The 144,179-nt window shown below is 39.8% G+C and overlaps 2 long non-coding RNA genes across 4 annotated transcripts; both read left to right on the top strand.

Annotated features, from left to right (window-relative positions):
- Positions 1 to 4,070: 4,070 nt before the first annotated feature.
- On the top strand, positions 4,071 to 40,234 carry LOC105467807 (uncharacterized). The gene is made up of 3 exons (XR_979147.2): positions 4,071 to 4,125; positions 15,042 to 15,119; positions 40,101 to 40,234. It is a non-coding gene; the product is annotated as an uncharacterized lncRNA (long non-coding RNA).
- A 9,531-nt stretch (positions 40,235 to 49,765) lies between these two features.
- Positions 49,766 to 114,170, top strand: LOC105467806 (uncharacterized). Of its 3 annotated transcripts, none has more exons than XR_011616282.1 (6): positions 49,766 to 49,943; positions 68,592 to 68,703; positions 72,212 to 72,349; positions 83,656 to 84,201; positions 86,363 to 86,676; positions 110,277 to 110,581. It is a non-coding gene; the product is annotated as an uncharacterized lncRNA (long non-coding RNA). The 3 variants fall into 3 exon arrangements; XR_979140.2 differs by lacking the exon at positions 110,277 to 110,581 and adding an exon at positions 114,034 to 114,170 and having other exon boundaries at positions 49,767 to 49,943; XR_979142.2 differs by lacking the exons at positions 83,656 to 84,201; positions 86,363 to 86,676 and having other exon boundaries at positions 49,779 to 49,943; positions 110,277 to 110,578.
- Positions 114,171 to 144,179: the final 30,009 nt, after the last annotated feature.

Below are 144,179 nucleotides of genomic sequence, written 5' to 3' on the forward strand. Positions count from 1 at the left end.
CCTCACTCTTCAAGAAATAATTATGCGGTTGTTTTACAATCACATGTCATAGCCGTTGGAAAGGGTGATTACTAGCCCATCTCTTTTATTTGCTATCCCTGGAGAAGATACTTCTAATCTTTTCTGGATGGAAATTTCCATTATTCCAAACACTTGAATATTTTCCTTGATGCTTGAGACTAGATAATTATTTTTAACCTCTCACAATTGTTTTAAATGTTATCTACAAAAATCTTCTCTTTTTTGGTATGAGAGCTAAACACAGGTATAAAACCTGGAGCCTCTAAGCATTCCATTTGCCAAGGGTTTCAGCGTCTCTCCACTGTGTGTTCTGGTAAGTGAACTCTGCCAAACATTAATAAACTACAGCGTGCAGAGTCACTGCCTCCGGTCTGCTTGTGTTTTTCTTCCTCCCTCAGCCCTGATCATGTTGTCCCTTTCTGAGATTCCACAGCTCCCACAGATGCTAGAAAACCACGTCTGAGCAGCTGGAGAGTTCCTGGGGCAGGGTTTTGATCAAAGCTGGTGGCTTTTCAGTTCATTGTGTTCTCTTCGGCGAAGGTGTCACTGTTCTTTTTCTTTCACGTCTTTTAAAGGAAGTACTTCTTTGCACAGCTATTCAATTCAACAAACACTTTCTAGTGTCAATTGTGGGTAACTTTCTGTGCTAAGTGCAAGAGAAAAATAAAGATGAATAAGACATAGTCTGTGTCCTTGAAGGGATCACAAGTTAGTGAGGGAGACAGACTTGGACACAACTAATGGTGATGAAAATCAGGCTGTGATAAATACTTTAATACTTTATTCAAAGACAGAACACTATGGGAGAAGGGAACAGAGTAGGCATTGGGTACGATTCCAGAGAGGCTATTTGAGTTTGGCGGTGAAGGAGAAATACTAGGGGGAAAGAAGAATGTTTTCCAATGAAAGTAAGAAACTTACGCAAAAATATGAGGATAGGGAGTGCATGGTGTGTCCGGAGAACAATGAATGAATGGTTTGAGGTGGCTGGGATGCAGTATCTATGTAACAGCAGCAGGGATGAGGTGGAGGTTTACATCAAAGTCACAATTTTGAGGGCCTTAAATAGCACTGTAACCCACTTCAACATATAAAACGGATATTGAAGCCCTATATGTAATAGGCATAGTGCTCTAGGCTGAGCTGGGAGGATGCCACACACAGTACCTGCTCCTAAGAGACAGGAATAAAGGAGGTGCATATACAAAGTGCTAATCACTGCACAGTGTGTGATAAATTCCCTAATGCAGGTATATAAAGGGGTATTGCAGCAAATAGCCAATATCTAATGAGGAGTAGAGAAAAAGCATTGATGAATAAACGGGAGACAGGGAGAAAAATTATTTCAGCACTGGGACTACCAAATAAGACTTAAATTATGAGAGATTCTAAAATTTTTGGAAATTTTAGTATGGCCAAAATGTAGACTAAATGGGGATCAAGTGATGGAAGTTAAGGCTGATAAGCTTGTGGCTTAGTCTGAAAGAATGAAGAAAATAAGAAATGCCTAACTTACTAGAAACTAAATGGTAAATTTAAAAAATGCAATTGAGTATTTAATAATACTAATTTAAAGTACCCATTATAGGCTGAGAGCAGTGGCTCATGCCTATAATCCCAGTATTTTGGGAGGCCAAGGTGGGTGGATCATCTGAGGTCACAAGTTTAAGACCAGCCTGGCCAACGTAGCTAAACCTCGTCTCTGCTAAAAAATACAAAAATTAGCCAGGCGTGTTGTGGGGACCTGTAATCTCAGCTACTCGGGAGGCTGAGGCAGGGAATGTTACTTGAACCCAGGAGGCAGAGGTTGCAGTGAGCCAAGATCGCACCACTACATTCCAGCTTGGGCAACAGAGTGAGACTGCATCTCAAAAATAAAATAATAAATAAATAAAATACCCATTATAAATGGTCCATCATTTGTAGTGTACAATCCTCGCTGTACATATACTACTCCTTATCATTTTAAGTTTAAGTTTCTACTTGTATTGAGCGACTTACGGCTGGAAGATATATTTAGAAAAATGGAATTTTATCTTTAATACAGAAAACATTTTGATCTAGATCAGTACTGTTGAACAAAACTTACTTGGATGATATAAATATTCTATACTGTGCTACCCAATATGGCAGCCTCCAAGTGCCTGTGGGTATTGAGAACTTGAAACATAGCTAATACAACTGAAGAATGGAATGTTTTCTTGGACTTAATGTTACTTAATTTAATGTAAAAATTAAATAACTAGATGTGTCTAGTGTTTAACATATTGGATAGTACAGATCAAAATGAAGAAAGTATATTAAAGCCTGAAATACAAAATTTGATAGAAATAGATTACTTAGAGCACCATTGCAAGAATAAACAAGTAAGACAGCTTATTGGAAGGAACTGTTGTCAGGTAGGAATGCCATTCCCTCTTTCTTTCTGGAAGTTCTGAAATCAAGGAGATGAAAAGAGAGAAAAAGACAGCCTGTGAGTTATCCCTCCCTAGAATTAGCTTCTAGTTAGAATTGTTCAAAGAGACAGATTGAACAGAGAAAGGTTGTGAAAATAGTAGAAATGAAGCAACGAATTTTCAGACAAAATTTAACCCCCAGCCTTAATATTGTTATCAGTAAAGGGTGCCTAGGTTCTTGGCATCCTGAACAAAGAATTGGTCAAAAAGCGCAAAGCAAGGAAAGAATGAAGCAACAAAAGCAGAGATTTATTGAAAATGAAAGTACACTCCACAAGGTGGAAGTGGGTCTGAGCATAGGGGCTCAAGAGCCCAGTTACAGAATTTTCTGGGGTTTAAATATCCTCTAGAGGTTTCCACTGGTTGCTTGGTGTACGCCGTATGTCAATGAAGAGGATGAGGTAAAGTTACAAAGTCATTTACTCAGCCTACACCCTAGGTAAATGGAGAGGATATTTCCTGTCATAGCTGAAGTGTTTCTATTTGATTTAGTTGTAGGAAGTCCTTAGGTTTCCTGCTCCAGACCCTATTTTCCCATCTCAATACAGGTGTCTTGATCTTTAGCAGAATGATCTTAATGGAAGGATTACACAGCTCAGGGTATTTAAGGAATAAAAATTTGTGCCTGAGATAAATGTATCTTGTTTTTACTTACTGGTATCCATTTCCCACTTTTCTGACAGCACCACTCTTTTACTTTAGGGAACTTCCATTTCTACATCCTGTGTGGTCCTAATAGAGCTTTAAATCTCAAACCCTGAGTTTGATGGCCCAGGATTGGTCAATAAAAATGCTTTACCAGCCTGAACTCAATAACTGGTTCAGGGATAAACCAAACGAGCCAATTAGAAACTTCCCTGAGAGCCTTCCTAGCTGGTAGATTTTTCTCTGAAACAGAAAGCTAAAAATATCATAGATTTGGAGTTTCCACTGATTATCTTGCTGTTTGTCTTCTTGGTTATCATGCAAGGAGCCATGTAGAGATCAAAATGGGAACAAAGAACGTCCCGAAGGTATAGTTCAAATCCCTATGTCTAGCTGTGCCCAAATCTCCCAATCCACTCCCCTAGGAATTTAAGAATTCCTAGTATAGGAGTTAATCAATTTACTCCTTTACTTGACTTGAGTTGGGTTTCTGCCATTTGCAACTAAAAGCCTGTATGGATACACTGTCACACAGAAGTACAGGTCTCAAGATTTGATAGCTGTTTTTCCATTAATTAAATCTAAATATCTGCCTCTGACAGGTGAAATTATGGTTTTTGGTGAGTAATGAAGAATTTTGAAGCAGAGTAATTTTTTTTCTTATTATTTTAGCAATTAGAGAGTAAAAGAAAAATGAAAGAGAACTTGGACTTTTCCAATATTTCAGTGAATGTCATATAAATGATCTTGAAATAATGCGGTCTGGGAGTATGCCATCTACTTTAAAATTTCAAATTCAAACACAGAGTCTCTGGTAATTATAACCACACTAACACCATCAAATCTTGCCACTGATGTGTGGGAGGATTAAATTCTGAAATAGAAGTTAGAATCAGAATTTGCCATTCTGATAAGACAATCAGCTGTCTTGTCAGCCTTTTCTCCCATCTCTCATCCACCCATATTGAGGACAAGCTGAGGATTACTCAAAATTCTAAAACAGGTGGTCTCGAGTGACTGACATTTGTCTTAGGAATAGGCACAATGTCCATATTAGCTTAGAGATCTTTGAATGTGGTCTGTAGATTGTCAAATATGCCCTGAGGTCCTAAATGTAAACAAGAAACCCCAAGTGAAAATTAACTTTATCCAAATAAATAAACTTTCTTTTTTCTTTTTTTTGAGACAGAGTCTCACTCTGTTGCCCAGGCTGGAGTGACTTAGTACGATCTCTGCCTCCCAGGTTTAAGCGGTTCTCCTGCCTCAGCCTACCAAGTGACTGAGATTACAGGTGTGGCCAACATGCCCAGCTAATTATTGTATTTTTGATAGAGACAGGGTTTCACCATGTTGGTCAGGCTGGTCTCAAACTCCTGACTTCAGGTAATACACCTGCCTCGGCCTCCCAAAGTCCTGGGATTATAGGCATGAGCCACCATGCCAGGCCCAAATAAATAAACTTTATCTATAGACCAATAAAATGTTTATTAAAATAAAAAAAATTCATAGCATTTGTATAATGTGAGTATATTTGCATGATGAGGATGGGAGGAAGTATAGAGCAGTGAGGACAGAGTCAGAGAACACAGAGATTAAAATGATTACGAAGAGGGCTGGGGGTTTACCCAAGGATGACTATTAGGTCTAAGTCGTGGGGTGCAATGCTGATCAGTAGAGCTGTGGAATGGAATGGTTGGAGAGACAGAGAGAGAAGGAGAAAGAGGAGAGAAATGCCAGGTTGTGTGTTGTGGATGAGGGATGCTATTTAACAAGAGAAGTCAGATTATAAAGGATCAAAAATGACAGTAAAGGAATAGAAAAGGAAGCTTATGAAAGTGGCTCTATAAAAATAGAGAAGACTGTACTTCCTCCTGGACAGTGGGTTGAAGAGAGAAATGTTTTATATATACGATCCAGAATTAGTAATCGATACCATGGTGATATGGGATGTGGGTTCTAGAGTTAAATAAGTGGGTTATTTATCTATGCCACAGAGCAGAGGGTCTCAGCTGGGGCTATTGTGTCCTCTAAGGAACATCTGTCAGTGTCTGGAGATGTTTTTGATCACAACTGGCAGAGGGGGTTGCTACTGCCATCTAGTTGGTAGAAGACTGGTAAGATGCTAAACATTCTACAAGGCAACGATTCAGCCCAAAAATAAGAGTGCTGAGATTAAGATTCAGCTCAAAGATGCCACAACAGCAACATTTCTTAAGCTCTTTAAAACTAGGTTCCCTTAACTGCAGAGTCATAATAACAATACCTGCTTCTTAGGCATTTGAGGATTTAATGAGCTAATAGGAGCAGAGTGCATGGTGCTAGTAAATCCTCAGACACACCGTCATCGTTGTTGTTTTTATCATTGTGTGATGGACCAAGATATTGACTGAGCCAGGATTCAAGGACAGGGCTTAATGCTAATGAGAAAGAAGATGGCTTTAACGGTTATGTGTCAAGGTCTTTGATTTCCTACTTCTCCCGTGTCAAGGTCTTTGATTTCCTACTTCTACTTTGTGGGGAGCAGTCGGGGCTGAAGAGAGAGGAGATGACCTTTAGAAATAGGTTTATTTTTTCCTTCAAGTCTGGAAAACCCCTGGGTGTACTGTTTTCAGATATAGAAATGCTTCCTGCAGTGGGATCTTTTGTTTGCTTGTTTGATTGTTTTGTTTACTCTTGGTAAGAATAATCAAGACTTGATCTCAGACCTGGAAAAGTGTATAAATGTATTTGTAAAGAGTACCTTGTTCTCTTTACAGATAAGATAAGAAAGATAATTTGGCAAATAAAAGTCTTCTCTGGCATACAAAAGATTTTAATCTATGTAAAAAGTTTGAAACAATTAGCATAAATATTATCCAAGAGTTCATGTCAATTTTTAAATGTTTGTTATTTTCATTATGCCATCAACTTCATTGCTAACTTAAAACATGTTTTTGCCCATTTCATTATTTAAAAACATTCTAATTTCAAGCTGAAACTATAATCAAGTAAGGAGAAGGACTGCTTATCTTTACCTAGGTTAGAACGAAAGCACTCCTGACAGAAATGATTCCCAGGCAATGGAGCTGATTCTATTTCCGTTGCTGTTGAGAATGATCTGTTTTGTGACAGGACAGATGGATAGATAGATACTCCTTTGGGGTACTTCCAACTGAAGGAGAAAAGCAGATTAACTAATGAATACATATATATGTGCATGTGTGTGTGTGTCTATGTGTGTATGTATACGTAAACATATAATGGATATATATCTGTTTTTATACACATATATATGCAAATAGAGAAGATGGTACTTACTCTGAACAGTGGGTTGAAGAGAGAAATGTTTTATATATATGAAGATTCAGAATTATATATATTCATTAGTTTTATATATAGAAACACATTTAGTATATTATATTTATATTTATATAAATATAAAACATGATATATTTATATATTATATATAAATAATGGATTGATATATTGACTGTTATATATAACTAATGGATATGCTATGTATGTATGGAATTCATATGTATGGAATTTCATACAATTCCATATGTGTGGAATACATATATTAAATATATATCCATTAGTTTTATGTATATATAGTCATATATATAACTTATATAAGTCACATATATTACTAATGGATGTATATTGAATATAAATATTCAAATATAAATATTCAATATCTATAGAATAGATATTATGTAGTCATATATAATAACTAATGGATACATATTTGAATATATATATAATGGATATATATATATTTGAATAATTGCATGTGTTATGCCTGCACATTTTTCTATTTTCCAAGGTGGAATAAAAAGAGATTGAATAGATCTTACGAAATTGATTTGTTGCCAGCTTGTAGCAAGGACTGTGTGTGGAGGGGGTGTATGTGTGTGTGTGTGTGTGTGCATACGTGTGTGTGTGTGTGAAATAAAAATTGCCTGAAAAAGAGTTGGGGAGAGGTGCACATTTGAAAGATTCCTACTCTAGTCAGAGTCACTTAGCCCCTTAATCCCTTACATTGGCAGCTGAATCCCAAGGATGTGTTCTGGTGCACAGAAGAGCAATAAACAAACACAGCTCAGGGCTCCTGGCATCGTGGAAAAAATCATCGCCTATTTCTTGTAAATAGATTGCAATAAAACAATAGTGACGGAACATTTGGTGGAAGAGAGAATCAACCAAGAGGAACTCTGACTTGGTGGCCTTTAAGCTACAAAAACAAACACAGGAGCATTGAAATGGACTCGAATGAATCCTTTAAAGACGACTAGCTTTTGAAGGTTTATTAATCAACCTCTTGGCCAGACTACCAGACTATTTTAACTAGAATGAAGGTGAAATCAAGTAATAAAAAAAATAGTTGATTGACCAAGCAGGAGATGTGTGTTCCAACATCAACAATTAATTTTTTTTTCCCCCTTGCCTTATTTTCGTGTCTCTGCAGTGGTCAGATCCTGGGTCTGCCTTTCACAGACCGGTTAAAAGGAAAATGAAAAAGCAATGTTCTTTGTCGTGGACATGTGTGGCAGCCTTTTCAGAATTTCTTTGCTTTTTCCCTTCCTGACCATACCTGATTTGCATTTGGGGACCCAGGTGATGCTGATGTACCCCTTCTTTGGAAGGGTGCGGGCTGGAGCTCATGGCTTAGGTTAAATCCATTAAGTCATTACGGTCCCTCCGGCCACCATGATTGGTTTATCCATTGCATGGGATCTAATCTGGTCTGCTTTGTTATTCCAGCCAATATATTCTCCTCATAATTAAGTCCGTTCAAATGAGTTTTCTATTTTTTTGTCTTTTAAAAAAACTATTATTTTAAATTCAGGGGTACTAGTGCAGGTTTGTTACATAGGTAAAGTTGTGTCATGGGGATTTGTTGTACAGATTATTTCATCACCCAGGTGTTGAGCCTGGTACCAATTAGTTGCTTTTCCTGATCCTCTCCCTTCTCCCACCCTCCACCCTCTGAAAGGCCCCCGTGTGTGTTGTTTCCCTCTATGTGTCCATGTGTTCTCATCATTTAGCTCCCACTTATAAGTAAGGACATGCGGTATTTGGTTTTCTATTCCTGTGTTAGTTTGCTAAGTATAAGGGCCTCAAACTCTATCCATGTCCCTGCAAAGGACCACGATCTCATTCTTTTTTACGGTTACATAGTATTCCATAGTATATATGTACCACATTTTCTTTATCCAGTCTACCATTGATGAGCATTTAGGTTGATTTTTTTTGTTGTTATTATGAATAATCCTACAATGAACATACACATGCATGTGTCTTTATAATAGAATGATTTCTTTTCGCTTTGGGTATATACCCAGTAATGGAATTGCTGGGTCGAATGGCATTTCTGCCTTTCGGTCTTTGAGGAATCGCCAGACTGTCTTCCACAATGACTGAACTACTTTAGACTCCCACCAACAGTGTATTAGCATTCTTTTATCAATAACCCAAAACATCTTGACTGACATGGTGGTCCCATATCCCAGTGTCTCAGTTGCTCAAATTGATACTCCATGCATTAATTTTCTACTGCTGCTGTGACAAATTACCACCAACTTTGTGGCTTAAAACAGCATGAATACATTATCTTACAGTCTGAAGGTGAGAAGTGTGACATAGTTCTCACCGAACTAAAAATCAAGGTGCTGGCAGGGCGGCACTTCTTGCTGAAGGCTTGCTGAAGGGTAGAATCTATATCCTTGGCATTTCATCTTCTGGAGGCTGCCCACATTTGTGGTCTTTTCCTCTGTCTCCAGAGTCAGCAATGCAGTATCTCTCTGACTCTGATTTGCTCCTCACATCTCTTTCTCTGACTCATTTCTTCTGTCTGTCTCCTTCTTTGTTTGTTTTCTTTTTTTGTTGTTGTTGTTTGTTTGTTTGGTTTGGGGTTTTTTTTGTTTTGTTTTGTTTTGTTTTTGAGACGAAGTTTCACTCTTGTCGCCCAGGCTAAAGTGCAGTGGCATGATCTTGGCTCACCACAACCTCCGCCTCCCAGTTTCAAGCAATTCTCCTGCCTTAGCCTCCTGAGTAGCTGGGATTACAGGCATGTCACCACGCCCGGCTAATTGGTCAGGCTGGTCTCGAATTCCCGACCTCAAGTGATCGGCTCACCTTGGCCTCCCAAACTGCTAGGGTTACAGACATGAGCCACCACACCCAGCCCTCCTTCTTTCATTTTTAAGAATCTTGTAATTAAATTGGGCCCGACTAGATAATCCAGAATAATCTCCCCCTCTCAAGGCCAGCTGATTAGCAACCTTAATGCTATCAGCAACCTTAATGCTATCTACAACCTTAATCCAATTTCTCTTTATAAAGCAACACATACATAGTTGCAAGTAATGGACATGGGCAATTTCGAAACACTGTTCTGTTTACCATGTTTAATTATTCGGGAATTTTTTAATGAAACTTTTCCATGTTTACTAACGTGGAGATTTGGAGTCAAATGGAGTTGATGTTAGATGGTAATTATGAAGTCTGTTATTTTGACATTGCCACTGTCACATGTCTATATTGAAGTGCCTATGTAAACATTATTTTAAAAATAAGGGTTTTTTGTATAGATTCAGAGAGTAAAAATGCAATTTTTATACAGACATATTGCATAGTGGTGAACTCTGGGCTTTTAGAGTAACTATCATCCAAATAGTGTACATTGAACTGATTCAGTAATTTCTCATTCCTCACTTCTCTTCAACCCTCTCACTTTTGTGAGTCTTTGATGTCTATTATTCCACACTCTCTATCTGTGTGTACACATTATTTAGATCCTACTTATAAACAAGAACATGTGGTATTTGACTTTCTGTTTCTGAGTTGTGGAAAACAGCTTCCAGTTCCATCCATGTAGCAACATAAGATGATGCAAAATATGTGATTTCATTCTTTTGTATGGCTGAGTAGCATTCTATTTTTTATATTTATATGTATACTGTATATGTATCTATATAGACTATATATGGTATATATCTATATAAACTGTGTATATTAATACTCTATATATTAATACTGTATATATATATACAGTATTGAGATGTTGTATATTTTCTTATCCAATCATCCATTGGTGGACAGTTAGATTGATTTCATATCTTTGCTATTGTGAATAGTGCTGTAATCAACATACAAGTGTAGGTATCTTTTTGATATAATGAGGTATATAATGAGGTACTTTCCTTTGGATAGATATACAGCTGCGGGATTGCTGTATTAAATGGTAGTTCCATTTTTAGTTCTTTGAGAAATCTCCATACCATTTTTCGTAGAAGTTGTGCTAGTTTACATTCCCACCAACAGTGTATGAGTATACTCTTTTTTCTGCATCGTGGTCAACATCTGTTATTTTTTGACTTTTTAATAGTAGCCACTCTGACTGGTATCTCACTGTGGTCTTAATTTGCATTTTTCTGATGATTAGTGATGTTTGAAGTTTTAAATATGTTTAAATATGTTTCTTACCCATTTGTGTGTCTTCTCTTGAAAAATGTCTGTTCATGGTTTTCGTTGCTTTTGTTCAATTGTTTAAGTTCCTCGTAGATTCTGGATATTGGTCCTTTGTCAAATGCAGAGTTTGCAAATATCTTCTCCCATTCTGCAGTTTGTCCATTCACTCTTTTGATTTTCACTTACGGCAATCTAATTCTCCCAGCAGAATTTATTGAATAAGGAGGTCTTTCCCCAATATATGTTTTTGTCTACTTTGTCAAACATCAGCTGACGGTATGTATGTGACTTTATTTCTGAGTTCTCTATTCTTTCCAGTTTATCTGTATGTCTATTTTTATACCAGTACCATGCTGTTTTGGTTACTATAGCCTTGTAGTATAATTTAAAGTCAGATAAGGTGATGCTTGTGGATTTTGCTTAGGTTAATTTTGGCTATTTGGGCTCTTTTTTGGTTCCATGTGAACTTTAGGTTTGTTTTTCTAATTTGTGAAAAATTATATTGGTATTTGATAGGAATTTCATTACGCTTGTATTAGGTTGTTGCAAAAGTAATTGAGGTTTTTGCCCTTGAAGGTAATGACAAAAACCACAATTACTTTTGCATGAACCAAATAGATTCCTTTGGACAATATAGTCATTTAAATGATACTGACTCTTCTGATCCATGAGCATGGGATGTTTTTCCATGTGTTTGTGTCATCTACAACTTATTTTATTTGTGTTTTGTAGTTTTTCTTGTAGAGACCTTTCACCTCCTTGGTTAAATGTATTCCCAGGTAATTCTTTTTTTTTTTTTTTTTTGTAGGTATAGTAAATGGGATGACTTCTTGATTTGATTATCAGCTTGATCGTTATTGTTGTATAGAAGTGCTGCTGCTGCTGAGTTTTGTACATTAATTTTGTATTCTGAAACTACTGAAGTCATTGATCAAATCTAGGAGTCTTTTGGAGGAGCCTTTAGGGTTTTCTTAGGGAGAAGGTAAGAAAACCAGTAACAGGGTGAGGATAAGTAATGGGATGGACCATAAAATGATCCGCCATGAGTAGGGTCAGGGCCAGGCTCTATGGAACCTGATGGTTATAGAATTTCAAGGCCCTCTGTAAGAAAAAGATTGCAAAAGCACAAGCAAAAACATGTTACAAAAGTAAGTATTTATTTAGAATTAGAATATAAATCACAACAAATTGCCCAGATTTCTACAATCTTATCAAAAAGCACAAATATTACAAAATTCAAAGAAATAATGTAATATTCTCTATTTATTATCGCCTTGATACACTTCCAGGATACATTTTTCTTACTCCTTTTAGCTGCAAATTTTATTGCTTTTTCATATGACAACAACTTGGTAATACTTTTCATAGAAAAGAAAGATTATGGTTTTGTTGATTGGGATGTATTTCTATTATTATTGATGGTTGTGTTTTATAAAACATGTGTCTATACAGTGAGAACTGTCTGTAGTATACCTGAAGGATTTCACCCTAAATATTCAAAAGATCTAATGAATTTTATTTATCTAATATGTTTCCTATGTACATCTATAAACTATGTGATATTTAAAATTGTATTGGCTGCATTTTTCCAGTATACTCCTTTTGGTAATAAATTTTATTTTGAGTAGTTATCAGTGAGAGCCAAGTCAGTTACACATATTTTATATATCTTATGATTGGAAGAATTTTCTACAGACTTGTTTCTACCATCTTTCATTTCAAGTCTTATTCCTCCCTCACTGCTCACATATTTCCCGGGCTTGGGGCTACAGAACCCAGGCACATCACAAAATAACCTTTTCCCAGCATTTTCATATCACGACTCCTGATGGGTAAACATAGTGGGTGGAACACATATTTCTTGAAGGCATTCCTACACTGGGATGTAACAGTAGTTTAATTCTCCATAAAAGTGACTGAAAACTACATTAATATGTCACACTCAATCCAACTAAATGTAGCTCCCACTCAAATCTCTTTGATGGATCACCAAAATACCTGTTCCATTTGGACAACCATATCACAAGAGGAAGTGTAATTAAGAAGGTTGATGGGATATCATTAATAGTCTTAACTGATAGCAGGTAAAATACTTTGGCTTTGACATTTTTAGAAAATCTATGACCATATATATACATTGCTAGGCTTCCTCCCAGGGTCTTGAAGAAAACCAGTGTAAGTAAACATCCTTGAAGCATGAGATGAGCTTGAGAAATGGTAGAATGTTCATAAATGTGATAAAAGAGAGGGAAGGAGGTGAGGTTTTTAGTGCATAAATTATGGGATAAACTGAAAGTTTTGGGGACTGCTATTTATTTTATTGGCTGAGTCGAAGTATTCCTGCCTCTAAACCCGTATGACACAGATTTGAAATGGATATTTTACTCTCTCAACCTCCACTCATTTGGTATTTTACCATTTTCAAAACTTTTTACATTCATGATCTCATTAGAATGCTATTTTCTTAAGTTTTCCTATAGCATCTAGCTTATTTTAAGGTACTCATGCAATGTCAATGATCTGTGTTTTTGTATGTGTACATGTGTGCCCTCTTCTGACCAAAGAGAATTTATTATTGAGCCACACATGTCTTTTAGGATGAGTATTCTCCAAAGATCCTGGTTGAACTTCTCTATCTGTCTACTAGACATGAGCAGATATGGACCCTAAGAGAGGTTAAAATAGAACCACCCCACCAGCTTCAAAATATATACTCTTTTAATACCCACAACACTGGCCTTCATTTAATAATAAATATTCTTTGAATATCTACTACGTTGTAAGCACTCTGCAGAGTAGTTGAAGAAAACAATGAGCAAAACTGGGAAACACTTTGACAAGAAGCAAAAAGATTGTGGGTATTCTGTCTAAAAGTCTCTTCATCATCTCAGTTCCTGTCCATCGTCGAGCTGTTTCTCAGCTCTGCAAATTGTAGGAAACAGATAGCAATGCAAACGATTCTTGTGCATAGACATGCAAATTCTGTCCCATGGAATGCAATTGATTCTTGCCCTGTGGACATCGACCAGTTTTGCTTCTACTTGTGAATTATTTTCAAGATTCCTGATGTCTATATGTGTATCTGCTTTTTGGATTCTTCTTTGAATTATTTGTGACATCTTATGGGTTTCTGCATTAACTAAAGGGCTAACTGGAATCTTTTGACAAACATTCATGTTATATTTGTAAAACAGTCATGATTTTACTGTTTTTAAACATTGCAACCTCAAAACTCAAAATTTTACTAGTTTTAAACATTGCAGCCTCAAAACTCAGCAACACAAAATGGGCTTCCTGGAGGTTACAGCTTGAAGACACACCTTAACCACATTATCTCATGCCACTACACATGGGCAGGCTCTTTGGGAGTCCTGAGAGTCTGTACTGGGGGAACTGATATTGTCTATTTGATCACTGCAGACTCCCCTGTGAAAGTGACATGTGAGTTGACCAAGTACGGGGTTTATAAGGTGTGCATAGCATGTGTAGAAGGAGAGAGGAATTTAGGAGCAAGCCAGCTTGTCACAGAAGCTGCTCGAGGTCATTTCTTCCAGGAGGAGATTTGTGGTCCTGGGAAGGGTGGCCTTTGGACAATACTTCAGAGAAGCTGGGAGATTTGGCAACTGCCGTTGTCTGTGTTTTGTGATAAGACAGTCAGTGAGTGATCTTCAGATTGGCTGAGGCCAGGGGTGTGGGGAGATGAGAGCCAAGAACCTGGGGGCTGGCTGTCGCTCACCTCCCTTTCCTGGGATGAGTGTTCCAAGCACTTGTTTTGATGATCAAACAGTCTCTTTTTTGAAACATATTCACTCTAGGCCTTGACGACAACACTGCATTTCAAAAAGTGGTGGCATCATTAAGAAAGAAGGATCCTGGCTTTTCTCTGTGACCAGCATAGGCCATGAAAGCTTTTTCCACCAAATTTCGTTGTTATTTAATAAGGATCATGTTACAGTGTTCTGACCACTTTTATTCTGGAAGCTGGCTGCAGGTGATTTTTTTGTGAGCATACCCCTCTACCTGGGATGCTCTTTCTCAGAGAGTCTCTCTTCCCTGTACTTCATTTACTTTTCTACCACAGGGTCATTTCCTCTGAATGGCCTTTCCAGATTGCCCAATCTAAAACACATCTTTCCCTCAATCTCTACTGTTATATCCTGCTGCAGCATAGCGTGAAAAAAAATTATGGGAGATCTTTTGGACTGAGCTCCTGCACTAGGCCCCAGTAGACGGTACCAAATCAAGTGGAATCACGCATGCTAAATGCTACATTGTCAAACTAAAACTTAAAGGAAGCAGATAGATCCCCAAACAGGCCAGTTTTTCCTGAAAACAGGAGGTTCCAGTCTCCTTGAGTCTGCATAATAGGAAAGTCCACTCTGCTTTCACTCTTACAGAAAAGGTAACTTAAAGTAACAATGTTAAACAATGTGACCCGCCAGATAGCTGATAAAACATTATTTCTAGGTTGTGTCTGTGCAAGTGACTCCGGAAGACATCAGCATTTGCATCGGTAGACTGAAAAATGAAGATATTCTCACCAAGGTGAGTGGGCACCATCCAATCTGCTGAGGGGTAGAATAGAGCAAAAAGGTAGAGGAAGGGCAAATTTACTCTCTCCGCTTGAGCTGGGACATCCATCTTCTCCTGTCCTCAGACGCTGGCACGTCTCGCTCTTGGAATTTTAGACTTAGGCCAGGACTAACACCATTGGCCTTACTTTCCATTCTCAGGCCTTCAGACTGAGATTAAATCACACCACCAGCTTTCCTGGTTCGCTAGCTTGCAGATGGCAGATCATGAAACCTCTTTGCCTTCATAACCACAAGTGCTAATTCCTATAATAAACCTCCTTTATATCTTTCTCTGTATGTCCTGTTGATTATGCTTCTCTAGATAACCCTGTCTAATACAGACAGTCATCTGCATTTAGAACTAGATAACCCTGTCTAATATAGACAGTCATCTGCATTTAGAACTAGCAACCCCTGCAACAACATGGGTGGAACCGGAGGTCATGATATTAAGTGAAATACGCCAGGCACAGAAAGACCAATGTCACATGTTCTCACTTATTTGTGGAATCTGAAAATCAAAATGATTGAACTCATGGACATAGAGGGTAGAAAGATGTTTACTAGGGCCTGGGAAGGGTGGGGTATGGGGTACAGGGGAGAGGTATGAAAGGTTAATGAGTATAAAAAAAAGTAGTTAGAAAGAATGAATAAGACCTAATATTTGATAGCACAACAGGGTGACTATAGTCAATAATAACTTAATTCTACACTTCAAAATAATGAAAAGAATGTAATTGGATTATTTGTGACACAAAAGAGAAATGCTTGAGGGGATGGAGACTCCCACTCTCCAAGATGTGATTATGATGCATTGCATGCCTGTATCAAAACATTTCATGTACCCCATAAATATATACACCTGCTATGTACCCTCATAGATTAAAAATAAAAACAAAATAATAAAAAAGCAGAGTAGAACTAGTAACCCAGACAATTGTAAGGAACCAAGAAGTTTGAGAATCTATGGCAAAGAAAATCACTTTGGTATGGAACTTTTGGGCTTAATTCTCAAGAGTGTAGAGGTAGAGAAAATCAAGACTTATTTCAATGTCACCTCTGCTTATTTTATCCCCCCTTTAAACTGAGAGCTTCTAAAGATCATGTTTATCTTGTTCAGAGCTCTATTCCTACTTACTAGCATAGTGATCAGTATATGATAGTGCTCAGTAGACATTTGCTGAATAGACACAAAGAAAACAATATGAAAGAATGCAAGTTGAATTGGCATAAGAGTTATTTTAGCAAACAAGATTATTTCAACAAATAAGATTTATTTTGCATTTACTATGTGCCAGACACTGTTCAGGAATGAGGATACTGTTGTGAGCAAGACAGGCAAGTACCTACTCTTATTAAATCTATGTTTTATTGGAAAAATATAAGCAATAAAAGAAGTTTATTTCTCAAAGTAATAGGCACAATAAAGAAAATAAAATAGAGAATTGGTGTAAAAGTCAGATGGGTCACTTCTCTAACTTCTACTTTCATATTTTGGTGTTTAGCTATCCAACCACCAGGTGCATAAACTCTGATTAGGAACCAATGGTGGTAATTCCTTTCTCCTTGGCAGTGGTTGGTTTAGAGGTGGGCAGGTAATTCAGCTCTGGCCAATGAAAGGTGCGGCAAAGTGTGTCGCTAAAGCCGGGCCTATCTGCAAAAAGTTCCTTTGCTCTTTGCATACTATACACATATGTGCAATGGCCTTTTCTTCTCATGGACTTGATTGTGTTTGCATATGATACCCAGAGTCTCACATCATTTTGTGGCCATGAACTGGGACAGCAGAACAATGTCACATAACTAGGTTCCTGATGACATCACTGAAAAGCTGAATTTACCAACTGTGGATCCATCTACCTACATTACATGACATGCTGCATCTTCTTTATTTTCGAAACTGGTTTGAGTTGAGTTGTCTCTGCTTGAATCAAAAGCACCCTAAATAATGCAATGAAATAGAGGATGTTGGGCTGGCAGCGAATGGAGGTGTCCAAAGATGAACTCTCTGATGTGGTGATATTTGAGTTGGATACTTAAAAATGGGAAAGCCACGGCTGGGTGCGGTGGCTCGCCCCTGTAATCCCAGCACTTTGGGAGACCGAGGCGGGCAGATCACCTGAGGTCGGGAGTTTGAGACCAGCCTGACCAACGTGGAGAAACCCCGTCTCTACTAAAGATACAAAACATTAGTCAAGCGAGGTGGCACATGTCTGTAATCCCAGTTACTCGGGAGGCTGAGGCAGGAGAATCATTTAAACCCAGGAGGCGGATGCTGCGATGAGCCAAGATCACGCCATTGCACTCCAGCCTGGGCAGCAAGAGTGAAACTTCATCTCAAAAAAAAAAAAAAAGTAAAGACTCAATCCTCTGAATCCCTGAGAGCAATGAACTCAGGCAAACAGGACACCAAGTGCAAACATCCTATAATGGTAATAAACATGATGTGTTCAAGGACTTGAAAGGCGGCCAGCTTAGGTGAGGAATGGACCAGGTTGTGTGGATCCAACAGCAGCACCATTTAAGACCCCAGAGATAAAGGCAGAGACCAGATAAAGCAGATGTCGTAGGCTTATTAGCGTCTCCCTTCCAAAGATGGCCACATCCTAATTCCAAGAACCTATGAACCTCGTGAATATGTGACCTTAACTGGTAAAAAGGGTTTTGCTAATCTGATGACCTTTAGAAACTGGAGGTGGTGAGATGATCTTGGATTATCCCATGAACCCAATAAAGTCATAAGGGTCTCTGTAAAGGTCCTTGTAAGAGACGGGAGGGTCAAATAGGAAGAGAGAAGGCAAAGTGATGAGAGAGCAGAGGGAGAAAAGACTATGTGATGCTAAGCCAGGAGCCAAGGAATGAAGATGTTGAAAAAAGGCAAAGAAACAAGTGATCCTGTACAGCAGCAGTCCCCAACCTTTTTGGCACCGGGGACCAGTTTCATGGAAGACAATTTTTCCATGAACCCAGAGCGTGGGCCGGGGGGGTGGTTTTCGATGATTCAAGTGCATTACATTTATTGTGCACTTCATTTCTATTATTACATTGTAATATATAATGAAATAATTATACAACTCACCATCATGTAGAATCAGTGTGACCCTGAGCTTGTTTTCCTGCAACTAGATGGTCCCAATAATAGATCATCAGGCACTGGATTCTCATGAGGAGCATACAACCTAGTTTCCTCGCATGCACAGCTCACAGTAGGGTTTGCACTCCTATGAGAATTGAATGCTGCTGATGATCTGATAGGAGACAGAGCTCAGGCAGTCATGTGAACGATGGGGAGCAGCTATACACACAGATGAAGCTTCACTGCCTCACCCACTGCTCTCCTCCTGCTGTGCAGCTCAGTTCCTAACTGGCCACAGCTGGGGCTTGGAGACCCCTCCTGTAAAGGTCCTTGTAAGACGTGAGAGAGTCAGATAGGGAGAAAGAAGGCAATGTGATAAAGCAGAGGGAAAAAAGACTATGTGATGTGGGGCTGGGAACCAAGGAATGAGCCTGTCTGGAAAAGGCTAAGAAACAAGTTGTCCTCTAGAGCCTCCAGAAGGAGTGAGTCCTGCCAATGCAATAACCTTAGGTCAGTAAAACTGATTTTAGACTTCCGATCTTCAGAACAGCAGGGTAGTACCTTTGTGTTGTTTTAAGTTGCTAAGTTTGTGGATGGTAACAGCAGCCACAGGAAACAAATACAATAGAGCATTGCACACCATGGTAAGAAGTTTAATCGAATGAAGGGTTTTATGTAAGGGAGTATTATCACAGGTACGGAGATATAACTGCAACAGAGGAAGAGTAGAACCAGATATGACTGCACTTGTCAAGAAGAGAGGGGATTGTGGATGTGAAGGCAAAAGGGAAGGTGTGACTAACCATTGGATGGTTACCAAACAATCCAATACCCAATATCTACCCATTGGATTGTTACCAAACCTTTCAATATCCAATATCTGATATCCACCAAATAGGATGACTAACCATTTCCATTTACTGAGGATAAAGGGAGGAGTTTCTATTTTAAAATGGAGATAGCCCTTGCAAACCACCCTGGCTTATCTGGGACTAAGGAGCCTCCTGAGAAGTGGGACTTTCATTGCTATTAGGTTGGTGCAAAGGTATTAAAAGTCATGGCAAAAACCTCAATTACCTTTGCACCAACCTAATAAAATCGAGAGAGTCTCAGGCAACCCTGGACAAGCTGATCATCCTAGTGAGAAGTGACTTTAAGGTACAGTTTACTCATAAACAATGTGGAGGTTAGGGGTAACCCCCTCACTCCGTGTAGGTTGAAAATCTATCTATGACTTTTGACTTCACAAAAACTGAACTACTAATAGCCTGCCATTGACTTGAAGCCTTAATAATAAATTGGTTAAAACACGTTTTGTATGTTGTATGTATTATATACTGTCTTCTTACAGTAAAGTAACATAGAGAAAAGAAAATATTATTAAGAAAATCACAAAAAATGTATTTACTTTTCATGAAGTGAACATGGATCATCAGAAAGGTTTCATCCCTCTTGTCTTCATGTTGAATATTCTGAGGAGGAAGAGAAGGAGCAGGAAATAGAGGGATTGTTCTTGTGTTCTCAGGGGTGGTAGAGGTGGATGAAAATCCCAGTATAAGTGGACCTGCACAGTTCAAAGGGTCTAGTACGTATCTATAGGAGACAGAACCAACAGAACTTGCTGATTTGTTTGTGGTAAGAGGTGGGAGATCTAATTGATACCTAGATTTTGGCCAGAAATGGAATGCATGGTAATTCCATTTTAAAAACTCAGGGAGACTGAATGAAGAGCATATTAGCAGGAAACTAAACGAGTCGATTGGACCCCAACTTTGGAAGTTCCTGTAGGAGAGGAGAAGGATACTAATGAAAATAATTTGGTGCCACAAAAAACAAAGTATTCTACCTTAGCATTTTGTTAAGCACAAGCCTTGAAGTTATTCAGTCCAGAGGCTACTTTTTCTTCATCTGAAATGATTGTGACAACAGCTTCGTACTTACAAATTGAGTTTGTCTTCTAAGGTGTTTGCTAGAGCTTTACAAGAGGCTTAATCAGTTTCACATGAATTAATGATGGCTATCAAATGGGGGGGAGGAGAACGAATTCCAAATAAATACTTATTGCATAATTGAAGTTGCAAGAATCCACTATGAATAAAATATATTTGTATTTACAATGCATAAATCTGATGGTGACACTGTGGGGCAACACACGGCTTTTTGATAAGAACCTTGAACAGTGTTAAATTAGTAATAGGCTGAATACATTTCTTAATTATGTCACGAGCGTTGTGCTCGGAAATACCATTTGCAATAAATTGAGTCCCATTTGTATGCATGCAGTACAAGGAGAAAGTGCTGTATTTTGAAAATCCTAATGTACTCATGGGAACACAGGTTAATGTCATCTACTGCTTCAAATTAGTCCTTTGTTTCAGAGCTTGCGATTGCATTAAGACTTATCATGTACTCTTTTCATCAAGTTAATAATTACTATAGATTTACATATCCCGCCACAAGCAGAAACATGGGTCCTTCAGGGCTGCACAGAATGGAAAGCAGTTATATGAGAGAAGTGTGTATATATATGTATATACATACATACATACATACATATATATGTGGATATATACACACACACATATACGTTCCTTTTTAAAATAGAACCTTTTTCTTATTGAAATGATTGTAAAATAGGTAAAGACAAACTTACAACCAGAAAAACCATGTAGCGAGTTGAATAGTGACACAGACACACAAAATATCCAAGTTCTTATTCCTGGACCTTTGAATTTGACCGTTTTTTTGGAGATGGGATCTTTGAAAATATGATTAAGTTAATGATCTCAAGGAGTGGGCCTTACTTTCAATGACATATATTCTTATAAAGAAAGGTTTGAGGCCAGGCATGGGGGCTCACACCTATAATCCCAGCACTTTGGGAGGCCAAGGTGGGAGGATCACTTGAGCCCAGGAATTTGAGACTAGCCTAGGCCATGTAGTGAGAACCCCATCTTAAAAAAAAAAAAAGAAAGAAAGAAAGAAAGAACCGAGTGTGATGCCTCGTGCCTGTAGTCCCAGCTACTTGGGAGGCTGAGGTGGGAGAATCACTTGAGCCTAGAAAGTCAAGTCAAGGCTGCAGTGAGCTATGATTGCATCACTGCACTCTAGCCTGTGAGACAGAGCCAGATCTTGTCTCAAGAAAAATCCACAAAAAACAAAAGACCCCAAAGTAAATAAAAAGAGAAGAAAAAGAAAGTTTGACAATTTGAGACACAGAGTATAGACTAATGCTCAGGCTCATAGATCCTGTAGAAACACTATCTTACAGGATACAGATTTTGGACAGACACAAAGGGAAGAAGGTGATGTCAAGACTGAGGCAGAGACTGCAAATGTATTGACAACCCGAAGGACACCACGCATTGCCAGCAGCCACCAGAAACTAGGAACGATACACATTCTCCCCCAGAACCTCCAAAAAGGATCAACCCTAATTTCTTTCTTCTGGCCTCCAGATTTGTGAGATAAGTTTCGCTTGTTTTAAGTCACACAGTTTGTGGTTATTTGTTATGGGAGTCTTAGGAAGCCGATACAATCAATATTTCTGTTAAACAGACAGAAAATCATCATTGCCCTCTGCATGTGAGAGAGATGTGATATATGAGATAGGTGCTATCAAGAGCCCTACTTAATGGAGAAGAAAACTAAGGGACAGAGAAAGTAAGCAATTTGTCAGAGTGAAATAGGTAATAAATGATTACACTGATATTTGAACCCAGGCCTATAGCTTCTAGGGCTGTGTTTTTCAATATGGTAGCCACTAGTCACACATAGCTATTTACATTATTTAAATTAGCCAAGATTAAATACAATGAAAAGTTCAATTCCTCAGTCCCAATAGCAACATTTCCAGGTCCCACAGTCCACATGCGACCGACTCCTGGTTACTGTCTTGGTCGGTGAGGATTTTAGAATATTTCCACCATTGCTGAAAGTCCTATTGAACAATGCTTCCATTTAGTCCATGAAAACTAACCCCTATAATACCTTGGCAATATTTATGAAGTGTTTCGCTCAGCGACTGTCATAAGTTAATCCGTATATATCATCATTGTATCTTTCTAGATTATAGGATCTGTGTATGTCATAGTTATTACATCTTTCTAGATTTGTGTTGTGTGTGTATGTGTCTGAGTGTCTATACTCTCCTATCCATGTGTGTTTATGGGAGGTGGGATAATTATATTCACAAATGTATGTTTTATGTGGTTAAGAACATACTGTGCATACATGTAATTCCATTTTCTGTTTTCCCCACCATAAACAATACATTGTAAGACCTTCTGGTGGACATTTCAATTCTTTGAAACAGTCTCCCCAACTTGTCCCTGGAACTGTACCCCTTTTCAGACACTGTGAAATTTCTTTCTTAGAAGTAACAGTAGCTGGCTATCAGAAAGGCTAGAATCCCAAATTAGGGGAACATGACATGGTAGTCAGTCTGACAAAGAAATAGAGTTTTCAAACATATTGTGAACATGTGTGATGGATGATAAATCATCATGATTCTCTGTGTAATAATTGACTTGCTCTGTAATAATTGATTCCCTGAGTAATAACTGACTTTGTATAATAACTGATTCTGTGTAATAAATGGTTCTCCATAATAATTAAATTTCAGTGTAATAATTAACTCTGCACAATTGGTGACTATCAGTATAATCGTGGACTCTGTGATAATTGACTGTGCGATAACGGATTCCCTATGTGATAATTGACTCCCTGTGTGATAGTTGATCCTGTGCAATATTTGACTCTGTATAATAATTAACTCTGAGCAATAATTGACTCTGTGTGTAATATTGGACTCTGCCCATCAGCACAAACATGCAAATGCTTGGACTAGTGGAGATTAGAGTAATAAGGCCCTGCTGGTTGCAAGTGGGAGGAAACCAATTCAAATCAACTTAGGATAGTAACAGGAGGAGGAAATAATTAGCTCACCCACCTGGGCCGCCCAGAGGTGAATTGGCCTTAAGTCCACATGAATCCAAGTGTTCACATGAGGTCTTTGGGATCGTGCACCTCTTTCCCTCTTTGGGCTCTTGGCTTTATTCCCAGATGGGTCCATCCTCTCCATGGTGGGAGATGACCTTAACAACTCGGGCTTCCGTGACACTTAGAGTACCTACCTGATCCCAGGAAATTTAATAGAGCAATGCTTTGCTTCCAGCATCCATGTCAGTTCCCCAAAGGAACTCTGGCTGGCCTGGTTTATGTGCCCACAACTGAGATGGTAGAGGCAGACACCTTGATTGACGGCTACATCATTATCACAGGGGGTGGGTGTACTTCACAAAATGAATGGATGTGGAGTAGAACAAACAAGTAACAGATGTCTCCTCTTGTTCACAACCTGTGAGCTACCGTCTCCTGAGGGGTGAGCATGAGCTGCAGGAATTTGTCCCAGCAAGTTCTTTAATCCTTGGGTGAACCAGGCACTGTCTTTAGAACAGGGACATGATTAATATCTGTTATAAGCATAAAGAAAACAATGCAAAGTCATTTAAAATATCAAACTTACAGCAATATTTTGTCTTTATGAATTTTCTCTATCAATGGCTACTAAATATGTAACTACTACCTGTAGCATACCATAATATATATTTCTTCTAAAAAGCTCCACATGAAATACCTACAAAGCATTGAAATACATGTTTTACTACCAGTTGGGGCCTTTGACTCTATGAGATTTTTGTCAATGAAAGTTTTACAATATATATGAAAATTTTGAATTATTACCCAAAATTAAGTTGCCCTGACTGAGACTAGGAAAATGAACCTCAAAGAAAATCTCAACCGTCTTTATGCCCCTTCATTCTCCTTTTGCCTGGTTAATCACTACGTATCTTTTAGGTCATAATATAAACATGACTTCTTTGAGAAAGTCTCCTTCTGAACTCTCTAACGAGGCCTGTTTCCCTTTTGTTGTATCTCTTATAATTCTATGTACCACCATCAACCCCTGCCCTCAATATGTGCACTAACATATATTATAGTTGTCTATGTGACCATTTGAACACTCTTTTTTTACTAGATTCCAAATTCCAGGAGAGCAGGGTTCAACCCGGTTGTATCCCTGGGACCCTAGTTCAGTGTTTGGGACATAATAGATGCTCACCAAATATTTGCTGAATAGATGTATGAGTCCGTAAGTGCATAAACACCAAAGGGTAATCACAGAATCAAATCCAATTTTCTTCTTACAATACATAAAATTTGGAAGACAAAGTGCCCAATTTCTTACGATCACTGGGACACAGATGCTTAAAGATTTTACTATGTAACTATATCTTTCCAGTTCATAGGAAATTTTTGTTGGTCTTATAAATGCATTCAGAAGAAATCATGGTAAACCATCAGAGATGAAGGGAGAAGACTTTACGAGAGAGTGGGAAAGGTAGTTCAAATAGGCTTGACTGGCCAAGTGTGGTGACTCATGCCTATAATCCCAGCACTTTGGGAGACCGAGGCAGGCAGATCACAGGGTCAGGAGTTCGAGACCAGCCTGGCCAATATGGTGAAACCCCTTGTCTACTAAAAATACAAAACTTAGCTGGGCGTGGTGGTGTGCGTCTGTAGTCCCAGCTACTCAGGAGGCTGAGGCAGAAGAATCACTTGAACCCCAGAGGAAGAGGTTGCAGTGAGCCGAGATCACGCTACTTTACTCCAGTCTGGGCAACAGAGTGAGACTCCATCTCAAAAAACAAAATAAAATTTAAAAAAGGCTTGATTGACAGAGAACTTCAACACTATTGTCTAATTTAGAAGAATAAAAATTTAAGTTTTGCCACATGCAGAAACAGAAATCTTAAGTCAGAGCAATATAAAATCCTCCCAAGAAATAACTCTTGCTGGCCCTTTTAGTGGAGATCAGGCCAAATAGGTTGTGAAACCACAGATGGAAATACTGCTGCCGAAACCCAATGCCAATGGTAGTGAGTATTCCCATATTTGCCTGCCAGCATGTCTTCTGCTGAAGAAGCAATGACTCTTTGGAAGAACCCATTTCATAAACTTGGCACTGGCTCAGATTTCCCACCTACCAGGATATGTATCCCAAGTCAGAGGGATTCATCTCGTGGGTCACTGTCATTGGTCCTGAGATGAACATGTGATCTCAGCTGAGCCACTCAGAGTCTTCTCTGGGACTTTTCTGCCAAAGATAAGAAGGAAGTTACTCTCGTTGTGATGGGTGGGGTGAGCTCTAATATATGGGTTTGGGAAGGCTGTGAGCATGACACCTGCTGCATGGGTGGACCCACCTGAGGAATGAAAAGACAAGGATGCATGATTGCATCCTCTGGGACCTTGGCTCAAGTAGATGAGCCTGGTGGAACTTGTTAGTTATTTGAGTCAATCAATGAGTTTTTTGTTTTGCTTGAGTTAGGGTTCTGTGACTTGTGACTATTAAAACAGCTGTAGTTTAATTTATGTCAATGTGAATGTAAACATTTCTTGGATTGGATGAGTGGTGTTCTACAATTGCTGAGGCTAAGACAACCATTTTGTAGGCCTATCCATGACTGGTCTCAAATGGGCTATTACATAGTTGTTGCCATGTTTTAGGTTTCTGTGAGATTCTCCTACAGTTGTTGAGTGGTCCATTAAATGGTATATAACCAGACAGTGTGTTCAAAAGGCATTCTGAGAGTGTAGTGTTTTTCTTTTTTTAAATCTTAGAGAAAAAGTGGGACATTTTTCATGTCTCTGGAAGCTCCATTATGATGCATTTGGACATTTTTGATAAAATTATGAGGCATAAAAACTTAGAAGCATTGAAGATTAATTTTCCTCCATAAATATATAGATCATTGTCAAATTCTATATGACTAGTTTTGCCCAGAGCAAAAAATATTTTCCATGTAATTTCATAGCAATATAGAAGTAGATAATGGGACAATGGCATTGAAAAAGGCTTTTATGGATTGTAAGTGTCAGGTTAACATTCACAACCTGATGAATCAAGCAGAAGCTGCTGTTAAAATGTAGGGCTTTGTTGTTTTAAAGTTAAAAATAAAGTTGGGAACTGGTACAATAGTAAAATTAAAGTAAAAGAAAATAAATAATCCATATCTCTTCTGTTCTGTTTAAATATTAAAGTGTCAGCTGCAATTTTGAAATGACACAAAGAAGCTTGCTGAGCTGAAAAAATGCTTCATTTGTTGGATTTCTATGCTGTCTGAACTACAATTTTGTCTAAGGATGACTTTCTGGTTAGAGGTGCCTGAGTTGTATGGTCTCTTACAGGTTAAGAGGCAAGAACACCACACAGCTGATGATTTTTGTTTCTTCTAATTCCTCTCTGACCTCGTGGCCTCTTCCAGGAGTGTACTGTTAGGTGCCCAGGAGAGTGAAGTCACTCATTCTAGTTGGAATTGCAATTCCATCCTAAAGCCTCCAACTGCACTGTTTATCATGGCCAACTGGTCATTCCTTCTTCATGGGATTCTCAGAGGCCAAAAAGTCAGTATCTTAAGTACTTCTTTTCACATGAGGCCATCAAGTTTCCTTGCTCAGACCATTCAATCCCTTGAAACTTAAAGTCTTGTGCATAAGAATGGCTACTGATTTCTGAATATTGGTGTCTTTGTTGGAATCCACTCAGGAGCTTTGATAACTGGAAATGCTGCATCAGACATCCTGGCATGGCATGATCTGGCTGTGTTCTCTCCATGTTGAATTGGCAGCCTTGTTGAGAAAACCATGAGGAAAAGTAAAGGAATATTGGAGCTTTGCTTTTTTTGAAGGTGTCCCAGGGTAGGATTCCAAGAGCCACAGGGCTCTGGTGGAGCAGTAGAATGGGGAGTTCACATGGTCAAGCCAAGGTACCTAGGAAGCATCAAGAAACCAAGCTGCCCTAGATCCGAAGGCAGATATACAGGGGGTAAATCTCAGGGCCAAGAATTTGGAAAAGGGTTGAGATAGTATTGAAGCAAGCAGATGCCAGAAATAAAAGAGGAGGATTCTAGAACACCAACAAAGATTGCCTTTGTGGTATCTATTTATAGTGGAACTTTTATTATTTTTTTTTAACATCAGAACTCCCTTCCTCCGTGTAGGGAATTTTCCATTGCAGAAGTTTTTGGAGAGGCAGAGCTCACTTCTCACAATAGAACATAAAGTTTTAGCATACTAATTTTTCCAAAAATCCCTGAAGCTAGGACAGGGTTTCTCAATCTCAGCACTGTTGACATTTTAAACAAGATAATCTTATGTTGTGGGAAGCTGTCCTGTGCATTGTAGGATGTTTAGCAGCATCCCTGTCTTCTATGGGTGAGATCCCAGGAGAACCCCAACAGCTAAAACCGTCTCCAGACATTGTCAAATGTCCCCTGGAGACAAACAGTCCAGTTGAGAACCACTGGTCTAGAGGGCGGCTCATGATCTAGATTCAGCCGATCAAATGCATTCTTCTCCAGAACTGGGAGCTTGAGAGTCCATGAAGAAGCCTCCAGGAAGTTTATCACCTTCATCAGCAATGAGGGCTGCACCACCAGCAGCACCAGTAGTAGTCAGTTCTGAAATTATAGCAAACTGCAGGTGTCTTTGATAGGAGATTCACCAGTGTCCAGGGCCAGTCAAACTAGCAAGCATTTAATGTCAGTGATGTCACCAAACTAGTTCAGGACCATGATATTGGCTGAGGCACATTCTGCCTATATCCTGGAGGAAGGGAGGAAGAGAGGAAGGGAGGAAGGGAGGAAGGGAGGAAGGAAGGAAGGAAGGAAGGAAGGAAGGAAGGAAGGAAGGAAGGAAGGAGAAGGGAAGGAAGGAAAAAGAAAGAAAAGAAAAGAAAAGAAAGAAAGAAAGAAAGAAAGAAAGAAAGAAAGAAAGAAAGAAAGAAAGAAAGAAAGAAAGAAAGAAAGAAAGAAAGGAGAACCTAGCTGTCCAGTTTTTCTAGTGAACAACCAAAATAATCTTTCAGTAAATTGCTTATCTGCTTAAATGAGCTATGATCCATTTTGGTTGCTTAAACTAAGAGCCATAACAAATAGACCATCCCTTATATTTAACTGGAAAAATAGCCAGATCCTGGGACAGCAAGGGAACTCAATTTAGAGGTCATGAAAGAAGATACACCTAGCTGTATTCAGGTCTGAAGTCCAGTGGATGTCGAATGAAACAAATACGCCCCCAGGAATTTTCTCCCCTGCTCCACTCAACTTTTGCCTAACCTACCTCTGAAACTTCAGGAGATATACAAGAAAATGGTGCATAGATGCTCTCTGCAGAAAGCTTATGTATTTAAGAGTGCATTAGGAGGCCAACTCCCTGAGTTTACACATAGGCATGTAATAGCAGGTAAGTTTGGATACCTAACTGCCTTGTAATTCAGTCTCCTCATCTACTCTACAAAATGCAAGTGAAATTTCCAGTGTTAAAGACAATGGAAAAAAAAAAAAAAAAAACATGAAGGATGACTGGGTGCCATGGCTCATGTCTGTAATCCCAGCATTTTTGGAGGCCGAGGTGGGCAGATCATTTGAGGTCAGGAGATCAAGACCAGCCTGGCCAACATGGTGAAAACCCATCTCTACTAAAAATACAAAGACTATTAGCTGGGCATGATGGTACGCTCCTGTAGTCCCAGCTACTTAGGAGGCTGAGGCAGGAGAATCAATTGAACCTGGGAGGCAGAGGCTGCAATGAGCCGAGATCGCACCAATGCAGTCCAGCCTGGGTGACAGAGTGAGACTTTGTCTCAAAAAAACAAAACAAAAAACACCCAAAAAAAACCATGAAGGGGTTCTCAATTGATTTTGCCTGCTCTGTATACATTTATCCTTTTTGGTTTGTTTGTTTGTTGTTGTTGTTACATCACATCAATTTCCTTTTTCCTTAGGTGAATTGTCTATGTGTGGGAAATTGACTGAAGCCTACCAATCAGCATTTTCTATATCCTAAACCACAGTGATCAGTTTCAGGTGAAATCATGACTCAAACTTGTCTAATCAGTCAGTTTTTGAATGCTGGCTGAAGCAAGCAGCAAGAAAGGTTGACTGTTCCCAGGACAGTTTCTGGGGGCTGTAAATATAAGCGTGATGCTTCTGGCAACCTTCCTGCTATTGTGAGGAAGGATTAGCTTGAGAATGGGGGGGTAAAGAGAAAAGTGCAGCAGAGAGAAGAGAGTAGAATACAGTTTGATATCTGCATTTGAAGCCCTGGATCCAGCTGTACCTTAAGCCAGTACTAGCCTCGAAGTTCCCAATGCATTCCCCAATGCATTCCCCTTCTTGCTTAGGGCAGTTGGAGCTGAGCTTCTGTCTCTTGCAACACAGAGTAGCTGAATTACATTGCCACCTAGCGCACAGGGAGCCCTCACTACAAAGGTACCAACAGTAAAACCACAATAAATGTTTGAAGAACTAATCGTGATGATTGTTCTTTGATTTCCGTTCCCGGCATCTGGCACAGGAGACATCAATAATCACGTATTGTATTGGAGTTTAATTGCATGAATGCAAGGAGCCAGGTCTCAGGACATGAAATGATGAATTTCCATTTGTCAAGGCTACCGAGTTGAGACAGTTAAAGTCTTTGGGGAAAATGAGCCTCTTGCACTTGCACAGAGGACATTTGTGCTTCTCAAACACTCTATAGCTCTCCAATTCTGTGGGGATTAAGGTTTGTATGTCCAGGAAGGTATTTAGAATGCTTTTTTTCCAGGATGCTTTTAGGGTAATGAAATTGTGACAAGCAATACCAACCTGCCCCGAGGCTCAGTCACAAGTCCCTCAGCCTCAAACTCTGCAGCCAGGAGCTCTAACATGATCTCTGGCATAGAATGTCCATATTTAAAAGTCACTGCCAAAGGACTTTCAGATCAATATTATCCCCCGGTAGCATTTTCTCACATATTACATTAAAAAGACTAATTCCTTAGAGAGTTGTAAAGATGTTTTAGTGCAGAGCATATATTATGAATGTTTCATCGTTATTCCTCAGGATTTATTTAACATTTTACTCGACAGTCCCTTTGGATTTTTGATTGATTACTAGGCAAATTAGATAAGAAAACTCTTCCTGTAAAAGATTCCCATGCAGCATCCATAGCCGTGGTGGTGATAACGACGATAGCTTAGTGCTTCTTGTGTCAACAACCACGCTAAGCAGTTCACATACACTGCTGTCATTTAGTTTTTACCCCATTTGAAGAAGATATTATCTCCACTGTACAGATGAAGAACTGAGCTTTAGGGAGTTCATGAGTCAAAGCCAGGGTTTGTTGAACTTCAAAGCCAGTGTTTTTAATACATGCTCTTTTCACAGTCACTTAGTCCCCACAACGTTATCATGAGGTGGGTGGTCTTTTTATCAACCCATTGTACCAAGGGGGTAAGAAATATTCCTTTTAATCCATTGTCTTTAATACTGGAAATCTCACCTGCATTTTGTAGAGTAGATGAAGAGACTGAAACATAAAGGAGTTATGTATTCAAATGTACCTGCTATTACATGCCTGTATGTAAACCCAGAAAGTTGGCCTCCTAATGCACTCTTAAATAAATAAGAGTGCATTAGGACTCTACCAGTAGAGACTAGTTTGATCCCCAATAGCTGAGATCCTCAGCTAGTGCAGGAGACAGTTGTACTTCATTGTTACCTGATACACCCTGATTCTCAGTGTGGATACGTTTAGATTACTGTTGCCATGAAAAACAAGTTTCAGGTTCAACTATGACAGGAAAGCATTGTTTACTCTCTTTTCTGTCTTTGGGATTCACAAACATATGCCCCAGTGAAAGGTTCTGAGACAATCTATGGAGAAGAATCCGGTTTTAAGTTTATTTTACAAATGTGTTTGGAAGGATCAGGTTCTGGAACTTTTGGGTTTGTTGGTTGTGTTTGTTGGTTTCCTCCTTATAGCAACAACTTGCTTACTTGAGTATATTAAAAGAACAATCAGGCCTTCAGTGTGATCTCTTAACACTCCTCAGGCAACACTACGGTGAGAGGGTGGGCTCAGTATAGACATAAGGAACCCCATGTGTGATGGCAGGTTCTAAGTTTCTTTACTAAGTAAATGACAATCATTAGATTGACTGACTCATTTTTCTTCTCTCCCTGGAAATATTATCCTAAGGGATAGGTGGCATATATTCTTACTGGTGATTCTACTAGAATCTAGAGAGGACTGACAAGTAGTTCATCTTCATCTGGTTTTCGAACAATTTTATAAAGTCTGTAGCTCTACTTTTCAGTATCTCAGTGAGTTTGCAAGTCATTAGGATTCTTGATGCACAGGGTCCAGTAGATGTAGAATGAAACAAATATGTCCCCAGGAATTTTCTCCCCTGCTCCACCCAACTTTTGCCTAACCTACCTCTGAAACTTCAGGAAATATTCAAGAAAATGGTGCATAGATGCTCTCTGCAGAAAGCTTATGTATTTAAGAGTGCATTAGGAGACCAACTTTCTGGGTTTACATACAGGCATGTAATAGCAGGTACATTTGGATACATAACTCCTTTGTGTTTCAGTCTCCTCATCGACTCTACAAGATGCAGGTGAGATTTCCAGTATTAAAGACAATGGATTAAAAAAAACCATGAAGGGATTCTGAATTGATTTTGCAGGCTCCACATACGTTTCTCTTTTATTTGTTTCATTTTTGTAGTTGTTGTTGTTATATCACACTAATTTTCTTTTTCCAGTCAGCCTGGACCAGTGGTTCTCAATGGGAGTGATTTTTTTTTAAGCTGCCCTAACCATTGTCCCCTTCCAGGGATTTGTCCTGTTAATAGTTGATATAGAAAAGTCCAATTTTAAGAAAAAATATAATTATTGTATCCATAATAGAAGGAAGATAAAGAAAAATCGAAATTTCTCAATGGAAGGAGAAAAGACACCAGGAAAATGTAACTACAAGGTGGAGAAGAATTAGTAGTTCTTTCTTTTTTTTATTATTATTAAACTTTAAGTTCTGGGATACATGTGCAGAACGTGCAGGTTTGTGACATAGGTATACATGTGCCATGGTGGTTTGCTGCACCCATCAACCCATCATCTACACTAGGTATTTCTCCTAATGCTATCCCTCTCCTAGCCCCTCACCCCCCACCCCAGCCCAGGTGTGTGATGTTCCCCTCCCTGTGTCCATGTGCTCTCACTGTTCGACTCAATGGGAGTAATTTTTAAGCTCTTCCCACTCCCACGGAGCATTGGGCCATGTCTGGAGATAGTGGTGGTTGTCACAACTGAAGGGGGGCAGTACTGGCATCTAGTGGGTAAAGCTAAATATTTTACAGTGCACAAAACAGTTCCCTGCAGCAAGCAAATGTTCAGACCAAAATGTCAGTAGTACTGAGGTTGACTCAGAACTACTGGGTTAGACCATGTGGTGATAACACATAAACCCTGCATTTTGGGGGCTTAACACATGTTTTTGCTATGTTTTTAGCATATGTTTTTGCTGTGTTTGCTATGTTTTTGTTTTTGTTTTCTCAAGTATGCAAGATCTAATGGGAATGTTTGCAGCTTGTCACTCTTCTGAGAGATGCTTCTCCAAATAGTTTCTGAAGGATACAGACTTCCAAGCTTCTTCCATCATGTGAACTGCTGACTTAGAAGCCATAATTTCCAACTAGAAGTACAGGTGAAAGAATACATGGATGACCGGGCACGGGTAATCCCAGCACTTTGGGAAGCTGAGGTGGGCAGATCACGAGGTCAGGAGATAGACCCATCCTGGCCAACATGGTGAAACCCCAGCTGTACCAAAATACAAAAAATTAGCCTGGCGTGGTGGTGCGTGCCTGTAGTCCCAGCTACTCAGGAGGCTGAGGTAGAGGAATCGCTTGAACCCAGAAGGCGGAGGTTGCAGTGAGCTGAGATCACAACACTGCACTCCAGCCTGGCGACACAGCATGACTCCGTCTCAAAAAAAAAGAATACATGGATGATCGTGCAGATCTTTCAGAGCTCAAGTCCAGAAATTAGGTACATCCTTTCCACCTACGTTCTTGTGGCCAGAACAGTAATGTAGGTATATAAAGACTCAAGGGGTTGTGGGGCAGTGCTGGAAAATGGCCTTCCTGCATTTTCAAAAGGAAAACGAAATGTTTTGATGAACACATCATATCGTCTCTGGCATGCATAGAAAGTTCATTTTGAATAAATGCTGAATAAATAAGGCACAAGAGCTAAAATGTTTATACAGCAATTAAACAGTGGCAAAACATAATTTTAATTTAAGAGACTAGCATTGTTGCTGAGAAAATAGTTCTCAGGTCCATGCATCAAGATTTAAGCAATAGAATTAATATTTACTAAGTACCCACTACTGTCACGCACTTGGAGTGTGTTAGTTCATTAAATCCCTCTGTGATATCGCTATCACACCTGTTTCATAGATTAGGTAATTGAAAATCAGAGAGTTCAAGATTCCAGCGTGAGTGCACACAGCAAATAAGTTACAGTGTCAGTATCCAAATCAAAGACAGATTCCAAAACCCCTGTCCTTTTCTTTTCATCAACATCTTTCCAACCAGCCTTTGTCATGCATTATTCCTATGACGTGATCCTTGCCAAAATAGTCTCAGGAGCTAAAGCATTTGAAAACTTCTGAATGCTGTTTTTTGTTGCTTTTTTTTTTCTATCTTGAAGCATCACAATGCCTATTAGGCTATGTAAAGCATATACAGCTTATTTTAAAGAGACCAATTAGACCAATTAGATGAAAGATTCCTATATTTTCATTATATGTATTAATATTCCGTGCAATTAAGTAAAATAAGTCTTGGGAAATATTATTTTCTTGCAGCAGTTCTATTTGTAATTTGGAATTTAATTTTATGCCCACACCAATGCATATAATAGGTACTATTATATCTAAACCACTGTTTTTAGAAAGCAGTGTGGTGTACCTATAATGGTACTAGCTGGGCAATTCGGAAATAGAGGTCTGGTTCTTATTATTTTTAATTTTATTTTTTTAATTAGCACAGTGATTTTTCCCTAGATTTTATACTTTATTTGATTAAGATATTTACTTTCCTAGATTTGGGGTTCATCATATATGATGGGGGGTGGTGCTGAATTAGTTAAGGGGTGGCAAGTAGGTCTTCTATTCCAAATAAAATATGATTGTGTTTTGTTTTGCTTCATCTGGTTTTATTTTGTTTATTTGGTGTCTCTGGGGATTAGCTTCCGTTCAGAGCCAGTATCAATTAATCCCCAAAAGAGTTTTACCTTTCATCAATTTACAGTCACACTAGTAAATGGCCTTACTTGTGTCTGGGGAAAGTTTTACTGAAGATTCACAAAACACACATGTGTTCACATTGCAGGGTCCTTTGGGGCCCCAAGGATGTGAGCAGGTTTAGTTCTAGCACCTGGATAAGAGGTTGTGAATCCTCACCCCGGTGACTTAGGTTGGGTTCCTGCCCACCAGCTTGGAGTCATTGCCTGAGTATGTCAGGAAGCCCCATGGTTGGGGCTGCCCTTGTACTTAATTCCTAAGGTCTTGTGACCAATTGTGCATTGTCACCTATCCCTAGAGGTCCTGCACTCTGATCACTACTTCATCTCTGTGGGTTATTCTGGTAATTGTACTCGCCTGGTGTTACGGGCTACCTGTTTGTGTCCCTGACAAAAAGACCAAAAATTAAAAATAAAAATTCCGAATCAAATATGTTGAGTGTGACTGCCCAGAACAGTGTGTTGACAAGGAAGCTAAGTCCAGATTCAATAGAAATGAAGAATTCTCTGAGTGGTGCATAGGGTCTGCCTTGACCACAGATGGCACAAGTGATATCCCATGTGCTGTAAATATGCTGTGTCTGAACTAAAGGAAGCCTGAGGTCATTTTCAATTCTAGTATCTGTGATTGCTGTGGAAAATTAGATAACGATATGCTCCTCCTCCTACCTACAAATACAATGTGGTGGGAGAACAGGGTGGGTCATTGGCCAAGCATAACCTACCAGGTCCATGGCATGTTCTAAAATCCAAGTACAAGGGAATGCGAACTCTCTGGATAGATCAGAGAAATACATTGCTGATAGAGGCTGTAGGACATTTTGTAAGAAGTCAGATTTCAGCTAGATTCTGAAGAAAGTATAGGAGCTTGGCAGGCGGAGATGAGGAAAAGGCAGTCCAGGCAGAAGAAATAACTGCTAGCGGCTGACAAAGGAAGGTCTGTTTGATGACGGTGAATGCCCAGACTAGTGGGAGCATTTAGAGACTTCGGGCCTGGAGCAGGGACCAGGAGAGACCGTGGAACAGACTGGAGCCAGGTAAGTGGAGATCAGTTCTCCACGCACTCTGAATGCTAAACTCTGCAGGTTGCTGGCTTCCTGGTGTTCCTGTAGCTGTGGGGACTCATGCTGCTTAAAGCAGCCTCAATAGAGTGTCCTTGGAAGAACTGTCCTTGCTGGTGGCCTGCTCACTTGCCCACTGCTGACAGAGCTGGCTTGGGGCGTCTGTCCCCTCTGCTTTTCCTCACCGCCCAGGGCTGCCTTCCTGGGACTGGGCCTAATGAAATGTTTCCCGTTTTAATTTCAGCTCTGCTGGGAGGAGCTCTTTTATCTCAGCTGCTTCTCTGCCATCAAAGCCCACTCAACTTTGAGTAACTGCCCGCCCCCTCGCTGGTCCTGTCCTCCCCAGAATCCTGCCTGGAGGTTTTAATTCAGAGTCTCAGAAGACAAGCAAGGGGGTTGCTTTTGATTGATCAGTCAAACACAATCCCCTTCACAATTGTCTTTGGAGACTCAGGCTCCAGACATGAAAGATAAAAACAAGAGATGCCAGCTTGGTTTAAGATGGAAGTTTGTGCTAGATCTTTCTGTTCTTCCTTCAACTCAGAAAATAAAATAAAATAAAAGATTTCTCTCTCTGTTCATTCCGTGCCTTGTTTCCTTTTCTACCCATCTTGCTCCATTTCCCAAGGGAATTTTTACTTATTTCAGAAGTAATAAAAGCCATCCAATCTTTACTGAGGTTCCTCTGATCACTTTATGTCTATTCTAGGCATTCTACTTTTATGACTTTTTAAATCTTAACCACTATCTGATGAAGTGGGTACCATTATTAACCCCATTTTACAGATACAGAAACTGAGTCAGGAAGTGCTTAAGTAATACATCCCTGGTAATGCAGCTATTAAGTGATGAAGCTGAGATTTAATATCAGGCAATCTGGCTCTCCAGAGTCCCTGCTTTTTTCCAACATGCCATGCTGTGTCCCTGACATTTCACTTTTGAGGTGATACACTATATGTTGACTTACAGCAAGGAAATCTACTAATCTACTGAAACTTTTTTTTTTGAGACAGAGTTTCACTCTTGTTGCCCAGGCTAGAGTGCAATGGCATGATCTCAGCTCACTGCCACCTCTGCCACCCGGGTTCAAGCGATTCTCCTGCCTCAGCCTCCCAAGTAGCTGGGATTATAGGCACCCACCACCACGCCTGGCTAATTTTTTTGGTATTTTTAGTAGAGATGGGGTTTTACCATGTTGGCCAGGCTGGTCTCGAACTCCTGACCTCAGGTGATCCACCCGCCTTGGCCTTCCAAAGTGCTGGGATTACAAGCGTGAGCCATCACACCCAGAAGCATTTTTTTTTTTGTCGCCGATGCATGGACCAAGAATGATGGGTTAAATGAAATGAAAATATGTAACCTCAAGGACTGAGAGCAACTTTGTGGGAGGTCTCCTAGGTGTGCCTATTTTAATATTTTAACCTAGAAAATAGACAAAGAAAATATGAAGGATTCTTCAAACTTCTATACTGCAGCCAATAGGAGAAGGATAAAAACGGGGTAAGGAATGAATACCATAGGATCGTGTCTTAGTCCATTTTTTGTTGCTATAACAAAAAATACCTGAGACTGGAGAATGTATAAAGAAAGGAGGTTTATTTTGGCTCATGGTGCTGAAAGCTGAGAAATGAAAAATCTGATGGCCACACCTGATTGGCTCCTCATGAGAGCCTCATGTTCATCATAACATGTGGGAGAAACAGAAGCAGAAGCGATTAAGCAAAGGGCTAACCATGGGAGGCAGCTTCACTGATATAGTTTGAATATATGTTCTCACCAAATCTTATGTGAAATTTTAATCCCCAGTGTTGGAGGTGGGGTCCAGTGGGAAGTGGCAGCAGATCCCCTATAGCTTGGTGCTTTGCTCACCACAGTGAGTGAGTTCTCATGACATCTTGTTGTTTAAATGTGTTTAGTATCTCCCCACTCTCTCTCTTGCTCCTGTTCTCTCCTTTTCCTATTCTTGCCATGTCAGACACCTGCTCCCCCTTCAACTTCCCCATGATTAAAAGCTTCCTGAGGCCTCACCAGAAGCGAAGCAGGTGCCAGTGCCATACTTCCTGTATAGCCTAGAGAAGGGTGAGTCAATGAAACCCCTTTTCTTTATAAATTACTCAGTTTCAGGTATTTCTTCATAGCAATGCGAGAATTGCCTAACACACTCACTCTGTAACAACCCATTTTCATGGGAACTAATCCATTCCCTCAAGCACTAACCCAGTCTCACTAGAAAGACATGAATCCTTCTTAACAACCTTATCATCTCTTAAAGGCATCACTTTTCAACATGGCTGCATCAAGCACCAAGCCTCAACATGAGTTTGGGTGAGGACCAACCATATTCAAACCGTAGCTACAAGAAACACTGTCATAAGAGAAGGGAACTTGGCTAATTTAAACCACTTTCTATAGCTCCAGCTAAAATTTGGGGCTGATAAAATATTAACGAGTTGCATCTAATATGATTAAATTTTCTTTGCGTAAACAAGCTCTAACACTCACATCCAAAACTCCACTTATAATGTACATGGAATGCAGAAGCCAAAAGTCACTTGGAGACTATGAAAGAAAAATAAAAACTGAATACACTGAGAACACAAAATATCCCCCATGGGACATCAGACATCCCCAAAAGTGTCTAGGTTCTTAGATGGCCAGAGAGTTCTATTCCAGACACCAATACGTGGCCCACAGACTGGAAACAACTCACTGAGACTTTCTGGTGTGACCTGCACAGGTTTTGTTCTAATTTTATTATTTGAAAACACTTGAAATTTGGAATCATTTACATCCTGTTGATAACATGGCAGATTCAGAAAACCGACTTTGAAAAACCCTTAGGAACATACTTCACTAAAGGTATTGAAAAAAGTTGGAACTCAGTAGCAGCTGCATTTTATGGAGGGTCTGTGATCTTTGGTTGATAAAGGGCCTTGGCACTTCCTTTCTTTTCTTCAGCCAACATGCTTTTTACTCATGCACTTTCTTTGCTGGGGTCTTATAGATCCCACAGGAATATCTGTTGTAAGAGAAGTGATAAAATTATCTGCTTTCTGCTTGTTGGGCTACTCCTAGACTGTGGTGTTTCACTGTAGTCAAGAAGGACCAAGAAGAGGCAGAGCATATATAAGATTGAATGATGACTGTTTTCTGTTGACCTAAATGTGACCAACCAGAAGCTTCAGGAAAATTATTGTCCCAAATATAAAGACTTCTTGGACAAATCTGTTAGACCTGGACTGGGTTGTTTTAGGTGACAGAGGGCTTTCTTACGGGAAATTAATAAACTGGATCTGGTTGTGGTTGTTTTCAGAAGATTGTAAACATTCTACAAACACCATGGTAATAATCATTGCAGGTAGGAACCATCAATAGATGCAAGAATTAGGGGAGAAAAGTGCAGTGACAACAGGATATGTGTGCAGTCTCAAAGTATCTCCCCACAATATCCTTATTAATTAAAGAGGGAAAAATGTTCACTTTGCAGTGGAGAGGTCTGACAGCTATTGCCTTAGCCAAGAGACGAGGGTTAACATCACCAGTAATAAGACATATCAACATCATGATACCCAGGCAGAAAGCACTGGGGAGTGCACATCATTTTCTGTGGTATTCTTGCCTGAAATGCAAATCTTCCTTCTAATTGGAAGCATCTAATGAGGAAACATCAGATAAACCCAATCGAGGGGGGCATTTTACAAAATAACTCCACAGTACTCTTCAAAAATGTCCAAGTCGTGAAAAACAAAGAAAGACTCAGGAGTTGTCACAGATTGGGGAGGTCTAAGGAAAAATAATGAACGAAGTTTGAGAGCCTGGATGAGTTCCTGGAACAGAAAAGAGAAATCAGTTGAAAAACACTATTGAAGTTGCAGCAAGATCTGCAGATTAGTTAATAGTATCATATCCATAATAATTTCATGGTATCAATTGTGCTATGGTTATGTAAGATGTTAACATTAGAGGAAGGTGGTTGAAGCATGCGTAGAACATCTTTGTACTGTTTGGCAATTTTTCAGTGGGTCTAAAATTATTTCACTGTTAAAAAATGTTTTAAAGATGCTGTCCAGCAGATTTATCAAATGTAAAAATAAAATTGATTTTTAATGCTTTTTTTTCTCTAGTGTTGAATGTCTCCACAAGCATTTCTTATCCTTTTCTTCTGAACTTTCTTTCTCGACATTTTTTTTTAAACTTTGCTGGTGCAGTGGCTCACACCTGTAATCCCAGTACTTTGAGGGGCAAAGGTGGGAGCATCGGTTGAGCCCAGGAGATAGAGGTTACAGTGAGGTCTGATGGCACCATTGCACTCCAGCCTAAGTGATGGAGCAAGACTCTGTCTCTAAAAATAAAAATAATAAATAAAAATAAAAAAGATCTTTGGGTCCAGATTACTTTTTAACCTAAAAACTTCTGAATCTTTCTTTGACACTTTTGAAGGGTACTGATGAGTTGTTTTGTAAACCAATGTATTTTCTCTTTCTCCTCCTCCTGCTCTTTTTCTCCTCCTCTCCCTTCTTCTCTCTGTCTCACAAGCACTTTTTAAAAATCACTAAAACACTTGCCAGATTCTGCCAGAAAACACTATAAATTATCCTGTCCTTTCTAGGGGAGAAGATGCAGAGAAGAACCAGCAGCTTGGAGAATAAAGAAATGGAGGCTGAGGTGAACCCAGGAGGGCATTTTCAGCCTGATACCATCATCAGTGATACAAAACTGCCTCGTGCAGAAGGAGAAGCAAACAGGTACACCAAGCACCCAATAATCAGTTAAAAGAAAAAAGTTCCAATTATTTTCACAAATTCTTGTGGAGACAGAGCCCTATTTGTTGGTAACCAGTGAACTATGAAATCAACCAAGATAACTTTGTTCTACTGTATCTTGAGAACAGGGTTCTCTAGAGGGATAGAACTAATAGGATCTAATATATATATGGGAGTTTATTAAGGAGTGCTGACTCACACAGTCACCAGGTGAGGTCCTACAACAGGCCGACTGCAAGCTGAGGAGCAACAAAGCTAGTCCAAGTCCCAAAGCTGAAGAACTTGGAGTCTGATGTTCGAGGGCAGCAAGTATCCAGCACGGGAGAAAGATGGAGGCCAGAAGATGAGACCAGTCTACTGTTTCCATGTTCTTCTGCCCACTTTTGTTCTGCAGCTGATCAGATGGTGCCCCCCCAGATTGAGGGTGGGTCTGCCTCTCCCAGTCCTGACTCAATTTTTAATCTCCTTTGGCAACACCTTCACAGATACACCCAGGAACAGTGCTTTGTATCCCTCAATCCAATCACGTTGACACTCAGTATTAACCATCACATCTCCTAACCATCACTCTCCTTGTAACCAACCTCCTGTCACCTTAGTTGCTCCCCCACTAAAGGTTGCTCTACTTATCCCACTCAGCCTCCTGCAACCTAAGCATGATCAGCCAGTCCACAGCAAAGCCCTCCCCTTCCTGCTTGGACTCCGACAATCAGTGCTGGTCAACCTCAGGAACAGGTGGTTTCGTTTTCCTGCTAACCTACACCACCTCTTACCCTTTACCTAAATGGGGATGCCTGCTCTTTCCATTAGAGTCCAGTAACCTGTATAAGGCTACTGCTAAATAGAGATGGCACTTCTTTCCACTAGGGCTCCATCACCCCTTATAAAGCCACCCCTCAATAGGAATGTCCACTTCTCCCCACTAGAGCTGTGGCCGCCCTTTCTTGGGGACACTGCACTTACCCACTCAGGCTACAAAACCTTGCTCTGCTGTCTTCCTTATCCTGTTCCAAGCCATTTGCCCCAGCCTCCAACCAGGATGTCTATATTACTCAACCCCAACTAAAGTGTTTTTTTGTTGTTGTTGTTGTTTTTCTTTAACGTCTTGCTGAGACGCCCAGGCTGGAGTGCAATGGTGCGATCTCGGCTCACTGCAATCTCCGCTTCCCAGGCACAAGCGATTCTCCTGCCTCAGCCTCCAGGTAGCTGGGACTATAGGCATGCACCATCATGCCCAGCTAATTTTTGTATTTTTTTAGTAGAGACGGGATTTCATCATATTGGCCAGGCTGGTCTCAAACTCCTAACCTCAAGTTATCCACCTGCCTTGGCCTCCCAAAGTGCTAGGATTACAGTCATGAGGCATCGTGCTCAGACCTATCTAATGATTTTTGGACTGAGGCAAGGGAAGACAAAGAAGGAATACTGTTCTTTGCTTTTGTCTTCCTTTTTGTGTCTGAAAAACTCCTCTAAAAATATGCAGGTGTGTGTCTGCCCCCCCTGTTCAACATCAAACTAAGCTGGTCCTACCCTTTTGCCAACAAAGATGAGTTCAGTCCAGGTCAGCCTGGGCACTGCAATAGCTTTTGCTCCTCTTTTCCCTCTCCCAGACTCTTTCTATTGTCACCTTGGCTTTCACTGCACAACAGCCTAGGGGGTAATGTAGCAATGAAAAAAATAGGACTAGGGGGTGCTGACCCTTTCTACAAGGATCTTTGATGGCCTGGGTAGCTCCTTTGTGTGACTTAGAAGGATGCACTGTTTCCTCCAGGAAGACACAGCCCCATGGTAGGGTGCAGAACTTAGGAGCCATAACCGGAGTGGGAATTTACTCCCCTCACTGCACAACTGAACTCAGGAGACTGGTCCTGCTTATTAGCTGTGTAACAGCGCAGCCTTGAGTCATTGACTTAATTTTCTAAGACTCACTTTCCTCATATATAAAAATTAGAGACACTTAGAGTACCTATCTTAAAGGGAGGTGGTAGAACTAAATGAAGTAAGACTTTTCAAGTATTCATCGCCATGCCTAGCCTGTGGAAAGCACTCAATAAGTTGCTTTTACGCAGTCTCCACATCAAGACTGCATGAGGTGCACACTTCAGACTTCATCAGAGTCTTTCTTTCCCCCCGGCTGACTGGTGAGGGCCATGAAGGCAGCACTTATGTCTGACCTTTTTTGTTGTATTATCAGCACCTAGTATGGTATCTGATATACAGTCAGTATTTGATTAAAATGAATGTATGAATGAGATTTTTGAGATCAAATGAGATAATATATAAGTAAAAGCCTGCACATATGCTAATAATAGGTGTAGATTGTTTACCCTTCCTCCCTTTTGAAACTCACAAGAAGTGTCAGAGACTCTCTGAAATGGTCTGACCCCTGCTTTCAACTTTTTCCCAGGGCTTCAAGTATGTATGCCTACAATTTCTAATTTCTACCAATCATCAAATACTTAAGTAGATAGTTCATCATCTTTCACAGCACTGGACTGTTTACACATATGTGTATGAAGATCACAGTGTGGACCCCAGCCTTCAAGGAGGCCCCAGTGATGCCTGCTCACAAATTTGTGCCTTTGTGTAGTCCCCTCCCATGCTGAGTCAGGTCTGGGTACTGTGACTCCTAGAGTATAGAGTAGGGGGTGGTGTGTAATATCTAAGGCAAAGTTATAAAAAGCATTATGGTTTTTCTCTTTGCTTCTTTTCTCTCATTTGTTTTCTGTTTTTTTTTTTTCTTTTTTCATTTTCTTTTTTTTGGAAACTGAGTCTTGCTCTGTCACCCAGGCTGCAGTGCAGTGGCATGATCTTGACTCACTGCAACCTCCACCTCCCAGGTTCAAGCAATTCTCCTGCCTCAGCCTCCCAAGTAGCTGGGATTACAAGCATGCACCACCATGCCTGGCTAATTTTTGTATTTTCAGCAGAGATGGGGTTTCACCATGTTGGCCAGGCTGGTCTTGAACTCCTGACCTCAACTGATTCACCTGCCTTGGCCTCCCAAAGTGTTGGGATTACGGGCGTGAGACACCAGACCTGGCCTCTTTGTTTCTTACATAATTGGCTCTGGGTGAAGCCAGCTGCTATCTTGAAGACACTGAAGCTGTCCTCTGGAGAGGGCCACACACTGAGGACTTTCACCAACAGTCAGCACCAGCTGCCACTAATATGACCAAAGCATCTTGGGAGTGGCTCTTCCACCCCCAGTCAAGCCTTCAGATGACTGTAGCCCCAGCTGACACCTTGGCTGAAACCTCAGGAGAGATCTCAAGTGAGAATCTGCTCCAAAAATCCTCAGAATTTTTTATCTCTCACATGTACCACAGAACATGTAAGAGATAATAACATTTTGTTGGTTTTGAATCACTAAAATGTTGGAAATATTTTGTTATTCAGCAATAGATCATTGCTACAATGTGTTCTAATTTTTGAAGGCAGAGCTTCAATTTCTCATTTTCTGCCCAACTGTCAAATCATGTGTTCTTAACAGTGCTGAAAAAATTTATTTATGTATTTGTTTTAGAGACAGGGTCTTACTACGTCACGTAGGTTGGACTGCAGTGGCGCCATCATAGCTCACTGTAAACTTGACATTTTGGGTCAAATAGTCCTCCTGCCTCAGTCTCCTGAGTAACTGGGACTACAGGTGTGCACTACTATGCCCAACCAATTTTTAAAAAAAATCTTTAAAAGTGTCATTAGTTTACTTACTAGGTGCCTCTGTGTTACACACTTTTAGACACTCTCATTAATCATCAGTGCATTACTATGAAGTTATCTACTATTAAATCACTTTTCAGATGAGAAAACTGAGGCTCAGAGAGAATATATTGCTGAAGACCGTACAACCAGTAAATAGGGACAGCCAGAATTTGGATCTGGTGCTGGCTAAATCCATGGCTCATGTTCTTAACCATGGTGCCAGATTGTCTCACTGCTAAATTGTTAATGATTAATTATCAAGTTCTGGGCTAAGTCTCTAACATGTAACATACATTATCCAATCTGACCTTCACCACTGTGAAGTCATTTTAAAGATGAGAAAACCATGGCATTGGAATTCAGGGTCCAGTGTTTTTTGTGTGTTTGTTATTGTTTTGCTTTTATTGTTGTTGTTTTTTGAGACAGAATCTCCCTCTGTCACCCAGGCTGGAGTGCAGTGGCATGATCTCGGCTCACTGCAAACTCCGCCTCCCAGGTTCAAGCGATTCTAGTGCCTCAGCCTCCCAAGTAGCTGGGACTAAAGACGCCCAACACCATGCCTGGCTAATTTTTGTATTTTTCATGGAGACGGGGTTTCACCGTGTTGGCCAGGTTGGTCTTGAACTCCTGACTTCAGGTAATCCACCCACCTCGGTCTCGGAAAGTGCTGGGATTGCAGACATGAGTCACTGCACCCAGGCTTCAAGTTGCATATTCCTATGTATCGTTTGGGGGAAAAGCATCATGCAATAAAATTTGCTACATCCTTGAGATGGTAAACCACATGACCTTTCTGTATATCATTCACAGTGACTGGAAACAGGCTAGGCACATAGGAATTATTTAGGAATTACTTAAGGGAAAGAAGGGAGGAAGAGAAGGGAGATTGGGAAGGACAAAGGGAGAAAGGAAAAGTTAAAGAGAATTATAAGATTCCCCTCAAGTCCAAACCTGGAGCGAGGGGGCAATGAAGAGATCTGGTTGCTCTAGGATCTCTTCAGGGATGGAGAAGAATTATAGACCAGGGTTTGAAACAGGATCTCAGTAGGTAAACACGTGACATGGGCCTGGAAATGCATTAGAAGGAAGTGGTGACTTAGCAGTATGAAACACACTCATCCAGTTTAAAGAAGGCCGATCTTTTCCACTTAGCCCATTAGACAACAGATATGCTGGCTCAATGTTGCAGATAGTTCCTTCCTTCCTCCCTCCCTCCATCCCTCTCTTCCTTCCTTCCTTTCTCCCTTCCCTCCCTTTCTCCCCTCCCTTCCTCCCCACTTCCTTCCTTCCTTACTGAAAATCTGCATTTCTACATGAAACCTCCCTTTCTTTAAGAGTTGACAGCTACTTGTTTTTATTTTATTTTTTAAAACACTAGGTGGACCAAACAAAATACGTCTGCAAGCTTGTAGTGACCAGCAGGCTGTAAGACTGTGGTCTCGGCTATAGAGAAACAAAAGGGCAGGAGGTAGCCAGACTGAGAAGGACCAACTGCTACGAGAGAGAATAACAAAGAGAAGGAGAAATCAAGAAGATTGTTGCTTGATTTTCCTCCCATCTTGTAACTTACAACCCAAAAGCTTGCTGGTATCACCACCAGAAGGTGGACTTGGGTGGGGCTGGGAGATCTTTGGAAGCTTGTGGGTGAAGAATAGCCAGTGGCCCATTCTGGCAACTGTTGACTTTGTACCCTCTGTTCTTGGGGGAGAAAAAGTGTTGTCAAAACAGAAAGAAATTTTATCCCAGCAGCCCTTGGTAGGACATGAGATCTATTCTTTGTTAAAGAACGCCTCTGATCGCTGATAGCCTTTTTTTTTTTTTTTTCCTTCTTTTCCCTTTTGACTGTGGGACAGAAGGGATTGAGCACAAACCGACAGTGAATGATATCCCTCCCAACTTTGGGTGATTATGTTCGTTAATAATGATTATCGCTTCTATGTAATATTTGCATGATAAACTATAGACATCTGGTGGAGTGTGCATGTGCGCGTAGTGTTTGTTAGAAAACAGAAGCAAGTTAAATGCTGATGAAATGTGAAATCTAACCGTTCAGACTAAAAATAAAGTCGGCAGGCTTTAGGATTTCTGCATGCCAGCAATTCTGAACTGCTTACATACACCGTCTTAGTTACCGTGGAAACATTTGGCTGTGCATATACAGACACAGAGTACACAGTTTGTGGGCCTGGCCCCTGGGGGTCCCATTACAGAATTTTGTATGTTTAGAGATATTTTGTAATAAGGCCCCTTGTGTCACTTATTAGTGATAAAATGTACAACTGCCTTCATCAGCATCAATCTCAAATTTGTTTCTTATTGAAATGAACCAGCATGCTTTCAGGTAAGACAGAGAGTGTGTATATATAGATGTATATGATTTTATGTTCCCTAAAGTGTTGGGTTATAGTTTAACTTTCTTTTATTTTTTTCCTCTGGAAATTCTCTCTCTTTCTTTTTCTTTATCCTGCAGAATCGACTGAAATTTCTAGGTGATAGACAAACATGTATTTCTCAAGGCCAAGCTCACAGGCAGAGATACATTGAGGGGAGCATGAAGCCTGGGGTTTGCAGGGTGTTTTCTCTTAAAGTGCAGATTTTAGATAATGGCCGATTTTCAGCATCACTGACATCATGAATTCCAGGAGTCCTGGATGGGAAAGCCTTTATCCAGTTGTAAATGCTGTGTTGTTTCGGCACCATTTGAGTAACATTCACTTAAAGGGTCTAAAAGTAAAGAGATGACTCTGATTTTTTTTTTTTCATTACCTGCTCTGTGTTGCCAGGACCGAATGACTCCCGTTGATATTTACTTTCTTGGTTCTTTTCCAAAGTGTTAATCTAAATGTCTTCGGTAGCAGAGAATGGAAGGCTCTCCTCTGTTAATGGTTTTCTGCCTGTTTCAGGAAGGCCTGCAGTTTAACACTCCCTGGTGGATTCTACAGAGTTAGAGGAAGGACGTGCATTGCAGAAACTCCAGATAGCCTGGCGCTTTCTATGCAAGTCCAGCCACTAGCTACAGACGCCCTGGGCCACACTGACTGGTCTGAGTTGGAGCTGTTCTTGTAAATTGAAACTGATGCCCGGTGGAGCTGGGAGATCTTTGCTTCTGTAGTTCATCACAGCTGGGGTGGAATACTGACTCTGCCATTCTTTCATCATGACCTTGAGTAATTCTCTTAATTGTTTTGAGTCTTTTCCTCATGTCAAAAGCTGAGGGACTAATCCCTTCTCCACCAGAACTTTAAAAACATTAAAGGGTATGAAGTTATATAAAGTTTCCAAAACACAGTCAATAAAATTTTAAAAAATACTAATAGTAACAATTAACAGGTAAGTTGATGACTTCGTACTGTATTGAGCAATTAATACATATTTTATTTTTGTAGCCTCACTATAATGCTTTAAAGTGAGGAATGATAATAATAATAATAGTGATATTTTTGTTTTACAGTGAAAAGGAAACTAGAGGCTTAGAGAAGTAAATACCTGGTCTAAAGTTTACAAAATCAGTTGATGCGGTGTTCAAACCCAGGGCTGACTAAATTATGGGCATTTTCTACACAAGTAAGTGCGTGCTAAGCACTGTTGTTAATAATAAGAAAAATGGAAATAATTGGGAAATTTACCGCTGCAATTTTTGAGGTGGGAGGAAGGATGGGATTGGGGCATTAAAAACAGCTGAACTCCCGGGAGATTCCATATTGATGGAATGTTTACCAGGGAAATGATTCCATTTACAATCCAAGCAGTGAAAAAAAGGTAGATTTCCAGTTTGGAAATTTTATATTAGAATTTAGAACTAAACACATCAAATGGTTACATACATTGGTGTGGCTAGCTCTTGTCATGATGTATCAATGGTGGGATTGGGATGGGCTTTCTGGGATGCAGGAGCTGAACCTCTCTCTCTCCCTGGCATTGGGGCAAAGGTTAAGAAGAGCCATCCATGCGTGAGCTCTCTGCTCCAAAGTGAGATTGGCAATGGTGGGAGCTGACACATCTAGTGCCATAGTTGCTTATTTGTTCAAAAGAAATTCCATTTACATTATAGATGAAGGTTGTTTTACAATAATCCCATTTACATTGTAGATTTGTATTGTTGATGTCAGAAAATCAAGCCAATATAGCAAGAGTCTTGTCCTTCGTCGATAGCTTCATTGAACTGCACTGTCCTAAGTGCTAGGGATAGCAGTATGGAGACAAGATTCCTGCCCTCTGGGGTAGCACTGTGCAATAGAACTTTCTGTGATGATGAACATGTTTTATATTTGTGTTAAACATTACAGCTATTGAGCTTCTGACATGTGGCTGCTGTAACTGATGCACCAAATGTTTGATTTAATTCAATTCCTTAAATTATAAATTTAACTAGACACATATGGATAGTGGCTACCAGGCTGGGCAGTGCAGATCTAGAGGATGAGATGTGGGATAAGGTGAACCAGTGACTGTGAAGAAGGCTATAACTTTAAGACTTACAGGAGGTGCTGGAGTCTGCAGCATCCCCTACTGCAAGTGGCGTAACTTCTGGAAGGTTAAGTATTTTATCTGAGCCTAGACCATGCATCTGTAAAATGGGGACAATTATAAAATTATTTCAAGATTGTTGTCAGTATGAGCTATTCTACACAAGTCTCTTAATAGAGCTTAAAACGGGGTGGAGAAAATACTAGTAGTTATTATTATTAATAGTGTTGTTATTATTGTCATTATTTTGTAACCAAAGGATGCACAGGTTGCTACAAGGGTCATTGAGAGATTAACTCTGCTGTGATTGAGGCAGACATAGAAGGAAATATTGAAACCTAATTCATAGAAGGGATGATATTTGAGCTTCATTGTCTACTAGTGTGAATCACTCAACAAGGCGACAGAGGGTGACTCAGGCAGAGCCTGTGCTTGGCTAAAGCACTATGATTTGAAGGAGTCAGGTTTGTTTGGGGAACTGGGGAACCACAAGTAATGAGTCTATAGGGTTCTGGTGTCTCGCAACCACAGTGGATGTTTGGAAGCATCTTGTAGATTTCAGTGATCCATCATATTCCTTTATAGGAGGAAGTGAGATCAAATTTTCATATCAAAAAATAAATCCAGCTGCTGTGGGGGACTGAATTAAGGTAGAAAGAGACTGAAGGCAGAGAGATCAATTAGAAGGAGGTCTTGCGCAAGATGACTGATTTGTTTTATGCGACCACCAGAGCAGGAGCCAGAGAAAAGGCAAGTAGGCAAGGTAAATAGAAACTTTATTAACTAGCCAGTATGAAGGAAGAAAAGGCGAGGTTCACCGGCCTCCCGTGGCGGGGGCCGGGGAAGTCGCCCCGGCGTTCTCGTGCAAGGTTCCTAGGTCCGCATATGAGGAGGGGCCGAGGGGCCGGGCGCGGTGGCTCACGCCTGTAATCCCAGCACTTTGGGAGGCCGAGGCGGGCGGATCACAAGGTCAGGAGATCGAGACCACGGTGAAACCCCATCTCTAAAAAAAATATAAAACATTAGCCGGGCGCGGCGCCTGTAGTCCCAGCTACTCAGGAGGCTGAGGCAGGAGAATGGCGTGAACCCGGGAGGCGGAGCTTGCAGTGAGCCCAGATCGCGCCACTGCACTCCAGCCTGGGCGACAGAGCAAGACTCCCTCTCAAAAAAAAAAAAAGGAGGGCCCGAGGAAGTTCGCGCCCTGCGACGGCCCGGAGCGGCTTTTGTGTCCAGGGCCTGGGAGTGGGAGGGCAGTAGGCGGGACATGGGCGGGTCGGGGGCGTGCGGTAGGCTCGACCAGGTTGGTTTCTGTTTCTTCGGTCGGACGTCATGTTGCGCCTGCGCAGTTGACCTGTGCTTTTTCCCGGGCGCGGGAAAGTTGGTGATGAAGAACCCGGAAATATGCCATCTTAGTCATCTTTGTTCTTTGTTCCGCTACCCCTCCGTCCAGACAATGACAAGACATTTAATAAGGTCAGCAGCCATGGTGATGGGGAAGGCGTTTATTTGAGAGGCAGGTAAGAGGAAAAATTGACAGAGATTTTACAGAAAGAAAAGTTGAGACTTTATACTCAAAAGCTAGATTTAGGTCAATAAAAACAACAATGATGATAATATTGATTCATACATTTATCATGCTTTTCAGTTTATCTGAAGGAGTGTTTATCTCCTTCAACCTTCCCGGTAACCCAATGGGTACGTCAAAGATTAAAATTGTTAATGTGTATGATGTGCTTAGTCCTGGCTGTGTATGCTACTGAGTACTCAGTCAGTGACGGTCATAGTTGAGGTTATTGTTGGCCTTAATCAAGATTCTCGTTGTTGACAATGTTCTTTTGTTAAGAAAAGTGGATTTTATCCACTTGAAGAGGTTCAGTCCAGAGAGAAGCCTCGAGAGACCTTAGCACAAAAGAAAAGAATGAGGTACTAGAAAACCCTCAGAGACAGCCTCTCGTCTCCGGGGTGAGATACTAATAGAAACAACGGCTATCGGGTGCTTCCCAGGGCTGCCCCACCTGACAGAGACTCTGGTGTCCATTCATGAAAAATCTCTGATTATGAAACTGATCATCTGCTTTGCCCCGTGTGTGCTTTCTTTCCAGGTTGTTGACTGTATCTTTACTTGGACTTATCCTTCATGTACACAGTGTAGTGAAAGGAACTCTGGCTACAGATTAAGCAGCAGTGGACTTGCATATTATTTCAAGTACTTCTTTTTTATTGGTACAAATTTCAGGGGTACAGTGCAGTTTTGTTACATGGATGTGTTGTGTAGTGGTAAACTCTGGGTATTTATTTATTTTATTATTATTATTATTATTATTGAGACAGTCTTACTCTATTGCCCAGGCTGGAGTACAGTGGTGCAATCTCAGTTCACTGCAACCTCTGCCTTCTGGGTTCAAGTGATTCTTCTGCCTCAGCCTCCCAAGTAACTGGGACTACAGGCATGCACCACCATGCTTGGGTAATTTTTGTATTCTTAGTAGAGTTGGGGTTTTACCATGTTGCCCAGGCTGGTCTTGAACTCCTGACCTCAGGTGATCCTCCCACCTCGACTTCCCAAAGTGTTGGGATTACAGGTGTGAGCCACCGTGCCTGGCCAACTCTGGGCTTTTGGTGTAACCATCACCCAATTAGTGTACATTGTACTCATTAAGTCATTCCTCACCTCATTTCTTTTTTTAAAAAAAAAAAAATGTTTTTGGCTTACTGTTTAATTCAGAAAGTGGGTAAAAAGTAACAAAACTTTCTGGTTTCTCCTTGTTTCTCACCTGTCAAAATCAGGATAGTATCTACCTCATAGCATTTGTTTCACGCTGGTGGTATCCTCATATATTTTCTATGCAGCGGGGAGTTGAAAGATGTAGATTTATCTTTTTTCTGCCTTTTTTTTCTAGTATTTCTGTGGCTTGTGTGACCTTAAGACTTTGACCAGTAAATCTGAGAGGAATCTGGAGAATTCCAAATGGCAATAATCAAATTTAAACCAGCTTTCAGGGCAGCTTGCCTTAAAATCTTATTAGCCAGGGATGGCTAAAAAGAGGCTTGACAAACACTTCTAGCCTCAGAGCTGAAATGTGTTTCTCAGGATCAGTCCATGGGTGCTGACTCTTTGCACCCATTTCTCTAGGATGGGCAACGCTGACTCCTTTTTCCTCTGATGTTGTTCACTGTTCTGGACCAGAATAAATTCAACCATCACACCAGCACTGGCAAATATGCTGTAGTGGGCAGTTGGTGCCAATGTTGGTAATTTTTTTTTTTTTTTCCAGATTTCAGAAGCTTTAGATTTAAAGGTGACGAGGTCTCAATAGCAGGAAGGGGCTGCAACACTGCCTTAAAATCTTTGATTTCTCTTGGGACAGGTTTCTCTCCTTTCCCACCATGATAGCACCTAGCCATATATCATCTCTTCTCTTCTGATAACTCATTTATCAGGCAACATAAGAATGTGAATTGCTCTATGACAATTTAATTTCTAAATAACTTAAGTTTGAGCTCTTTATATACTCAAGTGATTTGTTCTTACTTTACCTTTTATTTTTCATAGAAGCATTTTAAATAAACATCTCACTTTCCCTTCTGCTCTCTAAAGAAAAATTTATCCAACACAATATACCTTTTCTCTAAGGATTCAAGGTCAAATGTCAAACAGGTTCTTTGGGCGAGGGTAACATAAAAAGAGGATGCTCTGGGGTTGACTCAGGTGGGAAGGCAGGTTTGTCTTAGCACTAAATGCCCCCAGAAATCCTCAGCTTTTGAAACTACTCTGTCTGCTTTTTGTGTGATTTTTAAGACTTGCTCTTTTTCCTCACTGTAAGTCTGGCATCCGATTTTACTTCTAATTATCATCAACTTCCAGAAAACTCCTTTTCTTCTCGCAATTTGTGGCTTTTAATCTACTTCCCTCTGTGAAGCTAGATTATGAAAGTTTATTATACTGGTTACCCAGGCAAAAGAAAACAGGCTTGGAGAAAAAGTACCGGGGGGCAATCCCCTAGGTCAAAGTGCTTGAATTCGAGAGGCTCTATTTTGTGAAATATTCTCCAGCCACCCAGAAACCTGACTGCGTCTTGTTCATTGTTGCTCTGGTTTCAGTGATGGTGTCCTCTTTCAAATTCATGTTGAAACATATTCACTAATGCAGTAGTATTATGAGATGTTGCTTGTGGGAGGTGTTAAGTCATGTGAGTTCTGCCCTCATAAATAAGATGAGCACTCTTATAAAAGGGCTCAAGACTGAGAGGAGCAGACTCTTGCCCTTCTGCCTTTCACCATGTGAGAACACAGAAGCAAGGCAGCATCTTGGAAGCAGAGAGCAGCTCTCCACAGACACCAATGCCAATGCCTTGATCTTGGACTTCCCAGTTCCCAGCACTGTAAGAAATTAATTTTTGTTCTTTATAAATTACCCAGTCCAAGATATTTTGTTATAGCAGCACACACAGAACAAGCCAGTTGTGAAGACTGATAACTGGTGATTCATTGTTGAGAGTGGCCACAAATGGGCAGATAAAAAAGCATCACCAGCATTTTGATATGTGTAGCATTTGTTTGCTTTGTTTTGTTTATTTATATTTATTCTGATATCAAGACTCTGACTCATAAAGCATAAGAGAGGTAGAAGAGGAAATTCTATCTCAGTGGAGAAATATACATGAAGGCATATGATACAGAGACTGTGTTATCTACTGGAAGAATAAAATTAGTTAAGGTAGGATTTCGTAGATAGTGCAAAAGCCATCTTCACACTGTTTTGAAAGGCATTGGAATGGGCTTCCGGCCAATAATCTCCCTGATACCCAGGTAAAAATGAATCTGAAATCTCATTAAAGATGTATCTTCTCCCAAGGGCTCTTACCAGGAGGGTAAACTCTTCAAACTCACATTGGGACTCTTGCTTTACCTTTTCTTCTGTTTTATGAGGATCCAGAATCATCAGAGTCATCATAATTTCTTCTATCATTCTTTATTGAAGTGAGTACTACTAATTCACATGGAGGAGTCAATGGTGGTCATTTTTTAACAGCAAGAAGCAATACTTGTGTGGTTAGGCAAATATCAGAAGAAGTGGGAAAGGTCTAGAAAAAATAAACCAAGGAGAATAAAAAACAATTGTGCTATTTTTTGCAATTTTGGACAAAAGTAGACTCACAAAAGTGGTTTTACAAACATCTTCTTTGCCATTTCCTAGAATACTGGCCAGATTTAGGATCCCATGGAAGTAAAGTTACTGTGTCAAACCCTGTGTAAATCAACAAGAAAGGATTTACCTGTGGCTTGTCTAGGTTGCCTCTTGAATGAAGCCCTTGAAATTAACGTAGAAAAAGCTACTGCCTCCCATAATCACTATCTTTTCCTAGTTAATAAGTATTATTACCCTATCACTTATCCTTATAGAACTATTCCACAAAACCTCCTCCAGGAAAGAAACCTTATCTTCATTGTTTTCTGAATACTTTGCTGAAGATCTCCTGCTCTTTTCCCAAATTGTCATCCAAAACTCCTTATTCACCTGGCTCTCGAGTCTGCAGATCTTGTCTTCATGAAATTTTTATTATATCCAACGTCTGCCCAATCTCAGGGTTCTCAATAGATCATCTTTGCCTTTTTATTTATTTTTTTCATGTTTTGTTTTGTTTCTCCATTTCTTTTCTTTCTTTCTTTCTTTTAATTTCATGGGTTTTTGGAGGACAGGTGGTATTTGGTTACACAGTAAGTTCTTTAGTGGTGATATGTGAGATTTTGGTGCACCCATTATGTTGGATCATACGTAAGAGTAGGCCAAAAACTTTTGAAAATCTCAGTGCTAAAGGTTTGAAAATAAAGTTGCATGGAAGTTGATGTGATCTCAGTTGGGAAAGGATATAAGGGGTCGTGAGTTGTGTTGGGTTAGAAGTTGGGAAGTCCACTAATATGGTGCTATTTTCAAGTAGTCTTGGGCCTATGGTTTCCACTAAAGTGAAGGAATACTCTTACCGTTGATCATCTTGGAAAGCAATTATTCCTGGGACAGGGAATGAGAAGGATTAAGTGTAGGTGACAGTTTGGCATAAGTAAAATCTTTCCCCCCCATTTGGGACAGAATCAATGGTAAAGAGGCACCCATTATGTTTCAGTGTAGAGAGTGGTAAGCTGCCGAATAAAGAAGTGTCAGAGGCACAGCTTTGTACAGCACCAAAGGAGGGTTTCTGTCATTGTAAGATTTATTTGCAATATATTTGCTGTCTTAATCCCCAGCCTTCCATATATTTTCAAAGCTGCAGCCCAGACTCAGGTGTGCTTGAGGAATTAGGCAAGGGCCCTGTCCTCACTTGGGAGGTGGCCCGGTGTGGTAGCAACAATGAACTCTGAGAGCAGAGCCACGTGCAGTGACAATCTCAGGAGGTCAGCAGCAGTGTTGGCAGCAGTGTGGTGGCAGAGCAAGGAGGCCAGAACAGAGGAAACGCAAGCACCTGTTCCTCAGCACACTTGAGCTTGCATTCTGCAAAAGCCTTAGGCAGCGGTGGAGCATGCATCAGGGCCGAATTCCAGCAGCCCCTGTGGATTGCTTTTCCTTCTTTTCTTCATCTTATTATCTCTTGCTTCATTTCTTCCTTTCTGTCTTTCTTCTTCCCCTTATTTCTTTTTGTTTTCCTTTCTTTCCATTTTTTTTTCTTTGTTAGGGGTTAGAGTTCTCTTTCCTTACATTTTCCTTTCCTTCCTTGTTTTCTATCTACCTTCTTTCAACATTTCTTCCTTTCCTTTTATGACCTGACCATATTAGTCCTCTTTCCATTGCAAATGAAAACATCTAATAACCTAATACTGTATTGGCTTGCAAAATGTATTGGCTTGTGGAAAAAAAAAATTGAGTTTAACCCAGCATTTGATTGGCTAACAAAACTGATGTCTGGAGGGCTCTATTGAGGCAGTGAGAGCTGCCATTCATTGCAACGATATCATCAGGGCTCCATTCCTCTCCACGTGTTTGCCTGCTTTCCTCTCTGCTGCCTGATCATAAGGCAGGACTTCTCCAGTAAGAGCATAGATGATGACCAGTAGCTACAAATTTATATTCTCCCGTTGCAAAGAGAGTGTATTATTCCTAGTGATGCAATGAGGAAAAAGATAGTTTTTGGCATTATTGCCAAAAGATGCAAAGCCTAAATTTAAAAACGGGAGGAATGGAGACTATTATTCTAAGTGAAGTAACTCAGGAATGGAAAACCAAACATCGTATGTTCTCACTCATAAGTGGGAGCTAAGCTACGAGGATGTAAAGGCATAAGAATGATACAATGGACTTTGATGACTCAAGGGGAAAGAGTGGGAAAGGGTTGAGGAATAAAAGACTACAAATTGGATTCAGTGTATACTGCTTAGGTGATGGGTGCACACAAATCTCACAAACCACCGCCAAAGAACTTTCTCCGGTAACCAAATACCACCTGTTCCCCAAAAACCTATGGAAATAAAAAAATTTTTTAAATGAGGGGAAATCAGGCAAACCAACATTAAGGGACATTCCAGAGAACAACTTGCCTTCAGTTTTCACACAATTTCACTGCCATGAAAGACAAAGAAAGGCTGGGAAACTGTTTCCAATCATGAAACATGGCAGGTAGGCAATGTGTGACCTTGGCTTGGATCCTGGAATTTAAAATGTTGTAAGGGACATTGTTAACACACTTTACTAAATTTCAAAACATTAGATAATGATATTGTGTCCACATTAAAGTGCTTGAATTTGATTTTTTTGGTTTTTTGGTTTTTTTGTTTTTTTTGACAGAGTCTTACTCTGTCACCCAGGCTGGAGTGCAGTGGTGCAATCTTGACTCTGTAGCCTCCACTCCCAGGCTCAAGCAATCCTCCCACCTCAGCCCCCAAGTAGCTGGGACTACAGATGTGTTCTACCACACCCATTTAATTTTTGTGTTTTTATTACAGGCAGAGTTTCGCCATGTTGGACAGGCTGGTCTCAAACTCCTGACCTCAAGCGATTTACCTGCCTTGGCCACCCAAAGTGCTTGGATTACAAGCATGAGCCACCGTGCGCCAGCCTTGAATTTGATAATTATATTATGGTTACATAGGAGAATGTTCCTGTTCTTAGAATTTACCTGCTGAAATATTTTGTAATAAAGTATCATTGTAGCTGTGACTTGTTCTCAAGTGATGCAGAAAAAAAATATAGACTTTATACTCACAGATTCATATATATACGCACCCCCCCCACACACTGAGAGAGTGAGAATGAGAAAGAGTCAGAACATATTGAAGTGTTAACGTATTTAAAAACTGTAAATCTATTTGAAGGATATCAAGATAATCGCATCTTTGCAATTTTCAACTTTTTAGAAAAGTTTTAAAGATGTTTTTAAATAGAAAGAAACAAAAGCAAAACAGTTTCTCTTTCACAGTGTTCACAGAAAGTATGAGAATTCAATGATTTTGGTTTGGCTATATTAATATCACAAGCTATAGCTGGACAACGGTTGTGGGTCCTCATGGATAGAGGAGCTCAGGTCATATGGGTGTTGGTTCAGTGCCACCTAAACAAAGAACGGGGGTAGGGGGAGCTCCTAAAGGAGAACTGAGGTCCTATCCCCAAATAAGGGGAAGCGGATGCTGATAGATAAAACAACAATTGTCTAGTTCACTCTTACCTCCCTTCACTGTAAGACAAAACTGCAAAATTCTGAAGCATTATCTTCAGTGTTTGCCTTAAACTACCATTAAAAGTTTGAGCAGCACTTAATGAGCTCAAAGCAACCTTCGCATCTGAGATTCTACAAAGCCATTCCAACTTCTTTTTCCTGTTTAGATGAAAGACAGTGAACTCATTGGCTGATCTTAACACACACATCAATTAATTTAATTGACTTAAAGGTTGTTCTTACATAAAATGCTACTCTTTGAATTGTTCTAAAAGACATCAATTTGTCATTAAAAAAATACCTAACGGAAGCTTTAATTTTTTCCTCCAATTCCTTTAATGTCTGTTTCGCTAAATGCTTAGCAACAAAAGGCTGGCTTGGGTTAGGGTTTCTTTGCCAAGATAAAAATAATCTAAAATTTAGATGTGTCTGCAGTGATCATGGCAGTGTAAATTAATTAGCCACGCTGAGCCTGAATCAGCAGTGTCTCTGAATTGATCTTGCTTTTATGCTGCTCTGTTTTCTAAAATGTGTTCACCCTTGAAAGTAGCCATTCTTGTGATTACTTCCCTTTCTCACTCAGAAACCACAGTTGGCAAAAAAGTTCTTTTTTTTTAGTGTCGAAGTTAATAATACATTAATAAATATTGGAATTTGAATTTTGTGCCAGCAGCCAAGCTAAAGGCTACATGCCAAGGATGAGGATACAAAAATAAATAAGAGATTATCCCTATCCTCGGGGAGTTTACATTCTTTTGGGGAGGTATTAAAATATGTATACCAAAAGTTAAATTATGCAATGTCAAACAACAAGCCATGTCATGAGGTAAGTTGGGTTTCGATGCCAAGAAATAACTACAAATACAGTGATGTAGAGAAAGTAGTTTATGTTGGGTGACAGGACTAGTCCGAGAAGACTTTTTGAAAGAAGAGAGTTGGAATAACAGTGTTGAATGTGTCTAGATTCCATCCTAAAACTTTATATATCTTTTCAACAGCTTCAGTGAGGTGTTATTTATATAACTCAAAATTCGATTATTTTAAGTGTACAAGACAATGATTTTTAAGTGAATTTACAGAGTTGTGTAACCACCACCACGATACAATTTTATAACATTTCCATCACCCTAAAAAACTCTCTCAAGCCCATTTTCAGTCAATCATTGTTCCTATCTTCAGTCCCAGGGAGCCAGTAACTTGTTATACTTTGCCTTTTCTCGACTTAATGGGTAACCAGAATCACATAATATGTAGTGTTTTCTGTCACTTCATATAATGATTTTAAGGTTCATCTCTGTTGTAGTATGGATGAGTACTTTGTTCTTTTTGATTTCTAAATAATATTTCATTATATGGATAGATCACATCTGATTTATCCAGTCATTAGTTGACATGTATCTGAGTTGCTTCCATTTTCTCACTATTATAAATAATGCCACTATTAACATGCACATAGCAAATTTGGGGGTGGATATATGTTCTCATTTCCTTAAATACTTAGGAATAGAATTGTTGGCCGGGCGTGGTGGCTCACACCTGTAATCCTAGCACTTTGGGAGGCTGAGGTGGGCAGATCACCTGAGGTCAGGAGTTTGAGACCAGCCTGGCCAACATGGTGAAACCCCATTTCTACTAAAAATACAAAAATTAGCCGGGCGTGGTGGCACATGCCTGTAATCCCAGCTACTTGGGAGGCTGAGGCAGAAGAATCACTTGAACCCAGGAGGCAGAGGTTGCAGTGAGCAGAGATCACGCCATTACACTCCAGCCTGGGCGACAAAGCAAGACTCTGTCTCAAAAAAAAAAAAAGAGTGGCTATCACGTGTGGCAAACTTATGCCTAACATTAAGGAAACTGTCTTCCAATGTGGCAGCGTCACTTCACAATCCCATCAGTAGTGTCTAAGGTAGAGCTTTACCTATTATTATTTCACTTAATTATCACATGAGCTCTGTAAGGAGGAGAATTTGAGGAAGTAAGAAATGTTGATTGTCTTACCCAAGTTTATCTATCCCACCATTAGAGAGGCTGAGTTCTAACGAAGGTTTGACTGAATCCAAAACATTTGGATTCAGATTTTGAGGCACACTTTTAAGAAGAGCTTTCGAAATCGGATTCAAAGGGTAATAAGGGTTGATTAATAATGTCTGCCAAGGACCCAGGCTGGAGATCCGCAGCCACTCTGCCGCCTTTACCAGCCCTGGACTGGTGCACAGGCCTCAGTATTCTGCAATAACATGCAATTCTTCTCTTGGCTCCTCACCGTCATTGTTGAAGCCAGAGTAAAGATTATTTCAGAAAAATTCTCTTCTAAACTCCTCTAGCATGGAGACTATCCTCTTACTGCAAAACTGATTGCATTGTATTATAATATTCTGTTCAATACCTGTCTGTCCCGCTGGGGGGAGAGCATCCGACGGAAAGATGATCGCTTCTGCTCAGTATCCCTACCCAGTAAGAGTGCCTCGCTTAGAAATGGTGCCCAATGAGTGCTACTTTGATTGAATAAATGGAAGAATAAAAGTGAGCATAAAATTAGATTTCTCCTTTCTATTTTAAACATGGTGAAGCAAAGAGATGTGGACTTTGAATAATGTACCACATCTAGAGAACCAAAGAAAGACAGAGAGAGGAGCCTTGAGTCCCCAAATTTCTTAATCATTGAGCTTCAGCTCACTTCTCGAGAGAAATTGGCCTCTGTCTGTGGCTGCAAAGCGATTGATGTGGCCCGTTAGATTGTGCTGATGCTGGAATGTATTGAGACGAAGGCTTCCAGGATACAAGGCTCTCCCTTGGTTTAAAGTGAAAAGTGAACAAGCCATGGTCTACCCGATGTGCAGAGAAGAAAACGCAGAACGAAGGATTTCCCAGCAACATTTAAACAAAACTTTAAAAGATAATGTTTTGACCCAATGCAGTTGGTCAGTGGGTGGCCTGTGAATGTTATGTAATTATATCATCAACAAAGAAGGATGCAAAATTCTTTAATTCAGAAGCATGGTGCTGGAGCCCACAGTCCTCCTTTTCTGCAATCTCTCTCTTTCTGTCAGCAGAAAGACAAAAGAGAATGTGTTAACAGTATTCAGTATTAAAATGATGAAGTTGGGGTTTATTTTTTTTATAATTTTCAATGTTTTTATGCAAAAACGTTAATTATAGCAAAATACATATTATTTTTAAGGCTTCGATACTCTTTTAAGCAGTGATTTTTCATTGGCATAAACATATCAAGAAACAAAGTCATATTAGATAACAAAAATGGTTTTATGCAAATAACACTCTCCATCTCTGTTGGAAAAGCGTTATGCCAAGCTCTCTAATTCCATGAGATCTTACCTAGCAGAGGTGAAGGTGAGCAGAAGGGAGTTGCAGGAAGAGTGGTCTATGAAGGGGCTGGTGGTAGAACTCAGCATAGTGAACTTGAGAGATTAAAGGCAGAACATCTTAGCTGAGTGTGGTGGCTCACGCCTGTAATCCCAGCACTTTGGGAGGCCAAGGTGGGTGGATCATCTGAGGTCAGGAGTTCGAGACCAGCCTGGCCAACATGGCAAAACCCCACCCATCTCTACTAAAAATACAAAAATTAGCCGGGCCTGGTGGCATGCACCTGTAATCCCAGCTACTGGGCAGGGAGCTGAGGCAAAAGAATTGCTTGAACCCAGGAGGCAGAGATTGCAGTGAGACGAGATTGCACCACTACACTCTAGCCTGGGCAACCGAGCAAGACTCCGTCAAAAAAAAAAAAAAAAAAAGCAGAACGTCTGGATTTTAGAGCAAGGGATAACATAAAGGGGAGGTGTGCACCAACTCTTATAAGACCTCAAGTAGGGTATTCAGGATAGGATGCAACTTGGTAGTTTAATATTTATCAAACTTAAGGATGAGTTGTAAGAAAGTACAAGAATACTCTTTACTCAATTGTTTACAAAAGTATCTCCTTTTGAATCACTGACTTTTCGTTCTATATACCTTATATCTGTAAGTATGCACCAGTACCTTTTCGGGTAACACACATATACATATATACAAATATATAATGTACACATACAAAGATTATAGATAGATATAGACATATAGATATAGATATATTATAGATAGATAGATTATAGATTATAGATAGTAAATATTAGAGAGAGAGATAGATTTAAATATAGATCTAATTTCCCTCATTTGGGGTAAATTGAATTATCATATCCCTTTATTCCTAAATTCTTCAATGTCTTTTTGAAAAGCAAGGATAGTCTCTTACATAAACACAATGCAATAATCAAAAACAGAAACTTCAGCTTTGACACAATGCTATAATTTAATCCAGAGCCCATACTCAAATGTGACAATAATCCAAATATTGCCCACTATAGCTAATGCTTTCCTCTGTGTGCAATTCAGGATCATGCTTTAGATTCCTTTAGCCCACTTACGCCTACTGTTCCATTATTGGAACACTAAGCATGTGAGAGTTATATCCTACTGCTCAAGGTTATTATATACGATTAACATATATTTTTAAATAAATAATGTAAATGGATTATTTATAACTTGAAGGATAAATGCTTGAGGGGATGGGTACCCCATTCTCCGTGATATACTTATTTCCCATTGCATGTCTGTACCAACATATTTCATGTACCTCATATGTGCACCTACTATGTACCTACAAAAATTTTTAAAAATTAAAAATTAAAAAAACATAAAAATAAATAAATAAGTGTGGCCACTTTGTTAAGCTGGCGTCTGCCAGGTTACCTCTTTGTAAAGTTACATTGTATGTTTTGTAAATAATAAGTGATTAGAGGAAAATTCATTTGACTATGTGAATATCCTGTTATCCATCAATCTTTCACTCTCTAATTTTAGCATCCACTGGGGGTTTTCTAAGTCTGCCATTTATTCAATATTTGTTTTTTGGCAATATAAAATAAGAAAAAGCTTCCCTTCCTATTAGTTAATCTATAAATATCATCATGAATTCATAGACTCTTATTTTACTTAATAGGTAATAATGCATTTCTGTCATTGTTTATTTCAATGCTTACATTGTCCCAGATTCGGCCAGTGGGAGCCAGTGTAGAGTTCTGGCCTTAATCCCATGACCAGTGGGAAACATATCACAGGATTTTAGGCAGATGGGTGAAAATATCATATTTGCTCTTTGACAAATTACTCCAGCTAAATCATAAAAAATGATTGGAGGATATTATTTATTGTTATTATTTTATTGTGGTAAGAACACTTAATGGGAGATCTACCCACTTAGCGCATATATATGTAAGTATATATATGTATATATCAGTATATGTATATATGTATATATATGTGTGTATATGTATGCGTATATATGTATATATAATTTTTTTAATGTTTTTTGAGAAAGAGTCTTGCTCTGTCACCCAGGCTGGAGTGCAGTGGTGCAATCTCAGCTCACTGCAACCTCCGCCTCCCGGGTTCAAGTGATTCTCCTACCTCAGCCTCCCAAATAGCTGGGATTAGAGGCATGCACCACCATGCCAGGCTAATTTTTGTATTTTCAGTAGAGACGGGGTTTCACCATGTTGGCCAGACTGGTCTCAAATTCCTGACCTCAGGCGATCTACCTGCCTTGGTGTCCCAAAGTGCTGGGATTACAGGCGTGAGCCACGGTTGCCCAGCCAGCATATTTTTAAATATTCAATACAGTATTGTTACCTATAGGCATAATGTTGTACAGCAGACCTCTAGAGCTTCTTTATCTTGCATGAATGAAACTTTATGCCCATTGAATAACAGCTTCCTGTTTCTCCCTCAGCCCTACCCCTGGCAACCACCATTCTACTTTCTGCTTCTCTGTATTTGAGTATTTTAGATACCTCATACAAGAGGAATTATGTGATATTTGTCCTAACTGACTAATTTCACTGACTGTTATTTCCTCGAGGTTCATCTATGTTGTAGCATATGTCAGAATTGCCTTTTAAAAGCTGGAAAATATTGGCCAGGCGCGGTGGCTCACGGCTGTAATCTCAGCACTTTGGGAGGCTGAGGCGGGTGGATCGGGTTTAGGAGTTTGAGACCAGCCTGGACAACATGGTGAAACTCTGTCTCTAATAAAAATACAAAAATTAGCCAGGCTCGGTGGTGCTCATCTGTAATCCCAGCTACCTGGGAGGCTGAGGCAAAAGAATCGCTTGAACCCACGAGGTGGAGGTTTTCTGTGAGCCAAGATTGCGCCACTGCACTGCAGCCTGGGCGACTCTATCTCCAAAACAAGAATAAATTAAATGAAAGCTGGAAAATATTCCATTGTATGTATACACCACATTTTACGTATCCATTTAGCCATTGATGGACACTTGAATTGCTTTTATATTTTATCTATTGTAAAGAATGCTGCTATAAACGGGGTATACAAACATCTATTCAAGATTCTGCTTTCAAATCTCTCGGCTAAATATCCGGAAGTCTGATGTCTAGATAAGATGACAGTACTATTTCTAATTTTTTGAGGAATCCTCATACTGTTTCCTACGGCAGATGCACCATTTTCATTCCCACCAACAATGTATAAGGGTTCCATTTTTTCATGTCCTCACCAACACATGTCTTCTTTTAAAAAATAATTCTAAGGTAATAGGTGTGAAGTGATACCTCCTTGTGGATTTGACTTGCATTTCCCTGATGAGTGCTGCTGAATATCTCCCCTTATACATGTTGGCCATATGCAGAAATGTCTATTCAAGTCCTTTACCCATTTTCAAATTGGGTTGTTAGGTTTTTTTGTTTTTTTGCTATTGAGTTGTAGGAGTTTCTTAAATATTTTAGTAATTAATCCCTTATCTGGTATGTGGCTTGCAAATATCTTCTTCCATTGCATAGGTTTCCTATCACTTCTTTGATTGTTTCTTTTGCTGTGCAGAAGCTTTGTAGTTTGGAAGTTGTCCCACTTGGTGATTTTGCCTTCATTACCTGTGCTTTGATACATTATCCATGAATTAATTGCCAAGACCAATGTCACAATGTCATGAAGTTTTCCTCCATGTTTTCTCCTAGGAGTTTTACAGTTTCTGTTTAAGCCTTTAATGCATTTTTAGTTGAGCGCTGTGTATGGTATAAGCTATGGGTCCAAATTCATTCTTTTGCATATGGATACAAAGAGAGGATGGTGCAAGAGCTGTGAAGAACATGGGAGGAACATACTGGAAGCTCTCTGTCTCTTTACCCTTCCTATCTATGTGTGTGTTTCTGCCGTATGTGTGCATGTGCATGCATGCGTGTGTGTGTGTGTGTGTGTGTGTGTGTTTCTCTGTCTGTGCTGGTCTTACTGTCTCTCTTTTATGTAAGTACATAGTTTCTTTAACAGTGTGTACTTTTCCCCTAACAACTGTACCCTGATGCTTTTAGAAATTCTCTGAACTATTTTTCCTTTTACTATGGTAATAAGCCTTCAGAAACATAATTGAATTCAGATATTAAATACTGTAAGCACTATCATTTAGCTTCTGATAAAAATGTGCATTATTGTATTTGAAATGACAAAAAAAAGAGTGAATCAAAACAACATTTTTTTTCTTCCTCCTGTGAAGTCTTTGTGTGGAATAACTCAATCTCTTGTAGGCTGCATTCTCTGTGATGTGGGAAATAGAACCAGGGCTATTATGCAGCGATAAGATGTGGTTTCCAATTCTGCAGCACAGTGGGAATCTGCTCCATTGTAGGTTTTATCACCTTCCGATTTGCCAAGTATTTCTAGCAGGGAGAACACAGCACTAATCATGGTGGAAGATGGATACAGGAAAAGAACATGAACTTTGGAGTTAGCCATTCACTTGCTCATTCATTCAATCAAACAATACTTATTGATCACAGATGCTGGACACTCAACTAGGTGCTTGGGGATACAATACCAGACAAGAGTGACAGGATCTGAATTCAAGAGAGCTTGCTAGCACTGCTTTTGCTACGTGGTGGGGGCTTTCATTTTGGTCATTATTTAACTTCGTTGACCCTAGTTTTTGATTTGTGCAGCTCTGTCAACCCTATTAGGGTGATGCCAAACATAACTGGGGGCATAGCAAGAGTTTCTTGCTTAAGCAGTATGGGTCAAGGTGGTCACCACTTTCTATTTAAAGCATTTTGTTTTCAGATTATTACTTTTTTTGAGACAGGGTCTTGCTGTGTTGTACAGGCTGGAGTGCAGTGGTGCAATCATAGCCCACTGCAGCCTCAACCTCCTGGGCTCAAGCAATCCTCCCATCTCAGCCCTCCCAAGTAGCTGGGACTACAGACATGTGCCACAACTTCCAGCTGATTTTTTTTTTTTTCTTTATGTAGAGATGGGATCTCATTGTGTTGCCCAGGCTGGTCTTAAACTCCTGGGCTCAAAACAATTATCTCACCTCAGCTTCCCAAAGTGCTGGAACTATAGGCACCAGTCACCGTGCCCGGCCAGCATTTTCTTTTCTCTTCCACTGAACCCCCAAATGAGGCTTTTAAAATGCTTCTCACTTTTGCTCTTGGTTGATGCATGAGCTCTGTGCTATACGGGCAGCCAACTGGACCTTGCAGATTCATGCTCCAAGGAGGTTAGAAAATTCTCCATTTTTTAGGTTTTTATGCATAGAAAATTGGTCATAAGGTGCTATAAATTTTCCTAAAAGTAGGAGACATCAGAGGGAAAAGAGAAACATTTCTGAGGCAAACTATGGTATTTTCTTTCCCCTGATACTGTTCCCATCTGGTTCCTTTTTCGTAGAATTTGGGCGTTCCTGTAGAGTTAGGAGAGGCACAGAATTAGGAAAAGTTTTGAAAGCTCTGCAGAGTCATTCTCGTGACCTGTGTCAGTCTCGGTCAAAAATATATATGCCGAAACAGACAAGAGGAGTTTCATTAACTGTCCCACTTGTAATTCTTTCATGAAATGAAAATGCTAAAATATTGTACATTAATCTCAGGTAGCTTGGACTTTTCGTCCATATCAGCCTCTGGGCCACTCATGGTCTAATGCTTTGAGACGGGATGCTGGATGCTGCCTGATACTCATTCTTGCCTTCGTTCTTCTTTCTTAGTCACAGAATTCTGATTTTCAGCTAGATACATGACTTCCCAACCAGAAGTTTACTCTTTTGTTAACCTCTCTCAAAGCTAGATGTGATGTGTAACGAAATTCTGGCCAAAGGTCTATAGGTAGAAGTGTCACAAGAGTCTTCTGGAGAGTCTCCTTGAAAAAGAAGAGTATGTCCTTTCTCCTTCTTGTTGGCTGGAACCTGGTTGTGGTGGCCGGAGCTAGGTCAGCTCTCTGGTACCATGAAGTCAACATGCTGAGGATAGTGGAGCAATAAGATTAAAAGCCTAGGTCTCTGAAACCATAGAGCTACTGTACCGGTCTTGACTTACCTACACTGGGCTATTTTTATATGAAACAGAAATAAACTTATCTTCCTTCCTTCCTTCTTTCCTTCCTTCCTTCCTTCCTTCCTTCCTTCCTTCCTTCTTTCCTTCCTTCTCTTTTGTTATAGACAGCTGAACCCTTCAATACACTTTTATTTTAAACAAGAAGAAACAACCCAGAGAGGGTATATGACTTACCTTGGATTCCAGTGGCAGGATTGTGATTAGAATACAGCTTTCCTGACTGGAAGTACAAATCTCTTCCAATAATCTCAAACTGCCTCTTGTTAATTTTGAGTCAGGTGTAAAAACAGGAAATACTGGACAAGTCAGATATATATCATTAAAATTGTTAGAGGATCACCAGTGAATGAGATGAAGGAACACCAAAGGCGTGCTTCTAGTATATCATGGATATTCTGGAACATGTGGATGTCCAAAAATGCATAGATTTCTTTCTTTTTTTTTTTTTTTTTTTAAGAATGAAGTAAGACAAATTGAGAGGTTAGTCTATCAACCAATATTGGTTTCGTCAAAAATGGTTGGTGTGGAACAATTACACCTACTGACTAGTTGATATAACAAGTTGTGCGTTGAAATGAAGTGGAATAACTTGGTCTTGGTGGAGTCCCGGGGGGTGCATGTGTTTGTAAGTTGAGTTGAGTTCTTAATGGTACTTTTAGAGAAAATTCCTTTAGAAGCTTTGTTTAGAGAAAGCAGGGGCATAATAGCCCTCTTGGATATGTACACATAATTAAGTGGCTTTTACTGCTGAATCGGGCTTCTTTTCATGCTGTGGTTACATCTTATTCTTGTTTAAAGGTTTTGTTTTTAAAGTATGAAATGGTTTATATGTGGAATCTAAAAAAGTAGATTCCACAGACGCAGAGCGGAGAAAGGTGTTATCAGAGGCTGGGTGGAAAGGAGGAGGGATTGGGAAAAGGAAGATACTTCTCAAGGGGCACAAAGTTTCAGTTAGACAGAAGGGATGTTTTAGAAAACTATCGTACTGCGTAGTGACCATAGTTAAAAATGATGTATTGTACAATTCAAAGTTGCTAATAGATTTTTAAAATTCTGACCACCAAAAAATGATAAGGTGGTGAGGTGACAGGTATGTTATTTAGCTTGATTGAATCTTTCTGCAGCATACACACAGATCAAGACATCACATTGTACTTCATAAATATACACACTTATTATTTGTCAATTAAAAGTGAACTAATTTTAAAAATCATGAAACAGCTTGTAAAATGGGAACAGTGTGATGTAGTAAAGATCAATACATTAAAATATTCAACTTAGTGTTTATTGGTGTAATGTGAAACAAGAAAATTTATTGTCTTCTGATAGCTAGTGCTGTTTTTTGTTTGTTTGTTTTTTGGTAGAGTCGCTCTCTGTCACTAGACTGGCGTTCAGTGGCGCAATCTTAGCTCACTGCAATCTCCACCTCCCACATTCAAACAATTCCCCTGCCTCAGCCTCCCGAGTAGCTGGGACTACAGGCTCCCGCCACCATATCCGGCTAATTTTTTGTATTTTTAGTAGAAACGGGGTTTCACCATGTTGGCCAGGATGGTCTCGATCTCCTGACCTCATGATCTGCCTGCCTCAGCCTCCCAAAGTGCTGGGATTACAGGCGTGAGCCACCGCGCCCGGTCAGCTGGTGCTTTTTTAGAGTCAGGACACTGTTTGAACACTGTTTGCCTTCTGAGGAGGCAGGAGTCTGACTGACTTGGAATGTGGACTGGAAAATCACAATCTGAGTCTTTAAAAATCCATGAAATGTTGAAAGTGGTAAAAGTAAATTGAAACCCATTCTGTGTAGATGTCACCTCCTTCAGAAAGCCTGCCTTGATATTCAAGTCTTGTTTATCGGATCCTCCCACTGGCTCTCAAGCACCCTGGGGTTTAACTGTTAGAGCACATATTGCAATGTGTTACTGGAGCTTGTTATATGTGCACCGATAACAATACTTACCCAGCCCTTAGCATCATCTATTCAACCTTCATCAGGACCATCTTAGGTAACATTTGTATTGTTACTACTGTTTTTTATTGTCATCATTTTGCAAAAGTTTGGAGTCTAGACTTGTTCAGGGTCAAACAGTGAGTAAATTAAAAAAGCAGAATTTAAATTTAGTTTTTTTTTCTACCCAGCTAATAACAATGAACGATTATGGAAATAAGAGAAAATTCAGAGGACTGAAGATTGGCACATGGTAGACAATTTAGCAACATATGTCAAATGCTTCAAAGATGTGCATCACCTGTGAGTTATCCTTTTTATTTCTAGGAATGTATTCTACGGATGCCATTGAAAATGCCATATTAGTTTTGAAGGCTGAAAAGAAAGCAAGGGGCCGGGAGTGGTGGCTCATGCCTGTAATCCCAGCACTTTGGGAGGCTGAGGCAGGTGGGTTACCTGAGGTCAGGGGTTTGAGACCAGCCTGGCCAACATGGTGAAACCCTGTCTCTACTAAAACTTCAAAAATTAGCTGGGCATAGTGGTGGACGCCTGTAGTCCCAGCTACTCGGGAGGCTGAGGCAGGAGAATCGCTTGCACCAGGGAGGCGAAGATTGCAGTGAGCTGAGATCATGCCACTGTAATCCAGCCTGAGTGACAAAGCAAGACTCTGCCTCAAAAAAAAAAAAAAAAAAAAAAAAAAAAGAAAAGAAAGCAAGGGTGATATTTTACCTCCCCCAAAAGAAGACTATTTGATGTCTAAAAAGCATAGGGTGTCTATTGTGCATTTGTTATAGTTGTTTTTAGTTCTAAAGAAAAGCTAATTTTACACTCTTCATTTCTAGAAGAAACAAAGTAATTTAAGGCTAAGCGTGCCACTGAGTTCTGAGGTTTTCCTGCTGCAGAGGTTCTCTAAAAGTCTTAATTCCTGTAATGCAGTTTGGATATTAACTTTTGGCTATTTTGCCCCCAAACCAACATGAACGTAGGAGGCTAACGGTACACTGACGTCCTCTTCCAGATTTCCAATACCCCCAAGACCTCGGGCAACAGCTTTTGGCCTTGCAGGGAGGTCTCAAACTACAACTGCAGTTTCTGACAAGTGTTTCCTTCTCTCTCCACATTTTGCCTCCCCTCCAAGCCCAGTAATGAGGAATCCAGTATAGAATAATTAGACTTTCTGCGATTGAGGTGCCTGCCAATTATGCTGATGGAACTGAAGTCTTATTAGACTAATAAGGTTTTCTAAATTGGACTTGGGGTTCTTGGTGATGTGAGGATTCCTGAGAGAAGTTGCTCAAGTATTGAAAATGAGTTTACCTAAGGATAAATGTTCACCTTGGATGAACTGGAGTGAGAAGTGGGTTCACACTCGAATTCTGTCACTCATCCGCTATGGGACCTCGGGCAAGCATTTCAATTTGCAGGTGGGGAATCAGTCTCCCGCCCTATCAGTAAAATGGCAAAATTAATTCCCACACACCTGAAAAGATTATAAGGATAATGAGCTAAAAAACACAGCACAACATGGGATATTTTATATGAATTATCTTATCAAGCTTAACTTTAAGCCTGGTTACTTAATCATTCTACATAGTAAACAATAAAATACAGGCAATCATATTATTATTGTTACAAACGTAGCATAATCTTGAAGAGTTCTGCAGACAGGGAAACCTGAATTTGAATCTCATCCACAACACTGACAAAGACTGTTTCGCCACTCTCAACCTTGGTTTATCTCTCTCCTTAAATAAAGAATAAAAATAGTAACAAAAGTCGTTAGGTCATGTGACATTGTTACGAGGTTAAATCAACGAATACATGAAAAGTACCTTTACCACGCTGCCTGACTTAGGAAAGGAATTTCCTATGACTGACTGAACGGAAGTGTGATTGAGATAATTATTTTCGGTGGAACTTGAAATGTATTGCTGGTACAAGTTTTCCAATTCAAGGTTGTCCAAATGTACAAAACATATTTACATCAGGATTGTGGTGCTATTCGTGTTACGTGTAATTCTATGCATTAAGATTATTTTGGAAATAATTAGATCAAATCAACTAAAGAAAAAGTACTTTTTCATATAATGATTAGTTAAGTCTAGAGTTTATGTTGGATTCAGGATCTTGAACCTCATTAGCAACAGTGTGTCTTTTTGTTCATCTCTTGCGTCTCTTTGTCTTTAATCACCTATCTGCATGTGGATCTTAGCCCTCCACGTGGGAAGTATGGTTCGCTCTTCCAATGCTCAGATATTAATCATGGGGAAAGCTCTGAGACACTTTGCTTAGGTCTAATTTTAAAAAGTGCTATTGGGTCAACTGGAGTTGCTATCCCCATTTAAGCTGCTGAAAGCCTTTAGAGGCATCCTGGCCAGATTTCTCAAAGTCCTTACATAGCTTCTGACCCCTAACCTCTGTCTGTGCTAATCTTAGCAGCAACAGGGTCCCCTACTCTAATGACATCCAAACTCCTATTTTAGAAATGTCTCTAATTCCATATTTCCCGACAATAAGAGTTAAGCAGAGAAGGGCATGGAACTCTGGTAGCTAGTGAGGAATTTTTCCTTTCCTAGAAAGGACAGAGCAATGTTAGCATGACCTAGAGAACATCCACTTAGTCTGCAAACACACCTTAACCATGCTCTTAGAAGGCTCTTTAACCCCAGGGTTTGAGATATGAAGATGTAACATTGGGTTGTTTGGAGCTCCCATGTTTAGAGGGACAAACATTTCACAAATGACCAAAGTTAATATTGAGAAGTTTTCTAATAATAATAATAACACTGAGTGAACAGGCCAATAAACCAGCCAGAGTTGGGTTTGCAGTGTCTAATAGGTCTCCTGGAGAAGGCACTCCCTCATTTGGATCCTACAGGATGGGCAGAAGTCATTTTCTCCTGAAATGGAGAGCAGAACCATTCCATACGATTGGTTGCCCTCCAACCTGCTGTCTTTGGGAAAAGCAGCCTGAAGAGCTGCATCACAGGTGGTCTACACATCCCCTGGCACAAGATAACATCATGCTTTACCGAGGTGGATCCATCTGGGTAAGACAAGAAGAAATATTTTTAAAAAGAAAAAAGAAAACAAATGAAAGAGAAGAAAAAGAAGCAAAAAAAAAAAAAAAAGTGTTTACCCAGTTCCTGTATCCCAATGAGAAGAGATTGAACTGCCAATAATTGAGCAAGGCTCTCTGATGATATAGATTAAACCAGAAGGGCCAACAGTAAACAAGAAGAACTTCAAACGAGCAGCGTTCTGGCTCTCTGGGGACCTCCATTAACGAGTCACCAGATAGGCAATTACTGTACAGTTCTTGCAATGACCGGGATCAAACACAAGCATTCTGCACAGTAGGCAGTCAGAAAGCAGGCAGACAAAAAACTGTGAGAATATGCCATTAAATCTTAATTATTCTTCAAAGGGAACAAGCACAACCAGGGGGCAGAGAAGGAAGGAATATTCGGAATCTCACCAATGCCTGGGGCTCGGGGCAGTAGCACAGCTACTGTTTCAACGCTTGTATTTACTTAAAACTGAACCTCTTCTTCTGACTTCTGCATTGGGCTGGGGAATTCGGTTTACATAAGCAGCCCAGTTTCTCTGACCCTCTGTATCTTCTTCTGGAGTATATGAAGGCTGTGGTACCCAGGCCAAATTTTGCACACAAGGTTTGAATTCGAATGATTGATATTTCTATGATGCCAAGAAATAGCACACCCTCCAGTGCTGACCACAGATGACACTTGAAATCAGATTAGTCTTTTAGCATCTTTGGAATGAATATTCTCTGTTCTGTAATTCACAGGCATCAAGTGTCATACTAGTCATGTGTCATTTCCCTGAGGCATGCAACTGAGAAGTCCTTGATTAGTGCATGGAAGCCCCTGCATCCTAAACTTAACACGTGATCCTGGTTAAATGGAAGGCTTAAAGAACTTGAAAGGTATTAATTTTGAATCCTGATTTTTAATACTGTATGTATCACTCTGGTGTGTGTGTGTGTGTGTGTAAGAGAAATTGAGATTTTACAGAATATATGAATCTAGCTCCCATTTTTATCACTTAGCATTATGGTTTTAAATATTCTGTATCCGTAGTAGAAGCTAACCCAGCACTCACAGTGGAACATACAATGTGAAACGTGTGTAATTTTAAGTTCGCCAGTAGCCACATTAAAAAAAAAAGAAATAGCTAAAATTAATCCCAGTAATATATTTTATGGAACCCAATATATTCACAATATTATTCTAATATAAAAATTATTAATGAGATATTTTACATTCTATTTTTTTTTTTTTTTGGCACTGCCTGAAATCCAATCTGCATTTTACAATTCCTGCTTATCCCAGCTTGAACTAGCCACATTTCAACTTCACTTGGGGCTGCTGGGTTTCATATTGGACAGCACAGGAGTAGACTGTCACCCCAGTTCCATTCTGGATCATTTCCACCTGTAAGTTGTCATCTAAGAAAGACATGGTATGCTGTACAGAAAGTTCTATGTGGCTGCTGCCAGCGTAGTAAAATAGATTCGACATCTTACAACCTAAGAGCCGCAAAACCAAAAATGAAGAGGCCTGTGATGGGGTCAACGTTGAAAACTTCATACCACGATAGCTGTGTTCGAGGTCACAATGAGGACTGCACCAGTGAAATCCTCTTCACTGGTAAATTTGAACTTGGGACAAAGGGAGACCACCTAAGTCTCTTTCCTTCACTCTCCATTCAGCCATTGGAAGCACTCTGTAGGATAAAGGGAGGAGGGCAAACCGGAGTTCCCAGGACATATTTGTGCATACAAATCACGACAATGCTTTTGAAAATGCAAATTCCCAGGCCTTACCACAAGACATTCTGAATGAGTTTGGAGCTATCTGTCCAACGAGTCACATTTTCAATTTAAAAGAATTCATTATAGAAGCAGCCTGTTGGGCTTGGAAAGGAAACACAAAACCCCATTACCCTATTCTGTACATCCCACCACGTATTGCTGTGATGGTTAATATTGAGCGTCAACTTGATTGGATTGAAGGATGCAAAGTGTTGTTCCTGGGTGTATCTGTGAGGATGTTGCCAAAGGAGATTAACATTGGAGTCAGTGGGCTGGGAGAGCCAGTCTCACCTTGAATCTGGCACCATTTAATCAGCTGCCAGCAAGGCTAGGATAAAAGCAGATAAAGGAACGGGAAAGGATTAGACTGGGCTGAGTCTTCCAGCCTGCATTTCTCTCTTGTGCTGGATGCCTCCTGCCGTCAAACATTGGACTCCAAGTTCTTCAGCTTTTGGACTCTTGGGGTTGCACCAGTGGTTTGCCAGGAGCTCTCAGGCCTTTGGCCACAGACTGAAGGCTGTACTGTTGGCTTCTCTACTTTTGAGGTTTTGGGTCTTGGACTGCCTTCCTTGCTCCTCAGCTTGCAGACAGCCTGTGTGGGACTTTACCTGGTGATTGTGTGAGTCAGTACTCCTTAATATACTCCCTTTCAGATATACATCTATCCTGTTTATCCTGTTCCTCTAGAGAACCCTGACTAATACAATGATGTTTGCCTCACAATCTTTCATGTTTGGGGGTAAAGAGGTGAGAAACTGGAAAACGAGAGTGACTTCTTAACCGTCCTCTGATTGGAGTGTTCTATTCCACGCCCCCTCCCCCCCACCACACACACACACACAATTGTTCCACCTTCCCTGCACTGTGTGGCCTTACTTATAATGTGGCAAATATGTAGACATGTTGGATTGTCCAGATTTTACCGCAAGTGTTTCCTTCCCATTTTCCTTACTTGTTCTCAGCCCAATTTACTATCCTTAGGTACTTGTAAAATCAAGAAACAAAATCCCTGCTCCAAAGACATATGCAGAAGATAAAACAGACCTTTCAGGAGAAGATGATGGCCTATGACGGGGGTTCCATAGCAAATGGTACATACAGGAGCCACTGAAGATGACATGTGGAAGTTGTCCGTTCTCACACTACAATGAAGAAATACCTGGGACTGGGTAATTTATAAAGGAAAGAGGTTTAATTGACTCACAGTACCGCACGGTTAGGGAAGCCTCAGGAAACTTACAATCTTGGCAGAAGGCAAAGGAGAAGCAGGCACCTTCTTCACAGGGCAGCAGGACAGAGTGAGTGCAAGCAGGGGAAATGCCAGACGCTTGTAAACCCATCAGATCATGTGAGACTCCCTCACTATCACAAGAATAGCATGGGGGAAACCATACCCATGATCCACTTACCTCCACCTGGTCCCAAGTGGGGCTTACAGGAATTACAATTCTAGGTGAGTTTGGGTGGATACATAGAGCCAAACCATGTCGGAAGTGTTGTTTACATCTCCTTAGCTCTTCAAAAGCTAATTGCTCCAATTTCAACCTGACTGTAAATGTGAAATCTTCATTCTTCCACCTGTTTGCATCACCTTTGATTGATTCCTCAACCTAACCAAAGAGTTCTCTAGTAAGAAAATTAAATACTCAAACCTTGCTGCTCTTATTGTTGTAATCAATACTAGAGCCTTGACTTTCATAACACATCCTCACTTAGAAATGGTTCATAATCTCATGACTTTGTATATATGACTGTGTTTTGTGTGGACTTGAACCACAATGAAGCTTGATGTTCATAGTATTCATTTTTTAGAGGATACTTTACTAATCAGAAAATATTTGCACTTACATTTTCTCTTCTGGCCCTTGAAACATTCCTTGTGTGGCTGAAGAAAGTCAATAGTGGAATCATTTAATAGATACGGGCATTGAAGCTCAGGTATGTTAAATGCAAAATCACAGCATGGTGGGATGGCACAGCCAAGGAGAGGATGCTGGTCTGAGACCTCATATTTTGGTCCTCTTTCTACTTTACCTCTCACTGCCACTTTCTTGAAGAATATCAGATGCTCGCATATATCTGGCATGTGTGTTCTTTTACACATTCTAAGCTTCATCTAAAATGATGCTTCTGTGCAGAAATTCAGCCCTGACCACAGGGCTCCTGGAAATGCCTATCATGAGCAACAGTGAGAACTACCCCCACGGTATTTGTGTTTCAAATCTGTCTACAGAAAAGATTGAGAACCAGAAGCCCTTTTCCTTTTTTGAATGCTAGCTGACTCACTGTTCAAGAAAGGAGAACACTTTCAATTATGCTGTTTGACTGCAGTGACAGGGATCCAAAGGAAATGGCTCCGTCCCTTCCCTTTCATCCCAACCTCAGTGACATCAAACTCTGATGTGACTGAGGGTTGGCTTGTGAAGGAGTCATTAGGAAATTCTGCCTAAGCCATGGTCCGATGAGAAGGATGTATCCTACGGTGGTGATTTTCCTGTGTCCCCCCACCCAGAGGAAAGTTGTCAGATGAGCAGGAGGAGTATATTCTATAACGAACAGCAAGCTAATAGGTTATACAGATAACTCGCTGACTTTGCCTTACAGAACCTGTGCTGTAGACCTTAGGACAAGATTCATGCTCAGGGGGCCAACTCTATGGGTTAGGATTTGAGTTTAAGCAGCTTATTCTCATATTTCATGGCAAGCCCAAAGTCCTCTGCTCTCCAGTGAGTAGGTCAGTCTATGCTGGTTCCATAGTTAGTTAAATAAAGCAAAACTCAGGTATCTGAAGCCTAGGTCCAAGCTGAGGACATGCTGGTTGCATTATCTCAGGGAAGCAAGAGTGAAGCATCCATATGAAATGCATCTCATGACCATCTTCGACTTTTCCACTTGGCAAATATGAGTACTTGAAACCTGAAAGGGACTGTGACTTTCTAAAATCATACAGGGAGGGGCCAGGCACAGTGGCTCACATCTATAATCTCAGCATTTTGGGAGGCCGAGGCGAGTGGATCACCTGAGGTCAGAAGTTCAAGACCTCCCCGACTAACATGATGAAACCCTGTCTCTATTAAAAATACAAAAATTAGCCGGGCATAGTGGCACACACCTGTAATCCCAGCTACTTAGGAGGCTGAGGTATGAGGATTGCTTGAACCTGGCAGGTGGAGGTTGCAGTGAGCTGAGATCACGCCACTGCACTCCAGCCTGGAGACTCTGTCTCAAGAAAACAAACAAAAAACCTCAATGAAATAAAATCATAGAGGGAGTAAAGAGAAAGTGTTTCTCCTGTCTTCTGGTCACCTGTAATTCTTTTCTCCTAGACCAACTGTGCACCTGTCACCTTAATGTTTATGAGTCTATGTCTGGATACTTGGAAAACAAATCCAACTTCTTTTCTAGGTTTTCACAGCTTTGAAGAAGCTCCATCCTGTGTCCTGAGCCTCATTCCCTCCATCTTCTAATCTCCTTCTCTTTGTTCACTTCCTTGAGCCATAGTAGCCTCGTTTTGTTTATTGAATGCAATATGTCAGCCCCAGAGCCTTTTCCCAACTGTTCTTGGTCTGCAGTTCTCTCCCTTTGATGCATCTGCAGATTTTTCCTTCCCATTCTTCAGATCCGGGCTTAGAAGTCACTTTCTCTGAGAGGCATTGCTGTGGGGCAATATTCAAAATTGTCCACCTTCTTCATCACATTACTTCACTTTCTTGTTCTCTTAATATCAACCTCCGAAATTATCTTTTGACATGTGTATTTAATTCATTTTCACTTTTGTTCCTCTTGCTCCAGAGGGCAATCTCAGAGAGTACTTTGTTCATCACTCTATCCCTGGTACCTCCGACAATGCCTTTCAAATAGGAAATGCTCAAGTAATATATACGCAATGAATTGATACATGAGATGCACCTTTATTTGCTTGTGGTTTCTTTTCCTTGAATTCAGAATCCACCATGAGTCTGATATCTACATTTTCAATGGTAGTGCTGCTTTTTGCTGTATTTCTATAAATTCAAATACCTACATATCTATAGCAATGCCGATATACATATTGATATTTTATCTATTATTATATTAGGAGGTTTACCCTCTTAGAGCTAGCTTTTGGACTCTTCAATCACCTTCAACTTTTCAGGAGTCGACAGCCCAGTCTTGGTTGATACTACGACTCTCAACTCGACCACATGGCTGCAACATTGGTAAATTTTAATTTTCAAATACAAACAAATTGAATCGCTGCAACATTGGTAAATTTTAATTTTCAAATACAAACAAATTTAGTCCTTATTAATTTTCAGTTGGGAGCTCTCGGGGTGTTGAGTAAAAATTATGGCAATAACTAGGGACGTCTTTTAATGTTATTAATTCAGACTTAGAACCACCAGCATAGGAAAAACTTCTGTTTCCTTGAGTACGAAGTGCAAAAGCAAATGGTTTGGTCACTATTATTTCTGTAGAAAAAGTGATCTTATAGAATTAAAGATACTAGCTTCCTCAAGATTTCCTTCTCTCCCTCCTTCTTTCCCTCTGTACATCCTTCTCCTCGTCTATTTTCCTTTCTCCTTTCCTTTCTCCTTTTTCTTCTCCTTTTTTTATTGTCTCTTTCTTCATGCCCTTTCTTTTTTACAAAAAGGGCTTTCTGAAGCAGTAAAACCACAGTCTAAAATGAATGCAAGCTCACATTCCTCAATGGGGAGGTGATTTTCAAAAAGCTCATCTTTTTAAAGGCAATTTTTAAAAGGAAATCCTCACTTTCTCCCTACAAAAATCACCCTCGTCAGATGGGCTTCCGAGATAAAGATGAAGTGATCATTGTGCCCCCAATTATACAAGACACTGTATTTTTACAAAGGAGTTTACCTTGGAGAATAAAATTATTTTTTTCCTGATTTAAAATTGTTCTTACAAAATTGCTATCTCCTTTTCTCAAGGTACATACAGTGCACCATGATAACCTCAGCAAATAAATGTAGTTCCAGCAGGAAAGGAGGCAAAAGACTGTGTGGTATAACACTATCTGGCTGACAGATCAGCCCACACTGCAAAACACAAGGAGAGTAAAACAAATGACGAATAAATGAGAAAGCAAGCAGGACAGTGGTTGACTCCTACTCCACAAATGGAGGGGGGCTTGCACCCAGGGAGAAAATCCAATCATGCATTATGATTGCAAGTACACTTTTATGGGTATTCTTGAGAAGGCAAAGAAGAACTTATTCCAGTCCTGCCTCCATGTTGACACGTTTTCCCTCTGCCTCCAAAACTGCGATTGTCTCCCTTGTGGTGTTTGGTAATGAATCCTCAGCTCTGTGACATAAAGGCCAAAGAGCTTTGTTCTGTATCCATGGAGTTTGCAAAGAGATTAGCAGGGTCTAAAGAAGTGAAAAAAATAAATAAAAACATCTGGAAACAGGGACTTTGCATTTTGCTTCAGGCGTGGGTGTGTTTGGAAGCTGAGAACTAGGGAGAGGACCACTGATTTTCCCCTTCTTTCTTTCTTTCTTTTTTTTTTTTTTTTTTTTTTTTTTTGAGAGATGGAGTCTTGCTCTCTTACCAAGGCTGGAGTGCAGTGGTGTGATCTCGGCTCACTGCCACCTCCACCTCCCGGGTTCAAGCGATTCTCTTGCCTCAACTTCCCAAATAGCTGGGGTTACAGGCACATGCCACCACACCCAGCTAATTTTTGTGGTTTTAATAGAGACAGGTTTTCACCATGCTGGCCAGGCTGGTCTCCAACTTCTGACCTCAGGTGATCCACCCACCTCAGCCTCCCAAAGTGCTAGGATTACAGGCATGAGCCACCACACCCAGCCTGAATTTCCTTTCATATTGCCAAGCCTAGTACCCACCGTAATTCAAATAGGTAAATAGGACAGGATCAGTCAACTCTCCTGCTAGGAGCACTTGTAGCCAAAATGATGACTGCCATTGTAATTTCTGTTTCAGTTTTTTTCCAATCAAAGTAGTATCTTGAAGCAGAAGTACACAGATAAAATTTTTGAGGCTTCTTTCTAATGCAGCAAAAATAGATTGAGCATTTGATGTATGTTCATCATTGTTCCAGGTGCTCTGGGAGTAAAATTAAATAAGCCTGTTCTTGCCCTTATGTAAGTTAGTGATATAGAGGGAGAGGCAGATACACACACAAGTACTTATAAGTAAAGGTCAAACTTTGTATTTTACTTATGTATTGTATTTGGCTATCTTTCCCATCAGAACGGAAATTCCTTGAGGGCAGGGATTTGAGAGAGAAGAGTTTAGTTTGTTAACTATTTTGTTCTATTCACTAGAAAATACTAAGCACCCAATAAATAATCACAAAAGGAAGGAATTAGAAAAGTAGGTATAAAAGCCAACACAGAGGTTCCAGAGAATCAGAATTGTTCCGATAGATTTGCTCTAGATGAAATGGTGTTTGAGCGTGGATTTAAATGATAAGACACGGTATCCTTCCCAGCCTCTGGTAACCATCTGCCTCCTCTGTGTTCATAAGTTCAATTGTTTAGATTTTTAGGTACCACAAATAAGTTAGAACATGCAATGTTCACATTGCATGCCTTTATCAAAACATCTCATGTACCCCATAAATGTATACACCTACTGGTATGGTTTGGCTGTGTCCCCACCCAAATCTCACCTTGAATTGTAGCTCCCATAATCCCCTCGTGTTATGGGAGAAACCTGGTGGGAGGTAACTGAATCATGGGGGCAAGTCTTTCCCGTGCTGTTCTGGTGATAGTGAGTAAGTCTCACGAGATCTGATGGTTTTATAAAGGGCAGTTCCCATGCACAGGCTCTCTTGGCTGCTGCCATGTAAGATATGACTTTGCTCCTCCTTCACCTTCTACCATGATTGTGAAGCCTCCCCAGCCATGTGGGACTGTGAGTCCGTTAAACCCCTTTTTCTTTATAAATTACCCAGTCTTGCGTATTTCTTCATAGCAGTATGAAAATTGACAAATAAACCTACTTTGTACCCACAATATTTTTAACTTTTTAAAAATGTAAAACTAAATAAATAAATATCGTGCAGAAGGTGGATAGTGAAGCCAGGAAAAACATGATGAAACAACTTTTAGTTCTTTAATTATAAAGTTGATATCATATCATATCGTAATATAAATTAATTTGGGGAAAAATAAAGAGCAGTGAGCAACCCAGAGGCTCAATTACCTGAGAACCACACGTATTACAAAGGTGCATTCTTCCTTTTTTTTTGTTTAATTTTCCTCAACATGTTTATCCCATATAGCCGCAGAGCCTTCCCTGTACTTGTGACACAAAACCTTACTTCTTTCAAGTAGCATGCATGTATCTATGTGTTGTTATGCAAGCCTTCATAGGTATTATTTTCAGGAAAGGAGTGAGATCCTCCACCAACTTAGCCAAAGCATAATTCGCTCAAGTATTCAATGAGTTGGGTTGTAAAAGACAGGTCAGCAAAAAACCAGAAGCAGGCAAGGACAGGTGGTCCTAATGGAAAGTTGAGGTGTGCCATGATGGGTGTATAATGGCACAATATAGTATATACTAATAATTATAACATAATAATATAAATTATTATTTGTCAATTAATTAGCTAACCAATACGTTTTTAAAAATAGTAAAGAAACTTACTGGCATAGTTTATAACTGGATTTTGGTTTTATAAATTATTACACACATGGACCGTTCAGCAGCCAGTCAGCAACTATGAAATGAATTAATTCAAAGTGTCCTGCCTGAGAAAAATTGTTGGCAAATGTTTCCTTATATCTCATGATCTTCCATTCCAGGGGTGGCAGACAACAGCCTGCAGGCTAGCCACCTGTTTTTGTAAATAGAGTTATATTGGAACCCAGCCATGCCTGTTGGCTTATAGATTGTCTATGGCCACTTTAGTGCTTCAAGGGCAGAGCTGAATAGTGGCAGGGCAGACTGTGTCCCCCACTGTGCCTAAAATATTTACTATTTGACCGTTTAGGAAAAAAGCTTGCCAACCCCTGTCATATTTCATTACCATTGTTATTGTAAAAGTCCTGGATTCATCCAACCATATATTTTGTCAAGAAAAATTGTGGAAGACTCTGATTTGAACAAAGAAGATTACTGGGTATCCTGTGTCATGTACCCTCCTGGGTTATGTGTGCCTTTTCCTCTCTTTGACCTCTTTTACAATTCTATAAGTGGTAGAAAACTGAGACGAATGCAGATGATCCTTATCCAAAGAAAAGCAAATGAATTGTGTCCTGTGAAATGCAATTGATTTATACCCTTTGGATATTGACCAGTTTCACTGCCATATTTGGGTCTATTTAAAATTCATTTCAATATCCTTGATTGCATATAAAAATATGGGATTTTTAAGCTTTCCTTTGAACTAATTGTAACATCTTACTGGCTCCCTTATGAATTGACAAAAATATAAAAATCTTTGTTAGCTATTCGTTTTCTATTTGCATGTGAATCATGATTTTACCATTATAAAAATGTGTCTTTTAACAACTTCTATATTGCACATATGCACACCTAAAGCCCTATGCTGAACAGGAAGCACAGAGTTAGGGTTAAAAGGGAATCCTTGAATTAGAGGACTTTCATTTGTCTCGTGACCACACTATTAATTGTTTGAAGTCGTGCAAATCACTTAACATCTCTGAACCTCAATTTTCTCCTCTGTAACATGGTTATCGGAATAATTCCTACCTCATATGGTGGTATGAGGATTAAATAACATAATCCATGCACAATTATCTAACATTCAGTAAACAACCTGGCAGTGTTAACTACGGCTGTAATTGTCATTGGAAATTGCATTCTCATTCATTAACTGAATGAAATTTTCAGCATCCACATCATCTTACCTTCTGCCAGTTGCCTGTATGCAACCCCACTGACCTGGTTTGGGTTCTTTTAAAAGCAGAGCCTGAGATAAGACTTGGAGCAGATTATTTTTTACAAAATGTCCTTGGAGGCAAGAATGAAGAAGCAGCAGAAGTGAGAAAAAGAGGGAAGAAAAGAGGAAAAGATTGTTTTTTCCCTCCACATGGGTACCACTGTAGGAGCAGGGGCTCAGTCTTGCTTGGAACTCTCCAAAAAACTGTAGGATTTGCCTCAAAACTGTCTCTTCTAAAGACAGGAGGCCAAGACATTAGCCATCAACATTCATCACTCATTGATAGAAGATATTATCCAGGGACATCAATTCTCCCTCAATTCCTGGCTACTCAGATTGAAGGCCGAACAAACTCTGGTGGCATGGGAATGAACCTTGAGACAAAGTTAGGTGCTTGGGGAGGACTTATGTTGGTGTGTTTGGGAACTGTTCATAACAATAGATGCGTTGGATACCCAAAGACAGGCCTAACAGATATGACAGGAACACAAAATTCTTGCGTATACCCACCATTGAAAGCAGAATCCTGTCCAATCTCTTCTCACAGCACTGCTGAACGTACTCTCTGTGTTCCCACACCTTTCTTAGAGGCAGAAAGCCTAAAGAGTATGAGCATAGCAGCCATGCCAGGACCACCAGATGCAACAGTGTGGGGAAGTCAGATCTTGCCTTAGCAGTGAGGCAAGAAAGATTCCTCTCTATCCCTGCTCCAGAGACTTATCCTGCTCCAGGATTGGGGTTTGCAGATACAGCAATTGGACCTTCTGATTTCTCCGCTATGGAATGCTTCAAGGAGGGCCTTAGGGAATGACACAAGCCTGGATGTACCTCCCCAGTAGCCAAAAACTCAGGAGGAGAGCTGACTGGACTTTCTAGATCTTTCGTTTGCTTGCATCTAGGGAAATCACAATTGGATAGCTTATAATATAGACATTCCTCCTCCTAGAACTTCTCAGGTTGTTGGTCAACGACCTGAAATTTGCATTTTAAATACATGGCATTTGAAATTCATATGTAACTATAATGCACTGATGCTACTGTAGTTCAGCCATTTACTGAACAGTCAGTCTCTTCACCTGTATTATCTCAAAACTTTATAGCAAAGGTAAACCACAGAGACAGTAAAAAGATCAGTGGTTGCCAGGGCTCTGGAAGTAGGAAAGGAAGGATAAATGGATGGACCATAGGGGATTTTTCGGGCAGTGCACCTATTCTGTATAATACAGTAATGGTCAATCCATGATATTATAGATTTGTAACAATCTGTATAACTGTACAACATAAAAGTAAACCCTAATGCAAACTGTGGACTTTAGTTAATAATAAGATATTGATATTGTTTCATCAGTTGTATCAAATACACCACACAAACACAGGATGTTAGGAGAAACAGTGTTGTGGGGAGAGGAGTATAGGGGAATTTGGTACTTTGGTACTTTCTGCTCCATTTTTTAATAAACTTAAATTGCTCTAAAAATAAAGTCCATTAATTAAGAAAAAAAAAACTTTATAGCAAATCCTTATAATTGTATCCTTGTTACAGATGAGGAAAGCAAGGCTCTGACTGGCTAGAGAAGTTCCTGTGGGGGCCACGAGGCTGGTAACAGACCAGCAGAGATGGGAACCCTGGTTTATGAGGCTCTGAAGCTCAGGTCCCTGCCATTCGGTCTCCTCACTTCCTTCTTCACTGGCCTCCTGCCTCCTGGTGCGGTGCTCTCTCTCCTCCGTGGCAAGCTGCCTTTGCTCTTCACCCTCCGTGCTGCTTTGACATGGCCTATCCCGTTGGGTCAGCCTGCCAGCACTCTGCAGTCACGCTGGGCGAGTGGCTCATCAACCTGAGGCTTCCTAATGAGTCTGTGAAGTGTCATCAATCCTCGGTCCCCATTTCACTGAGGCATCTCGGCGCTGTGATGTATGGATCAATCTAAGCGTTTCTGGTCTTTGAAAAGCCTAGTCCAGTGGCAGCCCTGGGAATCCGGCTCACTCGGTTACCCTTTTGCTAATTTATAATTTAGCTGACACAACTCCATGGCTGTTTTATTTGTCTCAAATGAATGTCAGTTGGTACAGAGGACAAGGCGTTTGGGAGGTAAATTAACTAAATCATTGCATGAATTAGTTAGACTGCATTGAAATACAACACCCTTTCCTTCTCCCACTCTTTTTGTTTTTTTAACATTTCACAAAAAGCCTTCCCCTCCCCACACTGGCACCCTGACACACTCCTATATCCTCTCTCAATCCTACACCTCAAAATAATTTACTCTGGATGGAGTAGCACAGCTAGGAGTATAATGCTCCAAATATATAAATAATAATGAGAATCTTTAATAAAATCAGACATAAGTTATACAGCAGACATCAATTACAATGGATTTTAAAGGTTTTGATCTAGAACCCGGGTGGTGTTACATTTAGACTAATAACTGTAACCATGATTTATGTGTTTGCAACCAAAATGGTTTCAGTGCCTCGATATATGTCCAAAGTAAAATTTATAGTCTGCTACAGAATGTATAAATAATGAACAGCCATATGTCATCACATATTTAAAAATGTGACTCCTTATGCAGCAGCAATGGGATAAAATGAATTAAAATCTTAAGTTCATTGGGAATAAACGTATTTGGGAGCACTTTAAGAAATGTGCACAAATGCAAACATTGATTTAATATATTTTTTTCTCAAGTCAAAGAAAAATGGCTGTTGTAAAAATGACAAACCACTCTGGGGAAGCCTCAGGAGTCATCAAATTAAAGAGTAGCATGAAAGAGAAAAAGAACTGGTTCGAATATGGAAGAAATGATCCTGGGGAGGCTTTTCTCTGACTCTGCTGTGACCTCAAATTATTACAAAGAGCTTATAAATGATCAAAACCCATAAAAGAAGTTGATGATGGCATTCTACCTTACAGTTCCCCATAAAGTGTATATAAGGTGTTTGGAGGTTGGGGAGATGCTACTGATGAGGGCTGCAAGCCAGTTCACTTATTTCGAGTCCTCACGGAAGTTGTATACCAGTCTGAAACTCTGCTTTGTCATCTGAAAATAGGATGAATACGGTCCAGTAGATAGCATTGCTAGGATTTACTAAAGGGTGTCAAAGCAACTAGTATAGTGCCTGGCACAAGTAGTTGGAGCTCAATAAATGTTAGTCCTGGTCTCGTTTATCCCTCCCCCAGTGGAAGGTATGGTGTCGGAGGCATGAACCATGTCTTATTCATCTTTCTGTGGATGACATCTAGAAAAGGAATTCAGGGTGAGCAGATATCAATGCATCTTCCCTGAATGAATCAATGAATCAATGAATGTGTTTCCGTGGCTCTAACAGCACTGGGAAATCCAGACATCAGAAAGAGTTATGAGGCAAGCATAGGTTGCCAATGTAAAACTGTTGGGGAATTGACGTGGTCTTCATTAATACATTTACAGAAAATCAAAGCCTGCTCCTTAAACTCTGGGACAATGTCACAGTTTAATTTTTGACAATCAAAACCTTTTTTCAAAATAACGATTCCTTACCTCCGTGGGTGCTCTAATAATATGCTAATGAGAATGTAATCTTTCTTCCTAACTTCAAGCTGTCATGAATACATGATTCTTAAGTGATATAATTTAGTAATGTTTGTGGGGTGGAGCTTTGCACTGGGTTTGGTAGTTTTCTCACCTCTCTTCCTGCTAAATGGTCTCCAACTGCTGTGTTTGGATTTCTTCTTTTGATTTTAATGATCTCCGTTCCTTCCCTCGAATTTAACTTCCAGTTCCTACTGCTTTCAGGTCTTACCTCAATTAGTCTTCTTAACTGCTCTTACAGAGCTGGAAATTTGGTAGCCAAGTTTTTCAGGTATCTATTACTGCATAACAAAACTCAAATGCATTGGTTTGAAACAATTTTTTAAGGTAGCTCACGGTTCTGTATGTTGTCTAGGTTAGAAGGCATTCCCTTAAACTGCCTCCCATGGTTCCAATCAGATGGCAGCTGGGGCTGGAGTTACCAGAAGGTTCAGCTGGACTGGACTTCCAGGGCTGCTCATCACACAGCTAACAGTGATGCTGGTTGTCAGGAGCAGGCTTAGCCGGGATTATGATGAACGCACCTATGCATGGATTTCTTGTGTCCTGAGTTTCTCAACGCTGGGTTCTGAGAAAGAGTAGTTCAATAGCGTGCATCGCAAAAGATCCAGCTGGTAGGAGTAAGTCTTCTTGTGGACTAGGCTGCATCACTGTCATCACTTTCATCCCATTCTCTAGGTCAAAATATGGAAGAAGACAACTCAAGGGTGAAATACCAGGAGATGTGGCTCAATTGGGAACCGTCTTTGGACACTGGCTCCCCCATCAGTTGTTGAAATTACGTTTGCAACATTGCATAGGGGGTCATCAAGATCCTCCAGAAGAAAAGTTCCTGGATTTCAATGCATAGAATTATGTATTTTATTTTGACTTCTCAAACACTTTTTTTCTTCCACCACTTGCCTTCCAATTATTTCCCTATCAAGGTTGCCATTTACACGATATTTAAGTGAGTGAGGCTTGGCAGTACTTAGAAGTCAATGGACGTTCAGGTAAGACTTACTAATGTATCTCATGAATTTGCCATTGCAAAGCACTTTTACTATACTAGAATTCCCCATTGCAAAGCACTTTACTACACTAGCTTGGTTACTTAGCTCTGGTTGTTGGTTACTTCTTTTTTTATGATGGAAATTAATTTTACTTAAAGCACCTGGTTTTTTTCTATAAGCTAGAGTTTGGAATAGAGAATGTGTCTGTTTTGTGTATGAGCATTGCGGGTAGATAAGAGTCCTTATTTTAGGAGTTTTTCTAAGTGTTTATTCCCATGGGACCAAATACCAACTCGGTATAGTAAGAGGAAAAAGAAAATCATTCTTACAGGCTATTTGGTGTTCTGTAGATCACAAATGAATGAAAAAAATATTCAAGAGTCAGGTCATCTATGTCCCTTCAGTGGCTGTACTACAGTTCATTTAAATAACTCTCTATTTTTAAAGTATTTGCTTACTTCCTTCTCTTCTATAGATAAATCTTTGTGAGCACCCACTCTCTCCTCCTCAGCAAAGATTTCCCATGTTCATTTCTATCTTTGTGCCATCCATATAGCAGTCAACAACCACACCATTTGAAACTTCACCAAAGTATATAATTTGTATCTTACTTTTTAGAGTCCTGTAGCCTTGCACATACATTCTGAAACATTTCATTGGTTGATACAAGTCACTGAAGACAGGAGTGTCCCTAGGGCTCTAGTCTTCTCTCCTTGAGCATTGGTCTAAAATTGAAATCAGGTTAAAGTATTGGGCACTGGGTCCTCTTTAAACTTCAGCAAGCAGCTTGATGGACTGAGTGGTACAGGGAAGAAAACGCCTGCTTTGATGCGTTGGGCAAGATGCTTCTGTTCTCTAAGCCTTCATTTCTTTATCTGTGAAATGGGAAGAATGTATTTTCCCTCCAAATGTGATGAAGAGGCTGGGCATGGTGGCTCACGCCTGTAATCCCAGCAGTGTGGGAGGCTGAGGAGGGAGGATCAGTTGAGCCTAGGAGTTTGAGAGCAGCCAGGGCAACACAGTGAGACCTCATCTCCATATTTTTTGAAAAAGTAAAATAAAATTAAATAAAAATGTGATGAAGAAGCTTCCAACAAAAATTCACACCCAGTCTCTGGTTCAGTGAGCAGCACATCACAAGTTAATTACAAAGGTGAGTTCTCTCCTCATCCACTCCCCTAATAAACATATGTGTAGTGTGTGTGTGTGTGTGTGTGTGTGTGTGTGTGTGTGTGTGCCGGCGTGCACACACATGCGCATTCCATCACCTTATTATCTTGGAGGCTACAGGTGCTTCTAGTCTTGCTGTCCAGGTAAGCACCTCTATTAATCAAAGTCCTGGTAAGGGAGGGGTGCATACTCAGATTGAATGATTTGAGGAGAGTTTATAAAAGGGGCTAGTTTAAAAAGTCAGGGGGGTTAGGGAAAATTACAAAGGATAGTTCAGTATCCCTGAGGTAGGGGACTAGTAATAGTGGAAAGGAAGGGGATGCCTGCTAAGATTTATGGCCAAGTAATTGCATCCAGCCTTGGCGACCTGAAAGGAGGAACCTAGGAGATCAGGATCTCCCCCTGCATATGCTTCCTTCCCTCTAGGTCAGCTGGTGCTTCCCATGAGATGAACCATTACCAAGCTCAGGTCATACTGGAGTCTGAAGCTTGGGCTTATGAGAAGGGCTGTCTTTTTTATTATTTGTTCTCAAACTGAAGTTCACCATGCCTCTAGGGTCTGCAGATATATTGTTGAGATCTCAGGATTCTCCAACAAGTGTTTTATTTCTATCTAGGTGATAGCCTAATAAAATTAAAACATTTTGGGATTCACCTTATTACCAGATACTGCCACACAATTACTGAGCCTGTTCTTTTGTGTGTGTGTTTCTACTTGAGTTTGGCCCAAAATTGCATTACCGTATATTGCAGAGATGAAGGTTTTGTGGTGAATAGAAAGAAGTATGTGTGCTCAAAGCAAAAAAATAGTATAGGAAGGCCAACCTGCAAATGTGTTGCACCAGAATTTTTAAGATCACAGTCTCTTGTGAGTGGATGTGTTTCATAGATATTATCTTTGTTTGCATGTGTTAACTTTGTAATGGTTCACAAGCAATAAGGTTAGAATAAGTTTTCTTTTTCTGACTCCAGTCAAACTATGATTATATGTCCATTTAATTCAGATTCCAAAAAGTGACAATGGCTAACCTCATCTTTCAGTGAACTAGTTAGCTTCATGGAAAATCAAGTGGCCTCCTCATAAGCTGACCTCTCTCAATAGCAGAATTTTGGTTATGTATGGGAGCCTTATGACCTGATTATTCTAAACTAACAAGTAAAAACTCAGGATATATTAATGCCACTCAATGCAATATAATTATTGGGGAGTAGACATTTCTATATTACCATCCCTGAAAGAAAACACTAAAAGGGACTAAGTGTAAGCCTATACCTGAGATGAGTTTTCTACTATTGAACCCAATTATGCCATTTGAAAAAAAAAAAATTTTCACTTTAAATTAAGGCAGCAAATTTGGATTTCGTTGGTATCAGAGCTTGTGTGCATTCAGTTTGTAAAATCGTTTTGATTTTTGTAGTTGCATAAGAGCTACAAGCATGAGCGTTTATGTCTACCTCATTGGTCCTACATCTTTCACTGAAGATATTATAAAACTAATGAGTCAACACTGAAGGTCTTCATTCCTCTTCTTTACCGAAAGTTATCCGAGCAACAGTGAAGTTTGAGAAAATGCTGTCAGATAATTCTTTCTCTTTGGGGCTGGTTTTGGCAATGGTCTTCAAAAGTATTACTGTGTTATCAGGTTCCTGCTGTTGGGAAGACAGGATCAGTCACTGTCAGAGACCCTAGAAACAGAAAAGAAAAAAGAAAAAGTACCCATAGCTCCACCACCTCCTGCTCTCAGCTCCAAAGTCCCCTTTATGGTGACGAAGGTTCACTTTTATCCTTTCGGAAAGTGACAGGCTGCACTGCTTCCCACCTGGGGAGATGTAGAAATAAAGAAAACTCAACTTGTTCTGGAGCAAAGCTGTCAGCCATAGGCACCCCTCTCCTTTAGCAAGCTGCCCAGCATTATTGGGAAGTTATCTAAAGTGTCAGAGAAAACACTATGGATTTTTTAGTCTGTTTTGTCAACTAGTCAATAAACCTTGCTTTTTCCAGGATATTTTTTCTAGCTCCCTGCCTCTCACCAATCTTCTTTCTCTTATCCTTGTTTCTCTTTCACTTTCTCTCTCTCTCTTACTTTTTCTCTTTTCCTTTTATTTCTTTCCTGCTTTCCTTACAGTGTCAGCAAGCAGGTACAATAACTTCTCATGAATTTAAACTTAGCTAATATCAGATTCATGATAATTTATCCATATAATTATTTTTTTAAAAATAAATGGAGGTTGATTTGTATTGAAGAACGCTAGCTTCGAAGCTGCTAGAGATGTTAAATATATTCATTGTTCATTCTGCCTGTTTGCTTCCTCATACAGCCAGACTTTGCAGTTCCTTGCAACTCTTCCTTGTTGTTTAAATGATTACATAAAGAAGCCATTGGCAGACTCCATCACCATATTTAAAGCTCCTTCATAAAACCTGAAGGGTTTGTGAGATCACAGTTAAGTAGAATTCACTCTACGCCAGGCACTGTTCTCGGTGCTTTACATATGGTAACTCATTTAATTCCTGCAACAACTTTGTAAGGTAAATTCTATCGTTATCACCATTTTATACACAAGGAAACTGAGGGGCTAAGATGTTTCTTCCTATCCTCTACTTGCTGAGGAATGCCTATGCTAAATCATCTAAGACCAATATTTGACAGCCAGGTATTTATTTTTCCCCAGAACTGATTCCACAGGGCAGAAATGATGATGGCTGTCATGAATGTCTCATTGTTAGGCATGCAGGCCACATACCCAGTGTGTCTGACCTGTGTCACACCAGTGTATACAGGGGTAACATAGCCCTTGGCTTCTCCCAGGGCCATGAATAACTAAATACACCCTCCTTCACTTCCCCAGCTCCTCTCTTTTCCTGGCTTTTTCCTTTAATCCTAGAAACACACTCAAGTCTGTCTGATTACTTACTCTCCCCTTTTTTCCCCACTCCCTCATTTCCAAGTGACAGCCTTGTGTTGGTAAGGATGGGTTAGGCTTTGCTGCAGAAACAACAAAGCAATCTTTGTGATTTAAAATAACAAAGGTTATTTCTTGCCCATGCCAAATGTCCATTAGGGTCACCTGGGACTCTGCTTGATACGGTTTGGCCATGTCCCCACCCAAATTTCATCTTGAATTGTAACTCCCATAATTCCCACATGTTCTGGGAGGGACTTGGTTGGAGATCATTGAATAACGGGTGCAGTTTCCCCCATACTGTCTCGTGGTAGTGAATAAGTCTCCCAAGATCTGATGATTTTATAAGGGGTTTCTCCTTTCTCTTGGCTCTCATTCTTTCTTGACCGCGACCATGTAAGACATGTCTTTTGCCTTCCACCATGGTGGTGAGGCCTCCCCAGCCACGTGACCTGTGAGTTTATTAAACCTTTTTTTCTTACACATTACCCAGTCCCAGGTATGTCTTTGTCAGCAGCATGAAAACAGACTAATACATTGCTCTTCCCAACTGGGAAGAGCCCTGAGCTAATGGAGACTCTATCTTGACAAATTCTTCAGGAATTACCGTGGTGAGGCAGGGATAAGGAGGTATGAGAGTAGCTAGCTCCTTTTTTTTTTTTTTTTTTTTTGCTATCTTAGCCATTTTTAAGTGTACAGTTCAGTCGTGTTAATTATATTCACATTGTTGTGTGTGTATCCATGTGATTCTTACAGACTAAAAATATTGATAGTACTTTCTCTTTCTCTCATGTTTCAAGTTCAAAGGAAAAAATTTGTAACTTTCACAAGCCAAGGATTCCACAAACGTCAAGGTCTTAGTAGCTCTGTGCCTTTCTTCTTTGATCATCTAATGGAGTTTCTATCAGTGATATATGAACAAAGAAATACTAAGTGTGAGTCATCATATTCACATTTAGTTTAATACTACATATTTATGTTAATTGACAATATGTATGTAAGAAGAAAATTGTAATTTAGAGTTTCAACTGTCTTCTAAAGAAAGAAGATGTTGGAAAATGGCTCTGTATTTTTCAGGGTATTTTGATGCATTTTGGAATTAAGATTTGAAGCTAAGAGATGATATGTTGAATTTATCTCCTCCTTCTGTCGTTTCTCCATTCCTCCTCCCTCCCTCCCTCCCTCCCTCCCTGCCTCTCTCTTGATTTTCTTTTCCTTTCCTTCTTCCTTTTCTTTTATGCACAAATACATATGGAGCTTTCAGTATGTTAAAATATGAATTCTTGCCAGGCACGGTGGCTCACACCTGTAATCCCAGCACTTGGGGAGGCCGAGGCAGGAGGTTCACCTGAGGTCAGGAGTTCAAGACCAGCCTGGCCAAAATGATGAAACCCTGTCTCTACTAAAAATACAAAAATTAGCCAGGCGTGGTGGCGCTTACCTGTAGTCCCCATTACTCGGGAGGCTGAGGCACAAGAATTGCTTGAACCTGGAAGGCGGAGGTTGCAGCGAGCTGAGATTGCACTACAGTACTCCAGTCTGGGCAACAGAACAAGACTCTGTCAAAAAAAAAAAAAAAAAAAGTTTTTAGATATGTTGGGAATAACACAGGAAACCAGGCAGATAAGGATCTCAGAAAGTCTACATTCCTAATGGGGGAAGAAAAGTAAATTCATAAGTTAAAAAGGCAAGAGACTGTCTGATAGAAATGAGACAATTAAATAGAACCATGTGGCAGAGCATGGCCAACTGCCCACAGGAGTCTGAGAGGCAAAGGAGAGCCTCTCCAAGAAACTATCCCTTGAGAAGAGACCTTAGAAAAAAGATAACCCAGCAAGAACCACATTTAAGCAATGACTGGCACAGAAACGATGGCTGGGATGAACATGATGCATTTACAAAACAGAAAAAAGGCTGGACTATCTGGAGAAAGGGAAGTGAGGAAGGATGTTGGCATACCAAAGACATTCGTGCTCTCATGTTTTGAAAATGATATTTAAGCAAAGTATTGAAGCTGAGCACAGCGATGGCCCTCCCTGAAATTCTCTGAAACCAACAAATCATCTTTGAAAAGAAGAAAATCATTAAGGCACTGGCTATTTTCTTTAGGTGGCCTTGCCCCAAACATTTTTTTTCCAACTATGAGATGACATTTGATTCACCCTTATGAAAGAGACATGAGATGGGTAAAACTGCAGCAGAGGTCTGAGAGGGGAGCTACCCTTCCTCTGAAATGATCATGAACATCATTTTGTGAGTCCAAAATAGCAGGCTTGATTCAGCAAGTGCAAGCTTATTCACTTGAAGCAACAGGGTACTGGAATACAGACCATCTGAGCAGATCCAGTACAAATGGTCCTTGTATTTTAAAATGAACATTTGTTAAAATGTCTTTTCAAATGATGTTTTATTAAAGTATTTTCCTCTTATTACAAAGGAAACATGTTTATTGTAGCCTAAGGCAGAAACTAATGAGAAAAACACAGACCATCCCATCCAGAGCTCACCAGAATCAACCTAAGTGTGCGTAGCTTCCTCAATCCATCCTAGATTATTTCTTCCTCAAAATTAGATTATGTTTTATTAACTCATCCTTGCATTCAATCAACAAGTATTTATTCAACCCCTATGGTGAGTCATATGCCTAGGATACAGGCTTGAACAAAATCGATATTACCATTGAGCTCATGGAGAAATTAGCAAGGAAGACAAGTTTTTTTAAAAAAACTCCAGACTTTCAGTTTTATAATAGTAAACATGTTTTACTTCATTCTTCCTTCAGCTATCATTTCAAAACAACAGAAAGAGAAATTTAAATGCATACTTCATTTTTGAAGACACTAAGAAAAACTTGTAGCTCAAAATACACACACACACACACACATAACTTCCAAATGCGGTGAAATTCATCGGAAAAAGGAAGAGAACAATAGTTACTATGTGCAGAAAGTTTTCCAAAATCAGAGTTACAACCTGAAGAAAAGAATCATCTATTCATCTTTTTCAGTATCAGAAACAGTGTATAGAGAATAACTAGTGCCTCTTCTTTCTACTTAGCCTAATAGATAAGTGGTCGGTGGAGACCAAATAAAGCACACATGCATAAACCCACACACACCTATACACACACATGCATGCCATATTTGTAGGAAGCTATTTGTCAACGAGGCAAGGTGAAGAGAGCTCTGACGCAGAAGTAATACTGTAGGTTCCGATCTTGGTTGGCCTGAAAAATATAATAATAAATTACCAAAACTCATTCTGGGAGTGAAAGAAAATCTAAGTATATTAACTACTAATGAATGTTGTTCAATAATAACTGAAATAAACCTCTTCAGAAAAGTGCTGGACTCAGATGTTTTTGAAGGGGAGATTTACCAAAAGGTAAAGGATCAGACTACTCCTATACTATTTAACCTCTTCTAGAGCTTAGGGGAGAAACGTGAAACCTCCCAAATTCTTGTTGTGAACTGACCGTAACGTTGATAACAAGCGCTTCAAAAGATTGCAAAGATCAGTTTCATTTTAATCAAACATAATCCAGAAATAGATATGAAGTCTTCTGACTCCTTGAAGGAGTGTGTATGACCACCTATCTATGTGGTGTTTGACTGCTCCTATCAAAGCTTATAACTAATCCACATTTTCAGTGTTTTTTCTCCCTCTCTCCCTCACTGCTGTTCCTGTGGCCTCTGATTTTCTGGATTTCCTGGGTTTGGCAGAAGGCTTCAATTCATTTCTCATTAATACGCCTCTTTTTTGGTATCTAATTCTATCTTCTGCCTCTCACTCTGATAGGCAGGACTTCTTTTCCATTCACTGTCTAACTTCAAGAAAATGTTAAGATCCTTAATTCATATAGGTCTCCTCCAATGCCTTTATTTCTACAGGTTTTTATTTACTTTATTGCCTCCATCTCACTTGAATGGCATTTCCAGAGGAAGAGCCAACACATACCTATGGCCCATACACCTGTTTAATCAGCAGTCCTTAGCATAGCGTTTTAAATAAAATCACTACAATATTATAATTGCACCTAAAAAGTAAACCACTACAATATTATAATTGCACCTAAAAAGTAACAGTAATTTCTTAGTATCATCCAGTATCGAGTCAGTGTTGAAACTTACTCACTTGTCCCCTGAATGTGTTTTAACACACTTTTTCTAGCATAGCTGTTTTAATCTGCTTTTCAGGGTTAATAATCATTAACTTTTAACATCATTAATGCATTTCTATGTTAGTAATTATTCAGTAATCACCATCCTAATGAAGGACTAGTATTTAGCATACAGATAAATCATAAGTGATGTCAATATTTGCCATTTTAGTTACTTCAAAGGAAACCCAACTAAACTGTTCAGTAGCTAAACATTTTTGCATGCTTAAGTCCTATTTCTGCAAGTATAAATGATACACAAAGAGTATGTTTCTCTTCTAAAATTTTTAAAATACACTTTCTCCTAGAGTTGCTGTGTATGTAAGTGCCTTGTTCTCAGACCCAGCTAGCACTACTATCAGTTTATCAGTTTTTTTTATATCTACATGAATCGTAGGAAGCTACATCTCATTTTTCTTTAAAAAAAGTAATTTTTAATTATTATGGGTATATGATAGTTGTAAATATTTATGGGCACATGTGAAATTTGGACATAAGCATACAATGTGTAATGATCAAATCAGGGTAATTTGGATATTCGTTGCCTCAAGCATTTATCATTTCTTTGTATTAGGAACATTAAAATTCCACTCTTTTAGTTACTTTGAAATATACAATAAATCACTGTTAACTATAGTCACCCTATTGTGCTACCAAATACTAGATCATATTCCATCTATCTAGCTGTATTTTCACATCCATTAACCATCCTCTGTTTATTTCCCCCTCCCCACTACCATTCCCAACTTCTGGTAACCATCCTTCTACTCTCTTATCTCTGTGAGTTCAATTTTTTTTTTTTTTAGCTCCCACATATGAGTGAGAACATACAGTATCTGTCTTTCTGTGCCTGGTTTATTTCACTTTCACTTCCCATATTCCAGTTCCATCCATGTTGTTGTCATTGACAGGATTTAATTCTGTTATATGGCTGATTAACATTCTATTATGTATGTACCAGGTTTTCTTTATCCAGTCATCTGTTGATGGACACTCAGGTGGCTTCCACATCTTGGCTATTGTGAACAGTGCTGCAAAACACATGGGCGTGCAGACAGCTCTTCGATATACTGATTTCCTTTCTTTTGAGTATATGCCCAGTGGTAGGATTGCTGATTCATGTGGCAGTTCTATTTTTGGTTTTCTGAGGAACTCTGTGCTGGTTTTTATAGAGGCGCTAATGATTTGCATTCCCACCAATAGCGTACAAGGCTTCCTCTTTCTCTGCATCCTCCTCAGCATCTGTTATTGCCCATGCACTACATAAACACCATTTTAACTGGGGTGAGAGCATATCTCATTGTGGTTTTGATTTGCATTTCTCTGATGATTCGTGGTGTTGAGAGTTTTTTCCTGTACCTATTGGCCCTTTGTATGTCTTCTTTTGAGAAATGTCTATTCAGACTTTTTGCTCATTTTTAAACATATTTGTTTAGTGTATATACCTTTCTTAATGAGACTGACCTCTTTGATATATGCTTATTAGCCATTTGGATTTCTTCATTTTATTTGCCCATTTACCCCTTCTAGGGTTTTATTCTTAGACTTACCAGTTTGGGTGTTACTTTGATTCTAAATACTCCACTTAGAAAATAAAATCAACATGGTCAAGTTAGAGAAGGATATGCTAAGAGGAGCTAGGGCCCTTTGTAGATATGGTTGAGGTTTTTAGAGAAGTGAGTTCTCTACAAGAACAAGTATTCAAGGAGAAGTCTTAATGCTTTGGAAAAGCTGTCATTGGAGAGATTCAAGACTAAATGTGAAAATAATCCAGGCAGTTTTAAAATTTCTTGATATCTTGAGATCTTCCTGTCAAGGAAAGATGGGTGCTTAAAAAACAGGTATCCAAGTCCTCAAAACTCTGAAAATTATAAAACAACTTGTATCCTGCAAAGGATAGCTTTTTATACTAGCTGGTTGAAATCTTGCCTTGTTTTCTTTTCTTTCTTTCTTTTTTTTTTTTTTCCAAGTCTCACTCTGTCACTTAAGTTTGAGTACAGTGGCGTTAGCTGAGCTCACCACAACCTCCACCTCCTGGGCTCAAGCAATTCTCCTGCCTTAGTCCCCCGAGTAGCTGGTATTATAGGCGCCTGTCACCATGCCTGGCTAATTTTTGTATTTTTAGTAGAGACGGGGTTTCACTATGTTGGCCTGGCTGGTCTCGAACTCCTGACCCCAAGTGATCCACCCACCTCGGCCTCCTAAAGTGCTGGGATTACAGGTGTGAGCCACCGCACCCGGCCTTTGCCTGGTTTTCAAACTAACAAGATTGTAAGAATCAAGCTCTTTCATATAAAAGCTTACTGTAATTTCACTGATCATGAAGATCATTTAATTTAGGAGATGAGAGAGAGAAATAAAGAACACAGAGAGATAGAGTCAGATATAGAAATTGGAAAGGGAAAGAGAGAGAGAGAAACATGGAGAGAAAGAGAAGGAGGGAGGAAGGGAGAGAAGGCAGGAGGAGTAGAGAGGGGAAGACAGAGATAAAGAGAAAGAAAGAGAGGGAGATAGAAAGGGAAGAAACCCTTCATTAACTCATATATTGGCCTGAGCCACTGGATATGATTTGTATGATGTTGAATTTAGTATTTTTGTGTAAACATCCCCCTGTCCTCCTTTTTTCAGTGGTGGATTTCTTTAGCCTCTAAAAATATTTACAAAATATCAGTATCAGGTTTTTTTTCATGTTAGCTGAGTGCCATTGTTGAATTCCAAGATACAAAACCAAACAAGGATAGCGTGATAGCCTTGAATTAAAGCCCTGTCAAGGGTGACTTTCCGGAACACTACTCACAATATCAGCAAGAAAACTGCAGATGTGCAGCCTCTGTGCACAAACCGCCCTCCCTGGTTTTCAGAATGTATTACCCTTCCTGTTAGCACTTCCTATAGGCAGTGTGGATTCCAACATTTATTGACAATGTCCCTGAATTTGCGGTTAATGCTGTTTCTTTTCAGTGCTTGAGTGAAAATAAGAAAAATACTGAACAAGTCTTGAGTAGGTAAGATGAATTAGGCATTGCATTAAATTGTTTCTCCACAAGAAATAGAATGTTTTTATTCTGTAATCTCAGTTTCCAGTACTTGCATCCCCAAACTTTAATCTCACTTTGTAGAAGGCCCAAGTCTCCGTGACCCGTCAGGAGTATCACTTAGAGTCTGCAACTCTAACTTCCTTGAACTCTGAATTCTATGAAACTAATAATGATTGCCCATATTCCTTCTGAAGAAGAACAACCAAACATAAAAGTCTAGTCAGTTAGCTTGATTATAGAATGGTTTCAGAAAGAGAAACATGTTCCATTCAGGGGTTAACCCCTGGATTCTGTGTTAGGACAAAGTAGATGAAAAATACTTTTTACAGCTCTTTGGGAATTGCCACGCTTCTTTCTACAATTATTGAACTAATTTACACCCCACCAACAGTGTCTCAGCGTTTCTTTTTCTTTCCAATCTTGCCAGCCATCTATTATTTCTTGACTTTTTAGTAATAGCCGTTCTGACTGGTGTGAGATGGTATCTCATTCTGTGTGTGTGTGTGTGTGTGTGTGTGTGTGTGTGTGTCTGTCTTGAGACAGAGTCTTGCTCTGTTGCCCAGGCTGGAGTGCAGTGGTGCGATCTTGTCTCACTGCAACCTCTGCCTCCTGGGTTCAAGCAACTCTCCTGCCTCAGCCTCCCAAGTAGCTGGCATTACAGGCACCGCCACTACGCTCTGCTACTTTTCATATTTTTAGTAGAGATGGGGTTTCACTGTGTTGGCCAGGCTAGTCTCAAACTCCTGACCTCAGCCTCCCAAAGTGCTGGGATTACAGGCATGAGCCACCATGCCCAACCTCATTGTGGTTTTTATTTACATTTTCTTGTGATCCACCTATCATGAGCTTCTTCTTTTTTTCATATGCTTGTTGGCTGCATACATACCTTCTTTTGAAAAGTGTCTGTTCATGCCCTTTGCAGTAGACTGAATAAAGAAAATTGGTACATATACACCGTGGAATACTATGCAGCCATCAAAAAAGAACAAACAACATCCTGTCCTTTGCCAGGACATGGATAGAGCTGGAAGCCATTATCCTTAGCAAACTAACACAGAAACAGAAAAAGAAATACCGCATGGTCACACCTAAAAGTGGGAGCTAAATGATCAGAACACATGAACACATAGAAGGGAACAACACACTCTGGGGCCTATTGGAGCATGGAGGGTGGAAGGAAGGAGATGAGCAGGAAAAATAACTGATGAGTACTCAGCTTAGTACCTGGGTGATGAAATAATCTATACAACAAACCCCCAATTCACAGATTTAGCTATACAATAAACCTGCACATGTCTCCCTGAACCTAAAATAAAAGTTAAAGCGAACATAAAATAAAAACATACTTTTATAGATTGTCCATGGCCCATATGGCTTCTAAAGAAAATCATGGGCCAGGCATGGTAGCTCACTCCTGTAATCCCAGCAATTTGGGAGGCCAAGGCTGGTGGGTCACAAGGTTAGAAGATCAAAATCATCCTGGCTAACACAGTGAAATCTCAACTCTATTAAAAATACAAAAAATTAGCTGGGCATGGTGGCGGGTGCCTGTAGTCCCAGCTGCTCAGGGGGCTGAGGCGAGAGAATGGCTTGAACCTGGGAGGTGGAGGTTGCAATGAGCAGAGATCATGCCACTGCACTCCAGCCTGGGCGACAGAGCAAGACTCTATATCAAGAAAGGAAGGAAGGAAAGGAGGGAGGGAGGGAGGGAGGGAGGGAGGAAGGAAGGAAGGAGAGGAGAAGTAATAAATTTTCACCTTCAAATGCACCGAAAGAACCAAAAGCCTTCTTTTGAAGATCAAGGGCAATGTCAAAGAGCAAGTATTCCAGGAAGGGGAGGATCTTTTGAATTACATACAGAGAATGGGATAGAGAGTTGACAAAGGCACCAAGAGACCCCTGCACAGCTTAGGAGGCCTAGTTTATGTTGATGCCTTCATTTGAGCCCCCATCTGATGCCATACCTGCATTTAATTAGCCCCGGAAACACAACGATGCATAAACATGGTCCCTGACCTCAAAGAGTTTAAAGTCTATGATACCTGCAGGGTGGAAAGCGGACATCTGTGTATACTTTTAACTTCTGTTGAGCAGGAATAGGCAATGGCTATTGTGATAAGTCCTGGGGGATACAGGAATAGAAGGGGAGATATTCAATCCAGATCAGAAGGCTTCATACAGCAGGTGATACTTGAGCTGAAAATAACAGTTAAAGAGGGGTAGTGGGGAAGAGTACACAAACGGAGAGAGTACAGGAATGAAATCTCAGAGGCAAGAGAATGCATGACTTTTTGAGGGTGGGGTAGTGTTTCACTATGGCTAAAATGTTGTCCTTCTGTTTTTCAAATGAAGCAACTGGAGCTCAGAAATTCAAGTGATTTACCCAAAGTCACAGAGTTAATAATGCATAGAACCCAAGCCTTAGAACTGACAGCGCAGTGTTCTTCCACTAAACCTCACCCCTGCTTCCCTACTGAGTCACCTTAAGATAAGGACCCACATCACTGACTCCTGTTCAGCTCTTCTTCCTGTTTCCTTCCAAAGATGAGCAAGAAGACGGAAGCAAAGAGAAATGAAACCTCCCAACTTGGGGCAAAGGCGCCATATGTCTTCTAACTCCTGGGCACCACAGGGAGTCTCTTTAATGACCTTCCTAATTCTACCCACCCTCCTGCTCTTGCATCGCAATGTTGGCTGCACATATGGTGCCTCTCCCTTCCCGAGGAATTGCTTTTACTGATATCGTTTCCTGTCACAACCTTAATATTCTTTTAATGTACTGCCATTGCTTGCTGCAGAGCTAATCTGTTATCCCTTGTTATGGAGACCTCATTCCAAATGCCAGAGCAGAGAATCGTGTCTCTGAACTAGAAGCAACACTTTGTGTGTTAGTATTAAACTTTGACTTTCAAACGATGGACATTATATTCTGGGTTGTGAAATCTTGCGTTTGCACAAGACATGACTATAGTACTTTAGATTGCTTTCCATTGTCACAGTTGTTATAACAGCAACTGCAACTGCAATAGCAAAAAAAAAAAAGTTATACTGTTTTAAAAGCATAATTCCACAGAACTGAAAAGTCCAACCATAAAGTGGAATACAAGTAAGGCTATATCAAGCAGATCACCAGTATCACCAAGGATCAAGGGATTTTTAAAATCTCTTCACTCTACCTTCCTTGGTCTTGGTTCCTTTCTTACCTAGGGTACACTGTTAATTCCAAAATGATTGACAGCAATAACCAGGTTATGAGTTTCCCATTTTATAATAAGCAAGAGAGGAAACATCTCCACCTGAAGTCTCCAGTAAATGCCTTAGTCTTATTGCCCTGAAATGCACCATGTGCCCACCTGTCACATGACCAGGGATAGGTGATGTGCTGATTGGCTTAAGGCCAACCAAACTAAACCTCAGTTCCAGATCTTTAGGAAGCATGGTAGGGGACTGGGTATGGTGGTTCACGCCTATAATCCCAGCACTTTGGTAGGCCAAGGCGGCTGGAACACTTGAGGTCAGGAGTTCAAGACCAGCCTGACCAACATGGTGAAACTCCATCTCTACGGAGTCTCTCTAAAATACAAAATTAGCTGGGCATGGTAGCAGGCACCTGTAACCCCAGCTTCTCAGGAGGCTGAGGCAGGAGAATTGCTTGAATCTAGGAGGTGAGGTTGCAGTGAGCTGAGCTGGTGCCATTGCACTCCAGCCTGGGCAACAAGAGCAAAACTGTCTGCGGCAGTGGGGCGGGGTGGGGAAGAAAACAAAAACAACTACAAGGAAGCATGGTAGCAATGTGGGAAAGGGTACTAAAATGGCCACCAATGAGTCAGAATGTGCTTTAGGGGGTCATTATGGAGATAAGGGTTCAGGTTCCAATTGTTTCCATATAAATACTAGCCCCATCCCTCCCTGAGTGATTTTGGGAATCACTCAGTTACTTAATGTCTCCGAGCTTCATTTTCCACATTTGTAAAATGGGATTTGTGTAAGAACAAGCTAGTAAACTAATTTTAAAAATGTAAAATCTGTGTGTGGCATTTAAAGACCTTCCAAAAGCTATAATAAAGACTAAGATGATGAAGGTTCATTTCATTGAGGGTGACTATCCTCTCCAAACTTTACAGTTGTATGAAGTACCACATTTAGTTAAACTCTTCCATTTTCCCCCACTGCCTTCAGCCATACAATAACGACATGAGGCAGGGAAAGAAGGGGCTCTTGTACCCACCTTACACAAGAGAAAACCAAGGCCCAGAGGCCTTCAGTGACTTATCTGAGTTGAACATACAGATCAATTGACAAAATTGTTCTTTGGGGTTCAGAGCCCTTTTCAATATGAAAAGCGGGCATTAGAGTCCTTGACTTATTTTTCAAGGTTCTAAATCTGTGCTGTCCTATACAGTGTACACAAGTCACAAGAGACTGTCTAAATTTACATGAATTAAAATGTAAAATGAAAACTTCAGTGTCTCAATCATACTAGCCACGTTTCAAGGGCTCAAAAGCCACATGTGGTTAGGGAATACCATATTGGTCAATGCCGATATAAAAACATTTCCACCATCACTGAAAGTTTTATTGAGCAGTACTGGTCTAAACCAACAAACACATTAAATGTCTAATATTATGTTACTTTTTCACAGAGCTCAGACAGTAAGTGATGGGGTTAAAATACTTGGCCAACATTTCTTCATTGTCTTGGTTAGATTACAATGCAGGTAGATTAAAGTAGTGGTAAGATTTATTTAAACTGACTGGTTAGGATTCTCTTGTCTATATGGGCTTTTTTGGTTCCATATGAAATTTAAAGTACATTTTTTCTAATTCTGTGAAGAATGTCAATGGTAGTTTGATGGGAATAGCATTGAACCTATAAATTACTTTGGGCAGTATAGCCATTTTCATAATACTGATTCTTCCTATCCATGAGGATGAATTGTTTTTCCATGTGTTTGTGTCTTTGAGCAGTGGTTCATAGTTCTCCTTGAAGAGGCCCTTCACATCCCTTGTGAGCTGTATTCCTAGGTATTTTATTCTCTTTGTACCAATCGTGAATGGGAGTTCACTCATGATTTGGCTCTCTGCTTTCCTATTGTTGGTGTATAGAATGCTTGTGATTTTTGCACACTGATTTTGTATCCTAAGACTTTGCTGAAGTTGCTTATCAGCTTAAGGAGCTTTAAGGCTGAGATGATAGGGTTTTCTGAATATAGAATCATGGCATCTGCAAACAGAGGCAATTTGACTCCCTCTCTTCCAGTTTGCACACGCTTTATTTCTTTCTCTTGCCTGATTGCCCTGACCGAAACTTCCAATACTATGTTGAATAGGAGTGGTGAGAGACTCATGCTGGTTTTCAAAGGAAATGCTTCCAGCTTTTGCCCATTCAGTATGATATTGGCTATAGTTTTGTCATAAATAGCTCTTATTATTCTGATATATGTTCCATCCATACCTAGTTTATTAAGAATTTTTAACAAGAAGGGATGCTGAATTTTGTTGAAGGCCGTTTCTGCATCTATTGAGATAATCATGGAGGCATCACACTACCTGACTTCAAACTATGCTTCAAGGCTACAGTAACCAAAACAGCATGGTACTGGTACCAGACATATAAACCAATGGAACAGAACAGAGACCTCAGAAATAACACCACACATCTACGACCATCTGATCTTTGACAAACCTGACAAAAACAAGCAACGGGGAAATTGTTCCCTACTTAATAAATGGTGCTGGGAAAACTGGCTAGCCATATGCAGAAAACTGAAACTGGACCCCTTTCTTACACCTTATACAAAAATTAACTCAAGATGGATTAAAAACTTAAATGTAAAACCCAAAACAATAAAAACCCTAGAATAAAACCTAGACAATACCATTCAGGACATAGGCATGGGGAAAGATTTTATGGCAAAAATGTCAAAAGTAATTCCAACAAAAGCAAAAATTGACAAATGGGATCTAACTAAAGAGCTTCTGCACAGCAAAAGAAACTATCATCAGAGCGAACAGGCAACCTACAGAATGAAAGAAAATTTTTGCAGTCTACCCATCTGACAAAGGTCTAATATCCAGAATCTACAAGGAACTTAAACAAATTTACAAGAAAGAAACAAACAACCACATCATAAATGGGCAAAGGATGTGAACAGACACTTCTCAAAAGAAGACATTTATGCTTCCATCCAACATATGAAAAAAAGTTCAACATCACTGATCATTAGAGAAATGCAGATCAAAACCACAATGAGATACCATCTCATGCCAGTCCGAATGGCAATTATTAAAAAGTCAAGAAACAATAGATGCTGGCAAGGCTGTGGAGAAATAGGAATGCTTTTACACTGTTGGTGGGAATGTAAATTAGTTCAACCACTGAAGATTCCTTGAAAATCTTGAACCAGAAATACTATCTGACCCAGCAATCCCATTACTGGGTATATACCCAAAGGAGTATAAATAATCTACTATAAAGACACATGCACACGTATGTTTATGTATGCCTACTGCAGCACTATTTACAGTAGCAAAAACATAGAACCAACCCAAATGCCCATCAGTGATAGACTGGATAGAGAAAATGTGGTACATATACACAATGGAATACTATGCAGCCATAAAAAGGAAGGAGATCATATCCTTTGCTGGGACATGGATGAAGCTGGAAGCCATCATCCTTAGCAAACTAACACAGGAACAGCAAAACCAAATATGGCATGTTCTTACTCATAAATGGGAATTGAACAATGAGAACACATGGACACAGGGAGGGGAACAACACCTACCAGGGCCTGTTGAGGGGTGGGGAGTGAGGGGAGGGAACCTAGATGATGGATTAATAGGTACAGCAAATCACCATGGCACACGAGTATCTGTGTAACAAACCTGCACCTTCTGCATATGTATCCCAGAACTTAAAGTAAATAAATGAAACTGACCGGGCACGTGGCTCACACCTGTAATCCCAGCACTTTGGGAGGCTGAGGTGGGCAGACCACTTGAGGCCAGGAGTTCAAGGCCAGCCTAGCCAACATGGCAAAACCCCATCTCTACTGAAAATACAAAAATTAACTGGGTATGGTGGTACATGCCTGTAATCCCAGCTACTCAGGAGACTGAAGCAGGAGAATTGCTTGAACCTGGGAGGTGGAGGTTGCAGTGAGCTGAGATCATGCCACTGCACTACAGCCTGGGTGACAGAGCAAGACTCTGTCTCAAAAAGAAAAAAACAACAAAAGATTTATTAAAACTGAGAGAAGAGATAACCTCCATAATGGGATAGTATCTGTGCAAAACATACATCTAATAGAGGGGTAATATCCAAAGTATACACATAACTCAAACAACTCCATCGTAAAACAGACAACCTGATTTAAAATTGGGCAAAGGACCTAAACAGATATTTATCAAAAAAAAAAAAAAGACATACAAATAGCCAACATATATATTTTAAAATGCTGAACATCACTAATTATCAGGGAAATGCAGCTCAAAACTGTAATGAGATATCACCTCACACCTGTTAGAACGGCTATTATAAAAACGACAAAAGACAACAAGCAGTTGGTGAGGGCACGGAGAAAAAAGAACCCCTGCATCCTATTAATGAGAATCTAAATTAACCCTGCCACAGTGGAAAATAGTATGGAGGTTCCCCAACACATTAAAAATGAAACTACCATATAAGCCAGCAATTCTGTGATGCAGTATATATCTAAAGGAAATGGAATCAGCCTGTTGAAGGGATATCTGCCCTCCCGTGTTTATTGCAGCACTATTCACTATAGCCAAGGTATGGAATCAACCTAAGTGTCCATCAATGCATGCATGGATAGAGAAAATGTGTCATATATACTCATAGAATATTACTCAGCCTTGAAAAAGAAAGAAATCCTGTTACATGTGACAACACAGACGCACGTAGAAGACATTATGTTAAGGGAAATAAGCCAGGCACAGAAAGACAAACCCTACATGATCTCACTTACATGGAGAACCTTAAAAAGTCAAACTCCCAGAAGCAGCAAATAGAATGGCAGCTGCTAGAAGCTGGGAGCAGAGATGGGGGTGTGTTTACAGAGTCGTTGGTCAAAGAACACAAAATTTCAGTTTAACAAGTTCAGGAGAGCTATCGTATCATGGTGACTATAGTTCATAATATATTGTATACTAAAAAGTTGCTAAGAAAGTAGATTTTAAGGGGTCTCATCACACACAAAAAATGGAGAAGTATGTGAAGTCATGCACTGAGTTAAGTAGCTTGAGTCAGCCATTCCGCAATGTATACATCGATCAAACCATCCTGCTGGATGCCGCAAATATGTACAATCTTACATGTCCATTTAAAATGTTAAATAAATACATAAATACAATCACAAGTGGCACCCACATTTTGGTAGGCCAGGTGTAATTGTAAATAACAGCATGAAGAGGGTGAGAACACATTTTTTAAAAAGCCCTGCAGATTATGACAACCAAATAGATTTTTTTGAGAGAATCAATAAAAGAGAGAGATTGCTGTTGGTCACCCAGAATCCTTTCTGTCTACATTATAGGTGCTATTTTATTGGATATTAAAATAAAATAAGACAAAGAAGGAAAGAAATCTGTTTGACTCCGTTTAAAGCAAATTCTAACTTAGAGGAGTTTTAAACTTTCTTTCTCCCCTCTCCCCACCCCATCTTTTATTTCTGCTCTCCAAAAATCACTCTTCTCTGCAGCAAGGAACATCCAGAGTACAGAAACAGTGAGTGGAAGGGCTTTGGCAATTTTAATATACACATTGAAAGCTACAAGGAACCTGGCATCCTACTTTGGAATGGTTTGGAACCATCTCCTCATTTTCATGCCAGACAATGTTTTTATAATTAGCTTCTCTAAAAGGGACTCATTCCTCAATGCATGTTGTGATTTGTGGACATGCTGCAAACAAAGAGGTTCCGTGGCAAAGGGAATGTAATGGGGCCTCTTCTGTTTCCTCTCCCTCATTTTTCTCCATGGCTTATCTTCCTCACAAGGCCTTAGATGTGCCGTGTGTGTGTGTGTGTGTGTGTGTGTGTGTGTGTGTGTGCGCACAAGTTGAAAGTGGCAAATAATATGGGTAAGTGGAAATATCATTGAATGAAAAAAAATATTTCTTCTTGCTCATCTGTTACCTGCCCAGCCAAGACCATCACTGGATGGCAAGCACTCGGCCTCTGTTTCCCCAAAGCAGCATCTGGCTTTCTGGCTGACCCTCGCATGCACGTGTGCAGAAACACAGCTTGTTTCTCTGAATAATGACAAGCTCTGAGCTGCTTCCTCTCTCTAGAGCCATTTTCTTTGGCTCCCCTTTGACCTAGTCATTGCAAGGTTTTCTCCCCATTTGGAAACTTTTTCCTGCATTCATTTTTCATGAAGACTTTATGTGTCTCTGATCACCCTTTTAAGAAAGGGATGAGACAAATGAATTCTTCATATGCCTCTCCTATACCTGTGTGTCATATATTTTAGAGCCTCTGGTGGACTAAGCAGGACTTTAATGCCCTTCTATGTCAGGGGAAAACGATATGTTGATCTGAAAGAAATGTCATGCCAGCGGTGACATGTATGTTCTCTTGCGTATTTTCGAAGAGTATTGCTCTTAAAATCACCCTAGTTAAAACTGTGAAGTCTTTAAAGAGAACAAACAAAAACAAAGGCAAAATAAACCAAACAACAGCAAAAAATAAGGTTTGAGAAGTATATGCATGAGATGGCTTTATCTGCAACTTAAAGTTGGCTTTTATCTGCAACTTTAGTTCTAAAGATTTTAAAGAGAAGGATCTCAAATCTAAAGGTGAGGTTACCTATCCCCACTCCATTACTTTAAATGGGGTCAGGGAGAAAGAACTAGGAACCCCATGCTAACAGGTCCCCACAGCAGCTCTGCCTCTGCTCCCACTTCCTCTCACTCCCTGTTTTTCCCTGCTCAGAAGGAGGCTATACTGTTTTTCATGCACCATTATCAACCTAGTTCTCAAGGAAACATTCTAGACTTCACCTTTGATTCTTTCCCACCTTTTAAATGTTTGGCACCAAATACCTTAGCAAGCTCTGGACGTTCTATGTATAAAATATCTCATAGAATCTAGCAACTTACCGGAACCACACTCTCAACACCCTACTCCAAGCAACAAACGATCTCTCATTTGGATGATTTGCAGTTGCATCCTGACTTGCCTTCCTGCTACCATTCTCCTTTTCGGGATTCTTATCTCCCCCATCAAGCGCTTCCTTGGTGAAATGTGAATCAGGTGATACCGTTCCACTCTTGAATACCCTCACCTCTTGCGCTTAGATAAAGCCCTTGTCTTTTCTTGGTTTGTAAGACCCTGAATGTTCTGACCCTGACTTGCACCTCCCAATGCACCCCACTTATCTGTTTCCCTACTCCCTATGTTTCAGCCACATCTGCCTTAAATGATTCTGTAAAGGCAGGCTTTTATCAGACCCTAGGTTTTCCCCACGGGCTGCTTCCTCTGCATAGAATGAATTTCCCCAGATCTTCACATGCCTAGTCCTCTGTCTTCCATTAGATCTCATCCAAAACATGACCTTAAATTTTGTTTCTGAGCACTTAATTAAGGACCCCTACCTCACTGCCTCCAGGAAGATCTTCTATCCTTGCCTTGTTTGTTTGCTGCAGAGCACTTATCCCAACAGCTGTTATTTTGTTGATTTATTTGCTTTATTTTTTTTCCCTTCTGTCTCACCCATCAGGATGTCTCCTCCATTGGAACAAGGGTCTGGTCTTCTTTTTACCTTTGTACTCCCAGAGTCTGACTAAGGTTGTGCATCTAAAAAAAAAAAAAAAAAAAAAAAAAAAATTCAGTAAATATTTTTTGAGCAAATGAATAAATGAATGAATGGATGCATGGATCTTTTTTTTTAATGGATTCTCATTCTGTCCTCCATGCTGGAGTACAGTGGCACAATCTTGGCTCACTGCAACCTCCGCCTCCTGGGTTTAAGCAATTCTCTTGTCTCTCAGTCTCCCAAGTAGCTGGGACTATAGGCACATGCCACTATGCCTGGCTAATTTTTGTATTTTTAGTAGAGATAGGGTTTCACCATGTTGGCCAGGCTGGTCTCAAACTCCTGACCTCAGGTGATTCGCCCGCCTCGGCCTCCCAAAGTGCTGGGATTATAGGTGTGAGCCACTGCACCCTGCCCTCTTATCTCTCTTCTGGATGGATTCTCTTTGTTTAGGTATGAGCTGTTAACCATTCCAGAAATATTGATCTTGAAATCCGGAAAACTCTGAAAGGATTCTATTTCACGTGGTCTCATTGCAAACACTACGTCAAGAGGTTGGGGAAAATTTTAGAGTGAAGGAGGACTTTCTAATAGTCAACAAATTAACAAAACCAAACAACAAAACAAAAAACAGTCAACCTGCCAGCTCAGTTCTGCATAGCAGTTCATACACATTATGATGTGCTGACATAAAAACCCTTGGCATTTGGGAAGGTGCATTTGTCTGGAACAGCTGGGGGGGCCCAGACACAGAGGATGAGAGGGTCTCACTCATGGGATATTTCCCACAGGCCTCCATGAGTTCTCACCTATCACTGCTGACAGGGCAGGTCATCAGAAAAAGACCCCTCTCTCATTAATGCAGGTGTGCAAGAGATAGCTGAATGCCACAGTAGAAAGAAACAGACCCTGCTCCCCACCTTAAGCTCCTACAAAGCAAAATCCTTAAGCAGCAGGGGAGTAACAGAAAGCACCATTGCCTCTAGAACACAAGTAAAGACCAACTGCTGCTAAGGGAAGGGCAGGAGCCATCCACAGGTTAACGTCAGCTTCAGACTGTACAAAACCAAGAGGAAGCGACCTGTGGCATCAAAGAGCACAAATTTTAGAGTCAGACTCTCTGACTCTATCTTTCTCATATGTAAAATGACAATAATAAAAGCATGATTATTAATACCTGTTAATATTTTTGTGAGGTGCATAGAACAGAGCCACACACTGTATTTATGCATCAATCAATCAATGAGTACTTAAACACACACAAAAAATACAATCTATGTCAGTTCATGTTTAGTATTACACTTTGAAGACTATGGAGATGATTTCTTTATTACATGTTTGATACACGAAAAGAGCTAATCATTGTTATCTTTCAATTATCCTCATGTAACGATTGAAACTTTTATAAAATGTGTTTAACTTTCCTGTCTTGCTATTAGCCAGATTTCACTGGTCCAAGGTTGAAATTAACCAGGTAGCATTAATATTGAGGGAATTCTGGAATGAAACAGTAGAAAGAACCTGAAGCTAGCCATTTCTCTTTACCCTAGTACATGTCAATCCACATCCCCTCGGAGGACAACGTAAGCTTCCTCTTCTCTGCTCACCAGTATCAAAGGAAAGTCAGCTGCCAATGAAGCAGAAAGATATCACTGATGCTTTCCAGGAACAACCTCTTCCTGAATCTCCTTCCTGGTCCTGAGATGATGATGGGCGTGATGTAGTTACAGGATCTCGCTTGGACAAAACAGGCTTTGTTCCCATGTTAACTATAGAGTTGCCGACAAAGAAATGCCTCCCTCCTCTACCATTGGATTGGCCACCTAGCACTGTTTACAATGAAGCAGTGATATTGTTTCAATGAAAACAAAATTTATTTATTTATAGCTGAGTGACCTTCTGTTCACGAGTGTTAAGGATCCCTGGTGCCTGACCAAAAACCACATTCCTCTGAATATCTGGCTAACACCTTGGAATTTAGGACCTTTGGCTGTCTTCTAAGAGGGGGTCACATTTGAGCATTCTTTGTGCTGGGATCTAATGCTGATCTGATACAGGATATATGCAGACAGCAATCTCTCCTCCAGTGATTAGTCCGTCTCCCCAGTAGGCCACTAGGTTTTCTTCCTCCAACTCATTTATCCCACACTGGTGGTTCAGTGTGAATGTAATAGCTTGAAAGAAAGATTGTTCTGGGTGCCATGAAAGAGTTCTAGGTGTGGAAAAATCAAACCTAGTTCTGTACCTTGAATTAGTTACTTTCTGTACCACAACAGACAAACCTTTCAATTTCTTTTAATCTCAGTCTCCTGAACTATTACATACAGAGATTAATATCTATTTGCTGAGCATGGTTGCTTTGGGGGAATCGAATATGTAATACTAATAATTGAATTGAACCTGGTGCTTCTGATATGCCAGGTATCATTTGAAAACTTCACCTGTTTTATTTAATCCTTAAGCAACTCTAGGTGATATCTGTTACCATTATTTCCATTTAAGAGATAGGGAAGCTGGCCGGGAGTGGGTGGCTCATGCCTATAATCCTAGCACTTTGGGAGGCCGAGGCAGATGGATGACCCGAGGTCGAGAGTTCAAGACCAGCCTGACCAACATGGAGAAACCCCATCTCTACTAAAAAATACAAAATTAGCCGGGCATGGTGGCGCATGCCTGTAATCCCAGGTACTCAGGAGGCTGAGGCAGGAGAATTGCTTGAACCTGGGAGGCGGAGGTTGTGGTGAGCCAAGATTGCACCATTGCACTCCAGCCTGGGCAACAAGAGCGAAACTCCATCTCAAAACAACAACAACAACAGCAAAAACCAGCAACAACAACAAAAACGAGATAGAGAGATAGGGAAGCCAAGTATTGATTCATTGATCTGCTAATCCATGCATCTAATGAATACCAACTGGCTTAAACCCTATGCTGGTAATTGAGATTCCCAAAATGAATATAGCCTACCTTCAAGGAGCTCACTGTATGGAAGACAGGAAAAAGCACCAAAATAAAAACTGCTTCAAGATGAATAGATTCTAAAAGAAGTGTAAACACAGTGTCCTAACCTCATGAAGTGGTGGCACTTACAGCAAGAAAAGAAAGCTTCAGACACGCTTATAACCAGAGTGCTCTCTTCCTGGCCCTATGCAGAAATAAAACGGTTGTGGTCCCTGTCCTTGTGGGGCTCACAGGTTAGCAGGGAAGATAAGACGCCATAGAGAAAAACTTATAACAAGGAAGGAAATAACGAATGTCATGAAACAGATGCAAATAGGAGTTGAGGATTCTGGGGAGGCAGAAATGCACCCAGTTGGGGATATCAGAAGGCCTTTCTGGAAAAGGTGGTATTGGGTCTGTTTCTGAAGCTTCTGAGCATACATAATGCCCTGGGGCACTGGGCATGGAAAGATCCCACAAACAGTAGTACATTCAGTTTGATTTTGTACCTGACTTCTTGGTGCATGTGGCATTATTAAGTTCCTAAACGTAAACATATTCCTTTTAAAATCCATCTTCAAAGTAGACTGGAGTTTCAGGGCTGTGGGGACTTGACATATCAAAAGAAACTTGCTGACACAAACCGGAGTATGCAGCATGATCTGTTCTAATATATGATTTTAATGTTTCTCATTTTGCAGCCGTGCCAGCCTCCATCTATCATCCACTGTCACATTTAAGTTTCCTAAATTACTGCTTTTTAACTTTTGTCACTTATTCAGCAAAGAGATATATTCCAAAGCCTGACCTCCCCCCAGTCCACCCCGGTGATTGTATCTCAATATTAATAGAGAGAAGGAGAAGAGAAATCTTTGCTCCATTCACAATAAGCCAAGGGTCTTTTTTCAAAAAAGAAAATAAGAGCATAATATGTTTCTGGTTTCAAATTCAAACATTGATAGAATTCTGTCACCTCTCAATGATTTGGCATGAAAAAATATAAAACCAGTAGGAGTTGGAAGAATAGAATGTATTTAGAGTTGCAATTAAAGGAGAGAGGCAGGGAGGGAAGGGGAGAGGGAGGGAGAGAGAGACAGGGAGATGGGGGGGGATGGGGGGAGAGAGAGAGAGTTCTTTGTAACATTTCTGTATAAAGGATCAAAGGAAATATCTCCCTCTTCTCCAAAATGTAGGAGGGAAAGAGTCATACATTTCTAGACTCAGATGCTGAGAAAGAAATAAGCGTGTTGTAGGCTCTGCTTTAACATTACCATCCTGTGTGTTTTTTAATCTGACCTCCAGTTGATCACCTCTAAAGGTGCCATGATGTTAGGTGAACTTCCTGGGTGGATTTAGCTTTTTCCATCAAGTGGAAATGACTTATGGTGGGCAAAAGTGTGAACTAAGCACAGATGATGTGAGATAAAGATACTTATTTTAGGATGACCACATGCTCTGCTTTTCTCAAAACGAGTTCCAGTTGACACCTGTTTTCCCAGCATTTCACCTAGTTAGTATTATTTTTCACTAGTGTCTTGGTTTAGACAATGAATTACATGTTCACCCTGCTCATGGGTGAAATACACTCAGCATACAAAGCCCACAGCACAGCGAAGAGAACACTAAGAAACACGGAGATGCCTCAGTGTCTGTGGAGCCAGGTGAGTAAGGTCAGTCTCTCTCTCCTTATCCAAGGACAAGAGGCCAATATCTGTTCAAGTTGCTCTGTGTGACTCTCCCTGTAGACCAATTTAGCAATATTAAACCTGAGAAGGTGCTTGGTAAAGCCCCAAGTACTTTTCACAGAATGGTCCTTTGGTAATATTATTGGAAGCAACTCATCTGTTGGAGTAGCATGCAATCAGTAAGTGATACTTGTCCAATGGGAAAAATATGCTTAACTATCATCTCCTAATTTCTGTTCATTTAATCTCCATTAGAGACACCACAGGCTCTCTGTCCATGTTTTTAAAAAGAAATGAGAGCTTCTGGTTCTAGCTAAGATGAAATAAGGACATTCCATTCCATCTTCCCCACTGATTGCAACTCAAGACTCAAAATAGAATATATAAACTATGTGATCATTCTGGAAAGCAAATGATTTCAAGGAAATTGGGGAGGAAAATTAAAACTCAAAGTATAATTCATAAGGTGAAGAGTATTCTAGATATTTTTTCACCCGTATTTAAGGTTTAAATTGAAGAGCAATATAAATCCCAGAACTACACAGTATACGTGGACAGAAAAAGCTCTAGGAGAAACCCTCTCTGTCTTGTCAGAGGATGGAAAGGGGGACATCTGCAGATGGGAAAGATGGAAGGATGGAAGAAACCCTTGTGTGGCCTTTTCCCTATTTGTACTCCCCAGGTCCTGCACCCAACGCAAGCACCAGTCAGGAACCTGCCGTCCTGCAGCAGCAGTGGTAACAACAGACCTGCAGACCCTTAAAAACCATCCAAGATAAAATATTTCTCTCTGACCAGAGGAACTGAAAACAATAAAAAGCTCTGTATTCTGAAGATAGTGAGGGGATTTTTGTTATCTCTCTCTGTCTCTCTCTCTCTCTAAATCACTGCTTTCAGCCTTACTGGAACCTAGCTATAAGAAATATGTGGCAGTAAAGGAGACTGAAACCCAAATTTTGTAGTCAAAAGACCAGGAAAAGGAGCCCACAGAAGCCAGTGAATATAGGCGGATTCATAGAGAGGTAAGGATTAGAAAAAATATGTACTGTAAATCTGTACATGACATCCTGGCCTCACTACTGAGCGTATGTCTGGAATTGACACGACACAACACAGAAAATGCTGTGAAAAGTGAACTACAGAGTAGAAACACTATCCAGAGTCTATATTGGTCTCCGGGTAGTACCCCCTTACAGGGAGGACCAAAAGGCACCTCCAGCTGATCAAAGCCTTTAAAAACTTAACCAACAAAGAACCACAGACACAGAAGTCAGGTCAGGACTTGTGATCTGAATCTAAGAAAGTCAGGACCAGCTAAATAAAACATACCAATCCTGTCCAGATAATTTTAATGGGATCCTGATTCTCATAGCCTAATCTTCAAAGTCACCAGAAATCATTCAAGTTTGCTAGACATTAAAGGAACCAGTACAATATCAATGACTCAAGGAAGGAGACAATCTACAGACACGAATTCTGAGATGGTCCACATTTTGAAATGATCAGACAGACTTTAAAGCAGTCATTATAGACATGTCCTATGAAACAGCAGTGACCAATTATTAAATAAATCATAAGATAGAAAGATTCAATGGGGAATAAAAACTCTAAAGAGAATTCAGTAGAAATTTCAAAAATAAAAATTATAATAAAATAAAACAAAAAACATCATTGGATCATAAAGGCGATAAAGGAAAAAGGCTTTGAACTTGCACACAGATCAAGAAATCTTACCCAATCTGAAAAACAGAAAGAAAAAAATGTAAAAACATAAGTTAAACAGTCTTAAAGACCAGTAGAACAATATATAAGATCTAAAATTTTTATCACTGGAGTTCCAGGAGGAGAGGAGAAAGAAATTGGTTCAGGAAAAAAGATTTGAGAATATAATGGCTGAAAACATTCCCAAAAAGTGAAAGACGTACATCTAGAACTTCAAAAATCCAAGTGACCCTTAAAACAGAATAAACTCAAAATAAACCATGCTCAGAAAAATTATAATCAAAGTACTGAAAACTACAAATAAAGAAAAATTCCCAAAGCAGAAAAAAAGCGATGCATTATATTCAAATGACTTACAGATTTATCATCACAAACCATAAAGAACAAAAGATAGTGTAACAGCATTTTTACCATGCTGGGAGGAGAAAAAGAAAACTGTCAACCCCAAATGTTATATCCAGCAAAAAATTTCTTAGGAATATTCTGATACAAAGTAACAAAACAGTCATATATGTATATGCACCTAACAACAGCAATTCAAAATACATAAAGCAAAATATCATAGAACTGAAAAAAGAAACAGACTAATTCTAAATTATGTTTGAAGACATTAGCACTCCTATCTCAGCAAACGTTAGAACAAATAGAGAGAAAAACAGTACATATATAAAACACTACCACTCAACTTGACCTAAGCTACAATTATAGAATGTTTTATCCAACAACAGTGGAATATATATTATTTTCAAGTTTACATGGAACATTCACCAAGATAGAACACATTCTGGGTCACAAAACCATATATTCATGACAAAAGAACAAATCTTTCGGCAAACTAGAAATAAAAGAAAACTTTCTTAATCGAATAAAGACCACTTATGTAAATTCTTAAAACAGTGCTATATTATAATTGTGATAGTGGTAACACAAACCTACACATGAGATAAAATTGTGTGAAATGACATACATATGCACACGTGCACACACAGAAATGTACATAAAACTGGGGAAATCTGAATAAATTTTGTGACTTATACCAATGTCAATTTTTTGGGTTCAACATTGCACTATAAGACCCAGCACGGTGGCTCATGCCTGTAATCCCAGCACTTTGGAAGGCCAAGGTGGGTGGATCGCCTGAGGTCAGAAGTTTGAGACCAGCCTGGCCAATATGGTGAAACCCCATCTCTACTAAAAATACAAAAACTAGCTGGGTGCAGTGGCACAGGCCTGTAATCCCAAGTACTCAGGAGCTGAGGCAAAAGAATTTCTTGGGCCAGGGAGGCGGAGGTTGCAGTGAGCCAAGATTGCACCACTGCGCTCTACCCTAGGCAATAGAGCGAGACTTTAGCTATAAAAAAAAAAAAAGATTGCACTCCAGTTATGCAAGGTGCTAACTTGGGAAAAATTGAGAGAAGAATACATAGGACACATCTGTGCATTTTTTGCAACTTTCTGTGAATCTGTCATCATTTTCAAATAAAAAGTTAAAACAAAAACATATGGCTAGCATTAAATCCGTTGTGAAAGGCTGAATGTTTTCCGTCTTACATTGGGAATAGGCAAGGATATTCACTCACCATTTCTATTCAATATTGTACTAGAATAAGTTAAATGCAATAATGTAAGAAAAATAAATAAAACTCCTACAGATTGAAAAGAGGAAAGTTAAGTTGTTTCTCTTCTCAGAAGACATAATTGTCTGTATATAAAATTGCAATGACTTTACACCAAAGCTCCTACACATAAGAAGAGAAGTAGCTTTGGTATACAAGGTCAATATGCAAACATAAATCTTATTTCTTTACCCTAACAATGAATAATTAGAAACAAAAATTTGAAAAATAATGTCATTTACCATAGTTTAGAAAATAAAATAACTAGGTATATATCTAGCAAAGTGTGTGCAAAAGTCCAAAACATGAATGAAAGGAATCAAAGACCTAAATAAATAGAGGGATATATTGTGTTTATGGATTTGAATACTCAGTGTTGTCAGTTATTTCCCAATGAATCTATAGATTTAACATAGTCACCGTAAAAGTCCTAGCAATTTTGTGGGTAGATATTGACAAATTTATTATAAAATGTATATGAAGAGGTAAGGAACTTAAAAAGCCTAAACAATTTTGAAAAAGAACAACATTAGAGTACTCACAGTGAATGATTTTAGGACTACAATAACGAAGACTGTGTGGTATTGGAAAAAATGTAGATATGTAGGTTCAATGGAACAGAACACAGAGTCCAGAAATAGACCATCACATAGGGTCCACTGATGTTTCACAAAGGTACAAAGGCAATTTAGTGGAGAAAGAATAGACTTTTCAACAAAGAGTCTGGAAAAATTGGACACCTATACACCAAAAAAAAAAAAAAAAAGAAAGAAAGAAAGAAAATGTTGTTTTATACCAAACACTTTGCATGACAAAGTACTCAAAATGGATTATAGTCCTAAATATAAAATGTAAAACTGTAACACTTTTAGAAAAAAACATACATCAAAATCATCGTGATGATGGGTAATGCAAAAATTTCTTAATATAGCATGAAAAAATACATGGAATAAAACCAATAGATTAGGCAGGGCACAGTGGCTCACACCTGTAATCCCAGCACTTTGAGAGGCTGAGGCAGGTGAATCACTTGAGGTCAAGAGTTCAAGACCAGCCTTGCCAACATGGGAAATCCCCGTCTCTACTAAAAACACAAAAATTAGCCGGGTGTGGGGGCACATGCCTGTAATCCCAGCTACTTGGGAGACTGAGGCACAAGAATTGCTTGAACCCGGGAGGTGGAGGTTGCAGTGAGCTGAGATCACGCCACTACACTCCAGCCTGGGTGACTGAGTGAGACTCCATCTCAAATAAATGAATGAATAAATAAACAAATATAAATTAGCCTTAATCAAAATGAAAAACTGTTGTTCTGAGAGAGACATCATTAAGATAGTAAGAACATAAATTACAGAATGGGCTGGGCGCAGTGGCCCATGCCTGTAATCTCAGCACTTTGGGAGGCTGAAGCAGGTCGATCACCTGAAGTCAGGAGTTCGAGATCAGTCTGACCAATATGGTGAAACCCCATCTCTACTAAAAAGTACAAAAATTAGCCGGGCATGGTGGCACATGCCTGTAGTCCCAGTTATTCGGGAGGCTGAGACAAGAGAATTGCTTGAACCCAGAAGGCAGAGTATGCAGTGAGCTGAGATCACACCACTGCTCTCCAGCCTGGGTGATAGCAAGATTCCATGTCAAAATAAATAAATAATTAAATTACAGAATGGGAGAAAATATTTGCTAATGGCATATCTGAAAACTTATATTTAGACTACACACACACAGATTTATGTGTATATGTATATTTATATATTGTACATATATAGTCAAATCAACAGTAAGATAGAAAACCCAATAAAAATCAATAAGAAAATTGAACAGATATAATAACTCATCACAGCACACCTTTTAGAATGCCTTTGAATAAAATAGCAATACCAAGTGTTAACAAGGAAGCAGAGTACCTGGCACTCTCACACATTGCTGGTGGGACTGCAAAATGATATAGCTACTCTGAAAAGTATTTTCATAGTCTCTCAAGAGGTTAAATATACCCTTATATTATGACCAAGCAATACTACTAGTATTTATCATACAGAAATGAAAACAGAGGTTCATACGGAAACGTTTTCATGAACGTTTATAACTGTTATTCATACAATTCTAAAACTGGAAACAGCTCAAGCCTCCTGCAGCGGTCGAGAATGGATTAAAAACAAAATGATTCATCCATGCAATGGAATCGTACTCAGCATTTTTTTGTTGGTATACACAACAACGTGGCTGAATGCATTATGTTTAGTGAAAAAACTCAGTATCAAAAGATTATTCATTGTAAAATACCATGCATATGACATTCTGGAGAGGGAAAAACTTCAGAGAGAGAGAGAGAACACATCAGTGGTTGACAGGGGTTATGGGTTGATGAAAGTTTGACTGCTAAGGGGCAGTCCCAGGAAACCATGGAGTTGAGAAAACTGTTTTGTGTCCTCCTGTGGATGAGGTCACATGTCTCTGCATTTGTCAACATTCACAGAATTGTACATCAAAAAAATGAGTTATACATGATGTACATTAGATTTCACTGTATGTAAATTTAAGAAATTAAATAGTGACGCTGGAAAAAAATAGTCCTAGGATCAGTTAGATCACAAGATGTATCTCCTCAATTTTGACCTCTTTAAACCACCCTGGCCCACACAACAGGCACCCAGCATCGAGATAAAAAGAAATGGTCTAATGTTGTACTGAGAGTTGCAGACATGGTCCCATGTGCTGGAAATAGGAGCATCATTTAACTTGAGTAATAGAGTATGAGGATTTGGTTACGTTTTCTAAAATTTGCAAGTCTAGAGCAAAACAATTTGTATCTTATGAAGGGACGAGTTTCAAAGATGGGCTCGCAATCACATTAGCAGGGTGACTATAGTCAATAATAATTGTACATTTTAAAACAGCTTAAGGAATGTAATTGGATTGTTTGCAACACAAAGGATAAATGCTTGAGTGGATAGAGAACCCCATGTTATATGATGAGATTATTATGCATTGCATGTCTGTATCAAAACATCTCACGTACCCCTCAAATATATGCACCTACTATGTAACCACAAAATTTTTTAAAATAATAAAAAAATGTTTAACTTAGCTTGAACTCAGGTGGAAATTCCATCTACCTCAGAAGTAGGTAGAAGAACTTCTGAGGTAGATGGAATAGAAGAACATCACTATTCCAAATGATGTTCATTATTTTACTTGATTTAAAAGAGATCGTTCTTGCACACATACACATAGTTTAGCTTAATTTGTTAATATGCTTTTTAAAAACAGTATCAAACTGTATCTTGCTTGTGGAACTTTGTTTTCCAAGCAATGCTCCTAAATCAAACCCATAGTTATTTGTTCAGCATTCATTTTCATTGCTGTATGGTATTTTATTGTATGACTATCTCTAAATGTATTTACCTATTTTCTTCTTCCGGAATTTAGGTTGTTTCCAAGCTTATTTTCTTGTATATTTGTTTTTATGGTAGATAATGCTGCTAGGACCAATCTTATATGTGTTTCCAGGGAGTCATGTGGTAATATTTCCCTGGAGTAAAATTGCTAGGCATAGAATTGCTAAGATGTGAAGTATATGCAAGTATCAGATTTCACAATATAATATAAACTTGTTTGCCAAAATTCTTGGACAAAATTATACTCATATCGAAAGTTTATAAAATAATCCTCTTCATCCATACCCTTTTCTACCCTTAGGATTATTAAGACTATTTAAGTTTTGCCAACCTATTTGGCACAAATGTTATTCTCATTGGGGCTTCTTTTACATTTATTTGTTTTCTAATTTTTTTCATATTATGGAATATATTAAAAGTACCATATTTTTCCTTGTTATTTCATAAGTAACATAAGGCTGCTCCAAGCTAGAAGTGACTTACCCAGCAGATTTGGACATTTCAGATCCCATGTGGATATCCTGAGAGCTGAAGGGATTAATATGTCATTCTACTAATATACCAAATAAGTTGGGGAGGTCTGGATGAAGAATACATTGGATAATGGTGCCTGGGAGAACTGGAGAACTGTCCACAGGGCCAATTAATTGCCCACATGAAATTGACGACTTTCATACACACGCAGATAAGTTCAGATGTTGATGGGAACATGGAGGATACAAACTCTTTCTAAGGAGACTTCTCCTTGATGTATTTTCTGCTAAAAATTGAGTCATGTACAGTTGCTAAAGTCTTGGGCCCTCAGCATCATTGGCAAGTGTAACAGCTTGGGATATCCCAGCCCCATAATTCAGTTTCACAAGACAAATGAACCTGTATTTCTCAAAGCTATTGTTAGTTGGGCCTTTGTTGCATACAGTCTAACATGTTGCTAATTGATATACAGCTCAATATTCGTTGAACACCTCGTATTGTCATAGTACTAGACATCTTAATAATGTCAATAAATAGAGAAAAAGAAACCACCTCCAACCACTGTCACCAAGAGGTGATATGTAAGAAGAAAAGATAATGGTAATAATAATATCCATCATTATTGAGAGACTTCTCTTTTTTTTCTTTTTTTGAGATGGAATCTTACTCTGTCCCCCAAGTTGGAGTGCAATGGGGTGATCTCGGCTCACTGCAACCTCTGCCTCCCAGGTTCAAGCAATTCTCCTGCCTCAGCCTCCTGAGTAGCTGGGATTAACGGTGCCCACCAGCATGCCTGGCTAATTTTTGTATTTTTTGATAGAGGTGGGGTTTCACCATGTTGATCAGGCTGGTCTCGAACTCCTCACCTCAGATGATCCACCCGCCCTGGCCTCCCAAAGTGCTGGGATTACAGGCACAAGTCACCACACCTAGCCTATTGAGAAACTTGTAAGGGTCATATTCCTTATTTCTGTCATCTTTAGTACCAGTCAGGCAACTGGGGACATGCATGTAGCCTAGACAAGTAACTTGATGTTTGGCTGACTTCTGTCATACCAAGATCATTCAATAAATTAGTGGTAGAACATTTGTTTGAGACAGATTTATGAAGCTCCAAAACCCACACTCTTTCTCCTAAGACTTTTTCATCCACTTCTATCACTCACTTATTCCCTAACTCACCCTTGCAACGACAATAGAATTCAAATATGAAAGAAAGATTCTGACACCAGTAATTCAAGACAAACGCTATAGCAAGACCTGTGCACCAGCTACAAATGGTGCATTGGCATAAGTTAACTGGACTTAGGTGGGAGTTCTTACATCCTCATTTGCCTAGATTAGTCCTAGTTTATTTCTGTTGTCCCATCCAGTTTGTGGCTCTGTTAACTCTCAAAAGTGTCTCAGTTTTCCTTTCTATAGGAAACATCAGGATGACAAACATGTACATGAAAGTCATGGTTTGCACCGAGAATTAATCTCTTACGGGCTAATGTTTCCACTCAGTTGTCATCATTGCCATCAACATGTTTCTTTGATGGCTGTCATAAAGTGTGACTCTAGATGTTTGCATGTTCTTCTATTTTTTCTGCAGCTGACTAAGTGAAGGAGAAAATAGGGTGTTTGTGACTTTTCTTCAGCTGAAAATCATTTTGAAGTAGCGAGCAACTCCTTTAAGAATTAATTTAACCCTGATCACAAGCAAAGGATTCCCACTTTGCAATCAGCTTTCTGGGGTTTTGTGAGATGACATTTAAAGAGATGGAGATTTCTCAGCACTGCAGCATTTGCAGGTGCAGCCAACACATTGTAATTTTTGCTTCTGAAAGACAGGCAGCACATGGATAATTAAAATATATGGAAAACTCCCCAACCGTATTTTACTCTTAAGAGATGCAGTAGAATATAATAGTTAGGCATTCAATTGGATGTAAGATTAGAGATGGGAGGACATAGTGTTACTCGGAGGTGGTCTCCGAAGGCAAACTGCCTGAGTTTGAATTTAGATTATCCCACGAACCAACCATGTGGCCCTCTTCAAGGTATTTAACTTATTTATGAAATAGAAATTTTAATAAGACACGGAGACTCTACTGAAAATTATATGATAGAACATATGCAAAGCAGTCGGGATAGTTCCCTAGCCTATAGCAAAAATTTGATCTTATCATTGTTAACTTAAAGAGAGATGGAGGCAGTGCAATACACATCTGGATTCTAGAGATGAGGGTCAAACACTGGGGAAAGTGAGTATAGATATCTGTTTTTACCTTTATGTCTAATTATGCAGAAATTCATGTCAATGAAACATTTAAATGCATCTTTCAATTTCCTTCACTTTTTGTTATCATCTCTTTCACCAGCCTAGTTGTAGTCACCAGTATCTCTACCCCACAGCTGCTGCTGCTGCTTCTTCTTTTTTTTTTTTTTTTTAGATGAAGTTTCGCTCTTGTTGCCCAGGCTGGAGTGCAATGGCACGATCTCGGTTCACTGCAACCTCCGCCTCCCAGGTTCAAGCGATAAGCGATTCTCCTACCTCAACTGGGATTACAGGCATGGGCTGCCAGGCTCAGCAATTTCTTTTTTGTATTTTTAGTAGAGACAGGGTTTCACCATGTTAGCTAGGCTAGTCTCGAACTCCTCATCTCAGGTGATCTACCCACCTCAGCCTCCCAAAGTGCTGGGATTACAGACGTGAGCAACAGCACCCGGCCCCCGTAGCTTCTTTCATTAGTCATGTTGTATCATCCGCTTCTCCTCTCTTCCAATCCCTTATGAACAGAGTAGCCAAGTGGCTTTTGGAAAAGTAAACATAATCATGAAGCTTCTTTGTGTAAAGCCCTTCGTTGTCTTCCCACGGCTCTCCTAATGTGGTCAACAGGGTCCGGGTAAATCAGTTTCACTGCCCTTCCAGGCTTGTCAGGTGCCAATTTGCCACTTGCCTACTATACTCATTCCGTATATATTCTCAATTCCTTAGTCAAGGCCTCCCCCACTGAAGAATCTGGGACATGTACCCCTCACTATCTCTCTTGTCTTCTGTGTACATCTCAGTTATTATTAAGTCTCAGTTTAAATGGTATGTCTCCCAGGGACCCTCCCCTTATCACTCAGACACAGGCAGCTATCCTGTTATTTGGTCTCCAAAACTGCATTTCCTACATACCTATTTCTTGCTTAATAACTTTAATTAGTTACTGAAACCCACCCACTAAATGACAAATACAAAAATAAAATATTTGCATTGATTTTAATGGGAAAATTATTTGCAGTTCTGTATCAAATCAGTATATCTAAATAATTCATATAGCTAGCAATAATATATAGGAATTGAATGATAAGAAAGCAAGGAATAAGCAATAGTTTGAAAGTAAATAAATAGTCTGCATGTGGAATGTAATCTAATGAAGATTTTACCAGTCAGGGGAGAGAGAATAGTTGACTGTGGATAGTAGCTAGAAAAGCAGTGAAAGAAAAGGGAAATTATTTGGAAGAATTCTTTCTCCTGTATAAATGTTGCAACATTTTGGGGGAACTCATGCTACCTTTCACTCAAACTGCACTTGAAAGCGAAGTTATATCACAGAAAAATATCTTTAAAGTAAAATTAAGACTAAACACAAAACTGTCTAGTTTTTGCTCTGAAATAATACTCAAGTAAAAAGAACATATGAGTAAGATGCTATATCATCATCCCTCTCACTTGGCATATGCAAGATATTTGAGGTTCATCTAAACATTGCACATAATTCAAATTTGTTACACATGACATTCTCTTACTAGAAATTCTTATAAAGAGAAAATGGATTGTAATGTCCAAATATAACTTCTTAAAATGTGCTTTTTTTATGAGAAATTGTATTGAAAGAAAGGGTTTTATTAAGCTAAAAGTAGTATACGTTTTCAAAACAGCTTATAACTTCATACTTTTAAATTATATATGTAATACGTGTGTATAATTGTGTTAGTTATAATTTATAACTTTAAGTCAATAACTAAGATATAATTCTCTAAGGCAAGTCTATAATTACATATTTACTTGCATAAATATTTGTTTAATATTCCATCTCTACCACTAGGGAATAAACTCCATGAAGGGAGTTTACCGTTGTATTCCTGGCACCTGGCACAGTGCAATAAACAATGTCTTAGGATGGTGTCCCATGGTACAGAAATCGGAGCCAGGAAAAAGCAAGGTTGAATTTAAAGCAAGAAATAAGCAAGTTGGTGGCAGGATAAAGAAAGGAAAGATCTTAAACCATTACCATGAGAGAAAGGGGTGGGGGGGACTATGTGACAAACACACACGTTACTTTCAAGCTTACTTTTATACTTACACTGGTAGATAGTTGATTGTTTTTGTTTCTGCATTTAGACCCAAAAGTAGAAAAGATGTGATCGGGTCTCTATATAATGTCTCTTTTTCTCTCTGTCTTTCTATACAAATAAAACATCTGATGTGATGGTTGTTACAGGAAGTGACATGACCCAATAAATGGCTTGCATATTTCACAGGATAATTTATTTCTCAAAATACAAATGAACAATATAAGTTATGTGTGCCATTAGCCCAGTGTGTGATGCCACAACCACATATACGCTAAATCATGTGTGAGCTTTTTAACACCTTCTCTCCCGGTTTCAGCACCGTGGGGTTGGACACTTCCTTTTGGCTAGATGGGTTTGGCCTTTCTAAGCCACAAGTTCAATTAGATTCGACAAATAACCTTTGTACATGCTAAGATAATTTAAACATGAGACAATGTGACCGAAAAACCACAACCTCAAGTCTTTTCCTACAGGGTGAAGCAAAATGTGCAGCGGCTTTGAAAATGACCTTCTTAATGAAGACATAGGTTGGACTGGTAGCAAAGTTTTATTCAAGTGCCTTTCAGATTCATACCTGTTTTCAATCTAGTTAAATCGCCCCCCGCCCCACCCTGACCCCCACCAAAAGGGAAAGAAACAAGTTTGACCTGTCTTGAGCCAAAGTCACACTGTTCTGGCTGTTAAGAATATGATTAGCTTCTGAGAGTGACTAATGCCCTGGGTTTTCAATCATGTTAGAATTCTGGAATAATGGAATTTCTTATGAGGTCCATGAAAAGGTCTTACAGACTTTCAACAGCAACTTCCTTCTCCTTCCTGGGAACCAAATTTACTTCTGCCAATCAAATTCTGTTTACTGCTATCTGGACATACAGGTTTATAGTTTGGTCTGTGTCAAAAGATCTGAAAAGTAGTGGTGCATTTAGTAATTCTCCTAGGTTCAAATGCCAACTGATCTTGCTTTGATGGTAGTTCATTAGCTTTTTCCAGCATTAAAAATTCAAACAAATATTATTTTAATGAAAAATGGTATCAGTCTAGGCCATAAGTAAAAGTAAGACCCCATTATCCATATAGAAACCTGTATTTGAATCCTAGATTCACCACTGACAAGCGTTTGGTTATTTCTTATTTCCATGTGGCTTAATGTCCTTATCTACAGGGTGGGAATCACAGCAATATGTAATATGGCAGAGTCCCTGGCATATTACTATTAACAGTAGTACAGAAGTATCAATGTCATGCTTGGTATTATTTTTATACTTGTGGAGTTTTTTAAATAAAATATAAAACTTAGAAACCATTTTTCAATGAAGAAACTGCTTTGGATAATATTTCAGTCTTTCACCCAAGAGGTGGAAATGTTGAGATACGAGTTTATCTCCTTTAACTTTTAGAGGTATTTTTATTGATAGAGATTGAGAAACACTATTACAAGTTTTCCAAACTGTGTATGTGGTTAAATTAAATGCTATAGTTATAATTTAGACACATTTCCTGAGATAAGCCCTATGCTTTTATCAGATGAAGTTATAATTTTTGGTTTGCATTTTCGTTGAGTTTATTACCTAGTATAAACACTTATAAATACATGAATCATATTAATTTGTTAAAGAATATATACTTCCGGCCAGGTGTGGTGGCTCACACCTGTAATCCCACCACTTTGGGAGGCTCAAGTGGGAAGACTACTTGAGGTCAGGAGTTCAAGTCCAGCCTGGCCACCATGGTGAAACCCCATCTCTACTAAAAATACAGAAAAATACAGAAAAAAGAAAATTAGCCAGGCATCGTGGTGCACGCCTGTGCTACTCAGGAAGCTGAGGCAGGAGAATCGCTTGAACCCAGGAAGCAGAGGTTGTGGTGAGCCGAGATCGCACCACTGCACTTCAGCCTGGGTCACAGAATGAGACTTCATTAAAAAAAAAAAAAGAATATATAATTCAGTTTGTCTTCCATATGACTGAGAACCCTTTTATTCTACTGACCCTCCCATAAATAATAACTATAACCTCCATAGAAAATAAAAACGTAGCCACTTGAAGGCACTTGGAAACAAATGAGCAAAACATGCATGGACACATGAAAAGGATCATTATTTGAAAGAAGGGAATGACACTGGGTGAGTTTCCCATTTTCACAGCTTCTAGCTGATGGCAAGCCACCCCCAATATGCTATATTGGGTGATTAAAAGTCCAATGGAAAACCACAGTATGTTTTACCTAACACACTAGAGGATAGAGGTGGGGACACTCATAGCTACACAAAGTGAAAAGCGAAAAGGGTTCCAAAAAGAGAGAACAAGAGAGGAGGACTCTAGGTTTTGAATATAAACTTGACCTGGATCTCTGACTGACTGTTGAAACACCCATGAATAGGAAAGCCTACCAGCATCCAAGCTACACAGAAGATAAGTAAACTGAGATGGGAGCTGTTTCCCAAAAGGTAAAGGTTACAGTTTGAGTTCAACAACCAACTTGATTATCTGCTAAAGCAGAAGAGTTATCAATAGGTTTTGGAGGCATTTAACAAAAATTAAAGTCTCGGCTGGGCACGGTGGCTCATGTCTGTAATCCCAGCACTTTGGGAGGCCGAGGCAGGTGGATCATGAGGTCAGGAGATCGAGACCATCCTGGCTATCACAGTGAAACCCCGTCTGTACTAAAAACACAAAAACAAAATTAGCCGGGCATGGTGGCATGCGCCTGTAGTCCCAGCTACTCGGGAGGCTGAGGCAGGAGAATGGCATGAACCCAGGAGGGGGAGCTTGCAGTGAGCCGAGATTGCGCCACTGCACTCCAGCCTGGACAACAGAGTGAGACTCCATCTCAAAATATAAATAAATAAATAAATAAATAAAGTCTTGACAACATAATATCAAAATAGCCTCAATACAATCCAAAATTATTTACCATATTGAAAAAAGGCAAATATGATTGATTTTCACCACAGAAAGACAATCAGTGGAGACAAACCTGGAGATGCTAAATAATTAGAAAATTTTAAAAAATTATTTTAAAACAGTTTATGTATGCTCAGTGATGTAAGTAAACCTATGTTTATAATACATAGAATGATAAGAAGTATCAACAGGGATATGTAAACTATTACAATGAAGAAAATTGATATTTTAGAAGTAAAAAAATACTTTTGAAATTAAAATTTACTGGATGAAATTAAGTTACATTACAGATCATAAAGAGATGGTAAACTTAAATATAGATCAGTGAAAAAGTATCCTATCTGTAAAACCTAGAAAAAAAGTAAAAAGAAATTGAGTCTCAAGGGTCTGTAGGACAATATTGAAAGATCTAACATATGTGTAATTGGAGTTCCATTAAAAAGAAGAGAAGGAATGGGGCATGATAGTTTTTTTAAGATCTAACATGTATAAGCTTTGCACATTTGGAGGAAGAAATGAATTTACAGAATAAATGCATATAGTGAAGCCCATTCAGAATAAATATAAAAATTTCATGTCCAGAAATATCATAAATTGTTAAAAGCAAAAGTAAAGAAGCTTAAAACCAGCCAGAGGAAAAATATGACATACAGGGAAATTATTATTGAGTTCTCATTAGAAACAATGGAGACCAGAAGATGATGTAGTAACATTTTTAAATGCTGAAAGAAAAAATAATCCAAAATTATTTTAATATATACTTCAAAAATTAAGATAAAATACATGTATTTCCAGATAAAAGAAAACTAAGATAACCCATTGATAGCAGATGTTCAGTATAAAAAACCCTAAAGGAAGTTTCTCAGGGTGAAAACAAATGACTCCTGTTGGTAACTCAGTTTTTAGAAAAAGGGAGAAAAGCACTGGAAATGACAAGTATTTCGGCAAATGTAAATTACTATTTTCAACTTAATTTCTTAAAAATACTGGTTTCTAAAGAAAAAAAAAACTTTTAGGTTCATGAGTACATGTGCAGGTTTGTTATATGGGTACGGTACACTTGTGTCATGGAGGTTTGTTGTACCCAGGTATTAAACCTAGTACCCATTAGTTATTTTTCCTGACCTTTCCCTCCTCTCACCCTCCACCCTCCAAAAGGCCTCAGTGTGCGTTGTTCCCTTCTATGTGTCCATGTGTTCTCATCATTTAGCTCCCACTTGTAAGTAAGAACATGCAGTATTTGGTTTTCTGTGCCTGTGTTAATTCATTTAGGATTATGGCCTCCAGCTCCATGCATGTCCCTTTTGCAAAGGACATGATCTCGTTCCTTTTTCTGGCTGCATAGTCTTCCAGGGTGTATATGTACCACATTTTCTTTATCCAGTCTATGATTGATGGGCATCTGGGTTGATTCCATGTCTTTGCTATCATTAATAGTGCTGCAGTGAACATACCCATGCATGTGTCTTTATAATAGAATAGTTTATACTCCATGGGTTACATACCCAGTCATGGGATTGCTGGGTCAAATAGTATCTGTTTTTAGGTCTTTAGATAATAGATGCTTAGTAATCTCTAGTTGAATGAAAAAAAAATGGCGAGAGTAAAGGGAAAGTTGCATCAAAGAGAAAAATGAATGATGCTGGCTACTTTGATTCTGATATGACCAGTGTATTTGTAGAACTCAGACATGGTGATTTCATAATAAATCAAAGGGTCATTTTAAAAGCCTGTCTTGATTGTCGACTAAATTCAAGGAACTTTGCAGGTGTTCAGTGTATGGTGGTATTGAGCAGGACCCTGGCATAAAAACCGATGGCACATTCAAAAAAGGGTGATGAAAAGCAGTTTAATGAATGAATTCCTTATAATGTGTTGGAAATCAACCAAGAGGGGATGCAGGAGTATCATGAAGCAAACAACAAGGGGAATGCCATTATCACCCCTCGATTACTCCACCGGGGAAAGTGAGGAAAGTCACTGCTAAAGCCTGATGAGAGCTGTAGTTGCGCAATAAGCCTGTCTGGTGGAAGCTGTGGTCTTGGCTAGAGGAACCCAGCTATACTAATGAGCATAAAGCTCTAGTAAATGTACTAAACCATAGTCTAGGAGGAAGAAAACTGGGGAATAAACATTGTAGCATCTCTCTCCTCTCCTACTTCATCTGATCTCCTACCAGTTCCTCCCATGGGCTTAACTAAACTGGGGGCGAGAAGGCAAGGAAGCCCAACTAGTGCAGCTTCTTAGGGCTTCAGTGAACGAAGCAAAGTGGGGATGGTTAGAAGGCGGGGGAGGAGAATGAGAACAGAGCAGACAAAGCCCCTATCCTTCAATATTTGTAGTCGAGTTGTTAAATAACAGGACAACAATAGGCTTGGTCTTTATCACCAACCCCTCAAATCACCCCCACAAAGTGATCTCGCTTGAACTATTCTATAAAACCAACATTGATTCCCTCATTATGAGCATTTTCAAATGAACAGTCAGGCAGGGTTTGGCCTTAACATCTCCAACCTGGGGATGTTTAATCACCAAAAAAACAGGCTGAGAAATATAAACATAATTTGCCTAGGGTTACATGGTTTGTTATTGTGAGGACCAGGATTGGAACCAAATCTTCTTAATTTAATCTCGCCAGCATTTCTTCCGTTACAGCTTTAAACATAAAAGTTTAAACATAAAATGCAGCCATTTTATTCTGGTTGCCAGTGAAGTCTCTTGGCAGCCTGGTTTTAGAGCCTTTTACCATTTCAGGTATGTTTCCTCCGGCTCTAATGGGATCTGCAACAAGTGTCTGCTTCCCAAGCATAGAGCACACGCACAACGTTAAATCCCGGTTGGTTTCTCAAAATAATTAACGTACTCCTAAGAGCAACAATGCAATGAGTGTTTTTAAAATACCAGACACTGAAAAAAAAACACCTTTAAAAAAGTAATCCTGGCACTCTGGGATGCCAAGGTGTGTGGATCACCTGAGGTCAGGAGTTCGAGACCAGCCTGGCAAACATGGTGAAACCCTGTCTCTACTAAAAATATAAACAATGAGCCAGGCACGGTGGCGCGCACCTGTAATTCCAGCTACTCGGGAGGCTGAGGCAGGAGAATTGCTTGAACCCGGGAGGCAGAGGCTGCAGTGGGCCAAGATCACACCATTGTACTCCAGCCTGGACAAGAAGAGTGAAACTCTGTCTCAAAAAAAAAAAAGCATTAATTCATTGAATTATTTTGAAGACCACGCAACATGGGTAATATCATCCCCATTTTACAGATGAGAAAATTGGAGCGCCAAGAGATCAAGTAACTTGCCATATGTCCTGTTATTAAGATGAGAGGATAACCAGAAGCTGAACCTCTGTAATCGAAGCCCTATGCTGTTAACCATTCTATCACCTTGGGGGTAAGTGAACTGAAGCCATGCCTGACCTTGGTGGCTGGTGATGTATTAGCACCAGGCTGATGGAGTGGGAGCCAATTCATAATTTATCTCTGTGAAAAAAATGCTTCCTGTATTGTGCCCCTGACAACTGAACCCTTTAGCAGCATCAAGGGGAATTACGTTGGAAGAAAAATGGCATGTCTGTGAATACTACATTATCTTCGGGTCCACTAAATTGATTTTTATTTTCAGAGATAAAATATTTCCAGGAGTGCTGTCTGCATTGGCAGGATGCCAGGGGCAGTTGAACTTTTCCTTCAAGTCTTTTGGGTTAGTCCACACCTTCTAGTTTCAGAGTCTTCTTAGGGAAGCCTGTTGGTGTGGAAAGAATGTAGACATCTCTGCCTCTGTTAGAATTCATCTTTGGAATTAAAGAATGTATGTTCTTCACATTTCTTATCAAAGAGGTCCAGCACAGGAGAAATAAAGCAATCCAGAAAGAGGGAGCTTTGCTTTTATCAAGAGAAATTTAGGGGCCGGGAGAAGTGGCTCATGCCTATAATCCCAGCACTTTGGGAGGCCAATGCAGATGGACCACTTGATATCAAGAGTTCAGAACCAACCTGGCCAGTGTGATGAAACCCCATCTCTACTAACAATACAAAAATTAGCTGGGCATGGCGGCATGCGCCTGTAACCCCTGCTATTCGGGAGGCTGAGGCATGAGAATCATTTGAACCCAGGAGGCAGAGGTTGCAGTGAGCCGAGACTGCACCACTGCACTCAATCCTGGATGACAGAGTGAGACTCTGTCTCAAAATAAAAATAAAAAAGAGAGAGAAATTAGGGATTCAAACCTCATCTTGGAGCCTTTTAAACTAACTGACTCCAGTGTCTTCTCTTTCCTCTGCATCACTGCAATAAATATTCATAAATCAAAAAAACATGGCAAGAATACCCAACATTCACTAGGGCTTTTGTATGTGCCAAGTACTGTCCCAACTGCCTTACATGGCTGATCGCGTTCAATCTTTGCAACCAACTGATGAGGTTGGTACAATTATTAACCACTTTTTCCATATACGAAAACTAGAAATTTAGAAAATTCATCACGAAACCAAGATTAAAATTTAAATTTAAATTTTTAAACTTAAATTTAAAAATTTGTGACTGGGCGCAGTGACTCACGCCTGTAATCCCAGCACTTTGGGAGGCTGAGTCGGGAGGATCACCTGAGGTCAGGAGTTTGAGACCAGCCTGTCCAACATGATGAAACCCCATCTCTACTAAAAATACAAAAATTAGCCAGGCATGGTGGCAGGCGCCTGTAATCCCAGCTACTCAGAAGACTGAGGCAGAAGGACCGCTTGAACCTGGTTGCAGTGAGCCAAGATCGTGCCAATGCACTCCAGCCTGGGCGACAGAGCGAGACTCTGTCTCAAAAATAAAAAATAAAAAATTAAAAATGTAATTTAACATTAAATATTAATCATGAAACCATGATTAAATTTCTAAAATTTAGAACTTTAATCACGAAACCAAGCAGCTCAGTGTTAAAATTTATATTTTAATTTAGATCTGGTTTGACCTCAAAAGTTGTTTTCAACCCATCTTTGAATCACTTGTAGAAAACGTTAAATCTGCTGGTACCAAAACCCCTAATCACAAACCCAGTACAATCGATCTGGAATAAGCACTGTGCAATGTTTTTCAAAGCTCCCCAGGTGACTCTGATGTGTAGCCGAGAAACTTTAGCACAAGAACCCAGCACAGGAGAAACAAAGCAACCCAGAAAGAGGGAGCTTTGCTTTTAACAAGAGAAATTAGGGGCCAGGAGCGGTGGCTGACGCCTGTAATCCCAGCACTTTGGGAGGCCAATGCAGATGGATCACTTGATATTAGGAGTTTGAAACCAGCCTGGCCAACGTGAAGAAACCCCATCTGTACTAACAATACAAAAATTACCCGGGCGTGGTGGAGCACACCTGTAACCCCAGCTAGTTGGGAGGCTGAGGCATGAAGATACATCGTATCAGCAAGCAAGCTCACTGAAACAATGAAGTCGCTTAAGATTGGTGGGGTTTTTGTTTTTGTTTCATTTTTGTTTTGAAATGGAGTCTCGCTGTGTGGCCCAGGCTGCAGTGCAATGGTGCGATTTTGGTTCACTGCGGCCTCTGCCTCCCAAGTTCAAGTAATTCTCATGTCTCAGCCTCCCAAGTAGCTGGGATTACAGGTGCCCACCACCACATCCAACTAATTTTTGTATTTTTAGTAGAGATGGGGTTTCACCATGTTGGCCAGGCTGGTCTCGAACACCTGACCTCAGGTGATCCACCCACCTTGGTCTCTCAAAGTGCTGGGATTACAGGTATGAGCCAAATAATGGTGTTTATCTTCATAATACCCTACACATCACGCTCACCTCTTATAAGAAAAGATTCAAATCCCTCTATAGATGATGACTTGCTGAATTGCTTCTAGCAGCCAATATATAAGGTTGACTTTTAGACATCAACTTATGCAGGAAGTGTTAATATTTCATCTTGGTGGCTCTGTAATATTTCAGGCCCATCCAACTGTCCTCAAGGCAACATTCAGAAAGAATAATCTGAGTGACCAAGAGGGAGATTTTCTGTCACTGATAAAATATAACATGCCAGCCCCATGTCAAGCCTGAGTGCATCTTTACCATTGGAGCTAGCAGAGACCACCAGAAACCTAACCATTCATTCTGTAAAATAACTACTCCGACATTTAACGTGACTTATCAGCGGAACAGAGCAGTTTTCGTATTAACCCTTCTGATAGAAAAGGCATCCATTTTTGTAGGGCAACAGACACTGACTACAAGATTATTCTATCACCCATCTTTAATCAGTTGAATGGGAAAAGTCTTTACTATCAAAGGGCAGTTGAGGAAAAGTGACATTTCTATAGATCATTATGGATAATATTTTGTTAAAAGAGAATATTCATTGCCTAATTTATAAGCAGCATGACTTTCAAAGGGTTTTCATTCATAGAGACCATGTCTTTATTAAAGCAGATTTAAATATAAATAAAATATGGCTAAACATCTAGGAAAATGGACTCATTGCCCATTCATTGGACTTTCCCTGGACTGAGAAAGTCAGAATAGAAAGATTGCCTTTTCCTCAAAGTTCTAATATTTACCAATATGTAGTTGGTAGGAAAATGAATACTAGGAGAAAGCAATAGAGTTACCTGATGAGTCCTTCCACAATTAAAAATATATGCACTATTTCATGAATGAAAATGTATTACTGATTTATAAATTATAAAGTAATATATAACGGTATACCAGTCAATCACTAAAGAGAAAGAAGAGCATCGAAGGTTTCGATTTTGAAACCTTTCTTGTGTAGCCTACCTTTAATGCATCCTCTTACATTCAGCCTCAAGATTTTGAATGTTGTGATGATCACATCTTCACTTTTCTTTAAAATTTTACCAGGTTTTGCTTTTGCTTTTCTTTTCTTTTTCTATTTTATTTTACTTTAAGTCTGAGATACATGTGCAGAACGTGCAGGTCTGTCACATAGGTGTACACGTGCCATGGTGGTTTGCTGCACCTATCAACCCACCATCTAGGTTTTAAGCCCCCATGCATTAGGTATTTGTCCTACCACTCTTCCTCCCCTTGCTCCCCACCCCGCGACAGGCCCTGATGTGTGATGGTCCCCTCTCTGTGTCCATGTGTTCTCATTGTTCAAGTCCCACTTATGAGTAAGACCATGCAGTGTTTAGTTTTCCGTTCCTGTGTTAGTTTACTGAGAATGATGGCTTCCAGCTTCTTCCATGTCCCTATAAAGGATGTGAACTTATTCTTCTTTATGGCTGCATAGTATTGCATGGTGTATACGTGCCACATTTTCTTTATCCAGTCTATCATTGAAGTGCTTTTTCAATATGTCATTTACTTTTCAAGTTTGGAAATAATATATAAAAGACATCATACTGTACATATTATTTTAATATTTGTTTTTGTTTTATTTCTTGCTCAAAGTATTTTGTGAGATGTACTTACGATGTGTGCAGATACTGTTTATTTTTATTTCTGCATAATATTCCCTGGTATGAATAAGCCCCAATTTATTTACCCATTTGACCATTTTTGGATTGGTTGGATGTTACCAGTTTTGTTGTTTTTTTCTTTTTAGGTGTCCTGCTGGAAGCAGTGGTGTTAACAATGTTGAAGAGGTTCCTTAGGGCATATTCCTAGAAATGGAATTGCTGTTCTCTAGGACGTAAACTACTTTAACAGTATTACATAATCACTAATGCATTCTAAAACTGTTGCAATGCTCCCAGCAATCAGGTTTATGCAAGTACCCATTCTCCACATCCATATTTTCAGACTTAGTGATTTGGCAAAACTGATAAATATGAATATTTTTTATTGTGGTTTTAATTTACATTTTTCTGATTACCAGTGAAAATGAGTGACTTTTTCTATTTTATTGGCCATTTGTCCTTTATCTTCTGTGGAGGTTGTTTTATTGATTTTGTCTGTTTTATTATTGGTTGTTTGGTATTCCAGCCTGACCAATATAGAGAAACCCTATCTCTACTAAAAATACGCACACACACAAATGCAAAATTAGCTGGGCGTGGTGGCGCATGCCTATAATCCCAGCTAATCGGGAGGCGGAGGCAGGAGAATCGCTTGAACCTGTCAGTCAGAGGTTGTGGTAAGCTGAGATCGCGCCATTGCACTCCAGCCTGGGCAACAAGAGCAAAACTCCATCTGAAAAAAATAAAAAGAAATATTGTCTTCTCAGAAATCTGTACCAATTTACCATCCCAACAGGAGCATATGTGTGCCTATTTCACAACACCCTTCTCACCACATTAGAACATCATCTTTCAAACAAGCATTATTGATTGAATAAGTAAAATGTAATTCCATTGCTTTTGTAATTAACATTTTTTCTTGGGTTATGAGTCAGGTTGATGTTTTTCTGTAAGTTTCTTGAGTAGTTGTAATTCTACTTCTGTGATACTTTAATGTTAATGTCTATCCTTTTCTGGTTTATCTGTTGTGTATACCTTGATTAATTTGGAGGAGCTTTTTATATAGTAAAACCATCAATCCTTTGCCGTATTGTTGCACTTCTTTCCGTTTATTTTTTGCCTCTGGTTTTGTTCATGCACTTTAATTATTAGTATTTTAACAAATAGTCATTTGTTAGTTGATTTTATTTCCTTGCATGTATTAAATAATAGTCGGTATCTGAGGTTATTTTTTCTCTCCAGCAAAGTAAATAAAATGATAATTATGAAGAGATTGAAAGTGGTTATGATATTGCAATACTGTCAAGCCAGTTTTGGAAGCAGGGAACGTCCTACCAGACATATGACCATACCAGGTCATATATATCAAGTCCTGCCACAGTGGATATGTGGCTCACTTCAGCTTTTGTGGAGCGGGGAGCTTAGACAAAGTTTGGTCAATTCAGAATATGTATTTGGGCTCATTGACCCTGTCTCTAGACATCTCACATTCATGCTAGGTCTCTTAATTAGAGAAGTCTACACTTGCCAATGTCTTATTCTACTAGAGCACCCTTTTAAGCATATTAGCTTAGGTAATCCTCAAACCTTATGAAGAGAGTATTAGGGTTCTCCAGAAAAACCGAACCAATAGGATGTATATATAAATATATAAAAGCGCATTTCTTTTAAGCAATAGGCTCATGCAATGATGGAGGCTGGCGAGTCCAAAATTTGCAGGGTGTGAGGTCAGACTGGAGACCCAGGAAGAACCAAGGCCACCGTTGAAGTCCAAAGGCCATCTGCGTAGAATTTTCTCTTGCTCAGAGAAAGTCAATCTTTTGTTCTAGTCTGGCCTTCAACTGACTGGAGGAGGGCCTGCCCTCATCATAAAGGACAATCTTTTGACTCAAATCCACTGATTTAAATGCTAATCTCATCCAAAAACACCCTCACAGAAACATCCAGAACAATGTTTGAACAAGTATCTGAGCATTGTGGTCCAGCCAAGTTGATACATAAAATTAAGCATCACAAGGCTGGGCGCGGTGGCTCATGCCTGTAATCCTAGCTCTTTGGGAGGCTGAGGTGGGCGGGCCACAAGGTCAGGAGTTCAAGACCATCCTGCCAACATGGTGAAACCCCGTCTCTACGAAAAACACAAAAATTAGCTGGGTGTGGTGGTGAACACCTGTAGTCTCAGCCACTAGGGAGGTGGAGGCAGGTGAATTGCTTGAATCTGGGAGGTGGAGGTTGCAGTGAGCCGAGATCGTGCCACTGCACTCCAGCCTGGTGAAAGAATGAGACTCTGTCTCAAGAAAAAAAAAAAAAAAATTAAGCATCACACGAGGTACTTTTATTAACTCCATATTATAGAGGACAAAGTTGGAGCACTCAGAGGTTAAGCGGTGAATACAATTTTAGAATCAGACCTTGGCCCAGGCAGCTGGGATCTTCGCCACAGAAGTAGGATTCGCCCTGCTCTCCAAAGTCCCTGGGATGTTAGTCAAGTTGATGTGTGTAAAAGGTTTAGTTTAATATTTGACAAAAAGTAACTGTTCAATACAGGTTTTTCAATAATAAAATCTCACCAAATCTAATTTCTGGATTTGCATAGAGTCAGGAAAGATCTCTTCCTGAAAAGAGTGAAATCCATAGCAGCTCTGCCTTTAACAATCAGGTAAAATGCAGTCATTTCTGATTTCCTTGATTAGAATTTATATTAATACTGCTTATTATCCTGGTTCAATTAAAAATACCAGAGCTGGGGAATATACGCATGTGGGTTCTAAACTGAAAGACTTAATTTTACGTTAAGGTTTTCATTCCATTTTTATTTCTATGATCTTCATCATTCAAAAAGTTTTTGTCTGATCAGAAGCATAGACACTGGTCTAAGAAACCTAATTCTTGCACTCTCATTTAGCAGCTAGGTGGTATTAGCTATATGAGGCATGAATGTGCCCATTTCTGAAATGGGAATGTGACTCCACACTGTTGCAGGATGACTGGGTAAATCATTAAAGCACTCTTCCCAAGCAAATGTGAATACAAATGAATGTTATTACATAAAGACTTTTCCAAAAGGCAGATAATCCTCATGCCTATGGGGCTGCACTAAACATTACAGAAGGAATTTGAAATTAAAAACAAAAAAAAGTTAATTCTATCTGAATAGGTACTATATTAATAATAATAAATGATAATTCTAGATTGCCAGATTTAGAGTAATTATTTTAATTGCATGTTTCACCATCTGGATGACAGTCCTGGGTGTTTAAACAAGTTTTCAATTAGTATTTCGAGGAAGTGCCAAGAAAATTGTTCTCTAAGCGTTACATTTCTTTCCCTTCTTTCATAATAATTTCCCTTTGTTTTCCCTTTTAATTTTAGGTTTTAAAAGATGATCTGTACCTCTGGCAGAGTGAATACAGTGACAATGACAAGTAAAGGCAACAATTTGGGGATGAACTTTGGCTCCGCTACTCAGGTAGACAGGACTTTGACTTCTTGGTGCCTCAGTTTCTTCTTGTGTCAAACTCGAAAGGATACCTATTAAACAGGATTGTAGTAAGGATTCAGTATGACAAGCCACATAAAATTCTTGGCATGGTGCCTGACACACAGAAGTTCTATGCAACCTACCTCTTATTACCAATGGCAAGAACATCATTCTGAAGAGTGCAAAGCTATTTTAGGCACATATATGGTTGTATCTTCACATCAGCCCTCCAAGTTGCAGATTATTAGCCCCATTTACAGACGTGGAAACCAAAGCTCCAACAGGTTAAGAAATAAGCTCCGGGCCAGGCGCGGTAGCTCACGCCTGTAATCCCAGCACTTTGGGAGGCCAAGGCGGACAGGTCACCTGAGGTCAGGAGTTCAAGACCAGCCTGGCCAACATGGCGAAACCCTGTCTCTACTGAAAAACACAAAAATTAGCCGGGCATGTGGTGGGCACCTGTAATCCCAGCTACTCGGGAGACTGAGGCAGGGAGAATTGCTTGAACCCAGGAGGTGGCGGTTGCAGTGAGCCGAAATTGCGCCACTGTACTCCAGCCTGAGAAACAGAGTGAGACTCCATCTCAAAAACAGACAGAAAGACAAGAAAAGAAAAGAAAAGAAAAGAGAGAAGGGGAGGGGAGGGGAGGGGAGGGGAGGGGAGGGGAGGGGAGGGGAGGGGAGGGAAGGGAAGGGAAGGGAAGGGAAGGGAAGGGAAGGGAAGGGAAGGGAAGCAAAGCAAAAGAAATGAGCTTCGTCTCACTTGGCTTCAAGTGTCTTCACACTGGAACCAGTCCTTCTGATTCCAAGTTTCATGTTTTCTCTTACTGAGCTATGGAGTTTCCCAATGTACATATTTTGTATTAGAGATCTTCCTAAGAACAATTTTGGTGAAAAATGATGTGAAACAAATCAGAAAGAATTCAAATAGCTTACATTCACACGAGGCACTATACCAGGAGTTACTTACTTTAATCTTCCAACCACCATGCAATTTAGTTTTTTTTGTTCTCATTTGTAAATGATGAAACTAAGGCTCAGCTAGTGTCACACACAAAAAAAGGTTCACATCTAGAAGCTTCTGAATCGAAGCCTGTATTTTTTGCTGTGTTTAAAGGAAATCAAGAAGGATGGTCACAGCTAAAAGGTACAGCCCGAAATGCAAACACAAATATCTCTCAGCCTCACTTTCCTCTGGGGAATGATATGAGGCATTCACGGGTAGCACCTGGCAAAAGCAATGATCAGCTTGTGAGATGTGGGCAATAAAGATATTTTAAGATGCTTGAAAAAGATTTTCCGTGAAGGTAGACCTGAGTTGGAAATGCAAAGCTGAACCTTCTTGCACACCAGGGAGGGAAAGATGGCAAGAGTGGTTCATCGTTTCTCTCTTGACATTGAGTGATTTGCAAGCTGGAAGTGAAGTTGGCTTGGAAAGGGAGAGAGATAACAAGGGAAAAATATTCAATTTGAAGTTGCCTTCAAGGAAAAAATGTCACCCAGAAAATGATTTTATCAGGTTTGAAATGCAAATGCAATAAAATCCTTGACATATTTGGATTGGTAAAATAATTTCTCAGTATTGGGTGAGGAGAGGTTTTCAGTGCAGGGGAAGTTGTACGACTGACTTCTATGTGGGCTTCTATTGCTCTATGCATATGAAACAACCTTGATTGGTATTTTTGTTCTATTTAATAATATAGATAGATGTTTTTATATAGAGCTCTCCATGTAAATCCTATATAGATACAAGGTCAAATACTTTAGTGTCACTGCACCTAAATACCTTAGGTGGTGTAACTCCTTTTGTGGAAATAATTTGCCAGCAATTGAGCCCTATGGGTCCATAGCTACATGACTGAAGCTGGCCAGTACCAGAGGCAGGACCCACTGCTTTTTGTCATCTGACATGGAAGCTTGGGTAGTGTGCACTCTATGTTAAGTGTGTTGGACAAAGACTCTTAGATGTCAATGGAATCGCAAAATGGGGGGAATCTAGAAATTTTCTCGGAATTGGGTTGTGATATCAATAGAACATTTTATGACCTAAAACAAAGAAAAATAAAAGACCCTTAATGTAACAGCAAGCTGTATTAAATGGGAAAATGACTAGGATAAGAGAGAGAAGGCATTTGACTGCAGTGCTCTGCAAAACCTGGTATTTTATATTCAGTTCTACACAGTATTCTTTAAGAGGGAAACTGAAAAACTAGAGTTTTTCAGTAGAAAGTAAGCAGAGTGGGATGAACACTAGAAGTTCAATGTAAAAAAAAAAATAGTTGAAGGAGAGTGAGCTATTTTTGTGTTGAGAGGCGAAGCTCTTAGGAATATAATTATCTTTTTAATATCAGAACCTTAGTTTACTGGAAGGAGTGATAAACAGTGAAACCCTGTGATTGCTACTAGGATACGTGAAAGAAGCTTAAGGGAGGCAAAGTTAGGAGCAATATCAGAATGACACTCAAATCATCAGAAGTCGAGGCCCGAATCTCAGACATTTTGGTGCCAGCTTCACTGCCTGTGCAGAAAACCCGTGCTATGTTTTCGTCCATCTTTCTTCTCAATTGACTTTCTCATTAAATACAAATAAATGTATTATAAAAGGATATTTTACATCATTACCACAAATGGAAAATAAGTATCATCCTTCATAAATAAGAGGACAAATAAAATAAATAAGACGAAAAGAAAACAACGCTATGCATTTCAGCTGTATACTGTCACGTGCGTAAGGCTCCAGGTCTGAGGGCTACTACCTCTTTGTTAAAAAAAAGAATATTAGAAAGCATTAGGGCCAGGCGTGGTGGCTCATGCCTGTAATCCCTGCACTTTGGGAGGCCGAGGTGGGCGGATCATGAGGTCAGGAGTTCAAGACCAGCCTGGCCAACATGGTGAAACCCTGTCTCTACTAAAAACACAAAAAATTAGCTAGGCATGGTGGCAGGTGCCTGTAATTCCATCTACTTGGGAGGCTGAGGCAGGAGAATCGCTTGAACCCGGGAGGCAGAGGTTGCAGTGAGCCACGATTGTGCCAGTGCACTCCAGCTTGGGCAACAGTAAGAGAGTTCATCTCAAAAAAAAAAAAAGAAAGAAAGAAAAAAGGAAAAAAGAAAGCATTAGGTGTTCAAGACAGCGAACAGAGATTGCTGCGGTCTCCTCCTTGACATCTGAAGAAATGAAAGCAAACTGAGGATGTAACTTTCACTCTATGACAATTAACATCATTTAATGTTTCATATGTGCAATGTAAGATCTTTTTAGAGGTGGATCTCACATTTTGGGTAACACTGACCAGAGTGTGCAATGATGGGCCATTTAGGAAACAGGAAGCTTCAAGTCAAAGTTTTCCGAAGAGACCTGAGTCAGCAGGGCTGTTGGTGAGAATGTCACCTGGCTGCCAGGTAGCCTCTAGAGCCCTTCTGGCTCAGGGCAGCTGGGCTTGCTGTCAAGTCCCTGGACCTTGCCTCCATCCAGGCCCATGGTTGAAGCTCCTGGTGGGCTCCACACGCTGCTCTTTGATGTCTGCGTGTTCATTATGCACCACAATTAGAGTTCCCTGTTTTCAGAGACAAATGTGAGAGGGGCCATTTGTGCTGTGGCTGGCAGGCATACAAATCTGACTGTACAGTGGTTGTGGCAGGCCCTCATTTCTCAGCGTCACTATGGATCTTGTATAATGTGCATTGTTTCATTTTCCTAGCAATGTAGTCATGATTTCCTACTGACGGAGTGGGAACTGGTGCCAATGGGTGCCTGCTCCCATAGTGAGGAACCCTGGGTTCCAGTTTCCAGGGCAGCACCCAGGAAAGGTGAATCAGCTTTCTCACTTCTTCTGCATAAAAGAAGAGCAGATGAGGATGAGGTGCCTCTCTCATGGGGACAGTGAAGACCACATACAACAGAGTGAAAATTAGCACGAGTTTTCAAGCTGAGGTAGCTGAGCTCTAATACCAGCCTTGTCCTACACAGCTTTGTAAATTTGAGTGATGAGGTGATTTAACCACTTTAAGCCTCAATTTATTCATAAATAAAATGAGGTTAATAAAGTAACAAGTCATGAGACTTTTCATGAGAAATGGCTGAGATGATGTGAAACCAGTGCACATAAAACTTCTGTCTAGTCCTCCCTTCCCTTCTTCATATACTGGTGTGATGAGACAGAAGGACAGGCAGGAAGGAACCATGAGCTTACCCCATCATTGACTCACCTGTGTATTGTCATTTCCAAGGAAGATGAGGCTGGGAATTAGAGGAGGGTGCTTCGTGTAGAATTCAAGATAACTGAGGCAAAAAAAGAAATTAGCCCTTTTTGCTAATTGCTGTGGCATGCATTCATTTGTTTACTTAGCAACTATTTTTATTAAGCAGCTACTATGCTCCAGGAATAGCCTTAGGATTCATTGGCACAAAAGATAGGCACCATCCTTGTGCTGGTAGAGTTTAGAGTCTACCGAAATGGAAGAGACTCGCCCTGACTTAGCAGAAACACATACAGGGAGGCCGGGCATGGTGGCTTACGCCCGTAATCCTAGCACTTTGGGAGGCTGAGGCGGGCAGATCACCTGACATCAGAAGTTTGAAACCAGCCTAGCCAACACGGTGAAACCCCATTTTTACTAAAAGTACAAATATTAGCCAGGTGTGGTGGTGCATGCCTATAATCCCATCTACTTGGGAGGTTGAGGCAGGAGAATTGCTTGAACCTGGGAGGCAGAGGTTGCAGTGAGTCAAGATTATGCCACTGTACTCCAGCCTGGATGACAGAGAGAGACTCCATCTCAAAATAACAACAACAACAAAAAAACACATACAATAAGCGTTCTGAAGAAAAGTGACAAACATAACAGGTGTCTATTACAGAAAGATTAAAGTCTCCAGAGTCAGAACATATTTTTAGGAGTAGGCAGTTTTTAATCCAATCCTTGTTGAATGAATTGAGCCAGCAAAGTCATAAGGTCTGGAAGAGGACAAGGCTATGTAATCAGAGCAATAACAGTAAGTCCAGCCTGTCTAGCGGCCTTCAAAGAGTGGCCAAATGTTCATTTTGCTAATTAAGTAATCCATTAAAGCAACTATTTAATATTATCATTTTATGAAACAAAAGACATTTTAATGCCAAGAAAATCAGGAGATACCATCAGATTAATGTCAGCCCTTTAAATTGAAAAATTTTATGTTATAAAGAATTCACTTCATTTTGCTTCCTTTTACTTAAAAATATGTCTGTGACCACTGTAGGTTCCTGAGAGAGGTGTAGAGTGAGCAAAATCATTCTTATTAAGTAGGGCTTTTGGCCCCAAGTCAGTAAGTTATTTTCTACCAGGGCGGCAACCCTGCAGATGGAGGAACAGGAATGAGCTGCATGCATTCACCTATTCACTCATTGGGCAATATTCACTGAGCTACCACTATGTGCCAGGCATCCTGCAAGACAATGGTGAGCACAAAATAGCCACAGTGCCAGCTGTCATGGAACCCAACATGGAGAAAGG

The sequence above is a fragment of the Macaca nemestrina genome, chromosome 18 (assembly GCF_043159975.1).
Source record: "Macaca nemestrina isolate mMacNem1 chromosome 18, mMacNem.hap1, whole genome shotgun sequence".
Taxonomy (NCBI): Eukaryota; Metazoa; Chordata; class Mammalia; order Primates; family Cercopithecidae; genus Macaca; species Macaca nemestrina.